The sequence below is a fragment of the Balaenoptera acutorostrata genome, chromosome 13, assembly GCF_949987535.1.
Source record: "Balaenoptera acutorostrata chromosome 13, mBalAcu1.1, whole genome shotgun sequence".
In the NCBI taxonomy this organism is placed as follows: Eukaryota; Metazoa; Chordata; class Mammalia; order Artiodactyla; family Balaenopteridae; genus Balaenoptera; species Balaenoptera acutorostrata.
In genome coordinates, this window is record NC_080076.1 from 72,089,954 (window position 1) to 72,211,849 (window position 121,896).

The 121,896-nt window shown below is 55.4% G+C and overlaps 7 protein-coding genes across 13 annotated transcripts in view; 1 reads left to right on the forward strand and 6 right to left on the reverse strand.

The window, feature by feature from the left end:
- LIF (LIF interleukin 6 family cytokine) overlaps positions 1-4,271 on the reverse strand; it is an 8,797-nt gene extending 4,526 nt beyond the window's left edge. Inside the window, exons 1-3 of one of the 2 annotated variants that reach the window (XM_057527307.1) lie at positions 4,102-4,271; positions 1,735-1,855; positions 1-11 (exon numbers count right to left, since the gene is read on the reverse strand). The exon at positions 1-11 is cut by the window's left edge and continues 168 nt beyond it. In XM_057527307.1, the coding sequence (XP_057383290.1) occupies positions 1-11; positions 1,735-1,753 (30 nt within the window). In that variant the 5' untranslated portion in view covers positions 1,754-1,855; positions 4,102-4,271. Of the gene's footprint in view, positions 12-1,734; positions 1,875-4,101 lie in introns of those variants that run through there. The other variant, XM_007170704.2, reaches the window with a different exon arrangement.
- A 13,407-nt stretch (positions 4,272-17,678) lies between these two features.
- Positions 17,679-20,707, reverse strand: OSM (oncostatin M). The gene is made up of 3 exons (XM_007171222.1): positions 20,674-20,707; positions 18,900-19,033; positions 17,679-18,251 (listed from the first exon to the last, which is right to left on the reverse strand). Exons 1-3 carry the CDS (start codon positions 20,705-20,707, stop codon positions 17,679-17,681), a joined length of 741 nt encoding a protein of 246 aa, XP_007171284.1.
- A 13,331-nt stretch (positions 20,708-34,038) lies between these two features.
- On the reverse strand, positions 34,039-38,643 carry CASTOR1 (cytosolic arginine sensor for mTORC1 subunit 1). The gene is made up of 9 exons (XM_007170702.3): positions 38,375-38,643; positions 37,710-37,780; positions 36,340-36,527; positions 36,122-36,254; positions 35,730-35,853; positions 35,158-35,271; positions 34,904-34,986; positions 34,714-34,808; positions 34,039-34,586 (listed from the first exon to the last, which is right to left on the reverse strand). Exons 1-9 carry the CDS (start codon positions 38,485-38,487, stop codon positions 34,518-34,520), a joined length of 990 nt encoding a protein of 329 aa, XP_007170764.1. The 5' UTR covers positions 38,488-38,643; the 3' UTR covers positions 34,039-34,517.
- Positions 38,644-41,030: 2,387 nt separating this feature from the next.
- Positions 41,031-71,175, reverse strand: TBC1D10A (TBC1 domain family member 10A). Its single transcript, XM_057527304.1, has 9 exons — positions 70,895-71,175; positions 51,910-52,009; positions 48,227-48,334; positions 44,709-44,815; positions 43,911-44,025; positions 43,763-43,828; positions 42,874-43,063; positions 42,601-42,755; positions 41,031-41,862 (listed from the first exon to the last, which is right to left on the reverse strand). Exons 1-9 carry the CDS (start codon positions 71,101-71,103, stop codon positions 41,362-41,364), a joined length of 1,551 nt encoding a protein of 516 aa, XP_057383287.1. The 5' UTR covers positions 71,104-71,175; the 3' UTR covers positions 41,031-41,361.
- Positions 71,176-77,940: 6,765 nt separating this feature from the next.
- On the reverse strand, positions 77,941-97,965 carry SF3A1 (splicing factor 3a subunit 1). The gene is made up of 16 exons (XM_007170698.3): positions 97,824-97,965; positions 94,983-95,104; positions 89,725-89,932; positions 88,293-88,550; positions 86,141-86,215; positions 85,263-85,413; positions 84,634-84,827; positions 83,539-83,656; positions 83,090-83,275; positions 82,244-82,365; positions 81,897-82,142; positions 81,131-81,338; positions 80,494-80,648; positions 79,369-79,470; positions 79,184-79,255; positions 77,941-78,453 (listed from the first exon to the last, which is right to left on the reverse strand). The coding sequence occupies exons 1-16, from the start codon at positions 97,884-97,886 to the stop codon at positions 78,352-78,354; spliced, it is 2,382 nt and encodes a 793-aa protein (XP_007170760.1). The 5' UTR covers positions 97,887-97,965; the 3' UTR covers positions 77,941-78,351.
- Positions 97,966-98,080: 115 nt separating this feature from the next.
- CCDC157 (coiled-coil domain containing 157) lies at positions 98,081-113,484 on the forward strand. Of its 5 annotated transcripts, none has more exons than XM_057526321.1 (11): positions 98,081-98,219; positions 101,325-101,456; positions 104,167-104,425; positions 106,123-106,294; positions 106,995-107,640; positions 108,334-108,411; positions 108,770-108,960; positions 109,329-109,842; positions 110,925-111,064; positions 111,521-111,609; positions 111,699-112,025. In XM_057526321.1, the coding sequence occupies exons 3-11, from the start codon at positions 104,178-104,180 to the stop codon at positions 111,946-111,948; spliced, it is 2,328 nt and encodes a 775-aa protein (XP_057382304.1). In that variant the 5' UTR covers positions 98,081-98,219; positions 101,325-101,456; positions 104,167-104,177; the 3' UTR covers positions 111,949-112,025. The 5 variants fall into 5 exon arrangements, with proteins under 5 accessions (XP_057382304.1, XP_057382305.1, XP_007170761.2 ...); XM_057526322.1 differs by having other exon boundaries at positions 101,325-101,395; XM_007170699.3 differs by lacking the exon at positions 101,325-101,456 and having other exon boundaries at positions 98,099-98,219; positions 109,329-109,505; positions 109,674-109,842.
- Positions 113,485-113,579: 95 nt separating this feature from the next.
- On the reverse strand, positions 113,580-121,615 carry RNF215 (ring finger protein 215). Of its 2 annotated transcripts, none has more exons than XM_057526325.1 (9): positions 121,246-121,615; positions 120,846-120,989; positions 120,291-120,362; positions 120,125-120,210; positions 119,546-119,702; positions 115,516-115,632; positions 115,295-115,438; positions 114,950-115,052; positions 113,580-114,860 (listed from the first exon to the last, which is right to left on the reverse strand). In XM_057526325.1, the coding sequence occupies exons 1-9, from the start codon at positions 121,567-121,569 to the stop codon at positions 114,838-114,840; spliced, it is 1,170 nt and encodes a 389-aa protein (XP_057382308.1). In that variant the 5' UTR covers positions 121,570-121,615; the 3' UTR covers positions 113,580-114,837. The 2 variants fall into 2 exon arrangements, with proteins under 2 accessions (XP_057382308.1, XP_057382307.1); XM_057526324.1 differs by having other exon boundaries at positions 113,586-114,860; positions 115,516-115,635.
- Between the last annotated feature and the right edge of the window lie 281 nt (positions 121,616-121,896).

Consider the following 121,896-nt stretch of genomic DNA (forward strand, 5'->3'; position numbering starts at 1 on the left):
GGGCACAACTCCTGGGAACAGGCAGGAGGGAGCCATGAGCAGGGAGGTGGGGGGGTGGGCAAGGGGTCTCATGGTAGAGGATGCTCCTCGTCTCCCTCGGGGACACCAGTGTCCCCTCTCAGTGTCCAGCTCTCTCTTCGCCCAGCATGGCTATTTCTTACTTTCACGATGTCACCAAATCTGCTTCTCTGTCCCCCTCTCCCCAGAGCTCTAACCCTCTGTCTCTGCTTCTCTCCCATCTATCACTCCCTGCTCTCTCCTGACAGGAGCAAGGGGGCAGGACGTGAGCTGTTTCTGCCAGTTGGAAGCTGGGTCCAGGGTGACACCATCCTGGCCTCTGGCTGGAGGGTACCACGCCCCAGCCCCAGCAGGTCTCAAGGAAAAGAGCAGCCCCTGCCTCTCCACCCCCCACCATGGTCCAGATTCCTGAGTGTTACTTCACGCTTCAGTCTCCCCAAGTGGGCTTCTTAGGGGACCATGGGGAGAGGGGGGGTTTCTGCTGACCCTCATCTCCCAAACCTGTCACATGATTTTGGCTCACTGGGCCCTTTGTCCCCTAATTCTGTGGTTATCCTTCTCCAAATGTGGCCACTCCCCTATCTAGGACCCTCAACTCCACCCCAATCCTGCAGTTCTGCCCCCACCCCCATTCCCAAGTCATTCTTCAAAACTTCCTATCCCACTCTGTACTGCTCCTGGCCTCCATGCCCTCCCACTCCTGTCTACTGGTCCTTGCCCCAGGTTGTGGGTTAGGACAAGGAGAATCCTGGGGTCCCTCAGTCCCCCAGAGCCTTCGGGAGGGAAAAGGAATGGTGCAACCAGGAAAGAAAAAAGGGAAAATGTCGCACACAGCCAGGTGGGCGGGGGAGGAAGGAAAGTGAAAGGTGACAGGAGAGCTGAGAGCTGTCCGGGCCTGTCCAGGATCGCCCCTCCCCCCCCCCAGGGTGCCTGCTTCCCGCCTCCCACCCCCCCGCCCCTTGCTTTCCAGGTGACCCAAGCCTCAAGGGTTGGGGTCGGTGGACCTGTGAGGCTGGAGAACCGATGAGGTTGGGGGAAAGGGTGGAGCGCAGGAGCCGATTCCCCTCCTGGGACAGTGGCAGCCTCAAGTTCACTTCTGGGTCCCCTGTGCCTCCCAGCATCCCCCGGCAGTGCTGAGGCCCCCGGATGGCTGGGGGGCCCCCACACCCCAGGCTCACCTAGCACAGACCACAGCTTTCCAGACACTAGCAGATGGAGGCGGCACCTGCTCCTGTCCCGGGCCGGAGTTTGCAAGCTGCTCAGAGGCCGGCGCCCCTCCCAGGGAGCAGCCCGGGACGCGGTTGGAAAAGAGAAAGCGGAAAGACAGATAGAAAGAAAGAAAGAAAGAAAAAGAAAGAAAGAAAGAGGGAGGGTGAGTCCCGAAGAAAGTTGAGCGGGAAGAGCAGCAGGGAGAGCCGGCGGAGCGAGAAGGAGGAGGAGAAGGAGGAGGAGGAGGAGGAAGGCTGCGGCGCACCCTCCCTTGCCCGCCAACCTGCGGGCCCCAAGGCGGGCTGGGCGCGCGGTGCCGGGACCATGTGCCTGCTCTCGCTCCCGGCCGCCACCCAGCGCCTCCGGCGGCCCGGCGGGCTGCGCGGGCGCCCCAAGTGTCCGTGTGTTTGCGGCGAGTGGGTGTCCCGCTCACGATCGCCAAGTGCCCCAAGTTGCCGCTGCGCCCGTGTCGGGGCGCGGAAGCCGGCGCGGGGCGGGTGGATTTACCTGCCGCCAAGACCTTCATTATGGGCTGGACTCCAGAGGGCCTTGGAGGAGACCTTAGATGCCTGCAGTTTTCAGAGGTTCATGCTCAAATGGGGAATTTGCCCGATTTATATACTGGAGCCTGTGTTGTAAGACAGAGAGAGAAACAGCTATATTTAGCAGGGATCCCCGTCCAGGAAGTTGTTTGAGGTGCATCATAGGAAATTATGAATGGAAGAAAGTGAGAGTGAAGGGGGGGCAGTGAGGGGGGAGAGTGGCGAGAGCAGACTTTTTCCCTCTTCTAAGAATTTGATTGATAAAATTATAATGAACTCTTCAACAAAACACCCTGCGGTTTTCCTGCGTGGCTTGCCCTGGGAGTTGTTTGAAGATGGGGAGGGGGAGGAGGGTCCCCGAGTCATCGGGGTCCCTGGGCAGTGGGTACCCCAGACAGCCCTGACTCACCTGGGCTTGGGGAGGTGGCTTGAAACTAGGCAAGCAGACGGAGGCTGCCACCTGCGGCCCCCTGGTCAGGGGGTTTGGGGGTCAGTGGGGAGGAGGCAGGCTGGGGCTTGGCTGAGAAGGAGGTTCCAGGAAGAGGGGCTGGGGCCCTGGTGTGGACTTTAGACGGTAAAAAAGCGAAACTGAACGTGGGCGCTGGAAGCCACCGCAGAGGTGGCCTCCTCCAACCTGCCCGCTGCCACCAGGCAAAGTGGGGCCCCCAAGGGGACAGGTTGTCCAGGGTCCCACAAGGTCAGGCCTCCTGACTGCCATCAGCAAGCCTGCATTGATGACCACAGGTACCTGTGGGGCTGAGGAGGGGGCTGGGAAGATGGGAAGTGAGGGGTTACTGTGACTCCCTTCTTTGGGGAGAGCCTGGGGAGGAGATTCTGGGAAGGTGTGATGTGTCTGGCGTTTACCTAAACTCTTTGCACCCTTCAGGGGAGGGTGGTCCAGCATTTCCATTTTGAAAGGACATTTGAAGCAGAGACTTAAGGAGGCTGAGCCAATCGGAGCCAGGTTTGCTCCTCAGGACGCAGAGGGATGGCTGAGGAGAACAGAAAATGTCTTGGAGGGCCCTTGGGGCTCAGCATCAGAGAATGATTATGGCCCCCAAAAGGTGCTTCTGGAGTCTCTTAGGCAGGGTCACAAATTCTGGTGTCTATCGTGGCCAGGTAGATTCATAAATGAGTAAGGAGGGGCAGGAAGGAATGGTGAGGACTAGGGCAAAATGACCACAGCAACTCCTCCCTGGCAAAAAGCATTCAAAACAAAACACAAGAGGTGGGGGAGTGCTGGTCAGACACATCTGGGGCTATGTGGTCCCACAAGTTGCCAGGGGTGTCCCCACTGCAGCCCTCCCACCTGACCCTGACCAGAGAACGAGGCAGGAGAGTTGGTTCTCCAAGGCCAGGGAGCCCTGCAGCCTTTCCCTGGCCCCTGATTCCCTCTGCCCACCCCCTCAGCCATCCTCCATGCCCCCAACTCCCGCCTCTTGCCACATCCCGGAGGACCTGCCCAGCGTCGTTCGTTCTTCCCTCTTCGTGCCAGGACGAGCCCTCCTGCTGCCGCCGTGCCCCCTCCCCCCCACGCACGCCCTGCCCTCTCCAGGCTGCTTCCTCCCCGCTCTCCCAGCTGGGCCTCGGCTGTGGGGCGATAAAACTGCCCATCCCAGCGGGCGCTTCCCAGCAGGGAGGAGGCTGGTAGAGCCCACACTGGCTTTCCTTCCTCCTCCCGGCCGCTCCACACCTGGTGTCTTCCTTGGGGGCCATGGAAGGCCCCACCTGGCACTTGCCCCTCTCATGCACCTGCTCTGGGGTCTGTGTATGCCCCTAGGAGGTCCAGCCACCCCAGCCTGTCTCAGGCAGCCCCACACCCCAGGACATCCCAGGTCACCTCCCTCTCATAATCCCCCAGACCCAGTCTCTCCTGCAGGAGGGCCTGAGCACTCGGGGAGCATGAACTCTGGATCAGCTTCCAGACCCACACCCCACATCTCCCGGACCCCTGTCGTCTGACTCATCCTGACTCTTCTGATGTGGACCCCAAATCCATTTGACCAGGGCCCCACAGAGGCCCCATCTATGGATCCCCTGTTCCCCCGCCCAAGTATCTCACTGGGTGCCCTGATTCTCCTGGAGGCCGCCTCTTCGTCCCACTGCCCTCCTGCCACGGTTCCTCCCCTGCATCACTCCCAGTGGACTCGCCGGGTCTTGCACTGTTCTCTGGCTGCCCAGACCCTTCCTCAGCCCTATAAAACTCCCCCAAATGCCATGTAATCTCAGCCCCACCCCACAGGAAACAGGAAGTGGGGCGGAGTCTAGAAGACACTTCACCCTCGCCCTGACTGGCCCCCCTCCCCTGCCTCAGTTTCCCGTCTCACGGTACCTGACTTGGTCTGTGCTCCCCAAGTGTTCTGGGCCCCTCGGCACCCCAGGCCCAGCCTCCCTCTCCTGTCCATGTCCAGCCACCACCTGCACCGGGCCTCTCGGGGGCAGGCCGGGCAGGGTCTTGGAGCCGCAGACCCGTGAGCCGCCTGCAACGTGGCCTCGGTCCCCGGGAATCGGCTGCCCAGGCGGCGCTCCAGGCCAGCTTTGGTCTCCTGGAGTTTGTTTTCTTCCTTCCCTCTCTACGCTGCTATGTGTGTGTGTGTGTTTTCCCCAGCTTCCTCACGGAAGGCATCCTCCCTTCTTGGCTGCCTGCTCCCAGGGTCGTGACCCCAGGCCCCACCCTGGAGTGGCAGCCCCAGCCCGGCCCCTTCCAGCTGTGACTTCATCCCCAGCCTGTCCTGCTTCTGCACACTGGGCCTGCTGGGGATTTGACCGGCCTCGGGGTGAGGGGGACAGTTGGGGCCCACATAGGGCACCCTCAGCCTGGGCGGGGGGCGGCCAGGCCAGGGCTGGGGGTGCTCCTCCAGGCGGCTATGCCATCCACCTGCTCACCTCCAGGAAGTGAGTCCAGGGCCGGCCTGGGGCCTCCCCAGGGCCCCTGAGGGCTCTTTCTCTCCCACTCACTTTGGCGCATGTGGCCATTCAGTCCCTCCTTTTCTTCTGATTCTCACTCGCCATCCACAAGTCTCTCTTAGAATGTCAGGTGGGGAAGCTGAGGCTCAGAGAGGTGAAGACACTTGCCCAGGGCAGCACAGAGAGTTAACAAGAGAATGAGGCCTGGACCCCCGGCCTCTGGCTTGAAGGCTGCAGCTATGCCAGCAGCACCTCATGCTGCGATGGGAGCAAGGGGTGGCGAGCTGTACTCAGGCCGCTTCTTCCAGGAAGCCTCCCCTTCCTCCCACAGCCCAGGTTAGCTGAGTCTGCCCAGTCCTGCCCACTCTCCTTTCAAGTGGGAACAAGTCTCATTCCTCCCTCTTTGAGGGCTTGGTTGGGGTCTGATCCTCATTTGTACTCTTGACAGCACCTGGCTCAGGGTTACATCAGAGCAGATGCTAAGTATTTTCTAAAAGCATTTTAGTTTCTAAAAGCTGTCTGTGCCAAGTCTCTCATGGCGAGAAGGCGTAAAGTCTGCTGGTTGGAAGCATGGACTTCAGCCTCAGTCAGAGCCGGGTTAGAGGTTTGGGTCTGCCAGTTATGAGCTGGGTGACTTTGAGGAAGTGACCACGTCCTGGCCTCAGTTTTCTCATCTATAAAATGGGAATAATGACACCTGTGCTGTGGGTTTGCTGTGAGGGCTCAGGCTCAGCGCAGTTCTGGGAGCCCAGCCAACCCTCTGCTCATCAGCATTGATCCTCCTCACCGCAGAGGAGTAGGGTTCTTGTCCCCATTTTACAGATGAGGAAAGTTGGGCATAATCCAGGGCTAAAGGGGGAAAGCTGGGCAGGAGAGGGGCCTGTTCATTCTCTCCTGATGGATAATGGAAACAAAACACCCTCGAGTCTCCAGCTTCCGGGGTGCCCCAGGAGGATCAGATGGGTTGCTGGGGGGGCTGGCACGGCAGTGGGCTCTCTCTCCCTATGTCCCATCCTGGCCCATGACCACCCCCACCCCAGGCTTGAGCTGCAGACAGTGGCTGACCCAGCCTCACCGCCCCCAGGAGCTGATTCACCCCCAGGGCCCATCTGAGAAGGAAGGAGACATAGTTCAGCTCAGAGGGGCTTGAATCACCAGCCGCCCCCTGCGGAGCCCCGGGGGGAGTTGTGGAGGTGGGGGACAGCCCCCTGCCTGTCTGTCTGTCTCTTTCCTGGGCCCCGGGGCACTCGGGGGAGAGGGTAACGTGGCAGTGGCCATTGGCAGGGGGTGGCAGGGAGGTACCCTCTCAGCCAGGCATCCTGTGTGGGCAGCCAGGAGCAGTTACTCACCAGGTAAGCAGCTCTCTGGGCATCGGGGAATTCCCCAAGACTAGTGACCCAGAAACTGAGTGCTCTGGGCAACCCCCATTGCCCAGGCAGGCCCCCCTCCTCCCTTCCCATCCCTCTTCCCTGTCCCCAACTAAGATCTCAGTTCTCTGAAAACGCGACCAGCAGCTGCTCTCAGCCATCAGCTCAGGCCCCGCTCCTCGCCTTGACGCTCCCACCTGGGAAATGAGCACAGGGGAGTCAGATGGGCCCAGGGGAGGAAGTTGGGGGCCAGAGGGAGTGGCCCAGGACCAGAGTTGGTGAGGGGCAGCCAGAGGAGACAGGAGAAGCTCAGGAATTCCTGGCACAGCCCTGGCAGTTGGGTATCCTGTCCAAAAAGGCAAAAACACCTCATTATTCAGCACTTGAGAAAGGAGGATGTAACTACACCTGCAGGGCTGCCCACCTCCACCATCTATATGCTCTCATGTACTTTCCTGTGGCCGCTGGCTCGGCTTTGCAAGTCACCTTTGGTCCCTTTGGGGCTAGGGTGGTAGTACCCGTGAGTAAGGGTGTGTCTTAGAACTAGGCAAACATGGGTTTGATTCCTGTCCACACCTGTGACCTGGGGCAACTGGCTTCCTCTCTCTGAGCCCACTGAGAGTGGGGATGCGGTAGCGCTGGGCTCATGGGGCTGTCATGAGGATGTTAAGTGGGAAACACACAGTGCCTGCCACGTGGCAGCCATTCTAACCAGAGGTCGGGGTGGCCACAGGAGGGGCTCAAACCCCAGCCTGAGTCAGGGGCTTGGGTTGGGCCTGGGTCCAGGGGTCCGTACTCCACCCGTGATCTGAGAGTTAGGCCAAGGAGGGCTCCTGGGTCCTCTCAGTAGACAGAGTGTGGCATGGGTCCTGGGGGAACAGGCAACCTCTCAGAGCCTCTGCAGGGGAATAAGCAATACTTCCCACCTTGGGAATAAGCAACACTTCCCTTCCAGCTGTCTTTGGGGCTCTTGAGGTCCAGCTCTGGGCCTATAGTCTGCCCTTCTCACTCTCACCCTATCAAATCTCTGGCAGGGACCAGCTACACACCCTCGGGGCCAAGTGGGAGCCAGAAACCAGTCTGGCCTCCTGCCAACTGTCCCCAGCATCACCCTGACATTTCCTGACTGGTTCTGCGTCAGGAATCACCCCCCTGGAGGTGAATCAGAGTGACTGCATATTTTTTCTTCAATTCTGATAGAAATTGCAAGGGAAGCAGCAGCCTACAGGGCTCCGATCATCAGTGGGGTCAGAGGCCTGCCTCCGAGGTCCATGCCAAGTTGCATGGGGCCTGATTCCACTGCAGGCTCTGTCCTCAACGTCTCCATCTTTAGAATGGGTGTCTCTCCTCCCTGATGGTTCACGCATCAGCCCTTAATGGATCTGGCATTTTAGCCTCTGCAAGCACTTTGACCTCCCCCAGGCTCTCTCTGAATCTTGAACTAGCTTGAGACCATCGCAGGCAGAGGTAAAGAGCGATATTTTCACACTGTAAGTCTCTGCCTCTTAGTGGATCATGGATTCAATTTAGAGGGTTGCCGCCAGCACTTTCAAAAGAAAATAGAATCGCAAAATCACTCAGCATTGCCCAGAGCGAGGGCAAGCACTGCTCGGTGAAACTTTTGTTTCCGTTGTCTGGATGTGTCAGCGTGTGCATCACCCTCTGGTTGCAAGGTGCAATGTGTTTCTAACTGCAGGTCTCAGTCAGAAACGTCTGTAAGCCACTGGTATCGATGATGAAAGCCAGGCCCTGAGGGGCTGAGGAGTGACTTGCCCGAGGTCACTCGGCAGCTGGCAGCGTGGGGTTCCTGACTTGCTCCTCAGCTGCCGTCCCTTGCAGCCCAGGAGTGGCAGGAGGTGCTGCGGGCAGGGTGGGGCCGGGCAGGTGCTCACGGTGGGGGGCGGAGGCCTGGCATCATCCGGTGCCAGGACAAAGGCCCTCCCAGGGCCTGGCTTTTCACCGTCCACTCCCTTCCGCAGCCTCAGACCCCCGGGCTCCCCACCCGGCCCCGCCCTGCCCGGGTGGGGCCCGGCATAGTCACAGGCCTTCCTCACTCTGCCACCGAGCTCTTCATCCTCACTCGGGCAGCAGGAGGGGGACACGGGCTGCAGTCCCCGCTCCAGGGTAGCCCGTGGCCCAGAGGCCCAGCCCATTTCTGGGAGTGCCCGCCGGGCTCCCCTCGGGTCTGTCTCTCCCGGCCCGAGTGAGCATTCGCATGTGTGTGCGTGCGTGGTGAGGCCCTTTGTGTGGCTGTGTGTCTGTGTTGGGCTGTGTCTGGCCATGTGTGCGTGTGTGAGTGTGTGGCTGGGAGGGAGCCGGGGTGGACACACCTCTGGCTGACTTTGTGAGCCCCCTGTGTGATTGTGTGAGTGTGTGTGTGACCGTGTGCCTGGATCCTGTACCAGTGGATGTGAATCTGTGCGTGCCAGGGGTCTCTGGACACATGTGGGGAGGCGTGACCCTGTGTGTGTGTGTGTGTGTGTGTGTGTGCGCGCGTGCGCCCCAGAGTGTGTCTCCAACAATCCTTGCTCCTCACCCTCCAGCCCCCGCCCCTGGGAACTCTGTGGCAGCCTCACGTCACGGGGGCCACCAGCAGCTGGTTTCCTCCCCACCCCGCCCCAGCGCCGCCCCCCTGCCCTGGCCACCCTGACTCTTGGCTCAGGGACTAAGCTGATGTCAGAGCTGAGCTGACAGCTTCCTTCTCCCACTGGATTTTCCAAAAGAGAGAGACCACAGCCCAGCTCCTATTAAATAATCGCGGGGTTGGTGGGGGGAGGTGGGGAGGATGTTTCACTCAGTGATTTCCTGAACTCAGAGGCAATAAACAGAACAGGAAGCAGCCCCGCGGACCCACTCAGCCTGAAACTGGTGTCCCCTCCCCCAGACAAGCTCACTGGGGCCACCCAGACCCGACCCCAGAGCTGATGTCAGGGAAGCAGCCAGGCCCTCTCCCCAGACCGTCCCTCAGTGCCAGCGCGGACTGAGGAAACCGTTCTGAGGATGGTGGGTGGGAGGTGATGTGAGCCTCAGGCTTGATGATAAGATGGAAAGAGTAGAGTAGCCCAGTCCCAATGGGCGGGGAGGATAGAGGGGATGAGGCCCGGCTGAGGTTGGACCGTCCTCCTCCTGGGAAGAGAAGAAAAGATGAGCTCCCTGAAGTCAGGGAGGGACAGGACCAGGTAGGGGAGGAGCTGGGGGGAGCCGAGAGGAGAGGGCCAGGCTGCCCACTCTGCCCTCCAGGTAACCTGGGTATGACACCCATCCCCACTACCCTGCACCCTTGAGCCACTCCAGCCCTGCTTCCCATGCTTTCTGGGGCACGTGGCTGGCCCATCGCAGACCCCAAAGGCCTTATGAGCTTCTCTCCCGCCTGCATCCCCCAAAGCAAGCAAAGCACTCACGAGAGTCCCCTATTATCTCCGGTCCTAACACCCATCCCCACGGGAGACACTTTAATCCTGGTTTTACAGACATGGAAACTGAGGCTCAGAAAGTTGAACGATTTGCCTGAGGTCACACAGGGTGCGATGGAGCCAGCTCTCCAGCCCACGACCCCACAGCCTCCCTCAAACCGGAGCCAGGAGGCCAAGTGTGGTCCAGGGCTCACTGGCAGCAGGGGGCCAGGGGGGTCCCCAGGATGAGTCAACCCTGGGATCCCCTCCTTCTGCCTGGGCCGGCCGCTCAACTGCTTATCAGCTGCAGGACTCCATGACACAATCCCGCTCTGATCTCCTGCCCAGCCAGGCCTCCTCCACCCCTGCCCCACCCCTGGACCCCGTTTCCGCTTCCTCCCTTTCTGGGTGGGACGGCGCCCGCCCCAGGATCACAGTGGACTGTCTAGAGAGCTGGAGTCCCGCAAGCCCCTCAGTGGCTGTGGTCTCCCCAGAGTCCACTCTGGTCTGCAGGCTGGCAGCAGGAGACCCTCACATAGAGGGAGGACAGTGGCCTGTAGTTCCTGACCCTTAGGCTCCCCTCCAAGAGCCCACCTACCTCCTAAAGTGGTGTTAGCCTGGGAAACTTAAAGACCACCCTGGCCTCTGCTGCCTCCATGTCCCCACTTGCAAAGGGAAAAGGTCAGAAAGAATGAGGGGGGTGTCAGGGGGGTGGGGTTGGTGGTCTCTGCAATCAGCCAGGCCTCAAGGGCAGTCCTAGCTCTGCCACTCACAGCCTCAGACAGGTGACCTCATTGCTCAGACCCCAGTTCCAAGAGTATAAAATGGGACACTATGTTGTCAACCTGTGAGGTTAACATCACCCTCTGGGAAACCCTGCAGGCACAGAAGACATGCCTGAGTGACTGATAGTATTATTATCTTAGCTGTTAAAACTTCACAGGTGGGGCCCAGAGAGAGGAAGTGACTTTTCCAAGGCCACAGATTAGTGGCACATCCCCAACAGCCTGTGGGCTGCGTGCCTCCCTCAGGCTCCCAGACAAGGAGTCAGGAATCCCAGGTTTTAGTCCTGATTAGCTGTGAGGATTCTAGAAAGAACCTTTTAGGAGTCTCGGTTTTCCCGTCTGTAAAACCAGCCTGGAGAAGGCCATCCATCTCCAAGGATCCAGAAAGGCTCTTTGAGGTGTGAACTACGGGATGGGGTGGTGGAGGATAGAGAAAGCCTCCCAGGCACCCTGGAGCGCTGGACGCAGCGGGGGTGAGGGCCAGGTCCAGGGCTCGCGGCCCAGCGCTCGCCAGCACTCAGCCACTGAGCTCAGCCCCAAGCCGCGGGCTGCAGCGCCCCCCACTGACCAGTGGGCAGCAGGCACCATGGCAGGGGCACCTCCAGCCCCGGGTCCACCTGACTGGGTCAGTGCCTCCCCTAGGGCTGGGCAGGGCAGGATTTGGGGATTGAGGAAGTGGGGGTAGATGCCTGGGGCTTGGAATGGAGGGTAGGCCGAGGCCATCAGCCAGGGCAGGGAAGGAGGCCAGTGGAGGGGTCCTGTAAGGGCCTCTGCCCTGCTGAGCACCTGGGGCTTGGGGGGGGGGGGTGTGCATTGAGGACTGGCCACAAGGGGGTGCCAGAGACCTCATGCAGCGGGCCTGGGGTGGGGGCTGCGTGCCTCCCTCCAGCGGGAGCTCCGGGAGGAGGGGCGGGGGTGGGGGGGGTGGGTAGGAGGGAGAGGATGGGGAGGAGGGGGACTTATGTCCCTTCCCACCCCCTTCAAGCCCCAGGACCACCCAATCCCCACCCAGGACAGGTTCTGGGGACAATGTTCCTGCCCTCCTGGGAGCCTCTCCCCAGTCCTGGGGAACTGCTGATGGCAAGATTGGGGTCCAGCCTCTTCTCAGGTTATTTATGCCAAGGTGCCACCCGCCCCCCCCCCGCCCCCGGTGCCTTCACTCTGTGAAGACTACTTATATTTCTCCTTTCTCCCTGCATGGTCCCGTGAGCTGGTGCCCCCACAGTTAAGCCCATCTTACAGAGTAAGCAAAGCACAGAGAGGTCGAGTCCTCTCTGGGTCAAGGTCAGAAGTGTAGGGGCCATGACCTTGACCAACCACACACCCCAGAGCCTCCCTTGAGGGACTTCACTTTAGCAAAGACTCCCTCTCTTCTCCCGAAAGCAGAGGCAGGCAGGGGCCACCCCGTGACCCACCGCAGCCCCTTCTGGGGGGACAGGGGCCCTCTACCTGCCAGGTCTCCATCCCAGGGAAAGCTAGGCTGCCACGAACTCAGAACCCTCCACTGCTCTGGGGAAAAGGGAACTTGAGGGCCCCTTGGGAATCCAGGAATCAAGACCCCCAGGGGTGACCCCTTCAGGATGGCAAAGCCAGGATTCCGGCCTCCCCATCCAGTACTCTCTCCTCTGCCCTCTAAACCTGCCATGATCTTTAACCCCTCAGGTGTCCACATGACACTTTCACATCTGGTCTGAACTCTACCTCCACAGGCTCAGAGAGATGTGCAGGGCACGTCTTACCATGCCCATTACGCGGATGCGGAGACTGAGGCCTGGAGAGCCGGGTGGGCCATCAGGTGCCCCCGACACATGAGGGAAAAGGTGATGTTTGCCTGTGCTGAGGATAAATTCGGGGAAGCCTACCGTGGTCTGTGCCGCTCTGGACCCTCCAGCGTCTGGCAGGGTGCTTGCTGGGTCTTCAGTGGGGCACCATCGACGTTGGGCCAGGCTCCTCTGCTTCTCTCTCCTGCTGAATCTTCTCTGGAGACAGCTCCTCACCCCGCCCCCGACTTGACTTCCCGTCCAGGGCCGGGTGGCCCCGAGGCTCCCCCCACTTCCACCCCACCCCCTGGCTGAAGGGCTGGGGGCAACAGGGGCCGGGAAGCCCAGGTCCCTGGCTAGACTGCACCTGACACAGATGGGGCAGGGTCTTCAGGCTGGTTGAGGGGAGAAGCAGGGCCAGGGGTGGGGAGGGGGCGTCCTTGGGCCCGGCGGCCCCTGCCCTGTGCTGCGTGGCGAGGCCGCCGGGGCCTGACTCACGGCTGACTGGGCCGCGCCCAGCCCGCCAGGGTGATCCAGGCCGGCATAAGGCGATGACTGGGCAGCCCTCCACATGACCGGCCGGGGTCGGCCTTAGGTGTTTTGACTCAGACCTGCCACAGGCCGTGTGCACCAGGGCCATGTCCCCTTGTCCCCATCCCTGGAGGAGTCACAGGGCTGCAGCCACCCCCCGGGACACGGTGCCCCTCAGCCACCACTCCTTGCCCTGGCACCCACCTCAGAACCCGGGAGCCACCTGGCCCATCTGGTCCGCCCTCCTCCACGGGCTCTGGGGCCCCACCTGCCCAACCCCCTCCCTCAGAGACCTTCGCCCCTCCCAGAGTCAGTGGAGCCCAGCCCTCGGGGACGCCCCAGGAAGCAGGGAGCAGGGTTGGCTGAGCCCAGGGCCTCCCCACTCTGACCGTGGACTGTGACCCTTTCCTCGGCGTGGAAAAGGGGTTCTGTGGGCGCTCCGGGTCCCAGGCCTGGCGTGGGTGGTGGCAGTGAGGAAGGGGGACAGGGACAAAGACAGAAGAGCTGCGAAGAAAGAAACCAACAAGGAAAAGGGAAAATGAGGGAGAGAAAATAAAGAGGACGTGGCTCGGGCACCTGTTCTGTGACAGCTTATGACGGCAGCGCCAACAGACCCTGCGTTGCATTGTTTCCCAGAAAATCTCTGCTCTGGCCTGGGAGGTGGCCAATTAACTGAGTCTGTTGTGCAGACAGGGAAGCCGAGGCTCAGCCCGGAGGTTACACGGGCCACGGGGCTGGGGTTTGAAGTCATTTTGCTGAACTCCCAAGTACTTTCCTGTCCCTTGAGAGAGAGCGTTCAAATCACATCAGAACTGGCGGGCAGTGAAGGCGCTGAGGCCATGGAGGCCAGAGACCCAGATCTGCCATTTGCAAGCCGGGAGTTTGTTCTTTAGATAGACTGTAAGTGCTGGCACTCCATCCTTGCCTTTTTTCCTGCAGTTTCCCTGCCCTCCACGCCCCCCGTCCCAGGGAACTTTCCATCCGTGTGTGTCCTGTTCAGGGTTGACTGAGGGGCTGTGACTGTCACCCTGAAAAACTTGAGAAAGAAAAGAAAACCCAGCTTATGGTCGATTCCAGCAGCAGGGTTGCCCGAGGACTCCTTATCTCCCTGACCCTGTACCAGCTCGCCCATGGCCCGCGGCTGCTTTGTCCCTTCACATGAGCCACTGGGGGGAGCATATGCTATTTGCAGCCTCACAGGGCATCGCCACTCTGGGAAAAGCATGCCTTGTGGGGGATCAGCTTCACACTGTGGCACAAAAGCATTATTAGAACCCCGCCCCCCGCTACGCCTCAAGCCGGATGGTCATGTAAACCCTGATCTCACAGCAGTTGTTGCTGTAGTAGGTGGGGGGGGGGGGGGGACGATCCAAGAGGGCTCGTTCTGACTCCAGGTGCAGACACCAGAAACGACCCCTGCAAGCTGCCCTGCCTGAAGCCCCAGGGAAGCCTCGCCAGCCACTCTATGGGGAGTTCAGGAGGAGGGGCCTGGGAGGGCAGGAGACGTGGGGAGGGGGAAATGCAGGCACTGGGAGGTCAGGATGCCTGGATGTGTTGGGGGCCAGCTGAGCACGTAGCAAATGCAGAGATGAACTGGCAAAGCTGGCCGGGCCTGAGAGCAGGGCCCTGGCCGGCTGTGCTGAGGAGTTTGGAATCGATGCCTCGGGCAGCAGGATGGGAAGGAGTCATCGAAGGTTTGTGAGCAGAAGACATGACAGTGAGATGTGTCCAGGGAATCAGGACCTGGTTGGCGGTGGGGAGAGAAGGAGGCACGTGCCAGGGACGGGGTGTTGGAGAAATCCCAGGATCAATGGTGAGAGAAGAGGTTGAGGCTGAGGGAGGTTGAGGGAGGTGCGCTGGGGTTCTGGAACTTCAGTGGGGGCAATTAGGAAGCAGAAAGGTGTGGGCTTGGGGCTGAGTTCGGCCTTGAGGCACCCACAGGGCACCCAGCAGATGTTCTGGCAGCTGGGTCTGTGGATCTGGGACCAGGCTGGAGGTGGCACCTGCAGCTGTGGGCTCATCAGAAGACAGTGTGGAATTGACAAGTCCTCACTGATAGGACCCCCAAGAACCCCACCCCAGAGTCTGGGGCTCCCTGATCTGCTTCCTGCCGGGTGGGTGCAGCTCCAGTTCAAAGGCAGCCCCAGACACCTCTCCCCGGGCTTAGCCACCTCTCTAGAGGCTGGCAGGGGGCCCAGGCAGGAGTGGAGAACAACCACCCTGGGCTTCCCAGCTCTTCCTCCGCAGACCAACCTCTACCCTCTCCGTGGGCAACCACATGCTGCCCTAATGCCAACTCCCCTTCTGCTCCGGGAGCCTGAGGGTGCCTGGCTTTCGGTGTCTGCCACCTCCCACCCCTAGATTCCCAGCAGCCCAGCCCAAGGAAAGTGCCCCACCCTCATGCTGGGGCAGGGCAGAAAAGAGCAAGGCCGGCCCCTGCCTTTGGCCACACCTGGGTAGCACCTGTCTAGGCCAGGCTCCCTGCCCTGCTCCTCACTGAGCTCCTGCTGGGTGCCAGGTACTGTGCTGAGAGCAGAGCAAGGCAGATGTGGTCTCCATCCTTGGAGACTCCAGGCTAGCGGGGGAGGCAGATGGCAAAGCAAACCAGGGGAGGCCCCCCACATGACAGTTTTGAGAAAAATAATAACCAAGTTGTTAGACCCAGAACACGGATGGGGGTAAGAATAGGCGAGGATGCACTAACCAAAAGAACAGAGCATAGCATTGCAGACAGAGAGAAGAGCATAGGCAGAGACCTTGTGGTGGGAGGGTACCCTGGGCGTATTGGGATCCCAAAAGTGGCTGGTGGGGCAGGAGCCCGAGAGCAAGAGAGAGCCCATTGGGGGGCAGTAGAGACCCTTACTAAGTACTTGGTAAACAGCCTGGAATACATTGGGCCCTCGCTGGTTGGGAGTAAGAGACCTGGAGTTCTAGCCCCAGCACTGCACTAACTCGCTCCGTGACCTTGAGCAAGGTGCTTCCCCTCTCTGGGCCTTTTTGATAAATCAGCAATGCCCTCACTCACTATATCCTCATCCTTGAATGCTCGGAGCCTTTGCCCTAGCTGTTCCTGCCACCTACAGGCTCCACCCCTTCTCCTGTGCGTCATTCAGTCCTCAGAGTGGACATCACCTCTTCCAGGCACCACACTGACAACCCACATCACCTGACTCTCACTCTCTATTACATCATCGCTTTGTTTTTGCCAAGCTCAAGCTCACACTGCAACCTCAGATGCTCCTGTTGGTTCTTTTGCTTGTCTATTGTCTGTCTGCCCCCACACTTGGGAGCTCCGTGCCCCTGGGGACTCATGAAATTGTCAGCGGATTTACAGAGGCTGAAAGGTGACAGGAGGATGCTCCTGCCCTGGCGTCTACCGGACCTGAATTTAAAACGTGCCCGCCCCCAGTAAATTTGCTCTGAGGACTCAAACTCTCTGAGCCTCGGTCTTCTCATCGGCAAAGTGGGTCATATCTATTGCGGGGAGTCCCACACAGGGCTCTCTTCCACTCCATGTTAAGTCCTGTTCCCACCAGAAATGGGACTGATCCAGGTCAAGTTCATCGGCTTCTGTGAGCCCTTCCTTTGTAGCTGCTGCCTCAGCATGTCATCAGCCTATAGATGACCCTCCCGAGGCGGGGCCCTGAGCATCCGGGGAGAGCCAGGTGGAATCCCTATCCACCCTGGGGCCCTTCAGGAAGCAGTTTCAAGCACCTACCAGGTTACAGGCCACATGTGAGGCAGGATCTATTATTATCTTGTCTGTTTCACACAACACACATCAGCACACATACCCCCAGCCAGACACCCACAAGGGCCCAGAGCAACCTGTACACTCCATCCTTCCTCCCTCCCCTCTGGCTCCCAAACCCCAACACCCCTGGTCCCCAACTTCTCAAGAGAGACCCATTCAGAAACAACAAGCACCTTGTCTGTGTTTGAGATGCCCCACAGTCAGAGCCCCCAGCTGACTGGGGTGGGCGACTTCCCTTCCTGGATAGAGCAAGGACCCCCCCCCCCCAGCCCAGGCCCCAGGTGGTGGATGCTTGTGGCCTTACCACATAGGGACAACCCCCCAAGAGGCTCCCCCAAATCCTGTCCCACAAGGCAGCAGAGAGACACAGGGGCTTTACAAACCAGGCAAGTTTTAAATATATGTTGGCACAATAATAACATTAAATACACATTATAAATAAGCCTTATAAATAGGAAACAGATAAAAACTGATTTAAAAAATCTATAAATTAGTCATGTCCCTCCAAGGAATTGGCCCAGTAGCTTCTGGGACCCCCTCCAGGAGGGCAATGGTTTCAGCATGAGAAAATACCATGATGTACCACCAGGGGGAGCAGCCAGCACCCAAGACCCAAGACCAGGCGCTTCCAGGTGCTAGCTAGGTCTCTTCCAGAGAACTCCATCTGCGCCCAATGGCCATCTGTACTGCGTGTCCCTATGTATGGAGAGAATTTGATATCCACCCTATGTCACAGAGTCCCAGCAACTGACAGGCAGAGAGGGCTTTACACAGTCCCCAAGCCCTTTGAATCACAAAGAGAAAACTGAGGTACAGAGAGGTAAAGTGGCCTTGCTGAGGCCACACAGCAAGTTAGGGGCCAACCTTGGACCCCCCCCAAATCAGTGCTCTTTCTAGTACACTCTGCCCCATCACAGCTGCCTAAAGTGAGGTCATCCAGACATCCAGGGGTCTGGCCCGAGACGTGATGAGGCATAGGAGGCCAGCTCAGGCCCTGACCTCCCCCCCTTGGAACCAGGCCACTAGGGAAAGGAGGAAGTATGGGGGCAACGGCCCTGCAAGTCATGAGAGGGACAGTCCGGCAGGCCTCCGGGGAGCAGAGCAGGGGGTGGCGGCCAGTCTGGCCATGAGTCATCCTGTGTCATCAGACCCCTGAATCAATGGAAAGTTGGCCCCGTGTGGACCTGACCTGGCCACCCCACCAGACTGAGGAACTCAGGGCTGGGGGGCTCAACAGCCTGACCCTATGTCCCTAGCCCAGCCCAGAGGAGGTAGAGGGGCTGCCCGGCTCCCACCCCTTAAAGTGCACTTCTGAGAGGTGGGGAACAGAGGGGAGCAGGATGGCAGGCCCCGGGGCTGCGCCATCCTGCAGAGTACCTGCTGACCTTTCACCTGGCAGGGGTGCCCCTAAGGCTACCGGGGCAGGTGTCCCCTCGGCATGAGTCTCCTGTCCCTCCGGAAGGGCCACATCCTGCGGGCGCCCCCTCTGCAGGGCCCGGAGGGGGCTGTGTCTCCAGGGGCCCGGCGGGGGCTGTGTCTCCGGCTCCGGCTCCGGCTCCGGCTCTCCCCCCACTCCCGGAGGACCTGCCCCACAGAGTGCATGAAGCAGTGGTAGCCGCGCAGGAACCTGCAGCTCTTCAACTTGTGCTGGAAGGCGTCTGAGGGCGGTGTGGGCGGCGGCGTGGGCCCGGGGCCCGGCTGAGTGGGCTCAGGTGTCTCCGCCTCCGAGGAGCTGCGCAGCAGCAGGGACATGCAGTGGATGTTACTCCTGAACCCGCGGATGTTCAGTCCCACCAACTGCTGGGCTTCAGGGAGGTCCTGATACAAAGCGGTCAGTCTGTGCAGGACGAGGCCCAGCGTGGCATTGAGGGTCCGCAGGAAGCCCTGTCTACTGAGCCCCCGCAGGGCATCCTCGCTGGGGAAGGCCCCGGGACACTCCCTGCAGTGCTCCTTCAGTCCTGGCGTGTCCAGGCCTTGGATGCGGATCTGTGGGGAAAGGACAATCCAGGGATGAGAGCTGGAGACCCCACCACACACACACACACACACACACACACACACACACACACACACACACACACATGAATCTGCTCTGCTCAGCCTTGAACAACTGGACCTCATGTACCCCCCCATCCAATCCTCCCATTGTACAGATCCAGAAACTGAGGCCCGAGAGGGGAGAGGACTCCTGCATCACAGAAGGTGAGGTTAGAGGGATGCCAGGGGGCTGGAGGAGTGACCACACAGGTGGTGATTGTGGCATGAGGTGTGTCATTGGGGAGGTGATGGGAGGTGACATGAGCTCAGGAGGGTGGGACTGTTCACTGCTACATGCCGGTGCCTAGAACAAGGCCCGTGGTAGGTGTGCAATGAGCACATGGGGCAAACGGATGAATGAGGCAATGGAGTTGGGGTTCACACTCCAGGCCCACTAAACTGGGGGAGCTGCATTGCCTCTGTGGCATCTCAGGGTTAGGCCTGGGATGTTCGCCGTGGCCCAGGAATAACACGGAGACTCGTTTTCCCCCCAGCCTCAGATTGAGTGGGGTTTGGGCCTGTCCTCTCTGGGACTCACTGCTGCCCTAACCCCACAGTTCTCTGAGACTCAGATGCCCCCAGGGGCCAGTCACTCACATAGGGGTCCAAGAGCGTGCTGGTGTCCTGCATGAGGTCCGCCTGACGCCGGAGCTGCAGGAGGAGTTCATGGTACTTGCCCAAGCACTTGCTTGTGGCTGCCATGCTCAGGAACAGGAGTCCAAGGATCACACCTGGGGCAGAGAGGGGACGTGTCACCTGCCTTAGTGAGGAAGCCACAGGTGGGTGCCTTTCAGAGGGGAGGTCACTCAAGCAGGCCGCAGAGGGCACAGCCCATCATCCCCAGCTTTTTGCCATTCGGGGCGGGGCTGGGTACGGTGCATGCACGGCGGTACCTGCTGGGGCCACCACCACCTTCCCAGCGAGTCACTGCCCAGCACCCAAAACAGTGGTTGCAATTCACCAAGTAAGACTTTGAGAAGAGGTGGTGGGGCCTGGCTGGAGTCAAGCCTGCCAAACTCAGGAGCTGACCTGGGGTGGCCCAGGTGGGGCTGCTCCCCACAAGTCCTCTGGGCTAAGGGGTGGCCATTGCTGCAGGCCCTGAACCTGCTGTAACAGACCCTACCCCCCACGCAGGTGGGCTCTGGAGGGTTTTGCAGCCCAGGAGCAGCCAGACACCTTGAGCTATGTCTGCAGAACCAGGAGAGGCTGCCTTTCTACCCAAAGTTTCCATCTGGAAAGGATGCGTGAGATCATCTCGTCCATGCCCCCATTTGACTGACAGGAAAACCAAGGCTCCAAAGGAGAAGGGCTTGCTCAGGTCACCCAAGGCCAGCCCGTGCCCCCATCTCTCAGGCCTCCCTCCTCTCTCCGTAAGTGGCCACTTTTGTCAGGCCCACCAGAGATGCTGTGAGCCAGAACATTCTGGGGGGCGGGTACAGTTACCACTCCCCCGCCTCCCCCCACCCACCCACAAGGCCCTGGCAGCCACGTGGTCGGAAGGGCCTGTGGCGCAATGGCCCGGAAGGCAGTGACACCACCTTCCCTTCCTAAGAACTGTGGCCCCTTGGGGAAGATGCTGCTGGGGAGGCCAAGGGGCCAGGCGCCCAGGCACAATGACTACCAGGCACCCCTCGCCGCCCCCCAGGTACCTGCTGCTGGGCTCGGGCAGGGGGGCTGGTGTGGGCACAGCGCACGTGGGACTAGGGTGCCTGCATGGGTGTGTGTCTAGATCTGCGCGAGGCTCGAGGGAACAGCTGGCCACACACAACCGTTGTGTCCCATCCACGGCAGGGGCCCCGGGCTGCATGCGGGGGTTTCCAGATTGGTGAGATTGAGGGTTCCAGATGACGTCACGTGGCTCTGTGTGCATGTCACCCTGTGGGTGTGGCTATGTGTGCTGTGTGATTGTGTGGGCTCCAGGGCCCCCAGGCCCGGCTGACAGTGTCCATTCATCCCAGAGCCTCCAAATCGGGGCAAGAAGGAGGCTCCACAGCCCTTCCAGACATCACACCATGACGCTGCTCAGCTTCTGCGGCTTCCTCCTCTGCCCCAGCACATCTCCCACCTCCCACCTGCTTCCCTGGCTTCTCCCGCAGTGATCCCCTTCCTTCACTCCCTTGCTCCCAGAGCTGACTCTACATCACCCTCCCCCTGGAAGCCCTCTGGTAATATCCTTCTCCACCCTGTGAAGATGCTCTGTTCTCAGTGGATCCCTCTCTTTGCCTGACCCCCTGGCTCTCTCCCCTTCTCAGCATCCTTCTGCCCGGCGCCTGGCCTCCCCTATTCCTGGAGGACAGAGAGTGCCCCTGCTCCCCGCTGGCACCCATGAGCACAGCAAGCAGGTGCTGGTGGGGAGGAAGGAAGTACTTACTGAGCGGTGTCCTCCGCATACGCTGTGCCCGCATGCTGGGTGACCGAGCTCTGGCCTGCGCCTGCTGGGGGTGACACCTCCAGGCTTGGAGCCCTGCGGGCTGGCAGCCACTTTATGCCCGCCGGGACGATTGGCCAACACCTCGTGAGGTGGGTGGGGAGGGGGAGGGGGGAGGGCAGGCCTTCTGGGAACATGACCCCAAAAACCAAAGTTTCCACAGGCGGCCAATGGGCGCTGGGTGCGGTGGCATGCCTGCTCCTCCTCCTGTTTTCTTCGAATTCGTTCTTCGAGGTCAGCCCCACGCCCAAGGATGATGCAAACCGCAGCCTCAGCCTTCCTGGGGCGAGCAGGGAACAAGGGGGTCCGTGCTCGCTGCAGGGGGCTGTGCCTGGGGTGGAGGGGAGAGTCCACCAGCTGGGCTCCTGGAGGACCCACAGCCCAGTCCCAGCCCAGGAGCCATCGGCCTCACAGGCCTCTGTGGTTTGGGGCTGAAGGGAGCGAGACATCTTCCTTCTTGAGTGCCCTTCCCGCCCTCCTGCCAGGGCTGTTGGGACATCTGTGAGCGGAAACCACCGGGCTCTGGGCACAGAGCCAGACCCAGGCTGGCAGCCCCGAGATTGTGGTTCTGGCCCCAGGACGTGCATCCCCCAGCGGGGCTCCCAGCCATCTCCTTTCCCCCACGAGGCACCCCTCACAAAACCAGCCTTCCCCATCCCAGGCCCATTGCCCACAGCCAGGCTCTTTTTCTATAGACAGGGCCCTCTGGGGAGAACCAGGCACCTGAGGCAAGAGAAACAGGAGATTAGGGTTCAAGCCCACTGACATGCTGTGTGACCCAAGGCAAGTCACTTAACCTCTCTGGGCCTCAGAGCCCCACCCACCCACCGTAAAATGAGGATTTGAAAAGTATTTCCCAGCCACCTCACAGGGCTGCTGCAGTCATGGACATACAAGGCAAAAGCCCTTTGAAGGCAAAAGGAAAGATGAAAGTCTGATTCTAAGTACTAGCTGTCGGGAGGTGGGGTGGGGGGCCGGAGGAGATGGGGAGTTGCTGCGGCGACCGTTGGGGACCAGGTTTCACTTTCTCTGAAAGATAGTGATCTTGAGTCAGTCCTCTGCTTCTCACAGATGAATGAAAGGGCCAGAGACAGCGCCTCCCGAGCCAACCTGCTGCTTCAACGCAGGATAAACTGAGGCCCAGGAGAGGGCAGATGAGGGGGTGGAGGGGCTGGCCCCGGCCTGCATGCCGTGCCTGGCAGCCCCAGCACATCCAGCAGACCTCGACGAGGGTCCTTGGCTTGCACCCTGAGGAGCTCGGTGGGGAGGAGGATGTCAAAGGTTGAGGAGCCAGGGTGGGGCCCCTGGGGGCTGCCAGGGAGGCCTGAGCTGCTCAGGCCCTGTGGAGCCTGGACTAGGAAAGCCAAGGTGGCCAGAAGGAGGAGGGCCAGGCACCCTCCCACCCATCCCCACCCCGGCACCCATCATCACCACCAGGGCCGTTCCCACCAACCCTCCCCTCTGCAGACGTGCCCACGTCGCTCATTTATGCAGTCGACAAACTTTCACTCAGCCGCGCGCTTTGCCAGGTGTTGAGGATCTAGCAGTGTGCAAAACCAGAGGCACCCCACCGCCAGGAGGCTTCTCCTCACCCCCACCCACTCCCTGGCGCCCAGCATGGTCCTCATCACACCGCTGCCACCCCTGAGGGCGGATTCTGCCACCCCTGAGGGCGGATTCTGCCACCCCTGAGGGTGGAATCCGCCACCCCAGTTCCGGATTCTCCTCCCAAGAACGTCACTTCCGCTCGATTTCTCATCTCAGTGCTCACCTCCAAGAGGCGGCTTCCTGGGGCCCAGGCCAGTTCGGGATCCTGCTTCATTTCACATCCCTGATCTCATCTTGCTACAGCCCTGGGAGGGAGAGCGGCCAGGCAGGGATGCCTCAGCTCTCTTTAACGAGGAAACGGAAGCTCGGAGAAGCTCAGGGCTGGGCTCCAGGCAGGAGAGCCAGGGCTGGCTGGAGAGCTTCATGCCCCTCTCAGGGGCTCCTTGCTGACCGGCCTCCACACTCATGGGACAGCCCGGTGCTTTCACCCCTCGGTCCAGAAGCCGTAAGATCTCCTCGGTTTAAAGAGGCCTCCAAGACCTAGAGACGTTGAGGTCGCCCCTCCTTCAGTTGTCCTTTGTAGAAACCTTTAAGAGGAGGGGGGCGTTCAAACTAGGGCTGTCACATCTGAAAGACCTTGCTCTGAGCATGAGGCTTTAAACTTATATATTAGTTTGCTTGGGCTGCCATAACCAAATGCCACAGACTTGGGGGCTTAAATGACAGAAAGGTATTTTCTCACAGTCCTGGAGCTAGAAGTCTGAGATCAAGGTGCTGGCGGGGTTGGTTTCATCCTAAGGCCTCTCTCCTTGGCTTGTAGACAGCCGCCTTTTCATGATCTCTTCCCATGGTCACCCCTCTGTGTATGTCTGTCCTGATCTCCTCTCCTTATAATGACACCAGTCACGCTGGAGGAGGGCCCACCCAATAGCCTCATTTGACCTCAATTACCTCTTTCAAGGCTCTATCTCCAAAGACAGTCACATTCTGTGGTGCTGGGGGTTGTGACCTCAACACACGAATTTGAGGGACACAATTCAGCCCCTAAAAGCTTGCAAGAAGAGGGCATGGTTGGAGGGCAGCAGGGAGCGGGGACACTGGCAGGGGGAACACGGAGCTGGGTGGGAGGGGCCGTGATGTTCAGGAGGACGGGGAGTGGCCCCAAGGTGAGGCCCCAAGGTGAGGAGGCCCTGCTCCCCATCCGAGCAAAGCGTGAGGGGAAGATGCGTCAGCGTTTCTGGTGAGGTCAGCGCCCGGTGACGTCCCTCTCGCCAGCAGGAAGGGCTTGCAACACGGCCCTGCCGGTATAAATAGGCTCCCCGACCACAGGGCCCGGGCTGTCCCCTCTTCCTGGGCCACGTCAGGCAGGTCCGCGTGATTCGGAGGGGAAGAGAGGGCCGGCTTGGTTCCTCAGAACTGCTGCTTCCTTGCCTTTCCGGCCCACCCTCCGGCTGGGGAGCCCTCCATCTTTAAACGCAAGGACAGGATTCGGCATGGCCTGAGGGGCAGGTCAGCACTGGAGCAGGAGGTCACTGGGCTGGATGCAGAGGCCGGCGGGGTGGGGGGCAGAGACCAACCCAGGTTCTGGTCTCCATCTGCTTGTGGGCCCAGTGTTCCTGGCCCAGTCACACCCCCTTTCTGAGCCTCAGTTTCCCCTCTGTAGACTGAAGTGCCACAACTTAGTACTAAAGAGACCGAACAACCCAGGTTTTAAATGGGCAAGTGATTTGAATAGACATTTCTCCAAACCAGACACAAATGGCCAAGAAGTACATGAAAAGATGATCAATATCATTAGGAATCCGGAAAATGCACGTCAAAACTATGAGATGCCACTTCACCCCGACCAGGGCAGCTATAATCAGAGGCAGACAATAGGAAGTGTTGGAGAGAACGTGGAGAAGTCGGATCCCTTGTGCACTGCTGGTGGGAATGGAAAAGGGTGCAGCCACTTTGGAAAAAATATGTCTCTTCCTCAAATGGTGAACATAGAAATGTCATACAACAAATAATTCCACTCCTGAGTATACACCCAAGAGAACTGAAATCATATAATCACACAAAAACTTGTGCACAATTGTTCACAGCAGCATTTATTCACAAAAGCCTGAATGTGGAAGCAACCCAACCGCCCATCAACAGAAAATGGATTTTAAAATGTGGTCTATCCATACAATAGAATATTATTCAGCCACAAATAGGAATGAGGTACTGATGCATGCTACAATGTGGATGAACCTCAAAATCATTATGCTCAGTGAAAGAAGTCAGTCACAAAAGGCCACATAGAGACTTCCCTAGCAGTCCAGTGGTTAAGACTCCACGCTTCTACTGCAAGGGGTGTGGGTTTGATCCCTGGTCGGGGAACTAAGATCCCATATGCCGTACAGCGTGGCCAAAAAAAAAAAATTGACGAAAGGCCACATAAGATTCCGTTTATAGGCAATGTCCAGAATACGTGAATCCATAGAGACAGAGAGTAGATTAGTGGTTGCCAGGGAGTGGGGGATCTGGGGACCAGGGGTAATAGCTTATGGGTACGGGGTTTCATTTTGGGGGATGAAAATGTTTTTGAACTAGATGACTGCACAGTCTTGTAAATATACTGAAAACCACTGAATTATACACTTTAAAAGTATTTGATGGTATGTGAATTGTATCTCGATTTTAAAAATGCAGGAGCAAATGCTGCCTTACTGGACGGTCAGTGTAATTCAGTGAAGAATGCACGCCAGTGCCCGGCCCATAGCAAGTATCCGATGACCACTTATCCCTCCTGCCACTGGGGCAGATGAAGGCGCGCATTTGCTTGTGTCACAGGGTGACTTTGAGGGCGGTTGGGAAACACGTGTTACATAAACACCGGGTGAGCAAGGATCTTCCAGGGCCCCCATGAGGTCAGTGAGGTCACCGTCAGCTGGGGGGTCATTTGACTCGAGACCTGCCACAGTTCTTCTGGGACCTGGTGTGTCCATGGGGATGGGACTCCATGCCCTCCCCTGCACCCAGTGGCTCCGCCCAGTTGGGTAACTGACTGATCCCCCTTCCAGGGGCCTGAACACCTATTCAGGGAAAGGCAGAGGTGAGGGGCAACTGGCTACTGTGCAGGAGCCTCACGCCAGCTATCGGCCCCCAGACCAGGCCCTGCCACAGCGAACCCCTAGGCCGAGAGGAAGGCGGGTTGGGGCTGATTCGTCTACTCTGAGGTGGGATAACCAGAAGCTGAGGGTGCAGACGGTCCCCACCCCCAGGCCACCCTCTCTGAGCCCAGGGTCCCCTCTGTGAGATTCGGAGACAGGCGAGATGACCACAGAGAACCCACAACCCTATAAAGCCCCAGGGGTCCCATGGCAGCTCTAAACACTGAGATGGCTCTGTAAAGAAAAGCAAACCTAATCATTAAACTGGATCAGGAAGTCCAATGGAGTTCTGACTTTTCTCATGATGACAACATACAACGCCTATTTTGAAACATCACATTCTTTTTGCTTTTAAATAAATTTATTTTTGGCTGTGTTGGGTCTTTGTTGCTGTGCACAGGCTTTCTCTAGTTGCAGCGAGCGGGGGCTACTCTTCGTTGCGGTGCACAGGCTTCTCGTTGTGGTGCACAGGCTTCTCATTGCGGTGGCTTCTCTTGTTGCGGAGCACAGGATCTAGGGGTGAGGGCTTCAGTAGTTGTGGCACATAGGCTCAGTAGTTGTGGCTCGCCGGCTCTAGATCTCAGGCTCAGTAGTTGTGGCGCACAGGCTTAGTTGCTCCGCGGCATGTGGGATCTACCCCGGGCCAGGGATCGAACCCATGTCCCCTGCATTGGCAGGCAGATTCTTAACCACTGCGCCACCATGGAAGTCCCGAAACATCACATTCTTGCCAAAAATGTTTTGATGCCCCAGGCACATGCTGTCTGCCCAGTGGTGACATTCGGGCCCATTTCTGCAGCTCTTCTGGGTGCCGGGCCCAGTTCCAGGCCTTTCACATGGGCCAGATCCCTGAATCCTCAAAACCTCCTAATGAGGGAGAAATCATGGTCTCCGCCCGGTACGTGGGGAAACAGGCCTGAGAGGTGGGGAACTTGGCGGAAGGTCACACAGCTGGGAGGGAGCAAAGGCTCAACAGAAACAAAAACCAGCGGCTCCCAGAGCCGGGAGAGGGGAGGTTGGCTCTCATGGGGGCGGCTGCCTGGGGAGGACTTGGCGGCGGAGGTCGGTATTTCTGCAGGTCTGCAAAGACAATGTTGGTTTCATTGGCGGAAAGGCAGAAAAGAAATGCTACAAATTCCACGTTGAGAGAACTGCATGAGCTGATGGGCAAATAGGACCTCACTGGACCAGTTTAGAGAACGGCGCGTGTGGCTGGAAGTCGAACAGGGAGGGAGGAAGGCAAGGAGGGAGGAGAAAACCAAGCCACCACAAAACAGCTTTGCTGCCATTGCAGCCCCTCCGGAGGGGCTTGTACAACACAGCTTGGTCCCATCCTCTTGCTCAAAACACTCCCTGGTTTCCTGTTGCCATTCGGATAAGGCCAAAGTCATCACCTCAGCCCCCCCAGGCCCTGCCCCCCTCCCCAGCCTCACCCAACAGCTCTCTAGCCCGCCACTTTCTCTGACCTTCCTCAGCCCCACGGAGGAGCTGAGCTCTCACCCCAGGGCCTTTGCACATGCTGTACCCACTGCCTGAACACTCCACCTACTGAACTGCCATCAGACAACAAGGTTCAGTCCAAGCTTCACCTCTTCCAGTGACCTTCCTTCACCCCAGTCTGGTTCCTCTCCCTGACTCCACCCCAGAGTACCACGTACCCCTCTCTGTAGCATTTTTCAGAATTGTAAACTCTTACAACTGTGGAGTTGTCTCCCCAGCCAGACTGTAAATTCCAAGAGGGTGTGCACTCTGGTGGTGGCTCCCCATCGCCTGTCTCCAGAGCACAGCACAGGCCCCAGAACGTAGTAGGTGCTCAATAAATCGTTACTGAATGGATGGATGCATGGCCGTACAGATGTGGCCATCTGCAGAAGCCCCAGGCTGCAGGGCCCCGGCGCAGCCCCATCCCACATCCAGTACACCTGTAGCCGGGCCTCTACAAGTGCAGCCCCACCTCGCTGCAGGGTGGGAACAGGCCCTCTTGGAGCCTTTCCCATGCCCTCTCCCCAAGGACATCAGAATCACATCACTCACAATACACCAAAGCATGTGATCTCTTTTTTCAGGAAGCCTCGATTTTAAAGACACTAACTTTTTCTTTTATGATGATTTTTCTAAAGCGAATTCAAAACCTATTCTTTAGCCACGGCAGATTTCAACACTTTCCTGGAGAAACAAACTGAAAGAGAAAAAGCCAAGGTATTTCTCCTGCTTCCTTTAAAGAATACATTTCAGAACAAATTCTACATAAGCGGCACCTGACAGCCTCGTACAAAGGGGCTGGTCTTCACTGGAGGAGACAATCCTACAGTCCCTCATTCAACCTGTATTTAATAAGTAACACTGTGTGTGGGGCACCAGGCCAGGTGCGGGGGATAAATCAGCAAGAAAGACAAGGCTAACTTACAGGAGAGTGAAGTTACCGTGAAGGATGAATAAACACACAGGCCAATATCCAGCACGTGGAGGGGCTTGGAAGACCCATTTGCCAGGCTGCCCCTTTCTTGCCCCAGGAGGGGTCCGACCCAGCCTGGTCTTCGTGGTACCCCAGGGTTTAGCAATGCACCTGCGTCCTGAGCAGGTCCAATCAGAATCCTTCCCAGGAATAACGGCAGACCCAGGAGACACGCCTCCCTCACGTGGCTGGGGTTTCTGCGCTGGGACGTCACGAGGCGGGGGTGGGGTCCTGCCGAGTGGGCAAGAGGGTGGCTGGTGCAGCCAGGAAGACCAAGGGACTTCCCTGAGCCCCTGGTCCCTGCATGAAGCCAGGGCCAACCACGTGGCAGGTCCCAACTACACAGGAGGTGATGAGAGTCCCGTTTCTGCTAGTTGAGCTGGTTTCCCGGCACTTGCCATGGGGATTCCTTAGTCCTCACAAGCATGAGGATGGGGGCAGGAGGGGTGGAGGGCACGGAGGGAGGAAGTAGGATGGGCTGAGCCTGCTCTGGGTGCCAGCTGCAGCCAAAGCTCAGAAGCTTTGCTCAACAGAGAATGCAGCTGGAAGAAATGGGGGAACAGGCCAGGGTCCCCATGGGGCTGTCTACAAATTGGGACACAGAGGCAGGACTCACTTGCAGGGATGCCGATTACTGGTCTGGAGGAAATGACCTGGGACAGGTGCTGGGAGGACTTACTTTCTTCTTCCTCTTGTTCTTGGGGACACGCTAAGGAAACTCTGAGCATTTATCTTGATATGAAAAAAGAAACCTCCTGCAGCTCCAAGGGGAGAAAAGGCCATCAAAGCTTGCTCTGTCCAAGGGCCAGCTGGTGGCCATTCAATGGGTGACGGGGTGTGACCAGCTCGCGCCAGGTCACCCTGTCCACAGACAAGTGTGTAAGGAAGAGAAGGGGGACAGTGTGGCATTAAACACAACTGCCGGGTATCCCCACAGTCAAGAAGGCAGAGTTTAACAGGCAAAAGGTGGGAACAACCCAAATGTCCATCAACGGATAACGGATAAAAAGTGGTTATGTCCATACAATGGGATATTATTCGGCCATAAAAAGAATGAAGTACTGACACACGCTCCCACCTGGATGCACCTCAAAAACATCATGCTGAGTGAAAAGGCTAGACACCAAAAGTCACATATTAGATGATTCCATTTACAGGAAATGTCCAGAATACTGAAATCCATAAAGACAGATTGATGACTGCCAGGGGTTGGGGGAGGGGAGTGGGAAGTGACAGCTAAGGGGTATAAGGTTTCCTCTTGGGGTGATGAAAATGTGTTGGGAACTAGAAAGAGGTGATGGTTGCACAACACTGTGAATGTACTAAATGCCACTGAGGTAGCTATTCACTTTTTTTTTTTTGGCCGTGCTGCGCAATCATGCCCCAACCAGGGATCGAACCCTGTGCTCCCTGCAGTGGGAGCGCAGAGTCTTAACCACTGGACCGCCAGGGAAGTCCCACTATTCACTTTTAAATGGTCAACTTTATATTATGTGAATTTCACTTCAATTAAATAAAAATTTAAGGCAGAATTAGAACACAACTCCAGGAAAACCAAGAGGCTGGGAAGCAGGAAGTCGACTCCAAAGGGGCTGGAGAGAGTCAGAGGGTCTCCCACAGCCCCTCCTGTGTTATTGCCCGGTGAGCACCTGTGCATGCCTTTTTTTTTTTTTTTTTTAATAAATGTATTTATTTATTTATTTATTTTTGGCTGCGTTGGGTCTTCGTTGCTGCGCGCGGGCTTTTCTCTAGTTGCAGCAAGCGGGGGCTACTCTTCGTTGCGGTGCGCGGGCTTCTCGTTGCAGTGGCTTCTCTTGTTGCAGAGCACGGGCTCTAGGCACACGGGCTTCAGCAGTTGTGGCACGTGGGCTCAGTAGTTGTGGCACGTGGGCTCAGTAGTTATGGCTCACGGGCTCTAGAGCGCAGGCTCAGGAGTTGTGGCTCACGGGCTTAGTTGCTCCACAGCATGTGGGATCTTCCCGGACCAGGGCTCGAACGCGTGTCCCCTGCACTGGCAGGTGGATTCTTAACCAATGCGCCACCAGGGAAGTCCCTGTGCATGGGCTCTTGTTTGTCAACTTAGAAAAGGCACACCTAAATTTAAAAGGCCAGGGTATGCCAGCTCAGGACAGGGCCTGGAAGCTGCCTGGAGCGGAGGCTCCTGGTTTGAGGAGAGAGCAAGTATAGGTGAGACACTGGAGGGGGAGGGGGACCAGGGGTTGGGTGGGGGTGTGGGGGCTGGTCTCAAAGACAGAGCAGGGGGGCTGCGGAAGGCTGGAGACAGGGGAGGGAGGGAGCACACTAGTGCTGGGGAAAATATGCTTCTGCAGCCAGAGGAGAGGGAGACCCAGGCACGGAGACCAGCAGGAGGTCTGGGGTGGCCACATAGGTGGGGACAACCGTGGGCTGACTCAGGGCCCTGGGAAGTGGGGGGCGCTGAGCTGCAGAGGGCACTGGGGCTGGGTCACGGCAGAGAGCTCAGGCTGAGGGGCGTATGCACAGGGGGACAGAAAGCAGGGCTAGGCTCCCTTGGGGCTGTAGACAGAAGAAGAGGGACAGAGAAGTGGGCAGAGAGGGAAGAGGGAGACGGGAGAGGCTGGGGCCGAGGCGGCCAGGGGCGGAGGGCAGAGGTGAAGAGGTAGGGCTTGGGGAGCTGGGCAGCGCAGCCCACCACTCCCCAGGGGACGGCAGGGAGCTGGGCCTTCTGGTATCAGGGAGAGGGAGAGCAGGGGGCCCTGAGGGAATGTGGGTCCACAGAAGGAAAGTGGACAAGAGGGTGTACACGGGCACAGGTGTGAATGTGAAAACAAAAGATGCAGACATGTGCAAGCACACGTGGACATAGAAAAACTGCCCCAGCCACAGACAAAAACAGACATACAGAAATACATGCCACAAATGCTCACACACAGGCATAGATGCACACACCAGCCACACATACACGGGACACATGCAGACATGGAGCCAGGCACACAGCTGATGTTTATAAGAAATTGGATGCATGTACAGCCATAGACATCCAGACCTCCGACATGGAGCCATAAGTACAACGACACATGGACACAGACACACGTGTAGACAGACACACATACACACACTTTCTGGACAAAACAGACTTGCCTGTAGATGCCCATGAAGGCCTGCACACTGTGAGTGCACACATCGGTGCAGCACACCCATCCACGTGGCACCGTGACCAATCCCCTGGGAAGGGAGCTCTGGGCACCCCCATTTGAGATACCCCTGGCTCGGGAACCCCAGCACCAGGGCCCGCCTGGGAAAGTGAGACACAAACCCCGCCTGTTGCCCAACGGGCTCACCCAGCCCAGCCCAGGGTCAGGGAGGAGGCAGGGCCACGCCTCACGTGCCCGCCCACGCACCCATTGTCACCGGTGGCGGCAGACACCCAGTCACCAACGCAGACAGCGGGATTTCGAGGGATCTTGCAAAATCCTCCCGGTCCCTCAGGGTTCAGCTAAAATATCCCTTCCCCCAGGGAACCTCCCCAGGCCCCTAGGGGCACTATTGACCTTCTTTTTGAATAATGGTTCTGCCATGCCCAGCTGTGTGACCTTGGTTAAGTCACTTCACCCCTCTGTGAAGTGCTTCGTTTCCCCCGTGTAAAAGGGGGATAATGAGAGCGTGTGTTGAATACATGAATTAATGGAACACACGCTCCCCTCCCCCACGTACAGATGGGGAGCAGCTTCCCTGGGCTCACAGTCAGCCAGCTGCAGACGGCTGCCCCCCCTTCCTCCTGCTTGGACCAGTCCCACCCGGTGGGACCAGGTAGAACATGGAGAGGGCATGGCCTTATCCTACCCTCTACGCAAGAAAATAACCCCGCTTTGGAGCAACTTGGTGAGCGTGGGACCTCACGGCCCTACCCAACTGGGGTGGGGGTGAAAACCTTAAACCCTGAATTTCTGCTCAAATGCCTTCGAGGAGGGCTGAAGAGGTCACTTCTTCTGTATGAGCATGGAGATCAGAAAGGGGAGAAATGAGCCTGGGACTCTTCACGCCTGAGGTTTGCTCATCTCCCGTCCCCACCCACCCAACAGCCCCCCACCCTGGTTCACATCCTCCCAGCAGATGCTGGACGTGGGGCTGAGGGACTGCGGGCAGGGCCCTCCCCTGGCATGGGCTGCATCTTTCTGAGAACAAGCACTCAGGCTCCGCAGTCCTCGGCCTCACGCTCAGGAGTGGCCGCGCTGAGGCAGACAGGTGGACTGGGGCTCCAGGTGAGCCAGCGAGCGCCCCCAACCTCAGTTATGAATGACCCAACCCGAGGCCTGGGCTGACCAGACCGACTTCCTTTTCCCTAGAACTCTCTGGGGCCTGGGTGGACAAGGAAGTGGTTCTGCGAGTCCCCCCTCTCCCGGCCGGGGACAGCTCGAGACCTACCTGTCGGACAGCACCCAGCGCATCAGCTGTGCAAGAAGGCCAGGGTCATATCCCCTTCCCAGAGAAGCTGTGTTCTCCAGGCACTTCCCAAGCCCTGTGCCCCAAACCCTGTGCCCCAGCCCCAGGGAGGTCTCGGTCTCCCGCACTCCCCGAGCAGGTCTCCCCATCTGTAACTTGCCAAGAAGGCTGAGAGCCGGCCCAGTGACCCCCAAGGACCCTAATGCCCTGGGAGCTAACAACCCCACACACAATTGCACTCATGTGGCAGAGACGCAGGTGGACATGCTGGCCTCTAGGCCTGGGCCTGAGTTGTACCAGCCCACCAGGGCGGGCCTGTGGCCTCCCACCCAGGCCAATCCCACGGGCAGCCGCAAGATCTAACTATTGCCAGGTTAGGACCCAGTTTGGGGGACCAGGTGAGACCTGACACACTTGGAAAACTGGGATGACAGAAACACCCAAATCAGGCAGTGACTCACAAGCTGACAGACAGATGGACAGACCCCCAGAGCTGGACGTGCGGCCAGGAGCTCTCTAGCTACAGGTCAGGCAGCCCCAAGAATTCTGGTTCTAAAACCCCCATCTCAGCCCAGGACATCCCTCGAGCCAAGGCCCAGGGTGGCCCCTCCAGGGAGAGAAGCAGGACCCTCCCCAACCCAAAGACAAACTACTAACAAACGCCCCCTTCCCAGGGCCCAAAGGTATAGGATCCTGAGGGAGTTGCCTCCTAGGTCTCAATGCACTCGGGGAAACGGAGGCCAAGGGGAAGGGGCTGGCCCAGGGCGCCCGACCGCCACTCACCGGGCTGGGCTGTGCTCCCTGCTTCTCTGATCTTCAGCCCCCAGGTTCCCAGGGGCAGGGCGGGCGCACTGCCAGAGGTCTGGCCCCGTTCTGGCTTTTCTGGGGAGCCACCACGACCTCTGAGTACGCTGAAGTCACACCCTTCTTCCCTTCCTGAGCGTGGGCGGGTCTGGGCTGAGGGCACCCGATAACCTCCCCAGCACATCTGTGGGGCCCCATCGGGCCACAGCGGAATCCCAGCTCACAGAGCAGGGAGGTGGCCCCTCTGTGACAGGAAACCCGGGCTCAGATGTGCGGAGCCTCTGGCCCCAGCGTGCAGCCATCGAGGGGAGAGGGGGCTCCAGGTGGCCTCCAGGCCCCTGTCCTGTCCCCCCAGCCAGGGGAAGCCCAGTGTGCAGACTCCCAGGTGCACACTCTGCCTGGCCCCCTCCCACCACTGTTCCAGGAGAGCCCTGGTTGCAAGAACTGACTGCTCCCGTGAGGGACAGCCAGAACTCAGGCGTGGTCCAAAAGAAAGCAGGCAGCAGCCTGAAGGAGAGGTGCTTTAGGGCTCCCCTCCTTGAGGGGGTTCTGCAACAGGCCAGCCACACCTAAGGTGGCAGGGAGGCTGGGGGACCCCCAGGCAGGAGGGTCTGGGAGTCTCTTCCCTGTTCTGAACCTTCTGGGCTGTTCAGAAGCAGCAAGGAATGAAGAGAAAGCCCGGACCTCAGAGCCAGGCAGCCCTGGACAGGAATCACGTGACCCTGGCTAAGTCACTCCACCTCCCAGCGCATAGGTCCTTTGTCTGGAGAACGATAGCTCATCTACGCTCTTGAGGTGAGAACTGAGGGAGGTGAGGCGAGCCCGGCCCGGAGCCAGCTGCGCGGGGAGAGTCCAGGACCTCAGGCAGAGGGGCCCTGAGGAGCTGCGGGGCAGGCATGGCCAAGGCTCGGACAACCCCAAGGACCACAGCCCGGCCCGCTCACTACAAGCTCTTTATTAACAAGTTGATTAAAAAAGAAGAGAGATAGAGAGATGTAAAAATACATTTTTTGGAGGCCCCAGGAAGGGAAGGCACTGTCAGAACTCACGTGGCCAGGGAAGGCAACAGAGCCAGAGGCAGAAGGGAGATCAGGCCTTCTGGGGAGCAGCCAGCCCACCCAGGGCGCTGAGAGGGGGAAGGCTCGGGCCTCAGGCAGGGAATGTGCAAATGCCGAGGCCCCGCAGGGAGTGATGGGTTGAGGGCTTCCTGGAGGAAGCCCTGAGCACCATGTTCCCCTGCGTTGGGCAGACACACGTGTCCACATGAGAGCCAGTGTCTGCACGCAGCTTACATACACAGAGCGGAAGGAGGAGTCCCCCGACAGGAACATCCCAGAGCTTGAGGAAATAGCTTTGAGAAGTCTCTGGAAGCTTGAGGACAAGGGGAGAGCCTGGAGGCTGCTGTTCCCCTCGGGGCCTCAGGAGCCCAGACCCTCCTGCCGATGCTGGAGGACCTTGATGACACTGCCGATGCCATCCTCAGGCACCTGCGGGCAGGTGGACAGAGGGAGGGGTCAGGGCTGCCCAACTTCCTGGCCCAGCTGGGACCACCTCCTGCCACCCCACCCCCTCAGCGTCCCTCCAGGGGCCCTGGTCCCAGCCAGCAGCGCTCACCAGGGCATGGTCGAAGTTGAAGGTACTGATGTAGTAGGCGGAGATGTCGGCCGCAGCCAGGGGACCTGCGATCTGGGCCACAATCCCACACTCATCTGAGGGTTGAGGAGAGGTCCATGTGGATCACCCTGATCCCCACCCCCACCCCCGGCCCTTCCCAAGTCCCCGACACACGAGGTGCAGCCCTCACCGAAGCCCAGGGGCTGTCCGCCGATGCGCACCATCCTCCACAGCTCCCCTGAGGAGCTGGTCAGCAGCAGGTCACTGGGGAACCTGGGGAGGCAGGTGGGCAGTGGGCAGGGCACCCCTGTCCCCTCCTTGCCCCACCATGAGCTCCCTGGGCAGGTCAGCCTGGTGACCTCGGAGTCTGATGCTCTACCTCCTACCTCCCTCCCTGGGGCTGACTTAGGGCCTGTGGCCCACCTAGGGTCAGGGGTCACATACTTTTTCTGCGTTTCAGCATCCATGACAATGGAGATGTAGCCCTCAATGAGGGAGAAAGCAAAGAAGGTGATGGAGCTGGATCCAGGACCACCGGAGGCTGCCTCCTTAGGGGGACTGGGGAAGGAGAACAGGCTCAGGTGCTCTGCCCACTCCACCTCCCCGTCGGCCTCCACACCTGGGAAGGAACTGGCACAGCTGGCCCTGGGCAGACCCTCCTGTTCCCGGGCCACTTTATCCCCTTCCAAGCGCCCTGACCTCCAGCTGGTGTAGGTGGGGATGGGGGAAGATGACGAACCCTGCTTGTGCCAAAGACACAGACCCCAGGGCCGGAGGGCCTGCCAGGGCACAGCTCAGGGGTGGCTCTGCCCACACCAGAGGGGAGGGCTCCAGCTGCGGCATCAGGACCTTGCCTGAACCTCAGTGCAGGACACGTGTGCATCGCAGGCTGCCAGGAACCCCAGACACAGAACAGGGCACAGAACCCGCAGAACCAAGGGATGGGCAGAAGGTGGTGGGAAAGAGCACGGGGAACAAGGTATGAGGACAAAGAGACAAACGCAAACAAGGCCCACCTGTGCGAATAGAAGAGGACATCAATGAGGGTGGTGGCGATGGCTGGCAGCGTCTCAGGGTCCAGCGTGAGGACACAGAAACGGTTCTCTGGGCTCTGGATGGGATGCACCGTGGGGCTGGGCCCTGCTCAGGAGGGACAAGGTGTTGGCGGGTGAAAGGGCGACTGTGGGCTGCGGCGCCCCCTGGTGGCCAGCCAGAGAGGAGGCCTGGGCTGGGTGCCGGGTCCTACATGCAGGAACCTGCCTGAGTTTTCCTGGCCCCATCTGCCTATCTTATGAGGGGGTCAGTGTCAGCTGGTCTCCCTAAGCCCACAGACCCACCTGCACAAGGGAAGGGCCCCAGTGGGAAGAGGAGCCCCTGGGCGGCCTGGGTGTCAGAGGGCGGCCCTCACCATGCTGGGCACGGGGAAAGCCGTTGCTGGAATCATCCCTGGCAACGGGCACAGGCTCCCCGCCCACCTCTCGATAAATGTCGAACTCCTGGGCCAGCGTGTGGATCACCACGGACAGGTCCTGCTCCCGCACCTGGGCCACAGGAGATGGCACAAAACATGGGTCCCCAGGCACCCATGCCCACCCTGCCCTGCACCAGCACCTGCAGGAAACTCACCAGGATAAAGTCTGTCTGGTAGGTGGACAGCATCAGCACCGAAACGTGGTGCTCGGCCAGCGGTGCAATTACTGAGCGGGCGATCTTGGTGACCCCAGCAGCCTGCACTGCTGCGCCACTGTGGGATGACACATTCAGCACCAGCCACGTGGCCTCGGCCACTTGCAGGAACTCAGATGGGGGCAGCTCTGTGGGGCAGGGGGCACATGCCCAGTCAGGGCCTACAGGGCTGGACCCTGCCCTCAGTTTCCCTGTCTGAGCCTTGGAGGGCTCTACCAAGGTCAGGTCAGGTCTGGAGACTGGAGCTGTCTTCCTCCCCCAAGTTCTGCTCCTGAGACCTGCATGTCTGCAAGGACTGAGAGGTGCTTCAGGTGTTGGCCTGTCAGGGATTGAAACTTCCCAGTTAAGATCGGAGCTCCAAATCCAGACAGAGCTGGTTTCCAATCCCAGCCTCACCATTTACTTTTTGCTGACCTGGGGCAAATGATTTAACTTCTCTGAGCCTTAGTTTCCTCCTCTGTAGAATGGGATGACAGTACTCTGTGGGTTCACAGATACCTTATACCACATGGCACCATCAGGGGGAGCCAGCAGACCACGTTGGCTGGGGCATGCCCTTCCCTCTGAGCAGACCCAGACTTTTCTGCTGCACAAATAGGGAAACTAAGGCCTGAAGTGGCGCTATGCGGGATGGACCAAGCCCCAGTTGGCTGGCCTGAGGCTCCAGGCCTGTCAGGATGGGTCAAGCTGGCAGGAGTAGAAGGCAGATGTCAGCTCCAGGGAACAGGGAGGGACCAGGCTGGCGTCCAGTCCAGAGAAGGGGCCACAACCAGGCGGGCTGCTAATTGCCCAAGCACAGCTCGGAGGCCGGCCAGGACCCTGCCCTGGGCTGACTGCCTGCATTCCTTCCCCAACCCTTAGACTCCTGGAGTCGCCAGACCAGTCCGGGAGGGGGTGACCCACACCAGGGAGAGAAGTCCAAGGAGAAATAGTCCAAAGGCAGAGGGGGGTGGTGGTGAAACAGCCACAGGAACCCGATTCTTGCCCCAGAACTGTAACTGAGGCCCTGCCGCTGGCCTGCGGCCGCTAAGTGTCCTCCACACACAGCCCCATTATAAAGCCCTCGTGGGACCCTATAAGATCAGAACCATAACTATACCCACTTTACATAAGAGGAAACAAACAGCTCAGAGAGGGGAAGTGACTTGCTCAAGGGCACACAGCCAGTGAATAGTGGAAATGGATTCGAATCCAGATCCATCCTCCTTCAAGGCCCCAGCTCTTGCGACCTTGGATCCTAGCATTCGGTGAGAATCTCGCAAAAAGCGCAGTCTCCTTCCCCTACTCCCCCTCCCCAGCCCAGCCCCCACCTTTGAAGCCCTCCTCGTCCACCATGAGCGTGTAATCCTCGGGGGTCTCCGTCAGGCTGAAGAACTTGCACCTGGTTGGGGGGGTGGGGGCATCTTCAGCCTGGGTGGGGCGGAGGGGGGGTTGACCCCCGCCGGGCGCCTCCCTGCCCCCTCAAGCCTCAGTTTTCTCCCCAGGACAGTGGGGTGTGTGCCCCATCTCCGGAATTGCGGACTCCTTTCCGCCTCCCCGACCTCCGCAGGAGCCCCCTGCCCCTCCGTTCCGGGAGGGAGAAGAGGCTCACCCGCAGCGACAGTCCCGGGGGCGTCGGACCTTGGGCCCCCAAGACCAGCCCCTCTGACCCGATGGGAGGCATCTGGAAAAAGCTCCCCGCAGTCGCCAGGAAGGAATGCCCCCACCTGACACCACTAGGAGTTAAGCATTGACCATCCCAGGCTGTTTGCGCCTTAACCGGCCCTGGGAGGGGGCCTCACGGGGCCGGATAGGCGGCGGTCCCAGGGAGGGTAGGCCCAGGCCGGATGGCGGCCGGGGGCGGGGGGAGGGAGGGTGGCTGAGAGGGCTCTCCCCGCCTGCTGCCGCTGGCCCCGCGGCGGTCCTAATCTCCCGACCCCGTCCCAAAGCGACAGTGGAGCCCACCCCCATATGTGCCCCGAACCCGGGCGCGCACCGGCTTCGGCGGGGCAGGAAGAGCAGCTTGATGAGCGGGTGGGTGTAGAGCCAGAGACCGGGGCGGGCGAGGCTCAGCACCCGCACCCGGTGCTCTAGGATGTGCAGCTCCATCGCGGCCCGCGCGGAGCCGACCCCGCAGCCAACCTGGCCCAGGCCGTGCTGGGGGCGGGTCGGTGGGGGCGGTGCCGGGGGGCTTAAAGGAGCCGGTGGGCGGCCGAGTCCACGCCGCCAGCTACGCCAACTCCCTGACGGCCACGCCGTGCGGGACGGGCGGCCAATCCAGAGTGGCCACGCCTCCTTCTAACGCCGGAGCCACACTCCTCTCCTCCCAGCCCGCCGAACTCCGCCCCTGCTGCCTCCTCCCCCTCGTCAGTGGCTCGGGAATCACCCTCTGACCCCACCCCCGTCGAGTCCTCTAGGCCCGGCCCGTGCCTCGCCCCCTCTTCGGGCTCCGCCCTTTCCGTTGGACGCCTGCTGCGCTGGGGTCCGGAGCCAGCGGATGCTTGGGGTCATTTCTGTCCTTGGGCCGGCATATGGGCCTTATGATTAATTTCACTGATCCTTGGAGGGCCACAAGACGAACCGGGGATGGGGTGGGACAGAACGCTGCCCCCAAATCCGTGGAACACGGAGGGGTGGGGTCAACTGTGCAGCCCAGGCGACCCTATGGTTCTCAGCCAAGAGTGTCCTGGTGTCTTTCCCCCTCCTTCCTCTCATGGCTCAGCATGGTGCAGGGCCACCAGAGCTGGCGGGGGTGGCGGAGACAAAAGTCCCCCAGCAAGCGCTGTCCGGGACTGGTGTTGATACGTACCCCTCCCTGCTTTGTGAGCCCTGTCAGTGGACTGACAAGGTGAAACCTAACCTGGACTTGGTGGCCCCCACATCTGTTCCTCTCACCCAACTTTCAGAAAAAGTTAGGTGGCCAGGCCTAACACTTGCCCAAAACTCAAACTTTGGGGGAACAGGGCCATGCATCTGGGGCTCACTGGGTACTCAGCTCTCAGCAGAGACTTAAGCCTGCAGTCATTAGCAGAACTTACGTGGCCTGAGCACATATGAACTTGCTTCATGCCCAAGCAGGTCCCCCCCAGCACTGGCAGACACCCCAGATCTGAGGCTTGTTAGTGCCAACTTGGGCTCATTTCAACATCAGGGCTGGGCTCTGCTCAGGCCTCCTCAGGTCTACGAAGACCCCAGTGCTGAGCAGGCATCAGCATACCTAGGCTGGCTCCTAGCAGGACGGAACACGCTCCAGGGGCCCTTGTCTGGCCCGAGCATCCACAGGCCTCAGACGCAAGGCTTTGAACCAAACAGGTTAAAGCAGCCTCAGGTCTGACTGGGACCCAGCAGGCCTGAGCAGGCCTCCTGCCTGCTCGGGGGCCTCTACTGTAGGCGGATGGAAGTGGGGCAGCACCTTTCCCGCTGGACTCTCCGGCATGGTGGATCCCAGTGGAACACTGAAGCCACCACATCCTGGCCAGTCCCCTGGAGGGCCAGGGGTAGGGGAGTGTCCTCTAAGGCTGAGCCCCTCATCTCGTTGATGGCACGTGCAGATGGGGTAGGGAGCCACAGGGGTGAGGGGTAGGAGGTAGGAAGTGGATGGCTTGCCATGACAGGTTCATGCGACCATTGACCTCCTCAGGCCTCAGTATCCCCAGCTGTACCAGAACAAGATGTTCCAGGCCCAGGCCCTGCAATGCCTAAAAGCTCCCAGGGAGGCTCTACTTCTCTCTCTCCCCCCTCCCCCATGGCCTGGCCCAGCTTGGTGGCCTGCCAGGAACAGCCACTATTGTTTGACTGGAAAAGCTGCTTCCTCAGCAGAAGGGGGGCCTCTCCCAGGGGCACCCTGTCCTCGCCCTTGCTGGTCATCAGTTGTGACCATAGTGCCTGCATGGGTCCTCGATGGCAGAGTCCGATCACCCTTTTCAGGAGAGGTATTGAGGGGCTCTGGGTACAAATCTGGATCAGCTGCATCTTTCCCACTCAGCTCCTCTGTTTCCTCATCTGTAAAATGGGGATAATAATAAAGCCTACCTGATCAAACACGTGACACAACCAGTGCAGCCAGGCATATGCTAAGTGCTCAGTAAATGGCAGGCGACCTTTTATCACAGATCCAGATTTCGCCCCACACCCCTCTAACTTTGATGGAGGCCTGGGCTGAGCATGTGAGGGCATTCATGATCACCCACCCTTGGCACCAGCACCTGACCCAGAATGAGCACTCAGTACCTTATTGGGGTCCGAAGTGGCATCCAGGCCAGCCCTTGGAGGAGGAAGACCTTGAAAGGAGGAAGGCTCCTTAAGGAGCCCCTCCCCTTCTGTGATGGGTAGGCATCAAAGCCTGGGAACAGGCCCTGCTTTGCCCCAGCACTGGTGACCCTCATCCATGGCAGATGGTGGCCATGGGGCAGAGGGGATGGAGTAAGGGGATACAGGGGCCAGGAATAGGGGCTGGCCCTAGACCTGGCATCTCCTCTGGCAAAGGTACTTCTCAGAGAGGTTCTAGTGCTGGGCTGTGACCAGGATGAGGGGCTCTGGAGGGTGTGCAGAAGAGATGCTGAGCACCAGGGTTGGCATCCCCTTCCCAGTCCCTAGCTGCACAGCAGCTCTCTATACAAGCGTGTTTATTTCTGTACAAAACCATGTTTCTATTTTACACAAAGAGCACCCCACCCTTTTCCCCTCCCTTTCCCCTCACGTCAGTGCCCTAGCCCTGGGGAGCATCCCCCCAGGAGGAGAGGGCTGAGTGAGGTCCCACCCATCAGCCCTCACTTCTGCCTGCCCCAGCTGGGCCGGCCAGAGCTCCACTCTGGAGAAAATAAATAAGGAGGCTCAGGCAGAATCTGTGCTGGGCCAGCTAGACTCTCTGCCACCCAGGGGCCAGGCAGCCAGGCCCTCAGAGCGTGGGCAGGCCCTGGAGTGTCAGTCCGTGAACCGTGTAGGTGTGTGGAGACCCCAGCCCAGGGGCCTGAGCTGCCAGGGTTACAAGTAGGTGTCCTCACTCTCCTGGGACGTCAGGCTCTCCTGGGAGCAGTGGTAGGCTGAGTCCTGGGGAGCTGAGTCTTGGGGAGCTGAGTCTTGGGGAGCTGAGTCTTGGGGGTCCTGGTAGACCAGGTCCTTTGGGGGCACATCCCGTGGGGGACATGTATCTCCTGCAGCAGCTGCCACCTTGGCTTGACTTGGGGTTGGGGGCTTGTCCCGCTGCCCACTCGCCTTTGCCTGCTTCCGTTGCTCCTTCTGAACCTGCTTGGGCGGCTTGTACTTGCCTTTGGAACCAGGGAGGGGGGCATCTGGGGGCAGGCGGATGGACGGTGAAGGTTGCAGGGTGGGCCACGGGCCTGGCTCTGCCTCCAGGATGGCCTTGGCACCGTGCAGCCTGGGTGGAGAGTGGCACTGCAGCTCACCCCGGGTCTCCTGCCAGCGCCGCAGCTGGATGAGGTGCTCACGCTCTATCTGACGCTCTGTCACTGGCAACTCTACCACCTGTGGGGGCAGTGACAGGTGGGTGGGCACCATGAAGAACCTTCCCTTTCTGCCTCCCAGCCTGGGCCCCTTCTCTCCCTCAGCTCCCCCAGCCCTGTTCACTAAAGGCTGACCACAGGAAGGGTGGGGGTTCTGGACCCTGTGATGGTCACAAGTCCCAGAAGTGAGTGCCAGGTGAGCCAGGCACTTGAGACACACTGCCTCAGAGGAGAAAGCTCATGAGTCCACTTGCCTAAATATGTGTCACCTCATTACAGCCCCAGAGAGACAAAAATCCACAAAGGAAAGAAAAAAAGGCTGGGACTTCGGTGGTGGTCAGTGGTTAAGACTTTGCCTTCCAGTGCAGGGGGTGAGGGCTCGATCCCTGGTTGGGAAGCTAGATCCCACATGCCTCGGGGCCAAAAAACCAAAACATAAAACAGAAGCAATATTGTAACAAATTCAATAAAGACTTTAAAAATGGTCCACAAAAAAAAGAAAAGAAAAGAAAGCCAAGGCCGTGGTTGTAGGGCCAGGGAGGAGGAGGGTGGTGGGTTGCACCTACTTTCATTCCCTCAAACCTAGGCCTCTCTGTTCCCCCTCTTCTTGTTCAGACAGAAGGATGAGGTCTGTCCACACTGTTCTGGGCTGCTGAGCACAAGGCCTCAGGGGTAGAGGGCTACCAGGCCCCCTGCCAAAGGGCCCTCAAGTCTCCCCCTCCCTCCCGGTGGTGAGGGGAAGGTGTGGGCTGGGCTGTACCTCCTGGACCAGGAAGGCCTCCTGCATGATCTTGGGGCTGAGGCTCCGCAACCGCTCGATGGTCTCGTACTGGCCTTGGCAGGCTTTGAGCTTCTCGGGGGAGCCCAGTGCGTGCTTCAGCAACACCAACCCCACCCGGAAGATGATCTTGACTCCTGCATGGGGGAAGCGGGCAGTGAGTGCAAGGGGGCCTTTAGAGAGTTTCTCTGGAAATAGAGGCCTCCTGTGGGCTGGGCTGGGGGCAAGGGTGCTCCCCCGACCCCAGCCTGGTACCTTCGCAGAAAAACATGTCCCAGACACGCAGCACGGAGCTCCAGGGCAAGGTGCGCGAGAAGGCACACATGAACCACTCTGTCATGTAGAGCAGCGGGTCGATCTTCTGCTGGCTGAGGTGCTTGTGGGCCACGGGAGACACCTTCTGTAGCAGCGAGAAGAGGATCTCCCCATCCAGCTGGATGGCCTCCTGGGGGGACAGTGAAGCCACAGGGCCATGACCATGGGCCCACAGCAGCCAGGGCGGGAACTACGCCCGGCCCCAGCTCCAGGCAGGCATCCATTCGTTCCTCAGGCGGCTAATGTTGGAGGGTGTCAAGCTCATGCTGGGTGCTGGGTTACAACAGTGAGCAAACCGGACACATCTAAGTCCCCCTCATGGGGCATGTCGTGCAGAGGGCCAGACAGACATGAATTACAGAAGCAATGAGACCAGAGGGAGGGGAGAGGGAGGGGGCTAAGTGACCAGAACATGGCAGGAACAGGAACACTGGGGGAGCGTGTGCCAGAGGTGCCACCTGTCAGAGTCAAGGACAGCTCCGGAGGGCTGAAAGCTGAGGGAAAAGTAGAGTTAGAAGTGGAAGGAAAGGGGCAGAGGTTTAAGCCTATGACAAGGCCAAGGCAGGGAGGAACTCGGTGCACTGGAGGAACAGCGATCCTGCCCAACAGCCTTGCGGCTGGAGGCAGCGACGGAGGGAGTGTGGGACTGATGAGGCTGGAGCCTGGGAGCCCTGACCCTGGCAGGCCTTGGGACTTCAGCCTGAAAGCAACAGAAGGCTGGGAAGGACTTAAGCGGGGACAGGAATGGCTTAAAGAGTTAAGGCCTAGACAAAGGGCATCCAGGCTGGGGTGGGTCTGAGGCCAGGGCCCAGGCCCAGCAAGTACTCACCAGTTTCTCACTGTAGTAGCCGGGCAGGTACTTCTCACAGATCTGCACCAGGCACCAGAAGGCTTGCTGTGGGCAAAAGAGACGTGAGGCCTTGCTGCTGGCTGTTCCCTGCCCGCCCACCGCTCGCCCGCCCGAAGCCTGGTGGTACCTCAGCAGGCATGTGCATGAGCAGGACGGCGGCGATGGGCGCCTGGGCCTGGCAGTAGCCCTCCTCAGGTCGGTACAGTGTGTAGGCCTTCAGCACACGGAATAGGTCCTGCTGGCTGTGGAGAGGCCAAGCGGGGCAGGAATGACAGGTGTGACTCTGCCACCCACTACCCTCACCTGTGCCCCACCAGATCAGACCTGTCTCAGAATTGCACTTCCCTGGAGAGGGATGTGACCTGATTGTGGTCACCAAGGGGTCAGTCTCCCACTGTAGCACATCGACTCTCACCTCCCCCATTTGACAGGTGAGGGCAGCGGCTCAAAAAGAAAGCAGGTGTCAGGGCCAGGGCAAGATGCCAGATACAGGGTAAGGATGTGTCTGGGTTGGAAGTGTGGGCCCCTCACTCAGCAGCTGTGGCCTCTTAGCCAGGCCAGCTTTGTTCCAGGTGTCTGTCTTGGTCCCAGGGCCTGGCCTGCCATATCTCTCCTCTCCTACATACCCTCTGCCCACCCAACTCTCTCTATCCTTCTTTCTCCCCACCAAAACCTGTTTCCAGAAGAAGGCCAGGCCAGGCAAGCCCTAGCACTCTGGGGAGTAAATGATGAAGTTGCCCCAGACGTAAGAGGAGAAACTAAGAGGACCCATCAGACTCAAACCAAAGAGGGGAAACTAACAGTGTAGTTTGGGGCCTCCAACTCCTGGGACCCCAAGATACCCTCAAACTCATTTTACCTCTTCTCTCCCTCTGAGGGAAAGGGTGAAGAGCCACCTCCAGCCCACAAGGCCCAGCCTGCTCACCCGTGGCCCCCCCGGGACACAAACATCTCGTGGAAAGGGAACTGCCGGTGCAGGTCACGCTCAATCACATCCAGCCACTTGGGGTCCCCGGGGGACATGTCCAGCTCCTGGAAGCAAGGTCAAGAGCATCTCTTAGGAGTTAGGGATGGCTAGGAGGATACAACTGTCCCAGGTTTTGGAGGAGCACCCACCACCAGGGAAAATGTCCACCCAATCCCATCAGAGACTGGGCCTTCCCGAGGACAGGTCAGAAAGCTTGGGCAGGGGCAGAGACAAGCGGAGCAGAGTCCTGGAAACCCTGACGGGTGATCCAGGTTCCAGGAAGACCAGTGTGGGCAAGAGTGTCCATCATAGCTGTGGCTTGAAATAACCTCTAGGCACTTCATTCAGGACTCAGACACCTTATGTTACACCCTTAAGATGGAAGGCGACTATCAAAGCAATGGCTACCACCTGGAAGCACCACTCTGCGCACCGTTCAAGACGGCACCGGTGGGCCTCACTGACTGTCCTCCTCAACCCCCAAAAGACAGGTCCTATCATTACACTGTTCACAGATGTGGAAACTGAGGATCAAAGAAAAGCTACTTGCCCAATGCCTCGTGGTTAGAAAAACGGTGTTGCTGGGCCTGGAAGCCAGGTTGACTCAGAGCTGTCAATCCCAACTCCTCTGCTGCCCATCTCCCTGTACAAGTGGTGCCACATATTCAGGAAGGGGTGTGTGTGTGTGCCCTGCTGCACTGAGCACTGTAATGACACCTGTCAAACCATTAGCCTTGGAGCCATCTCTGGGCGCTGGGGTTTCAACAAACTTTTACTCTTTTCTTTGAACTTCCATGAGCATTTTAGCATGAGTTCCATTTATAAAAACAAAGCTACTACACACAAAACAATCATTACTTGGTCATTTGAAATGTTCTATATCTTGACTTGCTTGTTGGTATTTATTATTTGTCCAAACTCTGAACTGCATGGTGAAGATCTGTGCATTTTACTTTACATAAATTCATACCTCAACTTTAACCAAAGAAAGAAAAAAATCAATGGGAAGGAAACCTAGAGGGCTGAGCAGGGAAGCAGACCAAGTACTCATAGCCTTCCATGCTGGGCAGTGTCAGGAGAGGCCCCCAGGAGGAAGGCTGGGTCCTCAGCAAACACATGGATGGGTGTAGACCCAGGTCCCTGCCCAGCAGGTGACTTCGTATAAGTCCCTTTTGCCTTTTGTGCCCCCTCAGTGGGGGTGTCCCAGCATTGAAATATGGGCCCTCGGGTGCCAGGTAACTTGACATGAGAGAAAAAGTACTGAGAGAAAAAGCTGACGCAGTGCTGGAGGCTGGAGGGTGGAGGGAGGGGCCAGGCGCTTCCAAGGAGGGCCCTGGAGCAGGCACATGGCTGAAGAGGTGGACGTGCAACCTGTAGGGCCCCGCACACCCTCAAGATGGGGGCCTGTGTGTGTCCTATGCACCCTGCAGGTCAGGCCCAGGGCTGGATACTGTCTGAGTACGATGCAGGTTTGCTTTTGTCGGAGGGAGAGGAGGGTCCCACAAGTTCTCCTGAAGGTTCTAGTGAGATGGGGACCTGGGAATCCAAAAAGTCAGTTGCTAGGATATGCTCACCGGCGACCTCAGCAGCCCAAGGCACTCGGCCACACAGGGGTGGGTGAGAAAGGAAAAGGTGTAGCTGAAGGGCCTGCAGGGAGAAAGGGTACTGGGAATCAAAGGCAGGTGTGGGCCGCTGGGGATGATACAGCTACCGCAGCCCCCAGAGAGCCTGCAGGCACTGGTGCCATCATGAAGTGAAGCCAGAGAAGAAAACCAAGAAAAAGGCTGGAAGGTCCTGCCCTGCCTAAGGAAGGAGGAAGAAGTAGCTAGTGCTGAGAAGAAGGAGCCACCAGGGGCTGAGGAACCTGCCCTGACAGCTGAGGTTGGGGTCAGCCGCCTGGGTCTGCAGGGGAGCACAGGAGCAGGATATGCTGCCACCACCAGCCCCATCACTGCACCCTTGCCTCTGGGCTCTTGTGCCCACAGCAGCCAGAGGGAGCTTCTCATCCCTGTCCACTTCCTCTACCTCACCCGCAGGCAAAGTCCTTCCGGTGTGTTCACAAAACACTGTTCTGGCCCCCAGGACTGCTTTGGGGACCCACCACTCAGCTTCAGAGCATCTTGAAGGCCTTTCTTGGCAAATCTACTTCCTCCCACAAGCAACCTTCAAGACCCCACAGAGGTGGTCAATTCCTCTCTGGACGTACCACTCCCCAGACATGTAAAGCACACAGAACTCCGTGCTCCGCTGCTCACACAGGATGCGCTCACGTCTGCTAACTGTGGAACCAGGAGGCTGACTGGGTACCCAAGTCTTGGCTCTCATGCCTGCGCTCTGGCAGCCAAAGGTAAGCTATGGGCTTGGGGTGAGACTCCCACCCCTGAACCTCCCACTCTGCCCAGGATGCAGCCCCCTGAAATGGAAGAGATGGAAGGCTCTGGAGTCCAGAGGCCGCCTGAGTGGGGCACAATGTTGGTGCTCTGTGGGACAGTCCAATCGCCCTGATTCAGGTCTGACCCCAGCCAGACACTCCACCAACCCCCGATCCCCCGGGGCCAAGTGCTGCCAGCAAACAGCTCTCACCTCCTCCAGGTCAACGGCAGAAACTCTAGGCTGCCCTGCCTACTCTTCTCAAGGAACAGGTTTGGCGGCACAGGAGTGTTCACTGAAGCATGAAGCATGTCAACAAAGAGCTGGTGGCCGGCAGCTCTGTCTCATTGCCTGTCACCAGCTCCAAGAGCCTGGGAGATACCCTGATGCCTGGGGCCAAGTCTGGCAGGTGAGCCGGGGCAACCCCGGGGAAGCCAACTGACTCCCCTAGTTCCCTAGAGGAGCAGGCTAGCGGAGCTGCCCAGCCCAGGTGGGCCCCAAGAAGCCCCATGAATGGAGGGGGTGTTCTTCACCCTGGCAATCATGGAGCCAGGGGGCAGCAGGAGGGGAAGGCATGGCTGCAGAGGGTAACCTCTCTGACCCTGACTAGCTTCTAAACTCTAAGGATACTGGTTTGGCTCTGCCATCCCTAGTGCAGACAAGCCCATAAGCAACACAGGTGAACCATGTCTAGCGGCTTGGACAAGGCAGGAGAAAGAGTAGAGGATGGGAGGCCAAGAGGTGTTAGGGTTCTGTGGCCCTGCTGGGCAGGCCCCCAAAGGCCCAGAGCACAGGGCCCAAGGCAGTCTGGGAGGTGGCCCACTGAGTCCAAGAGAGCAAACCTGGGCGGTTGTCAAGAGGAAGAGCTGGAATTGGGGGGTTTCAAATCTGTCCATCCCACTGAGGCCTTCTCAGGGCTGGAGCCTCAGATGAGCAGAGCCCCCAGGAGTCACAGACGGACCAGGCCTGGCAGTCAGGCTCTTGACAAGTGATGTCATCAATCACTCATACTGCTGAGGTCCAGGTGAGCACACAGAGGATCACTGCCACGCAAAGGAAGTCAAGAGACGAGGAAGGGAGGACAGGGTGAAGGAAGGGCAACTCACGTCAAACTTTCCAGGGTTCTGCTGCAGCTTCACCTTGCCTCCTGACAGGTATTGCCAAGCACGGCCCCGCAAAGAAGGAGGGATGCCCTTCTGGCACCGCAGACGGATCTGAAAGTCAAAAGGAGGGTTGTGCCTATGCATCCCGCTGGGCTGCTCCCCCAGAGGCTGTGTGCTAGCCCACCCCTTCTGCTGGTGCTTGTCAGGCCTTCAGTGAGCACGTCAGCAAGAGCAGAAAAGGGGTGAAAAGAGGACTTCTCCCCTGTGGCTACAATACTGCAATCAGATATGCTGCCACCAGGTGATGGCAGAGTCCCCGTATTCTCTGGTCCAGTGATAACACAGGTATTCTTTTTTTTTTTTTTTTTTTTTTTGACCATGCTGTGCGGCTTGTGGGATCTTATTTTCCCGACTACCAGGGATTGAACCCGGGCCCTCAGCAGTGAGAGTGCGGAGTCCTAACCACTGGACCACCAGGGAAGTCCCCAACACAGGTATTCTTGAAGTCTACCACAGGATTATGAACCCCCATCACCATTTTCTGAATTAAAATGGAACCATACAAGTTAGAGGATCCCCATGGGATGTCACCAGGAAGGGATCTGCACAATGTGGAACACAGCTCAGCCACATGGCAAGTAGCTCACGAGATGACCCAGAATGTGCCCAGACACATGGCCTGGGCACTTTCATGGGAGTGTTTGTTTAAGCAGCTGTGTGGCAGGACACATCCAGCCTAGAGGAAAGACCTCAGCAGAATTCAGAAGGAAGATGGGAGCTGATCAAAATGGCTCCCTCTTTGTTTGGTCAAGAATACCATCTCTTCTCCTCTCCCTGACCCTAAGCTCCCAGGATTACCAGACCGCGGCCGAGGCAGCTGGCCTGGGTACAAGTCCTGATTCCAGCCCTTGCTAAATAGAATGGCACAGGCCTTCCCCACTACTCACAGCACTGACCTTAGCCAATCACTTCTCATCAACCGTAAGATCAAAATGATAACAACTATGATTCTATTAGAAGTGGGGTGATGGCGGGGGGGATACATGCCTAGCCTGACACAGTCTGTATTCAATAAATGATGGCTTCATCTCCATCCCTCCAATCCCAGGAGGATGCCTGACACAGAAGCCCTGGGCCTCGGGCTCGCACCTAACTTCCCCTCACCTGGAAACCCCCTCAAAGAGTCCCATTGGAAGCTCTCAGAGGAGGGAGCACAGAAGGCCCGGGCTTCCTGATGACCAGCACAAACAAGGCAAAATTTTCCAAGGGTCAGAGAGAGTCAAGAACCAGGAAGGAGACAGGCAGACAGGCTGAGGGCAGTAGGGGAAGAGCAGAGTGGCTGGTCATAGGAGCCAAGTTGAGCTTCTGGGACTGCCTGCAAAGGGGGGAGAGGAAGGGAGCAGAAGGAAACTGCCCCAGACTCCACGAACAGTTTCCTGCTGCTGTGGGACAAGGGTCTCCTGAAGGAAGCCGCTTGGTCTGGGCAGGCTTTGGCAAAGGGAGGCAGTATGGCCCAGAGCCACAGGCCCTTTAGGCTCCCCTAGGGCCAAGCTCAGCTGGAGCCAGCCCCCACATATCACAGCCCTATCAAACTTGGCCTGCCCCAGGGGAGCCCAGGAATACCTTAGGTCCACTAAGTTCTCAAAGAGGCCGCACCCTCACCCAGGCCCAAGGCTGAGGAGGTGGGGATGGAGAGCCAGTAATACAACCAGCCTTTCCCACTCTGGCCTCTGGAATCCTCAGCACAGGGGTGCTGGAGATCATAATCTCCTCCTTAGGGAGGAGGCAAAGGTGGGGATCAGCAATGATAAAGCTAGAGACAGTGCTCAGCAAACAGAAAGCACAAGGGATTATCATTATCTGAGGTAAGGCCTTGGGAAAGGAGAGCTCTGATGACAATAGTGTGAAGCCACACCCAGCCTGCTGAACTCCAGGAGGGCAGGGCCAAACTTTGAGCAGAGCCCTACAGGGGAAGACAGAATTCCAGCTAGAGCCTGCCTCCCTGCAGGGCCTAGCCCCAGTCCTGGGGACTCAGGATAAGTGCAGTGGGTGTGGATCCACTTCCTGATGCAGGTGTTGTCCTTCCTGTGCCACAACTTCCTGACCACGGGGAAAGCCCAAGCCTGCGCAGCAAGGCAGTAAGAGCTCCCAGGGCCAGCATGGCAGGAGAGAAGCAGAGGGCTAGGGCCTCTGGGGAGGGGAGGGTGCAGCCTCCTGCAGTGGCCCCTGCTGGGCAGGAGTAGCCTTGGCCTCTAACCACAGTGCCAGGGAAGCAAAGGGGAAGAGGAAGTGATGCTGGCTGCTCTGCTGAGAGGAGCTCCCCAAGGCTCCCCTCTGGAATCCCCATCTGCGAGGGAGGCTGGGGCGAGAATTCCACAGCCATCTCCCTGCCAGCCACTAGTCACCACAGCAGACAGTGGAGAGGGAGCTGAAGCTCAGGGTAAAAGCCCGAGGGCTGAGGAAGCAGGAAAACTGACCCCAGAGTCAGGCAGGAAGCAGTTGAAGAACAGCTGGCCTAAAAAAATTTTTTTAAAGTGAAAGTTTTTCTAATAAGCAAAAAATGAATGCCCCAAAGCCCACATAGAACAGCAAGAAAGAGCCCTGGGCTCAGGGCTTTACAGTAGGAGCCTCGCAACAGGATTGTCATTCCCACTTGACCAGGGAAACTGAGGCTGAGAGGGTGAAGTGACTCACCCAAAGTCACACAGCTAGCCACAGGCACGAAGAGAGGGAGGCCATGGGGCTGGGCCCAAGCCCTTATGTAACCTTTGGTCCTGGGCTTTCTGCGAAGCCCTGCAGCCAGCTGTGCCAGCCTGGAGACCAGCATGTCAGCAGACAACAGCAGGCCAGCGGGGTCACTGTGCACTAGGTACTTGTGCAGAGAGACCCCGGCTGTGGGACTGTGGACAGGCCTCCGCTAGGCCAGGGAGTTAAGTAGACTCTGCTGAGGTGGACAAGAGTATCAACACATACATGTGGTGGGCAAGGATGTTCCTACAGGGTGATAGAGCTAGTGCCTAAATATAGCCCACCAGAAAAGGACCACAGGGTATTTTCATTTTTATAAGACCATTAAACTGTGAGGTTACTTTTCTTTCTTTTTGCTTTGTCCAAGGGGCAAGAGGGAACTCATCAAATTAATCTAGAGGGTGAAGAAGGCCCCTTATTGTGGTGGTGAAGAGTGCAGGCACTAAAGTTAGACTGCCCGGGTTCAAACCTTGATTCTGTAACCATCCATAAAGTGAGGATACTACCACCACCAATCTCACTGGGGTGTTGTAAGGATTATCCAAGTCAAGTGCCCAGCACACTGCAAGTGTTTAACATACATTGGCTATTACTAGTATTATAAAGTCCTCCCTGATAGGTGGTGAGCAGCAGTAAGGACTTCCCCCAGGAGAGCTGGAAGAAAGCTGCCTGAAGGGCTTTTGGCTAAGAGCGGCTTTGAAGTTTGACTCCAGGACAAAGTTCTGTGAGAGTCTGAAGTCATCTGGGAGGACCAAGTGAAACCTGGGACCTGCCCTCCAGCCAGCTTCTGTCCCTATTTCCAAGCTGGCAGGTGGGGACACCTAAGGCAGCTGGCGGTTGGAGAAGCTCCTGCTCCTCCAAATTGATGCAATTCCTCCCTCTTCACTTCCTCCCCCGGCTGTGACTCCCAGCCTGAGGCCCAAGGCCAGGACCCTCACCTTTTTGTGCTTCTTGGCCATCCACTTGTCCCAGTTGTTGAGCATGTCCAGCCATTTGGACTCCCTCTGCCTCAGCACCTCCAGGGGGACTTCCTCTTGCCTGTGGAGCAGAGGACAGGGCCTGTCAGAGGTGCCAAGAGAAGCAAAGGCCCTGGCTGAGGCCCCAGCCACCAGCCTGGTCGGTCTCCATTCCTCCCCCTGCCCTCCATCCCTGCAGTTCCCTTTGGAGCTGCTAACTCATGGACACCCTAACACAGATGCAAGGGAATGCAACCCCCTCCCTGGAAGACATAGGCTGGAGAGACACTAGGTTCAAGTGCTCACTCCCCCAATGCGTCAAGGGGCCAGAGGTCACCGTGCCTCTCTGGGGCAGAGGCCTGAATGCCTGCACCTGTGCACCATAGCAAAGCATTCCCATGCTGGGTCTGTCCCGATAAATAAGCCTCTTCGCAGGGCCAGCATGCAAGTTTCAGAGCTGGATGAAAAAACTAGTCAAACAAGTACAGAAATAACATGCTCACCTCTGCACTCTACAAAACTAGTTACTCAGAGTTTCCCTAATTACGCCCTGGCCCTTTCGCACCTCTCAACCTTTGCTCATGCCAGTCCCTTTGCTGGAATGCTCTCCGAGTTGTCTCTACCTATCAAAATCCTAAATACACTTCAAAGCCCCGTCAAATGCCACTCGTATTTGTACATCTACTAACTGTGCAGTTGTCACAGCTACGCAGGCATTGTTCTAGGGCCAGGGTATCTGGCCCTAGAAGCACTCCTAGAGGAACTCCTGTGACAAAAACAAACTCCCAGCCCTCCTACTGGCCTCTGAATGTCCGCTAGAGCTGGTGGGGAAAACAGCTCAGCATGAAGACCCATGCCAGGCAGCACCAAAGCAGCTGAGGTAGGCTGAGGCGAAATCCCTGGCTTAGAGGGCGCTTCAAGTGAGTGAGCTTCTTCCAAGGAGTGAGACCCTGGAAATTCCTGAGTTCACGTAACTAAGGGGCAAAGAGAAGAAGGAGACTAGTGTTTGTAGGCCGCTTCCTTATTTAGCCTACAGAGCAATACTGGTAAGAAAACAACAATGAAAAAAATATATATGTGCACTTCTCTACACACACATACACACTCTCTTAAAATTATTTTTAAAGTAGTGGATTATGGATCTTTTAAATTTCTTTTTTGTGCCTTTTTTTTCAATTAAAAAAATACTGACATTATTGAGAGGCAAGATACCAAGGGAGGGTATATTGCTTAGAGTCAAACAGCAAATCAGTGGAAAAACCCAGACTCAAATCCAAGTCAGATCCTAGCCAAGTGCCTGCACTCAGTGCTGCCTGACCTCCCAGGAAGGAGCTGCCTGACCTCCCAGGAAGAAGTTGAGGCACTCAGGCAGCTGGGAGGAGGCTCGCAGGAACAGGACATGGTGGGGCTAGAGTTTGGCCCAGGCCTTGATTCTCTGATTCTCTTTCTACCGGAAGGAAATGCACTGCTATAACTTTTACTGGTTGGAAGAGCAGAGGGAGGGGCCCTGGCAGAGCAAAGGCCCCCAGACACAAAGGGCAGGTCCTCTTCTTAAGTGTTCTTTATCTGGAGAACTGCACAGGCCTGAGAGCAGCCTTGGAGCTGAACAGCCAAGGAGAGACAAGAGCCTTGGGCAAACTTGGCCCCCTCTACACAGGGACACAGGCTACCACCCTCTGGAACTGCTGACCCTCTCACCACCTACAGATAGAACCAGGGCACAAGGATACTCTCCTTCCTATCCCTCCCCATAGGAGAAAACCTGAGACCATACCTTTAGATCAGGTAATTTACAAAGGAATGTAAATTATGCACGTCTCCAGGCAGCCCCCAAAACACCCAGGGAGCAGAAACCAAAGGCCCAGCATCACAGGCCAGGTGCCCTCCCATCACCTACAAAGTACTCACTTATACAAGTCAGGGGATGAGCCTTCTAGCTGACTAAACAAAAGGGGTACCCACACTGAGTCAACAGGAAGTGCTGGCAGTTATGGATGTGGATAATATCTGATCCAATCCCTCCCTAGAGCAGATGAGAAAATGGAGGCTCATAAGAGGGCAAGGCTTTCGCCTGAGATTACCAGTTTCCAGAGAATTCCCATCTTATTAAATATATGCCCATTTGATACCTCAACCCTCCAGTCTGTCTTTATTGATAAGATCTGACAGCAGGGCCCCAGAGATACCCATTCTCCCAACTACAAATACACAGGGGAACACGTTCAAGTTCGGTGTTCTTTTAAACGATTCCAGATAACAGCTTTGGCAGTTTCAAAGCCCCAACATCAAACCTCAAACCGGAATTTCAAATGGGTACAAAACAAACAACCGTATTTCCTGGATTCTAAGACACTACTGATTTTAAACTACACCATTGATTTGGTAAGATCTGCTCAGAAACAAACAAAAAACCCACCACTGCTTTAAATGTACATGTCAATTGAAAGATCCATTTTGATTTTTAAAATCTTAAATTGGGAAAAATTTGAGGAAATATGGTCATTTGAGTGCCTTCTCCTCCAACAGCAGAGGAGTTTAACCCACCTGGAGAGGGTGGGAAGGAAGACACTGGAGGTCTGGAGGTCTGGTTGAACGGAGCATTCAGCACTTTACGTGCTCTCTAACTACAGGTAAACTTCTCTTTACATACAGGATGTGCGCCTGAGAAGCTGCAGGCTACCCATTTTTTTACCCATTTCACATACCCTTCAGTCTGGTCAGTCAGGATCTCAGAAGGCATCTGATCAGACTGCTGTCTGATATAGGAATCCCTTCTACAATAGTCCCTTGCCCTCTCTGAGGCTGTTTCCCTATACGATTGGATGGCCTGCATTGTGACTTGACCCTCAAAAGATGCCCAGAAAAAAAAAAAAAAAAAGATGCCCAGAAAGGAGCCGTGAGATGGAATTGGGGTCTGGGTATCCCTGCAAATGGCATAATGGTGTAGAGGCCCTGAGGTGGCTTCCTCCTAACAGTGGGGGGAGAGCATGAGCCAGTTTCCAGTGACAGGGAAGCTGACCAAATGGCAGTTTAAGGAACCAAACAGCCCATGGGGGATGCTTCAGGTCTGAGAGTTTCACTCACCCTTTCAGAAAACCCCTCTGTCCTTAAGGTGACCTGAAGGAGTCTCTGCAACCAAAAGAGCCTAATGATAACAGTCTCTAGTGGCCCAGCCTCTGCTGGAACTCCTCCAGGGATGGGGCCTCATTATCTCTAGGTAAAGCCACCCTTACTGTTGAAGTTTTTACTGTTAAAACTTAATTCCCCCAAATTTTCCTGGTATCTTCTATCTATAATCTCAATACCCCCTTCAAAGGCTGCACAATTCTCAGCCAGATCAGCCCCACACCAGGCACACACGTACTTATCCCTTGTCACCCACCCATCCCTACCTGGAATGCTCTTTCCTCTCCCCTCTCCAAGTCACATTAACACTTTCAGGACCCAATATAATAATAAAAATGACAACTTCAACAATAACAGCAGCAATAGTAGTTACCATCTGTACATCATTTACTACTTACCAACATCTTCCAAAACACTTATATATATCCATTTTCCAGAAGTAGAATCCAAGACTTAGTAAAGTTAAGTGCCTTGCTCAAGGCCATGTAGCTGCATTCAAACCCAGGCCTGCCTCACTCTACAGCCCATGCTCCTGACTGTGTACTATACTCCTCTGCCTGCAAAGGTCAAGCCATTAGCCTCCACGTAGCCTCCATGCCTCCCCAGATCTCACTGGCTGTCCTCCAACCTGAAGACCTTCATCCTGACCTAGAACACCATTTCTCAAAGTTTTTAAACTGAAACTCCCAGTAAGAAATACATTTTAGACTGAGACTACACACACACACATAACCAAAATACATTTTATGAAACAATTTACTATTACATGTACTAATGTACCAGATATTTTCAGTTCAATTTTTATATTATTCTACTCTTTTTTTTAAATTAATTTATTTTTTTAATTTATTTTATTTTTGGCTGTGTTGGGTTTTCGTTGCTGCACACGGGCTTTCTCTAGTTGCAGCGAGCAGGGGCTACTCTTCGTTGTGGTGCACGGGCTTCTCATTGCGGTGGCTTCTCTTGTTGTGGAGCATGGGCTCTAGGTGCACGGGCTTCAGTAGTTGTGGCACGTGGGCTCAGTAGTTGTGGCTCGCGGGCTCTAGAGCGCAGGCTCAGTAGTTGTGGTACACAGGCTCAGTTGCTCCGCAGCATGTGGGATCTTCCCGGACCAGGGCTTGAACCCGTGTCCCTCGCATTGGCAGATAGATTCTTAACCACAGCACCACCAGGGAAGCCCTATATTCTATTCTATTTTTTTTCTTCTTCTTTTAATGCTGGTCACAATCCCCTAAATTTGATTTCAGCACTAAATCACTAATGAATCAAGATATGGTCTGAAATGAGCATTTCATTACAACTTGGTCATATTGCTCAGCACTGTCCCTCCCTAACTGGACTGGGTCTTGAACTTCTGTAACTCCCACCATGTACCTCACAGGTGTTCAACAGATGCCTGCCTGGTTTTCTCCATGACATCATTATTTTCATCTGTACTGCCTTCAGGGCTACAAGCCACTGTTGCCTACAGCAATTTTATTTGTGCCCCTAATAGCCCAGTGAGATCCTCATAGGTTAATTACTATTTCCATTAGACCCATGAGAAACTTGACCCAATCAGAGAGATTGTATGACTTGGGCAAACTCCAAAGCTATTAAGTGGCAAAACCAGGGCTTTCCTTTGCCGTAGTGACTCATGTGCTGCTTCTCACTCCCCTGGGAAGGCTGTGAGGAAATCAGGCCGTTCTCCAGGTGCCACTGTGTAGCTCTATCTCTGGCCCCAAAACCCCTGGAGACAGTCTAAACCCTCCTCTAGTGTTCTGACTGTCTCAGTGAGCGGCTTGCCCTTACCTAGCAATGCTCAGTGAGGCCAACATGCTGGATGGGCAAAGCTCGCAAGCGCACCCTCGGCCAGCACCTCCTAAGGGAGAGAGACACAGAGGAGACAGAAGTGGGCAGCCAGAGAGTGACTGAGCCCAGATTCTGTCGGGCTCTCAGGCTGAGCTAGGCTTAGTCATGCTGTGCCATGCCATGGCCCAAGGCAGCAGTGACACTCCATTGACACCAGGCTCTGCAGGCTCCCTAGCCTTCTCCCCAAACCCAGAAGCTGAAGACTTCCAAGAGCTCAGAGGGAGAAGACCAGTTCCCAAGGCTACCCAAGACCTGGGCTCTCTCCGCCTTGTCCTTCCAGCCATGTATCAATACTTTCCACCCAAGCACACCTCAGCCCCTCCGGTTGGCAGACTCAGCCAGGTGTGGTGCCTGTGCCCATGACCCCTTTATCGAAAGGTGTCAGATAAACTTTGGTCCCAAGGAACCAGTGTAACCGCCTCCTCCAAGCCTCACTCTCTAAACCAGCCCAAGCAGAAGGCCCAAGGTCACAGACCTCAGGATTGATCCTCCTCATCTCAACCATCGGGAAGGCCAGGTGGAGCGTGGGAGAGAGTAAAAAGAGTGGGGACCTTGAAGCCAACCAACCTAGGTTTCCATTCCAGCTCCTCCAACTGGGAGACAGACCTCTAAGTCTCAGCTTCATCTTCAAGTGGGACCATACACATACCTCATACTTTATAAGGCCTAAATGAAGAATAGATGTATATAAGGACCCAGCCTGGTGGGTGGCCGGCTAATGGTAGCTTTAGGTGACTGGTATTTGCAGCTTACCTAGCACTTTCACATCCCTTTTCTCATCTGACTGGTCCATACACACGTGCAGCAGGGCACAATTATCCCCATTTTACCCATGAAGCAATTGAGGCCCCAAGCGATTAAGTCATTTACTCAATGACACATAGACTGTAACTCTTGGCTTCTGACCCAGCTCTGCCACTTTGTGACTACTCCACTCTCTGAGCTTCTGGTTCCCCACGTGTAACATGGGGGCAATACCACCCCTTCAGAGGGCAGCAATAAAGACCACATGAGACAGTAAGAGCTGATACACTTCCAGCACTCGCTCTGTACTAGCTCTGCCAAGCACTACATAGGCACACAAGTCCCCAAGGAAGTAGTTTTTATTATCTCTACTTAATAGACATAAAAACTAAAGCTCAGCACAGCTGAATAATCTGTCCAAGGTTACACAGCCTGGAAATAGAGGCTGCCAACTGAGTACTAAACTATCCAATAAATATAAAGTGACCCACATGTAACAGGGCCTCAATACCTGTTACATTCCCTTCTTTTTCCTTTATCACCCAGTAAAGTAGAGAACCACTACCCCCTGTGCTGAGATGGCAAGAGTGAGCAAGATGAAAGTGCAGAAAATTGGGAAATGGATGTGCAATCACAGATCCAGGGACAACAAAATGGGGGAGCTCCCCTCTCCCACCCAGAGCTGGAAAAAGAAGTGAGAATAAACAAAAGGCTGACCTACTTTGCACACTGAGTAACAACCTCTGGAGTTCATTAACCTAAGAGGTGGTAATGACTAAAGTATAAATAGCTTTTATGCCAGCTCCATAATAACCAATGACAGGAAACTGGAATCAAGAGAGGGTGGGTTGGTGGTGTGCAAATGGCCGATGATCAGGGCTGGGAGGCCTGTGAGGTTACCTAACGAGTCCACCCACTCCCCAGCCAGCCAGGGAAGCCTAGAGACCAAAGGGTAAGTGATCTGCCCAAGGCGACGCTGTGAGTCAGTGTAGAAAAGGAAGATGGTCTGCAGCAGCCTGGTGCTCCCTCCTGCGGCCTGGCAACCCCTGGCTTGGAGGTAGGGCAGTGTCCAGGCTCCCTGTCTGGGTGAGAGAGAGAGTCTGGTTTGCTTCACTCTCCCCAACTCCTGGTACAAGCTCATTCCCGGCCTGCCTCCCTTTCCCATAAGGAATTCCCTGGCTTTGCTCCTTCCAGCCCTGGGTCAGTGCACAGTGGTAAACAGGTTCTCTCCACCCTTCTCTGGCCTCAGTGCCATGGGCCTCTGCCCAACTCTCCACTCTGCACAGCCCCACCCTCCCCCCCCATGTCAGAGGCAAGAAACGGTTCCTTTAAGCACCAGCCTTGCTGGCTCCAAAAAGCAAGGAATCCCCCTCCCCCAACCCCCACTCAGCTAGGGAAAGGCACAGACCTTAGCAAAAACTCCCAGGGGAGCTCTCCCTGACAAATGCAGAGAGGTATGGAGACTATTCTCAACAGAAGACATCCCTTCCCCAACCCCCCACCCCTATGGGGCAGAGTACTACTTGAAATTCCCCACCGGCAACTGGGTCCTCAGGTCACAATCTCACTGTGGGCACCCGGGGGCCCCCATGACTCAATTACATCCCCCCTCACCCATCCTTATAAAACTGCTAAATTTTATTGATAGATCTTATCAAATTAGTCTTAACTCACTGCTTATCTCTGCCAAGACTCCTTCAAGGCTCCCTACTGCCCTACTTGCTCAACAGAAACCTCAGGCCCTGGCTCCCAGGCCTTCCTATTCCCTCTACACGTCCTTTTTTCCCAGCCCTATTTCTAGATGGCCCTCTCTCTGAGCTGCCCTCCCTCACCCCTACCCCAACTCTAATTCAGGCCCACTCATCTTCTGAGGCCTCCTTCAGAATACCCTCTCATCTCTACGAAGCCTTTCCTAACCACTCCAGGAGCAGAACACAATCAGCACCTCATTACATTCCATACACATCTCTCTAGAGCCTGTGTTCCAGGCCCTGAATCTACAAAGTTGAATAAAATGTAGTCCCTGCCTTTGGGGAGGTCAATCTGGCAGAGGAGACAGATGGGTGAGTAAATAACTAGCACACACAGAGGTGCTATAACAGAAAAACTAGAAGGGTAGAAGGTGCTAGGAGACTGCAAGAAGCCCTCAGGGTGGGGGTGGGGGGAGTTAGAGAAAGCTTTAAAGGGGAGCTGACTTTTGAGATGGTCCTTGAAGGGTGACAGGAAGTGGCCAGGGTGAGAAAGGGGAAAGAGCATATCAGGCAGAAGACCCAGTATGAGAAAGCACAAGTGAATGGAAAAGGGCCTGGCTTGTTTGGGGAATGTGAGCAGTCCAGTGGAGCGAGTCTGGCTTCTCCGCTGGACTGTCCACTCCGCTGAGGCAGCATTCCACGAGAAGGTGCGCTCCTGGGGGACAGAGGCTCTGCCAATCACACCCTCCACAGTGTGTCCTGGCCCTAGAACAGAGCCTAGTACCTAGCTGGTGCTCAATAAATGTGTGTTGACAGATTCATTTGCTTTGTGACCTCAGGCACTCTGAGTTTCAGTTTTCTCCCCACTGAGATGGGAATACTATCCTCTACCTTGAGATCAGATGGGAAAAGCACAAGCACAGAAAGTGCTTCATAAAGGGCACTCCCTCTCTGGCCTGATACCAGCTCTGGATCTTCTTTGAAGCCCAGCACAGGGCTGAGCCCAGATGTGCTTGATGATGGCCTCTTACAACATTATAATTCTATATTCAATTAACATAATTGAATGTTTGTTATAACACTTACCAGGTACTTGCTATGGACCAGACATGGTGCTCAACACTTAAATTATTTCATTTAATCCTGACAACAAGCACATGAAATAGGTCCTCTAATTATCACCTCCCCCCGCTTCTGCAGATGAAGAAACTCAGGTTTTCAGCAAGCCAGCAACCATCCAATGTCCAGGGTGAGCAGAGGACAGCTCTGGGAGGTATACCCGGGCCCTGCTCTCTGCTCTGTCACTCAACTCTGGCACTGACTGCTATCCACTAGGCTGGGTGAGCACAAGCCTTGCTCCCAGGGAGCTTGGAACTTAGTGACCTCAGAGCCATATACTGTGTGATGATTGGCAAGTCACTTTACCACTCTGGGATTTGGTGTCTACCTCTGTAAAATGGAGATTATGATGATAATAACTATATCTCACGAGTTAAATGAGGTGGTATTGGTGAAAGCATGGTCCACCATGCAGGCTCTTCTGTGAAATGGCATTACCATGTGACTATGCTGGGAGGTTGGAAGGGGTCACTCAGAGGCAGGACAGGAAGCCCAGGATGAAAGTCTACAAGGAACCCAGGAGGGTGGTGGTAATTATGAAGCAAACTCTTACTCCTTCCCCAAGTGACTGCCACTACCCAAGAGGGCAGAGGCCCCAGGCAGCCCTACAGTTGAATGCTTTGAATTGAATCTTTCAGGAGACCCACTTTTGTTCTCACTTCTGCTTTATCTTCACAGACCAAGGAGAAGATCAGGCCCTCGCATCAGGGTCCTCAGAGTCAGGGTCACCTGAGGGCTCTGTTCCAAATGACTCAATGAGGAACTGACTGGGGGATTCCCAACCTGCCCTGGCAGGACAGAAAGCTCCAGACCACAAGCTGAGTGGGATTGGCTTCCGTTTTACCCCCAAGGTCCAAGGGTGGGTAGGCAGAGCACATGAGGGAGTCTGGATCTTCACACCCACGCTGCCTTGTTCTCTCACCATTATGCCAAAGGCCTGAAGTAAACCTTAGAGGATAATTCACACTCGAATTATAAGAGCCACCATGTACCACTGAACTCTTACTTTGTGGCATACACTGTGCTGGGTGCTTTACCAACATTTCCTCCCTTAATACTCATAACCATAAGTGGCATGGGGCCAGTTCCCTCTCCCAATGCCCCCACCTGGCCCATTTACAGACTCAGAGAGGTCACATGGCTAGGAAGTGACAGAGCCAGGGCCTGAAGTCAGGTCTGCTGGTGTCTTGAACCCAGGATCTCCCAGGTCCAAATGTAGGTTCTCCTTTTTTGTGAAACCAAGACAGAGAGGAAAGGGAAATATACAGCATCCTCCAAAAGAGGCTGGGTAGGAAAGATGGTTTCTGGACACACAGAAGAGGAGGAACAAGAGTTTTCCATACTATGTTCCTGGGCCCCTTACTACCCAGCTGCTCCTGCCTTATCTTGGGGTATATGTGAGGGGCTGTGTGTGGAGACCTGGGACAGGAAGTACGCCATCCATTATAACAACTCAACAACAAAAACAACTCGAGAAGCCTACTAGGAAAAGTGTAGACACTTGGGGCTGGACTGAAAGTCCTAAGGCTGGGACAAGAAGAGGGAGGACAGGCCACACAGTAGCAACAAGCTTTGGTAAGATGGAAAATTGGGAAGGAGGAACCCTGGCTTCTAGGCACAATTCCATTACTCGTTCAGCTTGGGTTTCCTTGTCTGTAAACAGGGCAAAATAAAACTTACCCTACTGACTTCCCATTGCTCCTGTAAGGATTACTGCAAGGCAATGAGAAAGAAAGCACTTTGCAGAACAAAGAGCTAGACAAATCAAAGCATTCTTTGATTTGACTGCACTCCCAAAGACATGAGGGCCACTGGTCTGACAAAGGGAGGTCCTCTCATAAGAGAAACAGAGCATGCTGGAAGCACTGGCCTTTGTGGGCTGTGCCCTGACGACCCCTTGCACTTGTGTGGTACCTGATAAAAAACTTCTCAAAGCCCTTTTCATATACTCCAAGGTAAGTCTCAGAATGTTAGAAGCAGAAGACCTCTTCAACATCACCCATTAAAACTGTCTTAGTTTATATGCAGGGGAAACTGAGGTTTAGAAAGATTAAGCAACTTTCTCAAGGTCGCAGAGCTAGTTAGGGGCTCAGGGAAGCCCAGGACTCAGGTCTCCTGATCCCCTGTTCAGCAGTGTTTGTTTACACATGCTCCTAATCCAGTTATCTCATTTGATCCTCACAATCCTTTTGTACACAGACCACACCTTTATCTACTGTTGAATGTCTGACTTCCCTGCTAGGCTCTAGGTCTTGGGAGGGCAGGCCCAAGTCCCCAGAGCCTAGCACATGGCTGCACACGTAGTACGTGCTGGATGAAAAGCAGGGAGCATTAGTCCCATGGTCAGGTGAGAGGACGTGCTTAAGTCACACACCACCAGGGGCAGTGGTGGAGCCAGCACTGGCACCTTGACCGCTGGGTTCAGAACCCTTTCCCATATTAGCCTAAATCCACATATCCAGCCAGAATCATCTCTGAGAAATGGCTGGTGGTGCCCCAAAGGGCTGAGGGGTTCACTTTCTCATAGGCACTGGACTTGCTTCCACCTCCCAGCTGAGGCACCAGCTCCAGGAACAGAATAAAGGTGAGATGAAGTCAGCCCTCAGCTGCCATCTGCCTCCCCTTGATCAGCTTACGCTGTGCCTAAAAGCCCCAAACCTACCCTCCCCAGCTACATACCGTCCTAAGGTAGGCTTTCCATGCCCTCAGGCCTTACTCCTCTCTCCTTGGAGAGGTCTAGCCCTTCTTGCAGCCTTCCTTGCCATCCAATATGTTTACTGGGCAGAGACCTCAAAGCTCAGTTCCACTCACCCCACCCCCTCCCAACCAGGCCAAACCCACTCTCCTACTGGAGAGAGACAAAGAACCCCTTGATGTGCCCAGAGCGTGCCAGCCATGTCAGGCACCTTGGGGAGCCCAGGGCTGTGACAAAGCAGAGTCAGCAGCAGCCCACTGTCTGCTTCAAAAGAAGGCCACAGATGGCCTTCCTTCCCTGTGGTCAGAAGGCCCCGGAATGGCTAGGCCACTTCAGCTTGGCCAAAGCCTTCCCAGTTCCCCTCAGTCCATACAGCCAATCAGGCACCAAGCCCTACTTGCTGATCTCTTCATCCTCATAGCTCCAGGGCTCTTCCAGGCCTCTCTACAGCCCTTTTGGGCTGTCCCAACCTCCCCCAACTGCTCTCACTGCCTGTGGCCCAGCTCCTCTTTATGCCATCTTCCATGCCAGCACCAGACTGACCTTAATGAAACACAGGAGGCCTCAGTCTGACATTCAAGGCTAGTCACAGTCTGCCCAACCTACTTTGCTACCCTCCCCTTGCTTCACGTCATCCTCCCGCCTCCCATCCTTCTTGTCACCTCTTGGCATACCACATTTCTCAAACAGCTGGCTTCTGGTGGGACTCTGTACACGGGTCCCCGCCCATACAACAGAATGGCCTTCCTTGCTCCTTCTCAGGCCTGGATCAAATGCGACTTCTTTTCTTTGGGTTCCTATGGATGGAGCTTGCTGCTTCTTCTTCCTATATATTCCCAGAGCAACCACATGCCTCCATTACAGGCTTTATTGCTCAACATTGTAATGATTTGGTTGTGCTTCTATTTTCCAACCAGTCTGTGAACGCTTTGAGGGCAACAAGACACAGATGTCTTGATCAACTCTGTATCCTTAGTCCCAGTCACAGAGGCTGGTAGAGTAGGGGCTCAATAAATGTTTGATAAATAAACTCACTGCTAAGATGGATAAACTGGTGAAAGTAAAGCCTTGGCTTTCTCTCCCAGGCTCCTGAGTCTGCTGCCTACTTCCCTACATGAAGAGCAGAGACGAGCTAAGCTGTGCCAGCCTCTGAGGAACTGGACAGAGCATGGAATAGAGTAGGGTGGGGTGGGATAGAGAAGGGAAAGAGAAAGATGAGAAAAGAAAAGCCTAAGTTGGCAGCTTCCCTAAAATCCTGGAAAGGGGGCTTCTAAGCAGGTCAAGCATCAGGAGAGTTGTTTTGCCAGTAGAGCAGCCAGGAGTTTTCTCCCTGCCAGGGTCTCCCTTCCTGGACCCAGGACAGCAGCAGATTTTCCAGGGGCAGACAAAGCAGCTAAAGGAGGCCTCTTCCCCGTCAGGTGTGCTGCCAGCAGGATAAAGAGAGTGATCAGCTAGGACACTGACAATGGGAGGATGACGACTGGGTTCTGCTCTGGTGGGCAATGCATCCTGGCCTGAGGTTCAACTGGCTTGGAGTGAGGAAGAGAATGGGCAGGTCCATGTAGCTGTGGTAGCAATGGGCTGAGAGTCAGAAGATCTGGGATCCCTCCCAAATCTGGCTCCACTGTTAACTAAGGGCAAGGCTTCTCCAAGCCTCAGATTTCTCACCTGTACAGGGTGCATAATTCCTGCCTTACCTACAAAGAAACACTTCTTCCAAAAGGCACACACTGGATATCAAAGTCAGATGGTCATTATGCAGTATTTTGGGGTCAAGAGCAGTGTAGACTCTGGCCTATGGGAGGGACAGAACAGGCCTGATCTGGCCAGGCTTCCAGGGCCTCCCCAAGGATCTTCACTGGGTGTTTCTCTGGCCTGGTTGGCCATGGACTTCAACTGTACTGAGAGACCTGCCTTGCCCTCCACACTGGGATGGGGAGGTAGCCAGGTTCCTGCTAACTGCTGCTCTGGGTGTGGGGGCCTCAGGGACTGGTAAGCACCTGGCGCCCTGCCTGCTTCCACCTTAGCAAGGTTTAGTCACTGGATTCAGTGTCGAGAAACAGGTTCTAGTCCCAGTTCTGCCATTCACCAGCTGGCAAGCCTTGGACGCTTTCTTCTTAGAACTTCAGTGTACTCATCTACAAAATGGGATAACCACCCCTCTCAGGGGAACGTAAGGGTTCACCATGGGTTAGGGGTCACTCCTGCCCACAGTGGATGGACCTCACTGATGCTCATCATCACAGCCAGAGATGGAAAGTAGGAAATGAAAAGACAGGACCGCTAGCTACTCCAGTCTCTATGAGGAGGTAGAACATTCATTGAGCATCATTGACAACACCTATGGTGTTGTCAGGCTCTTTTCAAACATCAGCTCATTTAAACCTTACAACAACCCTGCAAAGTCAGTATTATCATAACTATTTCACAGTGAGAAACTGAGGCTCATAAAAGTGAAGCAATATGTCCAAGGTCACACAAACAGCTAGACTTCAGAGCTTAGGTGAGGAGGGAGCACAGAGCACCTTCTTTTCCCACCGCGGTGTAAACAGATTGCGAGGCTGAACCAGAGCCAGGCCTCACCGGCCCCCTGAAGGTCCTGTTTCAGACCCAGATGCTGGGAGGACAAAACATCAAGCAGGTCCCACCGCTTTATCTCTTTCCCACAGCTTAGGATTTCCTAGCAGGCGGACACACAGGCACCTTCCCAAGGCAGCAGCTGGTGTGCTGGCCCCCTCCTTCACCAAGTCAAGTCTTGTCTGAGGCCCTAGAACACCCACAGGGCTACCAAACCGGATTTTCCTTTGAAACTGGAGGAAGAGAAGGAGGAGAGAAAATGAAGGATCTGTGGCCCAGAGTCATAGACCAGGGCTCCACATGTACAGCTGTCTCTTTCCAGATGGGCTACCCAGGGACCACTCCACTGCCAGCTCCATGCTCTCCTGGGAACTGTAATAGCTCAAGAAAAGAGGATGTTCTGAACTTACAAACTGGAGAAGGTGGTGGAAAAGCAGGGAGGCAGGCCCTGGCCTGTCAGGAGGGCCCTGGCCCAACAATAACTGGCACAGACCAAACTATCAGGATTTCAATTAAGCCAGTTCTAAGATTTCCAAAGTCATAGGGCTGCCATAGTTGGCTATAAGTAGTGGAGGGCCCAGGGGACAGGGGAACTGAATCAGCAAAAGACAATATTGCTGTTCCAGATGTTTCTCCCTGGGCCCAGTTCAGATCCCTCTCTCCCCTAACAGGAAGCCAACACCCACGGGACCCCAGAGAGCATAGCTCCTCACCTTATCTGGCCTGAAGCACTGAGCAGACTGAAGCTGGGTGGGAAACTCCAGCTTCAGGAGGCCAGTCCTGGCAATCACATAGGAAAAGGAAAGGGAGGTCAGGGATCCACCCCTCTCAGGCCATCTTGCTCAGGCCAGAGACCTGGTATCCAACTGATATCCTTCTTTCCCTTCCTGACCAAGTCCTCTATGCTGCAGAAGGGACCCCCCACCCCCCTACAAACAGGTCTGCTCTTCCTACCCCGAAGTGATAGGAATGGTAACATCACTCCTCCCACCCTTCCTTGCTGAGGATACTTCTTTCTCCTCCTCTGGTCCTTCCTGGGCTTCAACAACCAGCTCAGTTGCCAGCCAAGCCAAAAGAACTAATGCTGCCAGCACTCCTGTCTGTGCCCATGCCACCACAGGGTCCTTCACTGGCTGGCTGCTTTCTTGCCTCTTCCCACTCACTGGCTACTGCTCAAGGGCAGGCAGGGGCCATCATGGGCCCAGCAAAGGTTCCCTGTAGAGTAGGCTCAAAAGACAGACAAGGTGGGACTTCCCTGGTAGCGCAGTGGTTAAGAATCCGCCTGCCAATGCAGGGGACACGGGTTCGAGCCCTGGTCGGGGAAGATCCCACAGGCCACGGAGCAACTAAGCCCGTGAGCCACAACTACTGAGCCTGCATGCTGCAACTACTGAAGCCTGCACGCCCTAGAGCCCGTGCTCCACACAAGAGAAGCTACTGCAATGAGAAGCCCGCGCATCACAACAAAGAGTAGCCCCACCCCACTCACCATAACGAGAGAGAGCCCACAGGCAGCAACAAGACCAAACACAACCAAAAAAAAAAAAAAGACGGACAAGGTGAAGTAGAAAAGGCCTAGGGCTGGGAATCAGGAGTTCTGGGTTTAATTCCTGGCTTTGCTCCTAATTGACTGAAGAGGTGAGGTTAATCATTTCTCTTAGGCCTCAGTTTACCTATCCATATGAGGATGGCCATCTCTAAGCTCACTTTCAGCTTCCTGATTTGAAATGTGTGCCGGTAAATGTCACTCAATAAATAAATATTAATTGAGCATTTACTTCTCTGCAGGCCTGAGGAAAAAGTGAATAAGCCTGGTCCGAGGGAATTCCCTGGCGATCCAGTAGTTAGGACTCCACACTTTCACTGCTGAGGGCCTGGGTTTGATCCCTGGTCAGGGAACTAAGATCCAACAAGCCGCGGCCCACCCCCCCCCAAAAAAGAAAATAGCCTGGTTCCAGTCCTGAAGCTCATCAGTCTAATGAAGTGGTAATGACAACACAGCCTTATCCTTGCTGGGCCATCCCTGTTAGCCTCCCACACTGCTGAGGGAGTCAAAAGTGCTGACCTAAGCCAGGGAAGGTGAGGGCAGACAGGTTCTTCTAGGAACCTTCTATTCTACCTGTCCAGCACTCGATTTACTGCTGGGGCCATATGCCATATTAATGGGTGGTAAAGGCAGTGGAAACGGTCCTGACTGGGGAGTCAGAAACCCTGGGTTCAAGTCCTGGTTCTGACACTAATGTGCTGTGTGATGTTTCTTTTCTTTTTCTTTTTTTAAAATTTATTCATTTTTGGCTGCGTTGGGTCCTTGTTGCTGTGCGTGGGCTTTCTCTAGTTGTGGCAAGCGGGGGCTACTCTTCATTTCGGTGCGCAGGCTTCTCATTGCGGTGGCTTCTCTTGTTGTGTGTGGAGCACGGGCTCTAGGTGCACAAGCTTCAGTAGTTGTGGCACGTGGGCTCAGTAGCTGTGACTTGTGGGCCCTAGAGCACAGGCTCAGTAGTTGTGGCGCATGGGCTGAGTTGCTCCGCGGCATGTGGGATCTTCCTGACCAGGGCTCAAACCCACGTCCCCTGCATTGGCAGGCGAATTCTTAACCACTGTGCCACCAGGGAAGCCCTGTGCTGTGTGATCTTAAGCAAGTTATTCTCTTCTCTGGACCTCAGTTTCCTCATCTGTATAATAAGTTAGGGTTAAGCTGGTCAAACTCGTAAGATCCCTTCCAGCGTTAACAGTCTATGATTTTATGATCTACTCATGCCAGGTACCCAGCAGTCACCTGAGTGGGGTAGCTTCTGATCTGCTTTCTTCCCCCATCCCCCTAATCCCTGGCAACTGCCAAAACTGATTGTCTTGAGACAACCTTTGGCCCAGGATGGCTGAAACAGACCTTAAATCTGGAGCCAGAGTCCCTGCCATCTCCACTGCAGCCATCAGTGCTAATGTTTCACTTCTCTGGGATAGCACATGGTCTCCTAGCCCTCAACCACGAGACTGGGTTCAGGGCGGTCACCCTGAAACTTCCCATAACTTCCTCTTTTATGGCCTTGAGCAGGGACTTACTTTTGGCTTTTTTTGAACCACAATATAAACTATACAGGGAACATCCAAGCTTTCAGACACCAGAGATTTTAAGTTGACCAACAGGGTCAAGAAAGTGAGGCAGGGAGAGAGGAAGGGATGTGGAATCCCACCTCAGCCCCAGCGCTATAGACACCAATGATGCAGATGGTGTCATTGGTTTGCGGTTGGAGGGTGGGAAAGACAGATGTCTGGCTGCTTGGCTAGGGACTACAGCCAAAGGGAGGTGCTTCCACTGGGGCCTCTCTGTCCACAAATACCAGAGGTACGCCCTCATTTTCTCATCAATTTTCAGACCCTTAGAAGGAAAAGAAAGGAAACAACATTTTCCTGGGCCACTACTTGAGCCAGGCATTATGCTAGGCACCTTCGAATACTTGATCTCATTTAATCCCCACAGTAATCTTGGGAGTAGGTATTACTGTTTCCCTTTACAGTGAGTAAGCAGGCTCAGAGATTCAGGAACTTGTCCAAGGTCACACAGCCAGCAAGAGTGATTTCTTCCTAAATCTGGCCTTTTTCCACTATATCACACTGCTCTGTACCCTGATACCTGGTTAACTGCCTGATAAGCATGGAGTAGGAATTCTTATCTCCCAGAATTCACCAGCAAATCTGAGCTCTTCCTTCCAAGCACCCACAAATGCAACTGAGAACTCCTTTCCCACTTGTCTAGACCTCATGCCTCCCAGGACCCTGATCCCTGGTGTCTGCTCTTCAATTCAAAAATATACCCTAAGTACCCTTTGGGTTCTCACAAGCTAATCCCTGGGGAACTGTGACAAAGCTGCAAGTCAGGGTAAGGGATCAGAATAAGGGGTGCTCTCTGAGTCCTGGACTGGACTAGGCTTAGCTTGCTGTGAACAAGTGGGAAGAGGCTGGAGGAGACAGATTCAGTGGGTAAAAGAGAACTCTCCTTAGGGGAGGGGCCTGCATTTCTCTCCAGCTCTCCAAAGGAGAAGGAGGCCTGGTGAATGTGAGGCTTTGGGACTGCGGAAAATCCCAGAAGGGACCTTTATGGGGTGTGGGGTGGGGATCTTACAGATGGTTAAGGCTCTTCCATAAGTCATAAGAGAGGCTGATAGGACAGGTGGGATGGGAGTGGGGTCTGGAGTCCATCTTTCCTAAGGGCATCACCAACCCATACATATGATCTCTGTGAGGACTGGACTCAGGGAGTTCTGTGGGGGCAGAGTGTGGCTGCTCAGCTTACCCTGCCTGGAGGGAAGGTGCTGCTCCACTGCCTCACATTTCTCTGCCTGCCAGCTGGGTGCCTGGGTGTGGGGGATCTGGGTGTGCTATGAGCAGGGACCCTGCTGTCTCCTTGCCTCCCGCCCAGTCTGCATTTGGAGAGGAGGTGCATGCTTCCACAGCATACACAGAGACAGCTGACAGTCTGTCCTGGAGGTGAGGTACCATCATCCTGTGGGTACTGGGAAGAGGCAGTGCCTGCCCACCTGTTGCTGGTGACAGGGAGAAACCTGCCTCTGAGGGGGGAGAGGGGGGCACTCTCTGACCCTTCCATTAGGGGAAAGGACTGTCTGTCCCAAAGCGGTAGGGAGCTGACCAATGTCAGTTCATCCAGAGGTCCGTGTGTCTTGAGGTGAGGCTCAGTCTGTCCCGGAGTGCGGTGGGGGCAGGGCAGCCCGTCCCTCTGAAGTCTGCCTAAGGTGTCCCCCTGAAGTGGGGGTAGTGGGGCGCTGAGACAAGGGCGTCTGTGGGTCTCGTGGGAGGCTGGGTATGGAGAATAGCAGTCTGCTGGGGGAGGGGTGGCCACCTGTGAGCCTGTCAGGGGCTGGCCGAGTCAGCCAGCCCTAAGGCGAGGGTGGCAGCGCTGGGGGTGGGACAGGTATCTGTCGACCAGTCCGCACTGGTGAGGAGAGCCCAGTCGGCCCTTCCTAGGAGTGGGTCAGTCAGCCTGGGGGGGAGGTGGGGGTGGGGCAAGGGAGACAAGGGGTCGGTTGTTCCTGGTTGGAAGGGAGACGTGTCTGTCCTTTCTGAGAGCGGCTCTGTCTGCGTCGAGGACCCCACGCGGGTTCCGCCCCCGGCCGCCGGCCCCCCGGCTCCGAACCCCGGAGATACTCACGCGCCCTCGGCGCCCTGCGAGCCCACGATGAAGCCGAACTTGTCGATGCGGCGCTCGGCAAAGCCGTTGGCCTCTGAATCGGAGCCCAAAGAGCTGAGTTCGTCGGCGGCTGCGGCGTCGGGGCCCGGGGCCAAGCTCTCCCGGGTCCCCGACAGGCTCCCCCCCGCTGCAGGCGCACGCGGCCCGTTCTCTCCGCGGCTCTTCGCCATCCCTGCCGCGCCCGCCGCCTCAGCCTCAGCGGCCACCTCATCCACCTCAGCCGCCCGACCTCCGCCGACGCCGCCGACGCCCCGCCCACGAGCCGCGCCCATTGGTCGCCACAAAGCCGGGGGCGGGGCCCTAGGCCTTCCCTGGCACCTCCTCCCCCCCGTGCCCAATGGGCGCCGCAGACCCCGGGACCCGCCCACCTCCCCCAGGCTGGCGCCAACAGGCCCGACGTGAGGGGGCGGGGCAGCCGTCACCCGAAGCCCTCCCCCCTGGGCTGCCAATCACTAGAACTCACCTGAAAAAGCTTCTCGGGCCTTTCCGGGTTAGCCCAGGCCTGGCCCGACACCTGCCGCACCGCCCAGGCCGAGACCGAGGGCTCCCTCTGGGAATTCCGCCTCTGCCTCCTGAACCCCCCCCACTCCTCGCGAGACCCTAGGGACGTGGGTGGGGATTGTTCTCCCATTCATTTATGAGGAACTCTGAGATGCGGGATGGGTCCGGGGACACGCCCAGGGACACTCGGCGGCTTAAAGACCTAGGCTGAGCTAGAAGTTCAACAGCCCCTTCCTTCCCCCTGCTCACTGTTTCTGGGGCTTTAAATTAGAGAGGCCTAATTAGTAAGATTAATGACCAACGACTATTGAGCTACTCACTGCCCCGAGTTCTACCTACTTTCTCTTCTAATTTTTATTTTTCCAACAGCTTTATTGAGATATAATTAACATACCATAAAAATCGCCTGTTTAAAGTGTATAATTGTTTTAAGCATATTTATAGTTGTGCAACCATCCCCACTATCTAGTATTAGAACATTTTCATCACCCCAAAAAGAAATTCCTATCCTTACCAGTCACTCCCCATCCTTCCTCCCCCAGTCCCTGGCAACCACTAAAATTTCCGTCTCCATAGTTTTGCTTTTTCTGGACATTTCATATAAATGGAGTCATACAGTATTTGGCCTTTGTGTCTGGCTTCTTTCACCTCACATGTTTTCAAAGTTCATCCATGTTGTAGCATGTATCAGTACCTCCATTCCTTTTTGGGGCCAAAAACCATTCCATTGTATGGACATATCACAGTTTATCCATTAATCTGTAGATGGACATTTGGGCTGTTTCTACCTTGTGGTGATTGTAAATAGTGCTGCTATAAACATTTGGGTAGAAGCTTTCGTGTGGACATTTATTTTCATTTCTCTTGGGTAAATAGCTAGGAGTGGGAATTGCTGGGTCTTTAACCTTTTCAGGAACTGGCAAGCTGTTTTCCAAATTGGTCACACCATCTCTTATAATCTTTTAGCAAGGAGTTGGATACTATTTTTAGTCCCATTTTACAATTAAAGAAACTGAGGTGCAGGGAAGTGATGTCAGCTGCCTGAAGTCCCAGAACTAGCTTGTGGCAGAGCCAGGATTTGAACCTAGCTCTTACCAACATTTTCTATTGGGAAGCATGGGCCAATTTTATCTATATAGACTTAGCTCCCAGCAGCCTACTTCTGACCCCACGGATTATCAACTCATGGAGTCATAATGATAGTTCCTCACTTAGGTCCAGCACTTTTTGGCTCTTAAGTCACAACCATGTTGTCATCTGACACTCCCCTGTAGACCTATCAGGAGACAGGCCCAGAGATGGGAAGGGACTAGAAGAGCCAGGCCTGAGCTGCAGAGCCTGGGACAGGCTGCTAAGAGGCCCAAAGCAGCCCTAAGAGGGGAGGTCTTAAGCCCTGAGTGATCTCACCAGCCGTTTCCTTAATGCCATGTGGCCCGGACATTCTTAAAGACTTCACTGTGCAGTCTTGACATTCCATAGGCTTCTGTTTTCCATAAACAGGGCAACAGCAGACACATGCTAATTCGGTCTTAAACTCTCAGTCTGGGAGGACGTGTTCCACCTCTCTAGTAGTTCCAGACAGAGTGGTGGGCTCTCAGTCCCAAGCTCCCAGGAAGGACAGAGTAGGCCTCGCAACGGGGTGTGGGCCTATCCCAGGGAAGGGAGAAAGAGGAGTCAGGTGCACGTGGATCAGATGTGAAGCACCAAGCCTGACAAAGTACCCACAACCCTTTGACTATAATTCTGGTTCTAGGCTCATATCCCAAACACGTTCAGCTCTGTGAGGCACATGTACAGTGATGTTTACTCCAGGGGTATCTGGGGTGGGGTTGGAGGAGCAGGTCAGAAGCATCCATGTGTCCTTCCTTGGGAGACTAGATAGATGTTGACCTCAAGTTAAGGCCTTGATGCTCCAGCTTCTGGTTTTCTTACATAAGACCACCCAGGGTAATTCCCTGGTGGTCCAGTGGTCACAACTCAGCACTTTAGGATCCTGCAACCCACACGGGGGGTGTGGCCAAAAAAAACACAAAAACCACCACCCAGGATTCAAATCTCTGCCGTCACTGTGTGACCTTGAGCAAATCACTTCTCTCTGAGCCCATTTCCTTATCTGTAAAATGGAAATGATGAAAAAATATCTCCTCGGAGTTGTTGTTCTGAGACTTCTAGTGTGATAGTACATGGTAAACATCTGGCACATGGAGATTCCCAGTAAATGGTAGCCAGAAGTGGTGGCATTTGTAGTTTGCCAAGCACTAGCAAATTCATTATTATCTTGAGTGTCTCCCACCACAGCCTGTGGCTGCAGCAGGGGAATTTTCCTAATTTAACTAATGGCACATTGCTTGGGAGACTTCGCTTCATGGCTCTGCCCCTCAATAACTGGATGTTCTTACGCAAAATTGTTTAGCTTCTCAGACCATCTCCTCCTCTGAAAAATAGGAATGTCAGTAATTACTTGGTGAAGAGTCAAGCCTCCAGCACACAGTAGATACTTAATGTTAGTTCTTTACACTTCAAAATCCAGAACTCTTTATTTGATGTTATCCTAGTAACCCCTGGGGGAGGGGGTGGGCAGAGGTGGGGGCAGAAGGAAATGAGGAAGCCTCTGTGCAGGGATCTGGGAGACGGCTATATGGGAAGCGGGGCAGCAAGTACAAAGCCCTTGCAAGGGAAGCAGGCTCAGAAGATGGTGTAGTTAGACTGGAGAAAGAAAGCAGAAATGAATGAATGAATGAATGGTCCAAAGGAATGCCCTACAGAATCACATCGTTCACTGGAGTATAAAATAAGAGGCCTTTGGCAATGCTGTGAAACATCCTGGTAGACTGGCTGCTGTAAATGTTCTTTTGAGGATGATGAGAGATGCTTGGCCAGGGCTATAGGAATGTGTTGAAAAACTCGAGTCTCATCCTACTGGGGTCATTCCTAGAAGTTTTGGCTCAGGCCCTCACACGAGCCCACGCGCAGTCCCCTCTCCTGGATCCTGGAATGTGCTTGGGAAATCTGTCAGTGTTCGCCAGGAGCAGACAGATGTCCAGATACCAGCCTTTATCCATAATGAGAGCAGAGCTGAGGTTCAGAAGGTATGTAGCTGGTGCCCAGGAGCCTATGAAAAGTAGGCAAACTATAAAGCTTCTTTATGCCTACACTGAGGATAACAGTTAAGAATCTTTTGGTAAGTGGCAGAGAACACAACTCAAATGGGTTTAACCCAAAACTGCACTTAGTGGGTCCCAGAGCTTAAAAACATTCACAGGTACATAAGCTTCAGGAGCAGTTTGATCCAGAGACTGTCACCAAGGATATTAGCCTTGTTTTTCCTTTTTCTCCTTTTCTCTTTGTCCTCTTTCCTGTGGTTGCTTTATCCTCAAGCTAGAGCCCCTCATGGCAGCAGCTCCAGGCTCACATGCTTCTTCCATCCATACATACAATGGGTGACTCTTCTGGTAGCTTCTGCTCGATGGTGGGGAGGCTGCATTCCTTCACTCCATACGAGGACACATGCCTACCCCTAATCTAATCATCCCCACAGCTCAGGGCTAGGGAACACTGACTTGCTTAACTGAACTTAGCTTAAGGCAACAGTAGTACCTTCTCTGTAATATGATAAAGAATAGGAGTGTATCTTGTCCTGCTTCACGATTGTATGACTCAGGGTACCTAGAATTACTCACTTACATGTATTTTTAAAATAAAACAATGTACACAGTTAACATCAAATCCCCAAATCAGATAGTTAAAAATCTGAACTTTAAGAACTTACATTTCACTTTTATTTTTAAAAAGTAACTTTTAAGAATCTTAAATACTAACTCATGTACTTTTATTATTTTTTAAATAAATTTATTTATTTATTTATTTATTTTTGGCTACGTTGGGTCTTCATTGCTGCACGCGGGCTTTCTCTAGTTGCTGCGAGCTGGGGCTACTCTTCGTTGTGGTGCACGGGCTTCTCATTGCAGAGCACAGGCTCTAGGCGTGCGGGCTTCAGTAGTTGTGGCACGCGGGCTCAGTAGTTGTGGCTCGTGCGCTCTAGAACGCAGGCTCAGTAGTTGTGGCGCACAGGCTTAGTTGCTCCACGGCATGTGGGATCTTCCCAAACCAGGGCTCAAACCCGTGTCCCCTGCACTGGCAGGCGGATTCTTAACCACTGCACCACTAAGGAAGCCCCTCATGCACTTTTAAACATGAGCTATATTGTACTTTTTTACCTTTTTGATTTTTGCATTATAAGGATAAATGAAATATTACCTGTAAAGATTGCTATAATTACAGTATATCACATATTTCAATTTAAGTATCCTGATATAACTTTTGTACACATTCTCTTAATACAATACGTAATTTTAAAACGTGAAATACGTCTAATCATTAGTAGCCTCCTCTGGGCTACATGGTAAGTGCTCATCTCAAGCAGCTGGTGGAACTGAAAGTGAAATTTCTTAATGTCTACTACTCCTAGAGCCCTCTTCATGCAAGTCTTTAAAATTACAGTGAGCCTGAAAGCACCAAGCCATGCCGGGTTTTCCTGGCAATCTCACAACAGGAGCATTTCTCCCCATTTCAGTCTGGTCTGGCCAAGTGGTGAGGACAGTGTGGTCACCAGTAATAGAAGAGCTGCTTTGGCCTTCCAGAGCCCTCACTGGCCTTGGGTATCCACCTTATCTAAAAAAATGGGCCAGATAATCCTCAGAGGCATGCAGTGAGAATCAGAAAAGCTGTGCAAGCAAGGCGCTGCCTACATGCTGCGGGTTCTAAACAAGAAGTGCAGAGCACTGGGCTGCACGCTGGGCCTGCAGCCACTGACAATCGCAAAGCTGTTTGGTCAATGGGTCTTCTTCAACTGAGTAAGCCAGGACAGATGTTCATTCAGGAACTCCAGGAAGCTGAGATTGGGCCCCAGAGGGCAGCTCAAAGGACCCATTCACTCACATTCCACCCAGCAGCATTCCCGGCCTCCAGTCGCAGCCTCAGTCACGGAAGGCCGGTGAGATCTGCCAACCTGTGAAGGAGAGATTGGCCCCAGAGCCAATCCTAGGAAGAAAGGAGAGCTTGAAGTATGGGACTCCCCCAGCTCTACTGACCCCCTTCCCTCTTGGAACAAGACCCAGGGGGTGTTCAGGGGATTTCTGGTGTTAGCCAGGGAGAAGCAACCAGCAGTGGGCTCACTACAGGCACCCAAACCTTGGAGCTTCAGGAAGCCAAATTTCAGCCCTGGCCCCTGGGGGAAACTTCTAGCTACCAGGCGGGAAGCAAACGTCAGAGTGAGGAATAACATCCCACTGACCAAGTTAAAAACGTGAGCAGTTCGTAATGGAGCCACATAACTGGCACTGCAGAAGGGCCACTTGAGCCCTAGGTCTAGAGTTGGAAGCTTTGAGCTTGGTGAGGGGGTGGAGGGGATGGTGACTAGAATACTGTGACCTTGGGAATGGCCTCACCCCTCTGGGCCTGGGAGATGACTGCATAGGATGAAATGGAAGGACTGCAAAGAAAAGGCACTAGGAACTCTCGGGATAAACACACGAGATCTTCAGAATGAAATCAACTTTAGGTTTAAAACCAGGAAATGGTTATCAACAGGCTCTCACCTTCCTCCCTGTGAACACCCACCCACAGCAGCACCTACCTCCCTGTGACAGCACAACTCCAAAAATAACAGCCTGTGTCTGGCCCTTACTATGGGGCAAGGACTGACAAGTGTTTTGCACACATTCTCTTTTTATCTTCTTACTGTGTGACTGTGGGCATGTGATTCAGCATCTCTGTGCCTCAGTTTCCTCAAGTGTAAAACAGGAACACCCACATCAGGATTACATGAGTTAGGGAGTTCCCTAGCGGCCTAGTGGTTAGGATTCCAGGCGTTCACTACCATGGCCTGGGTTCAATCCTGGTCAGGGAACTGAACTCCTGCAAGCCACACAGTGCAGCCAAAAAAAAAAAAAATTTTACATGAGTTAAAATTGATAAAGTGCTTAAAACAATAAGGGGTAGTTGGCTAAATTTTATAAAGTTCTTAAAATAGTTCATGGCCTTGGCACAATGAAGCATTTTTAAAATGAACACATTTTTTTTTTTAAAACCTCATCATATACTTGTGCTCACTCAGGATAAGCCACCTGCCCAAGGTCACTTATCAGGTGATGAGTGATCCCTGGCCTGCAGGAAACTGCCACCCTCTAGTCTCATCTGCATGCTGCCCACTGACCTAGGAACTGCATCCCATCTGTCTGTGTTCTTTTGTGGTCCTGGCATGTTGAAGGCATGTTATACGTATTAGTCTGTTATACGTACGGGGCTATGCCTTTGGAGGATCCATGTGTTTCAAAAAGGCAATAAAAATATATCGAAGAAAGAGCCATAGAAGACTTGATGGCAGCAAGAATGTAGTTAAAAGCCCAGCATTCCTCAGAGCAGTAGAGGAGCCACAAGGCACTGTGCCATGCTCCTAGGTCTGGGCAGGGCACAGGTGACCAGGAGACAAGTCTCATGACATTAACTTCACGAGAAGGGTCGGAGAGGTTTATTAGCCCATGGCAAGATACAAAATGATTCATGATAACAACGATATTCTACCAGCCAAGTGTCACTTGGCACTATGATAACATCCTATAGGACATCCCTGGTTTCACATTTCCTAATGGGCTACCTGAAGAAATGACCCCTCAAATCAAGACCCAAACACAAAGGGATTCCAGGGGTCACTGGGGAGGAGAATGCCTGAGAAAGCCCTCTCTGATCAATGTGGGGAAGGAGTGGGGGGAAGGAAACGCTGCAGGACAATTTGGATTTCCAAACTTAGTAAGAGGGAAACAAATGCGCAAAGCAGGGTCTCCTGGGTCTGGAACAGGGGTAGGGGACAGGATAGGCAAAACGGCAGTAGTTGGGACCTGACAGCAGGTTTCTCTCTTCTACTTCTTCCTCCCGCCTCTCTCTTTGAGCGCCAGGTGGATGATGGCACCATTAGCCATGTTGTAGTAAGCCAGCGAGTTGGAATCCTTGATGAAAATGCCCTAGAAAACAGATGGAGTGCCTCAGCCCAGGGCAATCTGGCCTTGAACTCAGAGAGCAGCCTCAGAAGTCCCGACACTCTGAACTTAGCAAATACAAGGGCTTGAAGGAAGGTGGGGTGGGAAAGGGAGTGGCACAGGGCAGGAGTGAAGGTCTCTGGTTCCTCCCACAATGCTTTGCTCTTCCTTCCTTCTGACCAAGCCATGCTGTCAACACCCCAAAAATCTGGCCCTGACAAACCCCATGGAATTTTGACTCTCAAATCATAAGACCTTTAGAGATCAACAGCCTCACTTTACAGAGGAGGAAACTGAGGCCCGGAATGGGGATTTGTCAAAGTCCAAAAAGGGAGAACACAGCAGTCCTGTGTGACCTGGCAGGCACCAAGGTGAGCTGGACTATCACCTTTGTGTCCAAGCACAAAGCCAGGCTACCTGAGACCACACTGACTGGGATGGCTCTACCACTGGGACAGAAACCTACCAGAGCACTCTGAAGTCTGGTCCCCAGATGTCACTGAGGCATTCAAACCCGATACAAGACTGTGCTGTGACCCCGCCAGAGCCTCACCCTGTCAGACTAACCTGCCCCAGCACCCCCCACCAGCATCATCACTTCCAGGATGGACTCAAATGACCACACCCAGGTGTCCCCCCACTCCTCTGATTCCACAAGGGATTTATTAGCTTCTCGGACAACAGCGGGGGCAAGGACTACAGACACCCAACTCACCTCATACTGCAGCTTCTGTTTCCCTGCTGGCATGCCCGTGGCTTCGTGAATCTTCACCTTGATAACAGAGACCTATGGGACCGAGGAGAGGTCAGTCACCTCTTGCTAAGGTCAGCTGCAGGAAGCTTCCCCCTGACTCTCTGGTTCCCCTGTACCTGATGCCAGTTGGGGACAGCAACTCATACCTGGTCTGTGAGTGGGAGGGTGAAGACCAGCACCTGTCCGTTCAGCTTCCATTCCGTCTTATCCTGCATGTTGGGCACCTGGACTTTGATGGACACTGGACCCTGCAAAACAGGAGGTGGCCATTATGCCTGGGGAGCCCTGAGTCAATCAGGAACTACGCTCACCTGTTCCTGGGCCAGTCGAGACAATGTCACCTGTCCATCAGGGCTCCTGGACTCTGGCCTGTTTCACTACTGACACCACTTGTGACATAGAACAAATCACTCCCCCTTTTCAAGAATTGGTTTCCCTTCTTTAGAACGATCCCTGCCTACTGGTAAGGCTGGAGCTGAAGAAGAGGCATGAAAGTGCGCTGCAAGCCTCAAGAAGTACCACAGGGGAAAGAATATGAACTGCGAGGTCAGAAGATCTGGGTTCCCAACTCAGCTTCCCTGCTAACTAGGTCTCTCTGAGCCTCAACACCATGTCTGTAAAGCGGCTGATCACAACTGCTGGACGGTGATGTTGTGAGCATTCAACAGACCAAGTACTGTAAAATGTGTGGCTCTGCCCCAGCACTTGAGTAGGTACTCAAGAAATGGAAACTACCATCAAAAAGGAAAAAAGAAAAAAGATTTGATCAAATGCACTGGCGGTGGGGGGGGGGGGGGCTGGGAATGTTTCTGCCTCCTCACTGGAGCTTTCCCAGGCACCAGCAGTGCCAAGGTTCCCAGCTCTTATTTCTAGTACCCCCACAGGATCCCCACAACACACCATCTCCTAAGGGCTGGACCTGGAGGCAAAGGCCACCAAGAAATTAAGAATCACACTCAGGATTCCCTCCAGTGTCCAGAACCCCTTTCACACCTGAGTCCTACTGCCTGTGCAGCTGGGTGTCCCTGCTGGCCTCTGCGACAGTTCACACCAGGCGGACTACTGACAGCTGTCTGCTCCTCTGGCTGCTGACCCCCCCATCTAGTGTGTGCTCAGAAGCTTCACGGGCCTCCAATGGCTGACCCAGGTCCCAGAAGCCAAAACCATGGAAGAATAGGGTGGGCCAGGGAGCGTGTGACTGGGGTAGGACTGGACACCGCCCCCGCCCATCTAGATACTCCAGGCTGTGGGCAGCACTCTGAGATGCATACCTTGTTTCTGCGCAGAAACTCCTCCTCTGGCATGAGGCTGTCCTCGGTCTTCAGTTTCTTGGAGGCAGGCTCATCTTCCATGGGAGGTGGGGGGTGGACAGGCGGCATAGGGGCTGGAGCTGGGACGGGTGCCACAGGCGGTGCGGGCACGAAAGCTGCAAGGACAGGAATAAGCAGCCACATGAGTGGGAGGAAGGGCCCAGGACTCAGGGCTGGTGAGAGTGAAAAGGGGAGATTGCAAAGGTTTCCCATTTCTCCCAGAGGTGTGAAGGACCACTCCTTGCTGAGTCTGGCAGCCAGTAAGTTCCCTGGCAGGGGGACCTGGGAGACTGCCCAGATTGGGTAGCAGGAAACTGAAGGAGGGGCAGGACCGATGGATGGAACAGGTGGCAGCCAACAGCAAGCATCATCAGGCCTCTGTGCCTGTCCAGGCTGACCCCTCTGGGTGCACAGACCCCAGCTCTGCCATATCAGCCTACCTCCCCCAGGAGCCATAAGCCCCTGGCTCCCAGCTCAGGGATCTCTCACATGGTGAACTCAAGGCTCTCCTTTGAGCTGGACCACCAGCTGGAACAGCTGGCACTACCATCAGCCACTGCTCTGCTCAGGGCTTGGCCTGTAGTCCTGACCCACTGACCTGTCGGCACAATCATGGGTGGTGGGCGGGGTGCCATGATAGGAGGGGCCGAGGGAGGCATGGGCACCACGTTGATCCTGGGCGCGTGGATGATCGGTGGCATGGGGGCGATCACCGAGCCGGGGGGCAGTCGGACCACTGATGCCATCGGGGGCCGGGGCATGACGGGTACTGCAGACACAACTGTGGTACGGACAGGAGGTGGCATCTGTGGGGGTGAAGACCCACAGGTCACAGGAAGCCAAGGCTGCACTCTAAGAGCACACACAGCTGGCAACTGGCCACCTGCAGCTTTGAGGATGGGGCTGGATAGCTTCAACTCAGCCCCCTGGGGCTGAGAGTGCAGCCTCACACTGGGCCCTGACAGGAACTACGCTGAGAGAGGCCCAGGGCAACACTCTTTCCACTTGGGACTCAACCAACTGCTCCTGGCAAACACTGAGAGAGCCACTGAAGACACTGACCTCCATTTAGCCCCCTGGAGTCAGGCCAGCAGTCCTCCAAGACCCATTAAGCCCTCCAGCCCGTCCCTGACCCAAGCCTGCTTCTCACATTTGCCACTCGCCTCCCTCCCTGTTCCAAGCCTCCCACACAGATGGAAAATCAGGCTGGAGGTTCCCACTTCTAACTAAAGGGTTCTTTTTCTCTCGACTTGACCCACTCAGCGCTTGGGCCCGCTGTGAGATAGCTGCCCTTCTCAGCCTGCAATGTCTAACCCCAAGAGCCCAGCTCTGAAAGACCAGTCACAGGGTGGCTGCTGGCTAACCGCGGGTGGCCGGGGCACCGAGGTAATGGGTGGGGCTGAGCTGGGGATGTTGGTGGCTGAAGACGGAGGTGGTGGCTGCTGGGGGATTTCATTGGGCTTGCTGGGGCCAATCTTCTCCTTGGTATCATCTTCTGGCACCAAGCCCTTAGCCTTGTGGATGGCCTCGATCTGCTCCTGGAGGGTGATATTGGCCTGGGCAGCCTGCTGGGTCCGGGCCATGCTGCCGGAATGACCATCCCAGGTCACCTGCATGGGAAAGCAAAGCCACAGCTTGTCAGGGCTCCTGGAACTGAGCCCAAGTGTGAGTCTGACGGCAGGGAAGGCACTAAGAGTCATCTGAGCTGCACCTTTTCCTCTGGCTTCTGGATCTCCTCCTCGCCAATCTTCTTACCAATGGCCGTTTCCTCTACACCAAAGATGTCGGTACGCCGCTCAGCCAGCTGTTTCAAGCTGCTCTCAATATCCAGACCTGGAAATAGTCACAGAACGGAGGCAGGGGACAGAAAGGGAAACTAAACCAGATGCCCTTCTGACAACACAGCAGCTCTACTGGTGCAGGGTGGAGGCTGTTCTCATGGGACAAGGCTATCTCTGGGTCCCAATACAGCACGCCTGTCCTCTGAGCCTAGGGAAGGCTGCCCAACGAGCACTAAGCCTGTAAACCAGGGCTTGTCCAACCCCTTGACTTACAAAAGGCAACTGAGAAGACAGGGTCACGTTGAATGGCGTGGAAAGTAGCAGAGTCAGGACTAAAAGCCTGGTCTCCTGCCTCCAGGACAGTTTCCTCCCTCCCTATCATGCTGCTTCTCACACACAGTCAAGGCACCATGTCTCATTTCAAGGTGCTCAGTGTACTCCAGCCATCAGAGCCTTCATTCTAAGACAGCCCTGAGAGTGAGCACCTCTCCCAGCTGTAGTCAGATCTTGCACTAGGACGTCAATGGACACATGCTATCCACATCAGGTGCCTACCTTTGGAAGAATCCCTATGAAGAGTCCTTCTAGAAAATGGGAAGTTATTTTGTAGTGTCATAGGCTGCACCTATCCTCAAAAGCTTTTATTGACCTTAATTGTTACCTTCTATGCTTGGTTAAAGCATAAAGTTGATCAGAGATTCCCCATGGGCCAAAGTGAGTTGGGGCTGAGTCAAAGAAGGGGTGTGGACAGAGTGGGAGATGCCCCCCAACCTCACCTGGTGCGTACACCTCATCATCACTCTGCTTCTCACGAATGGAGCGATCTCGCTGCTCCAGCCAACGGGGGTCAAGAAGCCCAATGCGCATGTGTTCCTGCATTTTGCTGGCAGGGATCTTCTCCCCAGTGATGGGGGACACGAGATATTCATCTGGAGCAGGGGCTGGAGGCAGGGGCTTGGAAGCTAAAAAGCAAGAGATTCTTGAGTGAGAATACTGGGTGGCAGCCCAGGTTAAGAGGGTGCTATTTCATTTGTGCACCATCCATTCAGTGCCACGCTGTACCTGGCACTATGCATTGCACCAGAGCACCAGCGATGACGAAGTCCCATTCCCCATCGTGAGGCCTATGACAGAGGAGCTATCAATGCCTTTATGACAAGCCACCTCGAGCCCTCCTAAAAATGGACAGGTCTGAGGAACATGAGGGCAGAAGAGCAGAACCAACCTTTTGGGTCATAGTCCTTCCGGACAATGACCTGGTCTGGAGTTGGGGGCAGAGGCGGTGGCATGGGTGTCTCTGGAGGTGGGGGCACTTTCTGCCCTTCTTCTTCATCATCTGAACCCTGAAAAGCAAAGTAGTGGCAGGACTCAGAGAGGGGATGAGAAGCCACCTCCCTGCAGCTGAGCCCTGGTGGCTCTCAGGGTGGCAAAGAGCCTAGGCCCCTGCCGGTCAGCATCCATGTGCTAAGCCTCCCAGGGCAGCCGAGGCCAGCCGGCAGCTGGCCAAGCTGCTTCCTCACAGCATGAATGGGAGGGCTGGGGGCCGTGGTGCTAACACTCTGCCCAGGCGTTTCCAGTAGCTGGCACCAGGCAGTCACAGGAGGCCAAGGGCACTTAACGTGATGGAGAGGGGTGCGGGGAACAAGTCTGTGTTCAATGGTAGCTGCTCAAGAAGCAATGCTGGGAGGGAGAGAAAAAGTCAATTCCCAGACACATGTGCCTTTATTCTCAGGCTGCACACAAATTCTTTCCGAGGGGAGGAAAGCAGTTTGGCTCTGGAGACTCTATGCCTGCTTGGAGAGCCTGCCTCGATGGGGGTAGAGGAGGCCGAAAGCCACTTAGCAAAGCTCTGGAGGACTTCCCTGGAGGTCCAGTGGTTAGGACTCCGTGCTTCCACTGCAGGGGGGATGGGTTCGATCCCTGGTCGGGGAACTAGGATCCCGCGTGCCACACGGTGTGCGCCCCCACCCAGAAAAAAAGAAAAGCTCTGGAAACTGCTGATCATTTGGGCCTCAGCGCAAAAGCGTCAAAGTACATGGTATAGAGGTTTCCCTAACTGAGAGCCAGCCTGGGGTCGGTAGTGAGCAGGGCCCCTGGGCAAAGGAGGAAGGTCACAGAACAGGGCCAGCACAGCTTTCAGATCCTTGCCTATGAATGAATCTTTGTTGCCTGAGCTGGAAAGAGGCTCTGTGCTGCCTGCGCTTGGGCAGCTACTCAGCCAGGACTCCTTCAGGAACCCACACTTCCTTTCAAGATTCACAAGGGAGCTGGACTTCTCTGGAGGAGAGCACCTCCATCTTCTTGGGCTCCAGGAGCATACCTCATCCATGTCTTGCACTTGGGTGTCCTGGTCCAGCTGGGACGGAGGCTCCTCTGCCTTCTCCTGTTTCTCGTCCTCCTCATCAGACTCGACCTCCATCTCGACCTCCTCACTCTCCCCAAACTTCTCGTAGCGCTCCTGAATGAGGATTCGGGCCCCCAGCTCCTCTGGGGTGGTGGGGGGAGGGAAGTTCCCTGGCAAAGGGTGAGCCAGAGTCAAAGGCAGGGTTCCACAGATGCTCCTTATCAAAGCCCCATCTATCTGCCCTCTCCACACTGTCAACTCTCTGAGGGCTGGGACTGTCTGATTCCTCTCCTATCTCCAGAGGCCCACCCGTTGGGCCATTATTGTCAGGCACGATAATATTTGTTCAATTGGGTTTAACTGGGGCAATGTGGTAGAAGTGAAGTCTTCCAGAAGCAGAGAAGAAACAGATGCCCATAGAACCCTCTGAGGCATTCTGCTGCTCCTTGGGGACAGCTGGAAGAGATCTCCCAGGATGGCTCCAAGCTCCTGGCTCCCCTAACTGGAGTCACAGACCTACCTTCCTCATAGACGTACCTTCCTCATAGACGTACCTTCCTCATAGACCTACCTTCCTCATAGACCTACCTTCCTCATAGACCTACCTTGCTCATTGGGTTGGAAGTCCACTGTTTCCACCACCACAAAATCATGCCAGTCAATCTGAGCATAGGCCACCCGTTCCTTTTCCTTCTCCTCCTCTTCCTTCTTCCTCTCACGCTCCTGAAACTTGGCCCACTCCACTCGGTAACATACCTAAAGGGATGGGAAACAGCATGGTGCTGAGGTGAATCAGAGTCTGCTCCTGAGGAGGCTATCATCTCCAAGGCCTTCACCAAAGCCAATGTCTCCTTCAGAACAGGAAGCTGATCTGCCCATAAAGGGGAACTTTCTGGGGCAGACTATGGTATTTGTATCTGGTTTCAGCCAGGCTCAGAGTTTGGACAGGATGAAAATATGACATGCCACAGAGACCTTCTGTCTGGGGCCCAGAGAGACCTTTTGTCTGGGCAGCTGTTTGTTATAACCTCAAAGTTTTCTGCTTCAGTTGGTGAGTGGCTAGCAAACTCCCTCCCAGAAGTCTGCATGACAACCAAGTGCCCACAAAAGCAGCAGCAGTCTGAAAGCCTGCAAAACAGAAGCCTCAAGCAGCCACCCAGAACAGCCAGCACCAATATGCCCTCTTTCTTCGACTCTGAAAACCTGGGACTTCAAAAGGCAGTTGTCACCAGAGAACCCGTTCAAAAGCTGGCTTCTAGCAACAGAAGAAAAGAAGAGACTGAAGCAGACAGCAGAGCAGAAAGTTGGGGAGCAGAGAATCCAGGTTTCTTGGTCTTTGTAGCCTCAAGGCCTTTCCTCCCACCACGACTGTGCCTGGAGCATAACAAGGTACTGGTTCGGAGCCTACTTCCAAACACACAACAGAACCCACACAATGTAACGTTAGTGCCATCAGTAACTGGTTATAAGAAATTTAGTTTACCTGGTCCAAAACTTCCCGGGGGTTCTCTGCCTCTTTCTTGAGCTTGGTAAATAAGCCTTTGGGTGGAATCAAGATCTGAAACACCAAAGATTTAAAGCAACTGTCAGTGCAGCACAACACGGGACAAAGAAGTGGCCTTCCTGGGCCTGTGGAAAGGCACAGGAGAAAGGAAAGCATGGGATTCTGGGATCCAATCTCAGCTCCACTTGGCTGTGCAACTTTGGGCAAGTTACTCAACCTCTGTAACTTGGTTTCCTTCTACAAAATGGTGACACTGCCACTTAAAGTTGGCATCATCAACTTAAAAGGTTGCCAAGGGTAGCAGGAAAGTATGCAAAACCACCACCAGATCACTGAGCATACAGTCAGCATGTGATGACTGCTCTCAGGGGGCGGATCTGCCCTTTACCCTTCTGCACATGCCAAGAGGCCCCCTGATGACTTTACTGAAGACTGCAGCCCACAGGCTCCACCTCCCTAGACTTCTATCCCCTGCTTTCTGTTCAGCATTTTCTCCATAGTATTTATCACCATCCGACATACACTGATGTTGCACTTGCTTGTTGCCCCTTCACTAGACCAGTCTCCACAAAGACAGGGATTTCTCTGTCTTCGGCTCACTGCTACATATCCAGCACCTAGAATAGTGTCTGACACTCAAAGCATTATTTGCTGAGAGAACGAATGCTGGCTTTGTTTAAAACAGCCAATCTTTCCAACTGCCCCAAGCGTATCCACTCTCACTGGCAAAGCAGCTCAGCCCCACTCCATCCTCTCTGTCCTTCTTCCTCAGGAATTGATCTGCTCCTAGAATTCCCAGGCCTAGACACACACCGGCGCCCTCAGATTAGAGTAATGAATGTCAATACCCAAATTCTGAAGGAGAAGGAATAGGAAGTTAACAGAATAAAAAGGAATCTGTGGACCTTTAACTCTGGAAGCAGTCCACTGAGAGAAATTAACCCAGGGCTCACTTAAAATTGATACTGTGTAGTTACAATAACCCTTGGGTCTTATGACTTGAATGATTGTTATTTCAGCTACTCTCCTAGCTTCTGGACTTTTTAAACACAAACATTTTTGTCATTCTTTCTAGTTATATACTTAAAGTGAATGAAGTTAAAGGAAATCATTACATAACCTTTCAAGTCAGATCTTTAACATATTGTTTCTAGATATCAAAAACAGATGTGCAAACCATGCCACTAAAAAGGAAAGACAACCTCCATTATGTATGTAGCAAGAAAAATGTTCCACAGGCATATCTATACCAGTGTACTTTTTAATAAATTAGCGATCTGATTATTTTAAATACCAGTATTGACTTGTCTGCATTCTTGATTGCAACAACGCAGCATGATAATTAAGATCTTAGGGTCTGGAATAAAAATGCCAGCACTCAAGTCCCTGCTCTGCAACTCCTTAGCTGTGCAACCCTGGTCAAGTTAACTTCTCTGTGCCTCAGTTTCCTCTTCTGTAAAATGAATATAATAACAGTGGCTACCTTATAGGTTATTAGGGATTAAATGAGAAGATACTACATAATATAAGTACTCAATACTGGCTACACTTATTTATTTTAAATTGCTTCCCAATGCCTATTTAAATGATACTTCTAATTCAAGGTACTTTTTAGGGTGGAAAACAACAGAGGTTTCAGAGTCAAATGTTGGTTAAATCTCAGTGCAGCTACTTACTAGCTGAGAGACCACAAGTAAGTACTTCACCTCACTGAGCTTTTTGAAATAGGAAGGAAAACACTTACCTTATGGATTCTTGTGAGGATAAAATTAGGTAATAATAGGAGGCAACTATTAAGAGCTTGCTTCTTCTCAAGCCCTACTGAGAAAACTGAACATTTAAATGTACATAAAAGCAACGAGCACCACTTGGCCTTATCACGCAGCAGGCACTCACCTAATGAGTTATCAATCACGCGTTTCCTTTCTCTTTAGAAACAGCAGTCTACGTTGCATTTACTAGGAAAACTGAATAGAAATCAAGATTTTATACTGAACTGGGATTTCTAACATCTGCTTGGGGGCCCCACACAGGAGCGGGATCCTTGCAGACAGTGAGTGGATAGAGTGCTGATGCTAAGATGCCTTCCTTCCCTGGGCCCAGCACCCCGGCCCCCGCCCTGCCCAGGCACCTTGGTATACTGTTCCACCAGCTTCGTAAAGTAGTTGAAAAGGCTGTGTTGCGGGCGAAGGAAGTCAAACTGGTAGTTGCGCTGCTCTTTCTGCATCAGCTGGGTCAGAAACTGGCGCCCATTCCTGGCCACAAACTGAGCCGTCAGCTTCACCACGTCCAGGTCGAAGGCTGAGATGGAGGGGGGGTCTGCAATGAACTCGAACTCGGGAGGGGGCTCTTTGGGCACGATGGTCTCTTGGATCACTTGGGCTTGAACCTAAGATGCAAAGGGAATGTGAGGCAAGAGGCACAGGGGTGGAGAGAATCCAGAGAGGGGGCGGGGACGCACCCCCGGCAGACGGCACAGACCTCTACACTTCTGCTAATCACGCACACACCACTGGCACGTGGTGTGAGAGAATCCTAACTCACAAGGGCACCGATTTCTTGGCCAACTGTAGCCTCGACTCCCTAAATGGCTTTCTGAATGAGAACCGAGTCCCTCTGTATCTCTACTGCTGCCTTGAAACTGAGGACCAAAACTGCGTGGCAGAATATCTATCAGGAACACAGCTTATGAAACCCCGCCCAAGGAAGACAGAGGATGTAGTAAGCCCTACATGTGTGCAGAGGACCCCACTGAACAGAAGACTTCCACGTTTGTTACCTCATCTGGCCACTACACGAACCACGAGGTGGACAGAACTAGTACTGTGAATTCTTTTTATAGATGAGGAAACTGAGATCACCTGAGGTCCTAGGAGTAGTAAATTGCAACACAAAGTCTCAGAACCTACTCCAACCTTTACTTCCCACTGTAAAACAAGGGGCAGCCTTTGCCACCATGGCTCAGGAGTGAAGCAAAGAGAAAGGACCAGTCCAGGTCTACACAGGAGGCAAAATGTGAGGGCCCTTCCTGTCCTCACTGATAGCCCTAATCATCTCTAGTGCTAAGGGGGTATTAGGGCAGGCCAGAAAGAGAGGCCCTGGGAAGGTGAGACAGTAGAGAGGGATGCAGAAGAAGGGGTCCACAAGCCACACTGCAGCACTGCCCTCATGCCATGGTCAAGGAAAAGAGTAGGAACTGAGAGCACGGACTTTAGGGTCCTGACTCTGTGGCCTTGGGTAAACTGTGCTTCCCTAAGCCTCAGATTCCTCATCTGAAAAATGGTCACTTTACTGGCCTCCTCATGCAGCCCCTGTGAGGCACCAATGAGACAAGGCTCCCAAAGCACTGAGCACAGTGTGTGACAGGGAGCATTCAGCAAATGCCAACTGTCAGCAACACTTTGCTGTGTGAGCCTCAGCATCTGCCTCTGTAAGACGGGGATAAAGACCTCAAGTTTCTCCCTGGGTGGTTGTGAGGTCTCGACAGCAGAGTTCATTATCTTCCCCTCCCTGTCCCAGCCTCCCTCAGCCCTGGGGAAGCAAAGGGAGGGGCTGGCTCCAACCTTCTGGGGCAGCTGCTGCTGGGTGGCTTGCTGCTGCTGCTGCATGACCTTGGGGATGGCAGCCGAGGGCTCCTGGGCTTTCCCCTCCTTGAACTCGCTGACCTTGTGGCGGTAGTAGGCATGGTAAGGGTCATTGGGGTTCAGGAAGTTGAACTTGGGGTTGTTGATCTCGTTCTGTCGTATCCTAGCTTCAAATTCAGGTCCGTTTCTAGAAAAAGGAAAAAAGAGAAGCATTAATACCACAACCCTTGCAGCTGCTCAGACCAGAACACTGCCCATGCAAGCCCCATTCTTGCCATCACCTATCACTCAAACTAGCCCGTCCCTCAACACAGCAGAGGTCCTCTTCGAGACTCCTGGCATCAGCGGCCAGTGCCCCCTGCCTCCTTCGGCCTGCGCAGGCCTCCTCTACCACAGTGTCTCCAGACCTCCATCATTCCTGCAGCTCCTCTGCCAGTCTTGCCATTTCCAAAACCATCTGGACTATTGCTTTTTTCTTTTAATAAAATTTATTTACTTTAAAAAATGTACTTAAGAAGGCATGGGAATTCCCTGGTGTCCAGTGGTTAGGACTCCGTGCTCTCACTGCCGAGGGCCTGGGTTCAATCCCTGGTTGGGGAACTAAAATCCCACAAGCCATGGCACAGCCGGGGCGGGGTGGGAAGGCAAGTATTACTACTTCAGATAAAAATCATTATGGCTTTACTAACAAAAGGCAGTCATAAAATTCAATACAATGAAAACAAAGTAACATGGTTAAAGTTTAGCTGAAGTTTGCTGAGATTGAGGCCAGTTCTCTTAGTTAAAAGTGGGATGAAAAAAAAAAAAAAAGTGGGATGACTGAGTGCTGGGGAGGTATTAAAAGATATGCTAGCACCAAAGTGAGACTTTGTCCTTTGGGTAACAAGAAGGAAGAAAAAAAATATGAAAATTTAATGGGATTTAATGCCTTGTCCAAATATTGGCTAAAATCACCTCATTTACTACTGGGTGAGGCTCATATAGGAAACACTGTTCTCCAAGGACCGCATCTGTGCTGCTGCATAAGGCGCATTCACATGATGGGGGAGTGGTGAGAACGGCAGGGAGGTCCCCATCTCTCTGTATCTGGAATAGTTTCCCACATACACCCTATGTCCCCAATTTGTATGCATTTTTTTTAATTAATTTATTTTTTATTTTTGGTTGCACTGGGTCTTCGTTGTTACACGCGGGCTTTCTCTAGTTGTGGCGAGTCGGGGGTTACTCTTCATCGTGGCACGCAGGCTTCTCATTGCGGTGGCTTCTCTTGTTGCGGAGCACGGGCTCTAGGAGCGCAGGCTTCAGCAGTTGTGGAGAGCAGGCTTCAGTAGCTGTGGGTTGCGGGCTCTAGAGCGCAGGCTCAGTAGTTGTGGCACATGGACTTAGTTGCTCCGCGGCATGTGGGATCTTCCCAGACCAGGGCACGAACCCGTGTCCCCTGCATTGGCAGGCAGATTCTTAACCACTGGGAAGTCCCCCAACTTGTATGCCTTTAAACCCTCAGAATGAAAAATGTCTCTCTCATGATGTGTAGGGAACCCTGATTTTTTTAAAGAATCCCAACAGTAATATTTCAAGGTGTCACACATCCACAACATCTATGGAAGTGAACTAACCTTAAAGACACAAGATGGGGACACATTCAAGTTTTGGGTTCACTACTGACTCACCAAGTTACCAAACTTCTCTTTGACTCAATCTCCCATGCGTAAAATATGGCAAAAACCACCTTCTCTCCCTACTTTGAAATACTGAGAAAATCGAATTAGTTAATGAGACGCCAAAGTCTTTTTGAATCATACAGTGGCCTGCAAATGCCAGGGACTGTTACTCCTATGAAGGCTAGAAGGGGCTGTCCTATAAAGATGAGAGATGATCTGGGGGGCTTCCATCACTCCTCTGACCAGAGCCCTGCACTCAGAGGTGCCCCAAACACACCAAAGGACAGCTCCAGAGGCTGGTGGCACCCGGGTCACTCCACTTTCATACCCTGGCCCTGTCAGTTGAAGACAAGGCAGGACACAGGGTGCAGGTGACGCTGTGCCCCAGTTTAGCCACCATGGCAGTGGTCATCGGCACCCTGGCTAGCTCCTCCACAAGTTCTGGTCACACTCTGCAGCGTGACTAACACCATGAGGTCTGAATGTGACAATGCATTAGTCCAGCTGAAACCCCATGCTTGAGGAAGAAGCATTCTTCCACCCTCTTAAATAATGCAAACCACACAAGGAGGAGGGTAAATGTGCATTTAAATATGGCTAAACTAGGCCACCATACAAAGGGCTGCTAGAAATAGGGGCTCTGGTCGTCTCCTCTACCACTGCCTCCTAAGCCATAACCTCACATCTGGGAACAATCTGAAATATAAAACAACAAGAATGCAGGCATGTTCATTCCAAGCTACTCTGTTGCTTTAAATTAGCTTAATGTTAATTTTAGAATTATATTTTCTAACACAAGGAATAGATTTCAGCAGAAAAAGACATGATTCTGACTCAACCTAGCTGGTGGGACTTCTTTTTTTTTTTTTTTTAAGGATTTTTCTTTTTTATTTATTTATTTATTTATTTATTTATTTATTTATTTATTTTTATTTTTGGCTGTGTTGGGTCTTCGGTTCGTGCGAGGGCTTTCTCCAGTTGCGGCAAGCGGGGGCCACTCTTCATCGCGGTGCGGGGACCGCTCTTCATCGCGGTGCGCGGGCCTTTCTCTATCGCGGCCCCTCCCGTTGCGGGGCACAGGCTCCAGACACGCAGGCTCAGCAATTGTGGCTCACGGGCCCAGCTGCTCCGTGGCATGTGGGATCTTCCCAGACCAGGGCTCGAACCCGTGTCCCCTGCATTAGCAGGCAGATTCTCAACCACTGCGCCACCAGGGAAGCCCCTGGTGGGACTTTTTAAGAGTAATTTCTCTTAATTTCTTGACAGGAAAATGCAGGAAAGGGAAGACCAAACCTAGAGAGAAAAAACTCCTTTTGGAAAACCACACTGGTTTGGTGATTTTTTACTCTATGCTCAATCAATCAATACATGTGAACCCAACAGAAGTAAAGCAGAGGGTCCTGCATGTTTGCTTTTAACCCAGAGTGAGATGCTGCTCTGTCCCTTCATTGCAACGTAAACAAAAGCAAGTCCACAGATTTCAGAAATGCCTACAAGGCAATCATCATAGTCAAAAATAGATCTAGAGATGTGGACATATAGATTTATTATTAATGGAACTTGGAGAGATTCTTATTTTTGTGGCTGGCACAAAATTACTGGAAAGCTACTTGGCAAAAAAAGAAATATTTAAAAATGCTCTTTTAGCCAGTAATGTGCCACACAGAATTTTCTTCTAGGAAAACAATCTGAAAGGGAAAGAAAATGCTCAGAGACTTCCCCATAGCTTCGTTTGCCAAACTGAAATGTTGGAAACAACTTCAAAGGAAAATACAGAGGAGTCAGCCAAGTCAAGGAAGGCCCATCACCTTAACATGGTGCATCCTTTCCAGAGAGGACCATGCAGCACCAGGAGACCATGGACCAACACAGGAAAATGCTTACAATACAGTGCAAATGGAAAAAGCAGGATATGAAAGTATCTCTACTAGTATTACAAGAATCTAAAAAAGGATGCCAAGGGCCAGAAGGAAAAAGGAAAAAGTGAAAACAGCTAGTAGAAGCTATTCTGGTCGCGAGACTGTGGTGATTCTTCCTCTTACACTCTTTTCCTATTTATTGTTTTAAATAGGAAAATATATCAGGAGGTGGACTTCCCTGGTGGCACAGTGGTTAAGAATTCACCTGCCAATTCAGGGGACACAGGTTCGAGCCCCGGTCCGGGAAGATCCCACATATTGTGGAGCACCTAAGCCCACGCGCCACAAATACTGAGCATGTGCTCTAGAGCCCGCGAGCCACAACCACTGAGCCCACGTGCCACAACTGCTGAAGCCCATATGCCTAGAGCCCGTGCTCTGCAACAAGAGAAGCCACCGCAATGAGAAGCCCGTGCACCGCAACAAAGAGTAGCCCCCGCTCGCCACAACTAGAGAAAGCCTGCATGCAGCAATGAAGACCCAACGCAGCCAAAAGTAAATTAATTAAAAAAAAAAAAAAATCAGGGGACAAGGGGAAGAATGAGCGTTGCTATGAAATATTAAACTTATAAACACAACACCTGCTGCCCTAAATCTGACATGGCCTAATAATGTTCAATCAAGCACAGAGCTGTTTTAACGCAATATCCAGGTTGGTCAAAGCCTTTGAAATGTGAAAGGTTAACCCGCATGGAGCCTGACACAGTGACTAAGACATCAACCAGAGTAACCTCTTTCTATGTTTCATTTTATAAAGAGGTTGAGAAAGGAAGGACCCATATGTTAAATGATGTGTCATGATGGGGATGCTGCCTCAGGGTCAAGGTGTGGCTCCCTGGAGAGCATATGCCCTGACTGAGGGCAGCAGTCTGCTCAGGCCAGCTACTGCTTCCATGCAAGGAGCCATCCAATTCATCAAGAGAAGCCAGAAATCCAGAGTTACTGTGCAATCTCATTTTTAAAGTGACAACTAATTCAAAAGTTAAAAAAATATATATTGTTGAGAATGAACAAAAAGATCTGTAGGCTGGATGTGGCCTGCTGGCTGCCAAAGGAATACTTGAAATGCCCTAAACTAAGGAATGGTTGACCTTTGGAGTCAAGTGGCCATCAAGAAGACTCCATCTGAGGAAGTGTAATGGGGAGGAACAAGAGGAGATCAAGCTGATTTCCATGCCATCTGAGGTAATAGCTACATGATGTACCCGAACTGCACTCAGTCCCCTCACCCCTGCCTCACAACAATTCTGAGGTGGTATTTTATTCCATTTTGCAGATGGGTCAAAGGACATGCAGTCCTTGCACAATGAGAATGATCAACTCCCTTTTGTCTTCCTAAGACCAGTAGCTCAGATACAGACACACATTACCCATGACAAAGCAGTTTTCCAGGTATTTCCTCAGGCTCGGTTTGGAAGCACAGGTTCTTGGTGACTCTGGAGCTGGGTGTGCCTTGTACTCTGCCACCGCCATACCATGTTAGAGATACCAGTCCTGCCCACTGCCTACCTCACACCATGCTGTGGTTTTAGATGAGCTGGCAGGCCTAAGCCAACAATACCACTCTAAAAACCCAAGTGTTACCCTTGTGCAAATTCAGGAGCTCTTGATGCTAAAATCTACCCGTGACCCACACGAGCAGGAGTAGCTATGTTACCTGGCCACGAAGCTGGCAGTCTTGTCAACGATATTCCTGACCTCTGGAGGAGGGTAAATAATACCCACCACTGGCTTGGAAGGGGTAGAATCCTCCTTTGAAGATGCTTCCTCTTCCGTGGGCTGTGAAAAAAGGAAAAGGAAGGTCTTAAAGTTCCTGGCTTGGTGCCAGATGCCCACCATTAAACTCCTCTAGGATATTATTGAGAATACAGACTCTCCCGCCCAATTCATCGAGACTTCCCTCGAGTCAGGAACCTCTGCTCCAGAAGAGCCGCTCTCTCAACTGCTCTGTGCTTGCATGGGACTTTCCCAGGGAACCAATGAAAAGAGCAGCCTCCCTGGCTCCCCTCCAGCTAGAGCATCTCTGTGACACTGGGAATCTGCATTTTTACCAAGTGTCCATGTGATTTAGATGGAGGGGGGAAATCTAACCACGTTCTGAGGAACCACATTCCAGAATCCAGAAGGCCATGCCTGTATCCCCACCCTTGGATGTGCCTGATACGGGATATGTAAGAATTGTCTGCTGAATAAAGAAATGGGAAACTCCTTGCTGGCCACTTCTTCTGCCTTGAATGCCCTTTCCCTCTGCATCCATTCCATAGTCTAAACCGTCACTTAATGTTCAAATGTTAATGTAAAATGTACTCAACATTAACTGCCCCATAAATTCCAATATTCTTTCCTCACCAGCTTCTTCCCCTTAGTAAACAAAGGGTCAAGTCTCTCATTTTAGAAAAACAAATTTTCTCCCCTGCCCTCATGTTCCTTTCTGCTACTGCCTTCTCCCCACCCTCCTCTGGTAGCTAAACAGCCTGAGTTCTCTCAGCCTTGCCATTCCCACTTGCTCACCTCCCATTTGATCCCCCTTCATTTCAAGTGCTCATGCCAAAGTCAGAAATGACGGCCTACAGCCAGCTACATCGGTTATCTGGCTGTGTGACCAGTGACCGCTCTTTCACAAAACTCTCAACTCCCAGGTCCCATTCTCACCTGTATTTCCTTCTTGCTCACCATTCCATCCAAGTTTCTCTCCTGGCTCCTGTTTCACCTCCTGCCCTCTAGTGTTAGGGGTCCCCAAAATTCTGTTCTTGGTTCTCTTCACACTATACACACTGTCCTCAGTCAGGCACTTACAAAATGTCCTCCACTTCCCCTAGCACCTGTAGGCTGAACCATTCTACCCACATCAACGTCCCACATCACTCTTATGTGCCACACAGCTTTAGATCCAGCAGTCCTGGGCACTTTCATCTCTAACCACTTTCCTCATGAACGGCCAACCATGCCTCCAGTCATCCAGGGCAGAAACGTGGGTCTCTTCTCCCTTCCTCAGCCTACACGTTCAATGATAAGAACATTTATCAAGCACAGAGTAGGTTCCATATACTTTCCTAAGCACTTTAAGCATATTAAATCTATAACCCTTACAGAGCCCTAAGAGATTAAGTACCCTTATTATTATATTATTGTCTTGTCATTTTACAGATGACAAACTGAGGAATGGAGACCTTAACTGGCCCAATGGCAGAACCAGGATTCCAATGTAACACTTTGGAGGAAGAGCCTGCACCATCAGTCCTTCTGTGATTTCAGCTTGCCCATCCCCTCTGTCCCATGCCCCAGCCACAATCTAGGCCAGGCTCTCAACATCTTTTGAATAACATGACTAACCTGTCCTCCTAGCAATTCTCCCCATCACTGTTTACCTGAATTTCTGAAATACAAATATGTCACTATCCGGCTTACATCCCTTCCTTTTCTCCCAATAGCCTGCCAGGAAAAGTTCAAATCCCCAGAAATACACCTCTTAACCACCACTTTCCCAACCCTATGCTTGAACCTTCTTTACTCGACAAGAGGCACCATCTGATTCCCACCTTGGTATCTTGGCACTTATCTGGTATTACCTTGGTTATTTTTCCCCAAGATACTGGGAAAATGCCAGGGATACATAGGTACTTGCAGTGGTCAGAATACAGGATGTGCTCAATAAATGTTTGCTGAATGAATAAAGAATGGTATTTCCCTTCCCAATCACCTATCTGGTGAACTACTGATTCATTCTTCTAAACGCAATTTACCTTTCATGACGGTGGGCTTCACCTACCTTAGTCTCACCTATATCCCACCAAAGCAATGTTGATTAGAATTCCTGTCTCCTTTGTACTTGATACTTATATCACACTGCAATTACTGACCCACGTCTTTCCTCCTTAGCTGACTGAGATCTTTTGAACGGCTGGCTGAAACTGTATCATTTATGGTAAACGAGGCAAAAACATTTATTGAGTATTCACTTATATCTGTCTCCCCACTAGTCTGTGAGCTCCCTAAATAAAGCAGGAGCTGCGATTCATTCATTCCGTCGGAGCCTGGCACGGTGTCTGGCTTAGAGTAAGCACTACACAGATGCTGAGAATTAACGTTCAAAGATGCACTGTGCAGGCTGGGAAATTAGGGACTCCTGGGCAAAGACTGGGGGCCGGTGGGCCCAATTAACACAGAAGACCGGTGGATGCGCTGGATCCGTGCTTCTCAACTTTAATGAACCACCTTGGGATCTTGTTAAAATGCAGATTCTGATTTAAAAGGTCTAGGGTGGAAACTCAGAATTTCTAATAAACTCCCAGGTGATGCTAGCCGGTCCGCGGACCACACTTTGAGAACTACTGTTCTAACAGGCTTGTTTCGCTAACAGAAGGTAGGCGGGAAGCGCGCTGCCTCCTGGGACCTGGAGTCCCTCCAAGCCCTTCCAAACCGCCGTTTCTTCCTGCACGAGTAAAGAGGGCCCGCGCCCGAGGGGAGGGCCCAGGTCGAGGTGCGGGGGTCGCGGTACCTGTTTGGGCTCGGTGGCCGCGGGCGGCGGCGGGGGCACCGCCTGCACGGGTCCGGCCGGCATGACTGCGACGCTCAGGGTTGCCAGTCCGCCTCTGTATAGGTGAGCGGTGTGGCGTCAAAGCGACTTCCCCGTACCAACAGTACAAGCTCGCAAGATGGCGGCAGCCAAGCAAGTCTTCGCCGAGGGGGGAGGGCGAGGCTGACGCACTTCCGGGGCCGCCCCTTCTCCGTGACGTAAATTCCTGCCCCTCCCCCTCGAGAGACGCCGTTGCCGTGGCAGCGGTCGGGGAGCCGGGACAGGTTTTGCCGGGGATCCCAGGAGCGGCAGGCGCACCTGGGGGCAGTTTCATGAGCCGACCAGACACAGTGGCTGAGGCTGCGACGCCGGAGACTGGTGAGACGTTTTACATCTCCCGCCGACGCCCTCGCACGCACCCCACGGCCCCGGCCCCCCTCCCCTTTACTCCACCAGAAGATTCCTCTCTCCCTCCGACCCCCGCCTTCCAAGGTCCCCGCTCTCTCCCATTGGCCTCCCACTTTGGCCAAAGCCCCGCCTCCCTATTCCCCCAGCCCCCTCTTTTGCTTTCAGGCCCACCTCTTTCAGACCCCCTTCCCAAATCTCAATCCCTAATTCCCACGGGTCCCTTTTCCCGCGGTCCTGCCTTTTCCAGTTCCACCCCTGCCTTCCATAGTCAAGCCCTCAAACCCCGTAGACCAATTCAAATCAAGGCTTCTTCTTTAGGCTCCACCCCTCACGCCCGCAGGTTGGTCCCTGCGGACCACTTCGCCGCTCCGCAGTACATCTCGAATCCCGCCCTTTCCGCTTCGCCTCCTGAGAGCCTCTCCTCCCTTTCCCCTCTCTCCCAACTCCTGAACCCTTGCCTGGACTTCAATTTCTTCACCTGTGAAATGGGGGGTGGGGGAGGGGGGATAGGAAAAGATGCCCTCCCAAGTCTCCTCCCCGTCTCTCTTCCTCACATACACACCATAGCTGGCTTATGTCATTGTTATTATTAATGTTGAATTATAATGATAGTTAGGCTTTATTGAACACGTACCATAAGCCAGACCGTGTGCCAAACACTACATGCATTCCATCATTTATTTCGTATAGCAACTTACTTACAGGTGAGGACAGTGAGGTTCACATCCTCAGTTCACATGGTGGAGTGGGAATCCAAACCCAGGTCATTCTTCTCTACTAGTGCAGTTACTTACTCCTTTGTCTTCACTGGATTCCTTCAGTGTCTCCAGGGATCCAGGCAATTAGCACTCCTGAGTCAGAGACTGACACTGCCATTTAGATGGTTTTAGAGTTTCCAAAGTGTTTCCATGGGTGCACTGGCCAGGAGGGAGGCATAATCTTTACCTGAGGGGTAGAGTCCCAGGGGTCTCGAGAGAGAAGCAGGAGAAGAGAGGGAAGGGACTCGAATGTTGAACGGGAGTGCAGGAAAGGCTCCTTCACTTCTCTGCGAGCTAAAAGTCCACCTTGGGCTGAGGGGCCTGAGGAGAGGCAGAGTTACCTGCTGCTCCCACCACAGGGTAGTGGTGGCTCAATTAGTGCCAGCACTTGTGTGATCTCAGGAACAGTGCGGGGCTGGCAGCTTCAGGGCGAGGGTTCTACTCAGGACCCAGGAATTACACAGAAAGCCTGTGTCAAATGTTCCTTCACCTGACACACACACACACACGTGTTTCTTAAAACAGGCTTGTATCTGCAAACCCCCACTGTTCAGAAGAAACGATGTAGGGTAACCTCGGATGTTTTTCTATGTTGTGTTTTGCTCTCGTATATTCTTACTGCTTTGGCATTTGCTGCTGCTCATCAGAACCAGAATCTAACATCTGGCCCCAGATGGCCCCAGATGGCAGCTGTAGTTATTTGAGGGTGAACAGGTCACTGTTTCTTTTTTTTTTTTAATTTTTATTTATTTGCTTATTTTTTATAGTTGGCTGTGTTGGGTCTTCGTTTCTGTGCGAGGGCTTTCTCTAGTTGCAGCGAGCGGGGGCCAGTCTTCATCGCGGTGCGCGGGCCTCTCACTATCGCTGCCTCTCTTGTTGCGGAGCACAGGCTCCAGACGCACAGGCTCAGTAGCTGTGGCTCACGGGCTTAGTTGCTCCGCGGCATGTGGGATCTTCCCAGACCAGGGCTCGAACCCATGTCCCCTGAATTGGCAGGCAGATTCTCAACCACTGCGCCACCAGGGAAGCCCAAGGTCACTGTTTCTTAATGTCTGCACAAACAAGCTCCTGAGTTCCAGGTGCTTTGCCACCTGAAAACCCTTCCTCCCGGGGTGGGATTTCTTGCTTGCTGTATTTATTTCCTTCCTGCCATTCCAGGAAGGAAACCCAGAATGTTTCAGTCGGTTTTTCTGTTTGTTTCTGCCTCATTCTTTGGGGACATAACACCTCATGGGTGGCAATATCTTATGAGAGGCCATCACTGGGGCAACATTTGTATGTGGGAAGTGGACCTGTGTGTGTGTGTGTGTGTGTGTGTGTATTGTGGGGACTCATCACCCCACCTGAGGGTGGAACTGTAGAGCTGACACACCAAGACTTGCCCCCTGCAGAGACCCTCAGACATAGATGGTGCTTCCTGGGGGACAGTGCTCTGTGTGCCCTGCTCTGTCCCTATCCCTGACACAATGCCCAACATGTAGAAGATACTCAGTCACCATCTGCTTAATGAACACAGGATCTGACCCCCTACCCCTGCACTGTCCGATATAGTACCCACCAGCCCATGTGGTGCTGTATATGAAAATGGTGGCTGGTCCAAATTGGGATGTGCTGTAAGTGTCAAATAGACATTGGATTTTGAGACTTAATGCAAAAAAATAGACTTAATATTTTATATTGATTTAACATTGAAGAGATATTTTGGGTATATTAAGTTAAGTAATATATGTTATTAAAATTAATTTACCTCTTTCTTTTTAGTTTTTTTAATGTGGCGAGTATAAAATTTTAAAACCCATACATGGCTTGCATTATATTTCTTTTGTCCAGTGCTGCTCTAGAAGTAGTATGGCCTGAAGACAGAGCAGAGATGTTGGACTCAAGAGCCCCAGCTCCCTGAGTGATCTTGGGCTAGCCCCCTAACTTCCCAAAGCCTCAGTTTCCTTATCTGTTTAAAGGAGGTGGATTTGGGGACTTCCCTGGCGGTCTAGTGGTTAGGACTCTGCGCTTCCAATGCAGAGGGTGCAAGTTCAATCCCTGGTCAGGGAACTAAGATCCCACGTGCCACGTGGTGCAGCCAAAAAATAAAAATAAATAAATAAAGGAGGTGGATTTGGGAAGTGGCCGACAGTAGGTCCTGTAGTCAGAGCCAGTGGTGCTCAGGCTCAAGGCTGGCAACTCCACCTGCCCTTTCCCTCACCCCATCCTCCAGCCAGAAACAACCCCCTTCTTCTGGGACAGCCTCCTCCCTGCCCCCCACCCCCAGGAAGCCCTCCCTGAGTGCCCACTCCCTCACTCTCCCTTCATCCACTCCCAGGGACTGCAGAGCTGGACACGGGAAGCCAAGCACCTGGCTGAGCCTCTGACCCTGAGCCCGAAAGCCCACAGGCAAGTCCAAGAGCTGGGGACACTCAGACATCCAGCTCCACGGACAGGCACCTGTGCAGAGGTGAGGACAGGGCCCAGTCCTCTGGGAGGCCGGAGAGGCTGGCTTGCCCTCAGGAACCACCCTGGGGCCTCTGAGTTTCCCTGCACCTGTGGGCACAGGCAGGCCCTCAGGTCCCAGCCCAGGTGGCCAGGTCATACTGCAGTGAACTCAAAAACGGTCTATGTGCTCACAGGGAGACGGATTCCCAACTGCAAATAATGACTCAATGATTCCATGCCACTGTGGTGTGTACTGGGAGGGAAAAGCACAGGCTGCTTTGAGAATGTGTAACAGGGGACCTCACCAGCCCGGGGACCTGAGGGAGGCATCTTATTTAGACAGAGTATGGGGAGGAAGCATATTCTGCGGGGGTGAGACGCCGAGGTGCGAGGGGGTGCTGGGCAGAGGGGAGAGGGCGACCCTCAGGAAGGCTGGGGCAGTGGTCTGGGGGAGGTGGCGGGTGTGGAGCAGTGTTGATGGACAGAGGTGGCAGGTTCTCAGTGTGGGTGGGATGTGGAGCTGGCAGTACTGGGTGCCTGGATGTGGGGATAAAGGAAAGGGATTCGAGGAAGTGCCCAGGTGCTTCCAGTGAGGGTGCCATTTTCTGCGATGAGGAAGGTTGGGAGATGGAAACAGGTTGGAGGAAGAGAGGTTTCCCCGCCAGGCCTGGACTTCCTGGGGGCCTAAATCCTGCCCAAGCAGCCCCTGCTGCAGGGTGGGTCTTTGGTGCAAGGAACTTTCTGCTGCTGAGAAAACCACAAAGGACAAGGGGCCCCACTGCAGGGTGGGGAGGGACCAGGGCTCGGCATCCACAGGGCTGCTGGCTCTGACACCTGCTGTCAGAGGCCTGCGAAGAGCCATGGGAGGGGCCAGACCTTCTGAGTCAAGGGCCAGGGATGGTTCATCCAAATCACTGTCTTCTGATGTCCACACACGGCAAAGATGGAAGGGGAGCAATCTGTGCGGGCCGCAGGGGAGAACAGGAAATATGGAAGGTAGACAGCAGCTCCAGACAAGGATGGTCTTTGCTATTGTTACTGCTAGTAATAGTAATCACAGTAATAATAGTTACTATGGCTGCAGAACTTTTACTGGTGCCTTGCCCTGGACCAAGCACTTTTTTATTTTTTTTTATTTTTTGCTGCGTTGGGTCTTCATTGCTGCCCGCAGGCTTTCTCTAGTTGTGGTGAGCAGGGGCTACTCTTTGTTGTGGTGCGCGGGCTGCTCATTGCGGTGGCTTCTCTTGTTGCGGCGCGTGGGCTTCAATAGTTGTGGCACGAGGGCTCAGTAGTTGTGGCTCACGGGCTCTAGGGTGCAGGCTCAGTAGTTGTGGCCCATGGGCTTTGTTGCTGCGCGGCATGTGGGATCTTCCCAGACCAGGGAACCAACCTGTGTCCCCTGCATTGGCAGGCGGATTCTTAACCACTGCGCCACCAGGGAAGTCCTGGACCAAGCACGTTACTTGCAGATACCACCTGGCCTGATGGGGGACGGTGTCCCCATCTTACAAGTGAGACAGCTGGAGCTCAGAGGGGTGCAGTGACTTGCCCATGACCACACAGCCAGAAAGGGGCAGGACTGGGACCCCTGTATCAACATATAATGGGCCCCCTGTCACCAGAGTGATTAGGATAGCTATCCATACAAATTTTCAGGTGTTCCTCTCTTACACTTCAGGACTTGTTTTCCTCCCAAAGTCAAGGTATTTTAAATTTTCTTTGTGGATTCTTTTTTCTTTTCTCCATTCAATTACTAGTCGTTCATTTGTCAGTGAGCATCTGCAATAGGCCAGGCCCCAGGCTGCCATACTGGGGACACCACAGTGACTGAGGTGCGGTGAGGACCTGTCCTGGAGAGCAGAAGCCATTCCTCTGCGAGAGCGATCAGGGCCAAGATGGGGGAAGCCCAGAGGGAGTATCTAAGCCAGCCTGGAGGGTGCTCAGGGAAGGCTTCCTGGAGGAGGTGATGTCCGGGAACCCTGAAGGATGAGAGGAGTTAGGCAGGTGATGGGAATTGGATGGGGGAAGCATGACTCAGATTGAAGAGACAGATGGGCACAGATTCAGAAACGAGTGCCTGCACAGGAGCTGCTGCTTGTAGCTGATGGTATGTGGAGTGGAGGAGAGGGGAGGGGAGGTGACTAGAGAGGACAAGGGGAGGGGTGTGCCTGGAGGTAGGCTTTCTCCCAAGGGCCAAAGTGAGTCCTGAGGGGCTGTTGGCCAGTGTGATGTGGTCAGATAGGCTTGGCCCAGGTCTCCATAGCAGAAGTGGATCAGATTCCAGTGGGCAGGCCTGTGGCCCAGCTGGAACTGCTGCTGCAGTCCAGGCAGGAGACGAGAGTGGCCAGGGGTGGTCCAGTGCTCCCCATCATACTGTAGCTACAACTGTCTTTTCGTTGTCAGTAGCCGTCCAGTGCTTTGCTCAGGGAGGGAAGGACAGCAGGTACATCCTCATGCACAGCTGTATCCACCCAGCACTTAGCAGGGGCCTGGCGCACACAGGTCCTCAGAGGGACTTGTGGACCGAGGGAATCAGTAGTGTGGGCGTGGGGTAGGGTGGATGAGAGGGAGGCTGGTGAGGTCACCCACAAGCAGGTCCTGAAGGGGCCAGGGAACCGACTTCTCCCCAGGGTCAAGGTTGGATTTCAGCAGGTTTTCTGGGGTTTTCAGAAGCTTCCTGCAGCAGCAGCCGCATGGCTCTGGCTAACGGAGATCCTCTCTGTCCACCCCAGGAGCCACGAGGATGGCACACCTGCTGGGCAGCCAGGCCTGCATGGACAGCCTGCGCAGGGACCTTACTGACCTGCAGGGTGCCATCGTGGACGTGTTCTCGCGTGCCGGGCCCGTGCGCTTCCCCTCCTGGAAGTTCCCTGACCGCATGGCCTGTGACCTGGACATGGTGGCCCTGCTAGAGCACTACGACCACGTGCCGGGTGACCCCGAGTTCACGCAGCTGTCCCACGCTGTGCTGCTGGAGCTGGTCATTGACAGGTGAGAGCCTGGACCAAACCTGGTCATCTCAGGATGTCGGCACCCACCCCATAAACCAGTAGCAGCCACAGGATCCGCTTCTGGCGGGGGTGATGACATTGATGACAACAGTCACCTTTGACTGAATGCTGTCGGGGGCCAGCTTGGTTCAGGGCCCTCACAGCGATCTCACCTGTGTCGTGCTGTGCTGTGTGTCTTATACTCCACCCTCAGGGAGTTGCTGGCCACCCTGTTGGTCTCTGTGACACCACAGCTCTGATGGCTACTTCTCCAGCCACTGCCAGCTGCTTCCTTAGGGTTTCTGTGTGTCGAGGACACTACAGCTGCTGCTCAGACTTTCCATCCCAGGCTGTTTTTCCTGTCCCTTCCATGTGTCACAGGGCCAGACACAGGATGTGCTTTTCCAAATCCTGGCCCTGCTGGGAAGGAGGCCAGTGGATTCCCCTGCAGCCCCACCACTTCTACACTGTCATTCACATTAGCATGGTCGTCAGCCTCCACTCCCTGGGGACCGCAGCCCAGGCTCCATGTGCTCCAAACCTTGCATGCTAATGAAGTCACGGGGGACAGACAGGCAGGGACCCCAGCAGTTTGGGGATGACCTGCCTGGAGACAATTAGAAGCCAGGGTAACCACTCAGAGGCCTGGAGGAGCCAACGGTGTGAAAGTACTACCTGGACCCTGTAGGGGGCTGAACATGTGTGAGCCCAGAACACACCTTCCTTCCTTGTTGTGCCCTCTGCTAGGAGTGCCCCACCTACTCGTCCCTGGACTGGCCGAGCCTGTCAGGGCCCAGTTCACCCATCCGCCTTCTAGAAAGCTGGTGCTGACCCGCCTTCCCACCCCTCGCCTGGCCCCTCTGTCCAGGCCACTCTCCACCCTCCAGTGCTGCTCATTCATTGTCCCCATTCACAGAGGAGGACACCTTGGCCCAGAGAGGGGCAGGGCCTGGAGCGGTCAGCACCCCCTCCCCCAGGCCCTCTCTGCCCAAGGGCACAGTTGGTTTGGGATGACCCTCCTGTACCTGCAACAAGTTGAGGTCATTTATCTGCCCATATGTTTTGTAAACACAGTACCTCTTCTTTTAAAACAGCCTGATTCCCACACAAATACATACTTCTCTTCCCAACAACCCTTTTCCTTACAATTAGCCCCTGACTCAGGGTAGGATAGGGACCTGGCTCTCTCACTCCAGTCTCCGTTGTCGCAGAAGCAGCTCGTCCCACAGGAGAACCCCCCCCCCCCACCAACTAGAATCAGGAAACCCCAGGGCACACTGTCCTGCACACTCACCCTGAGGCCGTGCGCAGCCTCCTCCGCTCTGGGGGTCTCAGCTGGGTCCTCTGCGAGGTGAAGGCTCTGAGCCACATGATGGAAGGCAGCCACTTACCCAGCACTTTCTGAGGACTCTGGACACAACCGAGGCAAGGCCCGGCCTCCCAGAGCCTCCCAGTCCAGTGGGGAGCAGCCAGGCAGAAGTGCTGCCACCCAGGAGGCCCCGAAGGGGCCCCAAGCTTAGCCTTCAGGGAGGGCTTCCTGGAAGAAGTGGCTCTTGGGTCAGGCAGAGCATATTCTGAGATGCTCCAAGTCCCTGACGCCCGGGCCGGTTCCCAGAGCTGGAGGCTGCTGGTCGTGTGGTGTGAGGGCACACTGGCGCTGGGCTCTGCCCCAGCCAACCCTGCCATCTCTGCCCACAGGCTCCTGCTGCTGCTTCAGAGCTGCGCGAGCTACTTGGAGAACCTTGACTTGGAGCAGACGGTGCCCCCCGCCAGGGCTGCCAGGCCCTGCATGTCTGTGGGGCTCACAGTGCGGCGCTTCTGGAACAGCCTGCTGAGGCTGGGCATGCTCATTCGGCAGGTGGCCCCCCAGGTGGGTCGGCCACCCGCTTCCCCAACTGCGGTCACCCTCACACCAGTCCACCTGCCCCAGGCTCCTCGCATACCACACATGCACCACATCTGTCGCTGGCTCCACTCTGGAGCCCCCACTCAAGGCCCATGCAGCCTGGCAGTTCGCAATGCAGGCCTCGGGGGTCATGTGTGGGCCACCTGGTTCTGCAGTTTACACTATGGGGCTTTGGAAAAATCCTACCTAGTCTGAACCTCAGTTTGTTCATCTGTGCAGTGGGGGTGATAACAGTCCCTACCTCCCAGGGCATTGTTGGGGAATGGTGTTTGTAAGAACCCCATTTGTTATGGGTTATTCCGTAACCCTCACAACCACCTGGTGGGCAGGACCACTGTCACCATGATGGGAAGGAAACTGAAACTGAGAGTGGCTTCAGCAACACAAGAGCAGACAAGTCCGCTAAGCAAGGGCCCAGTACCCGGCAGCTGTGTCTGTCACGGTGTTACCCTCCCAGTGCCATGCATGTAACAGCATGGAGCCTGGGCTTGGTAAGCTGGGGCAGCAGAAAGGAGAAGGTTCGCTCTCTCACTCACATTGGTATCAGATACCATCTGAAGGTCTGAGCATCAGGAGTGGCTGCTGTCACAGAAATCCCCAGAGAGCTGGTCACCTCCCAGGCCCATCTCCCTCACCTGCTTTCCCTTTCTTTTCCTGACTACAGAAAAGGGCAAACCAAGGGGAGACCCCCACCTCCAAGCCCACAGCCAAGGGCGAGCCAGCCAGGAGCCCTGAATTTGTGACTGCCAAGCTCATCAAGCCCACCTCCCCAATGCCAGGCTTGCCCCAGACCTGCCAAGAGCTGGACAGACTCTGTGTCCGCATCTCCCTGCCGTGTCCAGCCAGGATGGCCGAAAACACTAGGAGTGTCCACTCCCAGACTGTGGAGACAGCCCTGGTGCCCTGTGATGCGTGCACCAGCATGCAGGGCAGCCTGCGGGAGGTGGGCAAGATGGTCATCAGCCTGTGTCAGAGCCAGAACTTGTCCTCGTCCTTAGGCCAGTTCCAGCATCTGGTGCAGGGCAGCATGGGGCTCAGGCCGCTGCCGGCCACCACCGTGGGCCACTGGGCGGCCGAGCAGAGCAAAGACCTGACACGCCTCAGCAAACACATGGGGGCCCTCACTCAGCTTGTGGGGCCCCTCAGGGCCCAGCTGGAGGAGGCTAAGGGGCAGAAGGACAGACTGAGGAAGCAAGTAGGCGAGCTGGAGCAGGCCCTTCAGCGGGAGCAGGAGGCACAGCGGCAGCAGGCGGATGAGGCCGAGCAGCGCCTGGCCCAGTGGGAGCGCGACAGGCAGCAGCTGCTCGCAGGTGTGTGCCTGAGGCCGGACCCTCAGTGCCAGGCTCTGCCACAGCCTGAGCATGGGCTTCCCCAGGAGCAGACCCCGCAACGGGGCTGTGGGTGCTGGGAGTCGGTGTGGAAGAAACCTGGACTGGGAGTGGGCAGCAGACGCAGGGAAGGGAAGGCAGGGGAAAAGGGGTGTGCTCATCAAGCCGGTTACACTGTGGGCAACTGGAGCTTAATCCCACTGGGGAATGCAGGAGCCCGTGTAGAAGTCCGAGTCATCCCACCAGAGGGGCGAGGGAGCGGCAGATTCATACACTCACTCCTGTCGGTCACCAAAGGGGACTCCTGGGGAGTTCATCCCCTGGGTAGCTCCAGCCAGCTGAGGCCCCTCTTTGGCTTCAGTAGAAGCCGTCAGGCAGAGAGACGCAGCTATGGCACTCACAGTGGGCCAGCTCCTGGTGAAGTTGTGAGGCCTGAGGGAGTTGGGCAAGTCACCCCCGTGGAGGACACTGAAGCCCAGAGAGTCAGCCAGCTGACAGGAAGCAGAGTGGACAGGGACCCAGGCCTCCTGGCACCTCCCCAGAACTCCTCCCACAAGCCCAGGCACTCCTCCACCCTGGCCAGGGCTGCCACCATGCTGTGGGGTGCACTGGGCGTTGAGGCTGCCAGCCAGGCCCAAGGGAGCCTCTGAAGGGCCTCTCTCTCGGCTGCCATAGAAACAAGTGACCTCAAGACAAAGGTGTCCACCCTGGAGGGGGAGCTGAAGCAGCAGCGGGAGTCCACGCGGGCCGTGGGTGAGGAGCCCTGCCATGGAGCCCTGTACCGTGTGCCCTGTGCTCGGTGGCTGGACCAGCACCCTCTGTCTCTGTCTCCTGGGCTTCGGGGGCAAAGCTAAAGGGAACCACAGAGGAGGCTGGGTCTGACAGGCCACACTGTTGGGTGATGCCACCTCCCACCCAGAAAGTACCTTCTGTTTTCAGAACCCACCTCAGGCAGGGTTCAGAGTCCCATTTTGTGGCTGAGGACACTGAGGCCCAGAGATGTCCTGTGACCAGCCCCCACCTCCCAGGTCTCGTCCTGGGTCAGAGGCAGTGCAGGGACTCCCCAGGGCTCCCCCGCTCTACCCCTTCCCCCGCCTGCTCAATCCTGCAGAGACGAAGGCCCAGGAGCTGCAAGAGGAGGCTGAGCACAGGGCGGAGGCTGAGAGGCAGGTGCAGCAGCTGGAAGAGCAGGTGCAGCTGCTGGCAGGGCGGCTGGACGGAGCCAGCCAGCAGATCCGCTGGGCCAGCACAGAGCTGGACAAGGAGAAGGCCCGTGTCGACAGCATGGTCCGCCACCAGGAGGTGAGGCTGGGAGCCTCGTCAGCGCCTGGGCTCCTGCAACGACGGCTGCAGGGAGAGAAAGGGCTCCACTGATGGCGGGGAGACACTGGAGACCTAAGGAGAAGAATTCCTGAGTGGCGACTGTGACTGGAAAGAAGTGGGGACGAGGTCTGCTTTCCAGGCGGGGCGGGATCTCCAAGCTTGGGGGTCCTGGCCTTGCTAGGGTTGGGGTCTGCTCCCTTCTTCCCTCCACCCCATCCACTGCACGCATGTGCACAGACAGATGTAGCACAAGGGGGTGGGCTTGGATACAGCTGCCTCCTTTGTCCTGCGTGGCTGGGCCTGGCCCCATGGGCTTCATGGCCTCCCTCCTGCCCATCCCGGCTCAGTCCCTGCAGGCCAAACAGCGAGCCCTGCTACAGCAGCTGGACACCCTGGACCAGGAGCGTGAGGAGCTGAGGGGCAGTTTGGACGAGGCCGAGGCCCAGCGGGTCCACGTGGAGGAGCAGCTGCAGCACGTGCAGAGCGAGAGGGAGCAGGGGCAGTGCCAGCTGCGGGCCCAGCAGGTGCGAGCGGGCAGGGTGAGGGGGCAGGGGCGGCACTTCCCTTTCTCTGCAGGAACCTCCAGCCAGCTAAGCACCTGCGGGCCTGCCCCGTGCCTGGGGAGTGATGGTGATGGGGTGTCCCCAGGGGGCTGGGAGCTGGTCCTCAGCTCTGAGCCTCCCCTGCCCCAGGAGCTGCTGCAGAGCCTGCAGCGAGAGAAGCAAGGCCTGGAGCAGGCAACAGCGGATCTGCAGCTGACCATCTCGGAGCTAGAACGCGAGCTCGTGGAGTTGAGGGAGCGGGAGAGGCTGCTGGTGGCCTTTCCGGACCTGCACAGGCCTGTGGAAGCCCAGATCCAAAGTAGGGGCCCGGGGTTGGTGCGGAGGGCACGCCGGGGCTGGGGGCGGGCAACTGAGGGCTCATCAGGGCAGGACACGGGTCCACAGCAAGGGTGGCAGAGCCCCCACAACACACAGGTGCTGTGCGAGTTACCCACTCCTCTGTGTGGATGGGGACACAGAGGCCCAGTGGGGAGGTGACTGCTCAGAGTCACACAGCCAAATCCAGACCCAGGTCTGGCTACCTGTGTAGCCTGTGCTCTGTACCACGTCACAGGCCAGTCCTTGCTCAGCTTCCATGTCCCCTGTCCTGGCATCTCCCCAAACTACACCGTGGGGCCAGCTCCAGGGGCACAGCCCCAACTGTCCAGTGTCCATGGGAGTGCCAGGGACCCATCTCAGTGGAAGACTGACTGCCCGGTGACGTGGGCTCTCGTCCTAACCCCTCCAACCCCCTGAGGCTCTGGGGTGAATCCCCGTGCAGAGCTGTTGGGATGATCCACTGCAATCTAGCTTGTCATGATAAGTCGTCACTTGTGAGTGCTGGGCCCTTGTGTTACCCTGTCAGCCGCCCCGCGAGGCAGGTAGCAGCCGCTTGTGACAAACCAGGAAACTGATAACCAGAGCAGGCAGCACCTTGCCTGGGTTCAGAGTCAGGGGGAGCATCTGTCCCCCCAGCAGTGGGAAAGAACATCCTTGCTGAACTCCTGAGACTCAGATCCAAGAGCTGGCTGTGGCTTTGGACGAGTCACTGTCTCTCGGGCCCTCCGAAAACAGGTGGCCTTGGAAGAGCTTCACTTTCTTACCTATGTGCTAAATTTTTGGTGAGCTCCAGGTCCCCCTCAGCTCTCAAATTCTGCAAGGCTTTGGTCACCTCCCAGCAGGCAGGGGGGTAGGGAGCGCGGGGGGAGTGGGGGGAACAAGGCCTCAGGAGAAAAAAGATGAGGTGGGAGGTCCAGTATGCTGACCCCGCCCACCTGCAGGGCCACCGGCAGGGGACCCTAGGCACATACCGGCTGGCGTGTCTGCCCTCTGAGGTCCTGTCTCATTGGGCACAAGAGGCAGACCTGATGGGGTTGGGTGCCAGATAGCGGGTCTCCACAGGCTCTGGCAACGTCACGGACGACATGGAGAAGCAGGTGCAGGCCAACGACATCCGTATCCGGGTCCTACAGGAGGAGAACGGGCGGCTGCGATCCATGCTGTCTAAGATCCGGGAGGTGGCCCAGCAGGGGGGCCTCAAGGTGGGCAGCATGGCTCCCCCACCTGAAAGGGGCCGGCCCTTGGGGACTTGGAAGAGGCCCCCAACCCAGCAGAGGTCTTCAGCTTCCCCCGGGGAATCTGCCGTCAGCCCAGCTCATTGCACATGGGGCTCTCATGACAGGTGGCTTTAGGCTGTGCTTTTGTGAACCACCTTCCACGATTCAGGAAGGCATGAGGATGTTACCATGCCTTCTAGCTCCAAATCCCCCCTCTAGCCCTTTGAACCTTTATTTCAAGTGCACCAGGAGCCTTGTGAGAAAGCAAACCTTTCCACCCTTACCACGGCTAAGGACAGGCCCTGGAAGTCTTTACAAACCCTGCCCCTCAGAGGAAGGGGCCGTGGCGACAGGATCAGGCCCTCCCACCTCCTCTCTGACACCCTCTCTGTTCGCTGCAGAGGGGATCCTGGGCCTTTCTGAGCTTGGTTTTCTTTGCAGCTGATCCCACAGGACCAGCTCTGGACCCCTCCCAGCAAGGGAATCCACGGAGCAGCGCCCCCAGCCCAGGCCCAGAGAGCATCTCCAGGGTGAGTGAGGCTTTGTCAGAGGCGGGGCGTGTGGGGGTGGGGTGGTCCCCCTCGCTCACAGGGGATCTTGCCGTCTGGTCCTCCCTCAGGCCCCTGGGCAGGCGGCACTCACCTTGCAGCAGGACGGCCAGTGCGGGCAGGACCCTGCCGGGCCAGCCCCAGGCCTCCCCGCCTCAGCAGCCCTGCGGTCGACCCAGCAAGTCCTCCCTGGAGGATGTGACCCACTCGACCAACTGTGCCCAGAACCCCATCCGGGCCTTGGCCAGGCTGAGAAGGAGACTGTCACCAAGCCGGGGCCAGGCCGGCCCTGCATACCAGCCCCAGGAGCGGCCCACGTAGCCTGCAGTGGAGTGGGGCTGGAGGGCGGGAAGCTGGCAACCCACCCCATGTAATAAAGCCCAGACCATCTGCTCACAGCGACCTTGGCCTCACCACACTGGCTCAGCCGGGCAAGAGTCCTTCCTTCCCTGTCCTGAGTCCCCAGCCATGTGGGTCATTGGCCAGCAGAGGTCTGGCACACTGTGCACCCTCAGTAAATGGGAGCTTCCTGCCTCCCTCCTGATAGGGGCAGTGGGGGAAGAGGACACACCGAGGGCAGAAAGAAGCTTCTAGCACCTGGGCGATGTGAAAGGCAGTCTTTTGATCCCCATAGCAAAGGCTAAGGGGTAACATGGACTCAGTGACCCCCACCAATAAAGAGCAGGGTCAGGGTAGGGGGTGTGCAGGGGAAGGAGAGCAGCCGCCACGGTGGGCCCGGTGAGGACACCTGAGGCAAGGAAGGAGTCAGAGGCCGGGGTCCTGGCTCAGGCTCACAGAGGCAGGCAGGGACCACCCAGCTGTGAACCTGGGGATGGGGACATTAAGGATCCAAGAAAATCAGCCCCCCTTTCACTGCAGAATGCCTCACCTTCAGGAAACACAAGTCAGAAAGGGTTTCTCTAAATCCAGGAGGTTGGATCCCCAGGAGGCCACTGAAGGCAGGGCAAGCCTTCACCCAGCCAGAGAGTGGGACACCCCAAGCCAGCCCTGGCTTTCCCAGGCCTGTCCCTTGGGGCCAGGGCACTGATGCCACCAGCCACACCAGGCCTGCAGTAGTTGTTTTCCTCACGAAGCCTCCAGCCTGTCCTGAGCCACCCCGCCTGTGAAGGACAGGCGCTAAGACCTTGCTGAGGAGTTCTGGGTGTGGGGGTGGGATGGGAGATGCTCTTGGCTTTCTATGACAGTTTTCCCTGGTCAGGAGGCCAACAAGTAGAGCACCTCAGTTTACAGAGAAAAGTCAAGAAGAGCTGTGTGTGTAGCTGAACTGGCATGGCCACGGGCTGCCCAACTCTTGCTTCTGTGGAGCCCGGGGGCTCGCTTAGGGAGCCTGGGCTGTCTGGACTGGGCCCCTCACAGGTGAGAGCCAGCCCTCAGGTGTGCTCCCTGAGGCAGGGGGCCCAGGCCCAAGTGCAGGGGGAGGACCTGTCACGGCCCGGCTCCTCTCCGCATCCATTCAGTAGCTCACAGGTCTGTAGGTCAGACGTCCGGGCCCTGTGTGGGTGGGTTCTCTGCTCAGGGCCTTACAAGGCTGAAATCAAAGCGTCTGCCAGGGGTTTCCCTGGTGGCGCAGTGGTTAAGAATCCGCCTGCCAATGCAGGGGACATGGGTTCGAGCCCTGGTCCGGGAAGATCCCACATGCCGCGGAGCAACTAAGCCCGTGCACCACAACTACTGAGCCTGTGCTCTAGAGCCGAAGAGCCACAACTACTGAAGCCTGCACACCTAGAGCCCATGCTCCGCAACGAGAAGCCACCGCAGTGAGAAGCCCGCGCACCACAACAAAGAGTGGCCCCCGCTCGCCGCAACTAGAGAAAGCCCACACACAGCAACAAAGACCCAACGCAGCCAAAAATAAAAAATAAAATAAATAAATAAAACTTAAAAAGCATCTGCCTTCTTTTTGCAAGGGTGTGGGACAGAATCCAGGCTCATTCTGATTGTGGGCAGAATTCTGGTTCTTGCAGCTGTCGAACTGGTGCCGCTGTCAGGGCTACTCTGGGCTCTGAGAGGCCATCCAACTTCTTGCCACGTGGCCCCTCCATCTTCAAGTCGGCAACAGAATTTCTCAGGCATTGAATCCCCTCCATGGTTCAAATTTCTGAATTCCTCTCCTTCCACCAGCTGGAGAAAACTCTCTACTTTTAATGGGCTCACGTGGTTAGGTCAGGCCCACTTGGATGCTTTCCCATATTAAGGTCAACTGTGCCATATAACATAACCTAATCATAGGAGTAAAATCCATCAGCGTCATAGTGCCAGGATCACATAAGGCGTGGCCATGGGGGCTGGGGCAATCTCGGGGGCCATTTTAGAATCCGCCTCCCATGGGCAGTAGACTCCAGGGCGACTTGTTTATCTTAAAACATCCACACAAGTTTTACATCTTATGTTAAAATATATCCATGTTTATTTTAATATTAAACCTCCCATACCCCAAATCTAAAAAACCGGATGCCCCTATAAGATGTACCACATTTATCCTGTGGCTTCAAGTATCCTGGTCAGCAACCTGTAGCCCCACGGAGAAGCACAGGACTAGATGGTTTCTAAGGCCTCTGGTCCCAGCCAGGCCCCAGAAGGGAGCCCAGCTGGACAGGCCATGGGACCTGCAGCTGCCGGTGCCCAAGGACCGAGGGTAGCAGGCAATGGAAAGGCCGCTAGGTTTAACATCATAGCCTTCACCAAGATGTGTCATGGAATATGGTCAGGCTAGAGTGCCCCCAAGGCCGGATAGCTCCTCTCCCAACCCACCCCCCAATAAATAAGCACAAAACCTGGCCACTGCAGCCTCAGCCCCCAGGGATGCCCTGACAGGCAGGCCAGAGAGTTCCCAGAGCCCTGGGAACAGCAGCACTGCCCACACCCTCTTCCCCAGGTCCCTGGCCAGAGTCCTGGGAGCTGTCTGAGCGGAGGGCAGGCACCCCAGGATGGCAGAGAAAGGCCCCAAAGCAGCCTCTCTTCCTGCCGGGTCTGGGCCCTGCATCCTCAGCCTGGGGGCTGTGGTCCCTCCATCCCAGTGTGGATGTGGTGGGCACCTTGCCCCTCAGCAGGGGAGGCCCCTATCCTCCTTCCACCCATAGGGTTTTCTGTCCTGTTCCCCCTGCCGTCTTGTTCCAGGCACCCAGGGCCCAGGGCCGGGATGCAGGTGGAGGGGTCCCTTCCCCACATGCAGAGACCCAGCCGGGGCAGCTAATCATCTGAGTAGCGGTTCCCTGCAGGAGAGGAGAAAAAATATAAGGGAGGGAGGTGTCAGGTGGGAACCAGGTGGAGACGGTCAAGGGCCCCCACCCTTGGTGCTCACCCAGGACGTTGAATTTGCACAGCGGGCAGGTCTGCTGGAGCATCAGCCAGGGGTCCACGCAGTCTCGGTGAAACTCATGCTTACAGGGCAGCACCCGGAGCCACTGCAGGATGGGGGAGAGGGCTCAGGCCACAGGCACAGGCCTCCAGTGGGGGTAGCAGGCCCCACGCCCTCACCTGAGCTGGGGAACTGAAACCCCTGTGACCTGCCCCACCCCCATGCTGCTTTCCATAGCTCTGGTGGGGCTGGGTGAAGGCCTGGTTGGGGTACTTCTCAGGTCTCTTGGGAGCAGGGTAGGGGGCATCACGTGTCAGCCGAAGGCTGGCCTCTGCCCAGGGCACTAACTTGCTTGTTGCAGAAATAGTCCAGACACACGGCGCAGGTCTCAGCACCAGGCTCCGGGGGGCCCTGTGCTGCCCGGCCCAGCCGGCAACGCCGGGTCTTGAGGGACGCCAGCCTCTGCACCACCCGGCGCTTAAGCAGGTCCACCTGTGGGGGAAGGGCACACAGTTCCCGAGGGCTGGGGACACCAGGGCTCCCGAGGGCCCCCGAGGGGTGGCTCCCACCTGGCCTCGGGGCTCCCGCTGGCTCTGCCGGGATGCCTGCCGCTGAGCTTGGACCACGAGGCCTGTGCACAGGAGCATGGCCACCAGCAAGATGGTGTTCCACAGCTGTTGCAGGGGCTTCTGGGGAGAAGAGCAGGGTGTCAGGGGCACTGGGGCCACCCCACCCTCTTTACCCAGTAAATCCACCCCAAGGACCAGGCAGATGAGGTCCATGGGCACCATGACCCCGGAGGCGCCAGGCTTCCTCTTCTGAAGCTGCTGTCCCCCACCTCCGCCCCGTGCTCTCTCAGGGACTGCCCCAGCTCCACCCTACATCAGTGCTCAGCCCAGGCCAATCCTGGGCAACAAACCTGGTGCTTGTGCACTCACAGAAGCATCTACTGACAGCCTCACAGATTCCCCAGCCCAGGACCCCCATCCTTACCCAGCACTCCTCCTGGTCTGCTCTCCTGGCTGCCATCACCCACCCACCCACCCCCATCCAGGCTGAGCATTCACAGCCTGAGAGGGCGCTAGTCCCTAGGCCCTGCCTCCTCACTCCCTAGAGGCCCCGCACGCCCTTCCTCTCCTCCCCACTCTGCTGCTCTTCAGGTGCCCTGCTCAGGCCTCACCCGCCCAGTTCCCACCCACAGTCACAGGGATCTCACCTGCAAACCCGATTACACAGCACCCCTACTGGACCCTTCCCTCTGATGCTCCCCTCCCGCCTCCTCCGCATTCCCCATCCTCAGGAGGAAACCCGAACTCTTCTACCAGGGGGCCCTCAAGGCCCTTGATCTCCACCCCTTCCCCCTCCCCCCTCCCATGCTCCCTGCCCCTCCCATGTCTGTGCCTTTCCACACTGTTCCCGGTCTTGGGAACTAATGCTCTTCTTCCACGCTCCCTCCCTTGGCTTATGGCTTTGGACACCTCTTGCTCTGGAAGCTCTCCCTGACCAACCCTGCCAGGCAAATGTTCCCCCCTCACCTCCCCTGCCACCCTCCTCATACCCACTCTGCCCTCAGCGGTCCTCCAGCTCACGCTGGTCGGAGGGAACCACGTCTGAGGTACCTCACTTCGCCTTTGAGAGGCCCCCAGGGGGACACACTGACGTAGACTGAACTGCCACCATATCCAGTGCGGCAGACAGGCTGTGACCACTCAACAGCTGGCTCAGGAGATGACACAGCGGAGGAAGCAAGACCCAGCCACTGACCCACCAGCACGCGGGCCTGCGGATGTGTCACAACTAATAAATGCATTCGTTTAAAAGTTTTCTGCCACCGTGTTCTTCCCCAGCCAATGCTGAAGTTCAACTGCCAACACGTGGTGGGAGAGGGGCTGAGAAGTGATTTGATGGGCAAGGTTGGGTGCTGTTAGGGTCACAAGATGTTGCTTTTGTTCAGGGTGGAAGCACTCTGGGGGCCACTGCCAAGAGGGGTCTGTGAGCCCCAGCTTCATGCTCTGTCCCACCCTTGCCCCCTGGCTTGTGTCCCCGTCCCCTTTCATCCATGGTGGGATGGTGACACCTACTCAGGAAGCTCTCCCGAAGCCCCTAGGCTGAGCTCAGGCGCCTTCACCATGACTGGAGGGCCATGCCCCTCACCAGCTCAGTCATCACCCCAGCAGGTGACAGTGTCTCTGGCCTAGCTCCTCCTCCTGATGGGGCCGCATGAGCCCAGGGCTGGAGCTGTCCTGTCCTCATACCCCCTGCCATGCTGAGCCAGGCTGACACGTGGCAGGACTCGCGCGACCTTTATACTGTAAGCTCTCTGGGGCAGAAACTGGAGCTCCGTGCTTTGGAGCGGCCAGTGAGTTCTGGGTGGACCGAGGGTGTGGCTGGCCTGGAGCTCTACTGGAGGCCAGAGACCCCATCTCCCCAGGCTCGGTGCATCTTGGGGACCCCCACGTGAGGAGAGAGGGCAGGGTTGGGCCTTGTCCATCAGAGCAGTAGGACATGGTCATCGGACTTTTCTGATACATGCTGGCTACAGCTCTGGACGCCCAGAGGCTGGAGGAATGGTGAATGGGCCCTAGGGCTGAGAGCTGGCCCTGGCTGGCCTTCAGACACCTCAGCACCCGTGGGCTCCCAACACCTGTACTGGCCCACCCCGGCCAGCAGCAAGGTCAAGGCTGTTCAGCTTTGCCCTCACAACCAGCCAGCCTCACCTGACCTACAGTACGTGCCCACCTCCTGGCCTCTTGGGCACGCTCCCGGCCTGCTCCTCTCTGAGCTCCAGGCTTTCTGCCCGCACCTCCTCCCAGTCTCGCATCTGACAGCCCCTCACCAAATGCCTGCCCCTCCCAGAAGTCCATGTGGGCTGCCCTCCAGGGGGAGAGAGGGCGGGCTCTCTCCTCTTCCAGAAAGCCCTTCCTTCCACTCCCGCAGCCTCACTGCCCGCTCCCTCTGCAGAACTGCGGTTCACGCTGCTCAAGCGAAATCGTGCTGTCTGGGCTGCCTCCATGTAAGTTCCTCTTCTCTGCCTGTCTTTGAGGCCTTGAACGGCAGAGCCCGGGTCTTCCAGGCCTTCTGTACCCTCCACAGCCCTTCTCACGGAGCCCCAAATGTCCTAGAATATCAGAAGTCTTTTGGTGACTGTTGACTTACTCGAGCACTCATAACAATACAGGTATTGTAGCAGAGCAGCCACCCATCTGCTCAGTGCCCGCCATGAGATTTACATTCACGAGCTCAACAATCCTGTGGCCGTGTGCTATACCTGTTCACAAATGAGGAACGTAAGACCAGAGGTTAAACACGCAGCCTAACATTGCCCAGCTAAGGTTTCAGAGCCTCATTCCAAGTCTGCTTGACTTGAAGCTGCCTTGCACGGCTCCCCATCCACCAAGGCATGCTGGAGGCTGCGTGTCAGGAGAGCAGGGCAAACCTGCCCTGCAGAGTGGGGATTTGAGAAATGCTTGTAGACACAATACCTTTGACCCTCTCTATGCTGAGCACTGGGAAAGCCAGAGACAAATAAGACACAGCCTGGTCTTCGGGAGATAAAGTCACAGTCCCCAACGGTCACACAGGATGGGCTGTCCTAAGAGGCCTATGAAGGGCCTGACAAAGCATTGCTGTGATTTAAAAGCAGGAGAGGGGGCTTCCCTGGTGGCGCAGTGGTTGAGAATCCGCCTGCCAATGCAGGGAACACGGGTTCGATCCCTGGTCTGGGAAGATCCCACATGCCGCGGAGCAGCTAAGCCCGTGTGCCACAACTATCGAGCCTGTGCTCTAGAGCCTGTGAGCCACAACTACTGAGCCTGCGCGCCACAACTACTGACCCGCATTCCTAGAGCCCCGTGCTCCACAACAAGAGAAGCCACGACAATGAGAAGCCCGTGCTCCACAACAAGAGAAGCCACGACAATGAGAAGCCCGTGCACCACAACGAAGAGTAGCCCCAGCTCGCCACAACTAGAGAAAGCCCACGCGCAGAAACAAAGACCCAATGCAGCCAGAAATAAATAAATTAAATAAATAAATTTCTTTTAAAAATTAAAAAAGAATTAAAAAAATAAAAATAAAAGTAGTAGGGGGGCTGGGGGCCCAATGTGAGGGAGGCTTTCCAAAGAAGGCAGGAGGATGAGTTGTGAGGGCTCTGGCTGGACTGGGACATACAGAGCTGGAGAAGGAGGGTGTCCAAGCCTACAGACAAGCCCCGGTGGCAGGAGACCGGGGCATGAGTGGAGACCGGTAAATGGCACAGAGTGGCTGGAGTGTAGGGAGAAGACTGGGAAAAAAACGGTGAGTGATCAGGAGAGCTGTGAAAGCCAGGTAAGGACTTTGAACTTCATTCTGCAGGTGATAGGGAGTCAAAGAAGGCTTCTGAGAGGGACAGGGACGTGACAACAGCAGCAGCTAAGGCTGACTGTGCATGACCCCGGGTCAGGCACCACACTGAGCACCCACCCGGCCCCTGAACCCTCACAGCAGCCCTGGGAGGTGCAAGGGGTGGTCCTCCCCACCAGGGCAGGAAGAGGCCACAGGACTGGAGACAAGTCATGTGTGTGGTCCCCCCACCCCCACCTCCTCTCCCCAGGCACCCACCTGCTCCTGGGCCCGACTGCCTCCCAGGCACACCAAGTCCTGCCATCCTCCGTAGCTGTCCTTGGAGAGGCCACAGGTGGTCCACAGGGTCAGCTTCCACTCGATGTTGGCCGACAGGGACTCTCCGCTGGTGATCTCAGCCGTGGCCTGGGTCCTCCTGGGAGGGAAGGCCAAAGGGGCCAGACGGAAGGGCTCTTGGGAGGAGAGGCCCGGACCCACTCACCCCAGCCTTGTGGGAAAAAGACACCCCCGAGTATCACCCCACAGCCCTTCTGCTTCGGCCCCCACGCCTTTCCCAGCCAGTGGTTTTTCTAGTTCTCATAACAGCCGGCCAAGCAGGCCCTCAAGCACAGGGAAGAGTCAATCAGGAATCTGGCTTCCTCCTTGTTGGAGCCAATCACCTCCACGTATAGAGCCCATAGAATCATCTCCTTCTAGTCCCCTCACCCATTTTTCAGACTAGGAGGCTACAGTCTCAGACTAACAGGGAAGGCCCTGGTCCCAGGACGCCTGAGCCCATGACAAAGCCAAGGACCCTAGCACCCAAGCCCAGTCCTTTGAGCCCAAACCCCAACTCACTGCAGCAGTGCCTCCAACAGCTTAGTGACATTGGAAGAATAATGGAGGACGATCACTGGTCTGAGCAGAAGCTGGGATATGTCCAGCTGTAGGGGGACAGGGAGGTCAGCCAGGCCGGGTCACCCATTCCCCAGCCTACGTGCCCCGAAAGCCTGATCCGGTTTACCTCTCGGACCACGTTGTGGTTCAAGATGAGGAGAAGCAGGGCAGAGGCTCCCAGGAAGAGCGCCCTCCGCATCTGCAGGACAGAGGCAGAGGCTAGCACACACCCTGCCCACACACCTGTCTCACCACCTGTGGTCATAGTTATTCTCAGCTCCTGGCTCTGCGGTTAGCATTTCCTCTGGACAGATCAGCTATAAGCTCCCTGAGGTCAAGGGCAAAAACCCTTATTCCTCTCACCTTCCCCCCAGATGCTCTGGGGGACCCAAATAATACTGTGCCTTCCCTGGTCCAAGCAGGGCAGGCCTGCCCATCGACCCCCAGCAGGAACTCCCCATTGGATACTCTCAAAGTCTGGCTGAGCTTCCTGACTCTCTCTGGCCTTCTCCCACCTCCCTGCTGCCAACCACACTGACTCCAGTCTACCTCTGGGGTCCCTTGCCCCAGCCAGGCCCAGGGCTTCTCTGGAAGCTCCTTAGGGGCCCACCTGGTAGTCTGGTTCTAGCAGTTGCCTTGAAAACCCTTCCTCCAGCCCCCTTTCCACATACACCCCCTGCACCTGCTGAACCAGAGCCTTAGGATAGGCCTGTGGGCCGCTGTCCTGACTCTCCTGGTGAATCTGGGCCTCCTGCTCCTTGCCCACGTATGCCACTGCAATCCAGCCTTCTACGGGCACCTCCTGCTCAGCATCCACGATGTCCATCTGTGGGGCGAGGGGCCATGGTAGAGGGAGGAGGGGGAGGAAGGGGGATCGGTCACACAGACGATGCAAGGCCAGGGTTTGGGAACGAGTCTGGAGGGGAGGGCATCTGATCTCAGGTTCTGGAAGCCGGAATGCTGGGGGCCTGGGCAGCCTGGGGAAGGGGCGCTGGGCTGATAGGGCTTGGTCCAGGATGAAGGCTGGATCTGGGTGCAGGGTCTACGGCGGGGCGGGGGCCATATGTTTCAGCGGCGCTCACCAGCAGCAGGCGGCCACCCAGATGGAGCGCCGGGTCGGCCTCGGGGCCGATCCTGACGCCCTCCAGCAACAGAGCGTCCTCCCGCGGCAGCCTCACGTCCACCCGCACGGCGCGGGCCCCGCCCCGCCCCGCCCTGGCAGTGGGCTCGCTGCCGTCCGCCGCAGCCCCGGGCCCCGCCAGGCCCAGCCAGAATGGCAGCAGGGACAACAGCAGCAGCAGTGGCGACGGCGGCGGCGGAGGAGGAGGCGGCGGCGGCGACCTCGGCGCGGGGCGAGCGGCGGGGCCCATGGCCGGAGACAGGGGCGCCGGGGGTCCTGGGAACATGGGGAAGCGGAGAGAGCCAGGCCGCAGCCGGACAGGGCGGGATGCCGGGAGGGGCGGGGGCGGGGCCGTGGCCGGACGGGGAGGAGCGCCGGGAGGCGGGGTGGGCTCGCGGCGGCTCCTGCACCCAGACCCGGCCGCGCGCGCCCCCTGGTGGCCGTGGAGAACACAGGCGCCGGCGGTCAGCGGGGCTGGAGCCGGGCGGAGCCCAGGTCAACGAGCAGAGGTGGGAAGTCAGAGGAGGCACTCGCAGCTTTCGGTTGTCAGACGGCGGAGACCAGACGAAGGGAGACCAACGGAGATAGTTGGAAGATAGTTGGCGACTTGGGG

Bases quoted from the DNA above. Each gene is read 5' to 3' on its own strand.
- TBC1D10A (XM_057527304.1), bottom strand. From the start codon at position 71,103: ATGGCGAAGAGCCGCGGAGAGAACGGGCCGCGTGCGCCTGCAGCGGGG. The intron at 44,816-48,226 runs GTGAGTTGCCCT...CCTTGCTTCCAG, and splicing joins AGAACCCTGGAAAGTTTGAC to GAGCTGGACATGTCCCCCGG. The intron at 43,829-43,910 runs GTACCACCAGGC...TTTTGCCCACAG, and splicing joins TCATGCACATGCCTGCTGAG to CAAGCCTTCTGGTGCCTGGT.
- CCDC157 (XM_057526320.1), top strand. From the start codon at position 98,174: ATGAGCCGACCAGACACAGTGGCTGAGGCTGCGACGCCGGAGACTG. The intron at 106,295-106,994 runs GTGGGTCGGCCA...TCCTGACTACAG, and splicing joins TTCGGCAGGTGGCCCCCCAG to AAAAGGGCAAACCAAGGGGA. The intron at 109,843-110,924 runs GTAGGGGCCCGG...GGGTCTCCACAG, and splicing joins TGTGGAAGCCCAGATCCAAA to GCTCTGGCAACGTCACGGAC.
- OSM (XM_007171222.1), bottom strand. From the start codon at position 20,707: ATGCGGGCACAGCGTATGCGGAGGACACCGCTCA. The intron at 19,034-20,673 runs GTAAGTACTTCC...TCTCTGCCCCAG, and splicing joins TATGCGGAGGACACCGCTCA to GTGTGATCCTTGGACTCCTG. The intron at 18,252-18,899 runs GTGAGTGACTGG...CTTTCCCCACAG, and splicing joins GCACGCTCTTGGACCCCTAT to ATCCGCATCCAAGGCCTGGA.
- CASTOR1 (XM_007170702.3), bottom strand. From the start codon at position 38,487: ATGGAGCTGCACATCCTAGAGCACCGGGTGCGGGTGCTGAGCCTCGCC. The intron at 37,781-38,374 runs GTGCGCGCCCGG...CCCCCCAACCAG, and splicing joins TTCCTGCCCCGCCGAAGCCG to GTGCAAGTTCTTCAGCCTGA. The intron at 34,587-34,713 runs GTGAGCGCTGCT...ACCTGCCCGCAG, and splicing joins TCAACTTCGACCATGCCCTG to GTGCCTGAGGATGGCATCGG.
- RNF215 (XM_057526324.1), bottom strand. From the start codon at position 121,569: ATGTTCCCAGGACCCCCGGCGCCCCTGTCTCCGGCCATGGGCCCCGCC. The intron at 120,363-120,845 runs GTGCAGGGGGTG...TCTGTCCTGCAG, and splicing joins CTAAGGCTCTGGTTCAGCAG to ATGCGGAGGGCGCTCTTCCT. The intron at 120,211-120,290 runs GTAAACCGGATC...GTCCCCCTACAG, and splicing joins ACCACAACGTGGTCCGAGAG to CTGGACATATCCCAGCTTCT.
- SF3A1 (XM_007170698.3), bottom strand. From the start codon at position 97,886: ATGCCGGCCGGACCCGTGCAGGCGGTGCCCCCGCCGCCGCCCGCGGCC. The intron at 84,828-85,262 runs GTAGGTCTATGA...ACCCTTTGCCAG, and splicing joins CTTCCAACCCAATGAGCAAG to GGAACTTCCCTCCCCCCACC. The intron at 82,366-83,089 runs GTGAGGTTGGGG...GACTATTTCCAG, and splicing joins TGATGAGGTGTACGCACCAG to GTCTGGATATTGAGAGCAGC.